The sequence below is a fragment of the Epinephelus moara genome, chromosome 20, assembly GCF_006386435.1.
Source record: "Epinephelus moara isolate mb chromosome 20, YSFRI_EMoa_1.0, whole genome shotgun sequence".
Taxonomy (NCBI): domain Eukaryota; kingdom Metazoa; phylum Chordata; class Actinopteri; order Perciformes; family Serranidae; genus Epinephelus; species Epinephelus moara.
In genome coordinates this window covers 26,204,454-26,330,156 of record NC_065525.1, presented here as the reverse complement: position 1 = coordinate 26,330,156, position 125,703 = coordinate 26,204,454, and the positions used below count along the sequence as shown (strand labels likewise).

The window sequence follows — 125,703 nt, the reverse complement described above, 5'->3', positions numbered from 1 at the left end:
CACCTCTGGCAAGGAAACCCAAACATTTAAACGCAGGGAACACGAGTGCAGCAGGAAGCTGCGGGTGAAAAAAACACCAAACCAAAGTGTTTACGTCTTCCTTTGTTTGCGTGTGCACTGGTTTTTATCAAGGTGATCAGCCGTGACCTACAGTAACAAAACAATAAAAGTTGAGTGCTTTTGACTGAGTGAGCAGCTAGTGTTTCTCCCCCGGTTGCTAAGGAAACAGACAACACCCTCACCTGAGACCTTGGTGCTTCAGGTGTGTTCGGTCCCTCAGTGCTGCAGAGGAAGGCAAACACACACAACTGATAATAACATGCACGCAGTTGGACAAGTAGATTAAAAAACACTACGTTACATGTGTACAGGGAGATAACAACACACACGGATGCTGTGTGAGCGCTGACATTTCGTCTCACTCAACAGACCAGACGCACTGCCTGAACTTAAGGGCAGGAAATGGTCGTTAGTGGTTTGTTATGAGTGGGTCATGTTAGAACATGTTCCCTCTACTCTCTGCATTTTCATGGCAGCACCTTGTGCTCCCCACATAATAACCAGTTATTAAGCGTGACACAGTAAAAACTTGATTTGTATGTCTTAATCCAAACCAAAGGATATATTAAAAAGGTGTGGAACAAAGTCATAAACATCACTCAAAGACAGTCTAGCAGAAGAAAGAAAGAAAACTAATGCAAATGTGTGTGTTGTTTTCGAGACTCTACTTTATATTGGTTGGGCACATATGACATGAATAAAGGAAGGGACTTATGTCTACTTTTTCAGTTACACTCCACATATATTATCCACATTTCTGCATGCCGATGTCTTATAAGGATAGAATCGGTATTTCCTGTGTTTGATTAAATGTAATATTTCAGATTTTTTCATGGCATGTTTTGTTTTAAAGGTCCGGTGTGTAGGATTTAGGCGGAAATACTGCTACTAATGGAATATAGGTGATGTAAACCTGAAACTAAGGGACATTGTGTTTTCGTTACCCTAGAATGAACTGTTATCTACATATGGAACGGGTCCTCTTCCTCAGAGTACGCCATGTTGTTTCTACAGTAGCCCAGAGCAGACAAATCAAACATTGACTCCAGATAGGGCCATTGGCGTTTTCAAATTTTGCCACACAGGAGGAGTCTCAGTTAGTTGAAATCTGCAGCCTCTGCTAAATATAGGGTTCTTACACCCTATACTTCACCCCTTTTAACTCTGACCTCACAATCTAATCTAATCTTGGTACTCACTCACAGCATAGGTTGTGTCACTGTATGACAATTTGCGTAAATGACATTTTAACCAGCAGCACTGCAACTTTTAATTCAACAGAGTTCTATGACATATAAATATGAAAACTGTCAAAATGACCGTCATGGCCGTTCTTGTGTTAATTGCCCACAACGCACGTGACGCGGTAGTTTTTTTGTTTTTGTCTTTTCCAATAGCCAACTAAAAAAACTTGTGCATGTAACTCGTCCCAACTGAAGGCCGCGAATGCTCAGCCCGCAAGTCCAGAGGGCGGGCATTTGAATTCAGCCATCATGTTAGGGACTTAGCAGTGAGGCAACAAGGACACAGGAGTTGTTTGCAAAATCGTGGGTTTTTATTTACCAAAAGAATGCATAAAAAAATTACAAACCAAGAAATGAAAAATTAGGCCTATAAAAGAGGTCAACATAACATAATAACTATACTCAATATAATAACTAAACAGGGTGATAACTGAACAAACTGACCTGTCAAGATAACGCATGAGGGAGTATAATACACAAGGGGTTACTAAAATGCACGGCAACTATTCAATTTCAATTTTAGCTATAAAGCCCAATATCACAAATCACAATTTGCCCCAGAGGGCTTTACAGCATACGACATCCCTCTGTCCTTTGGACCCTCACAGCAGATAAGGAAAAACTCAGAGCAAAACTAGCTAAACCCAAATGCCCCCCATGACATGGCAGCACATGATTTGATTCAATAAGTTGGCTCCAGGATTTAAGAGTCCTCAGCCCTCAGCCATTTTGCGCCACCAGGAAGGGACCTCCCCAAACAACCACAGTTACTCAGAAACAAAGAAACAGATGATTAATATCAAACAATTTGCCTGTGTAACCCCACAATGCAAGAATATGCACACTTAAATTAAACAATGTAAGGTTAAGAGCAGCTAAACAGATTCTAAATCAAACCAACTGTGTGATTTTAAGTGTTTAGGTATGATTGACCATAAATGAAAGTAACCTGTGCAGGTAACAAACACACAATGGTTCTTATTTTCAGGTGATTATACAGTCACGAAACCATAGTTATACCATAACCATAGAATATTATATCCGATTTCTACTGATAGCTGCCTCTAGATCCTACACACTGGACATTTCTGTGGGATTTTGAATGCTGGACTTTTATTTGTAGTGGACTATTTTCAGATTGTTGGACTTTTACTGCTAAGTAAATGTTTAGAATACTTCTTCCACTACACACTGTTTTCTTTCACACAGTATATATTACTTGCCGACTCGCTGTTTATACTGTGCATACCATAACTAGACTCATTCTACAACACATATCTGTTCACTTCGGTCCATACAATACATATCACAGTCACACTTTACTGATATATCATAGCTGCACTCGTTCAAACTGTACATGTTTTATAATAGTTTGGGTTATTTTAAAAACATCACAGCTACATCCGGTCTTACTCTCACTACCCTGTTGCTTTTTTGCACATTCTGCACATGTGTTTATCTTTACATACACTACATGTGCACTTCTGTCACTGTTTGCTCGATTCCATTTTGTGTGACAATAAAATCTTATCTTCTAGCTACCTAACATTGTGACTGAAGGTGTGAGGATAAACTCTGAGAATATCCAGGAGCTGGAAACTCTAGCTGAGCTCTTAACACTTCTTAGGCTAAATATGACATGGGTTCTGCTTCTCTAAATAATAATTCTGTTCTTCAAACCTGTTTTGAGCAGATGTTAGTGACATATGTGTAAATGATAGAGGATTTTTATAGGTAAAGGGGGAAGCCCCCTGTTGGTCACGAGACGCAGCAGAGTCCACCAGTGTCAGAAAGAGGATGTTTACAATGTCTGCAGCTCAAGAGGGGCCAGAATGTGGTGAAGGGTAAATAGGCTGCACTGTTGAGCTATAAGACTTCCTGAGGGCTGCGACTTACGAGGATAACAGTGATGTTGTTATATGTTTATGGGAGTGGTCCCTCTGTACTGTGCTGTCAGCAAAAAATGGATTTTAGGGAAGTAGACAGGAAGAAGGCGTGGCAGACTATAGGTCTACTTGTGGCTAACAGCTTCACTGGTGAACACCAGGGCAGGCTTGTGCACTCCCAGCTGTCTGCTTCTGCCCGCGGACTGCCTCATTGCACACCACTAGAGTAAAGCTGTTCCTGGAAACCCGTCCCCCCGGGAGACATGCATTCCATGAATCTCCTGCTCGGTGCTGCTAAACGCCCGGCCGGCGTACATATCTCTATTCTGCTCCTCAGTTAGCACATGCTGGCGTAAGTCCTTTCCAGGGTTGACCTGGGGCCCACACAAAGGTTAACAGCGAATCCATATGCTGCAGTGGGGCTGTAAAACAGCAGCTCTCTTGACCTGCAGGAAGTTACTGCAACCGCTGAGTCCATTTCTCAATATGTCATAGTGAAGTGAGCAGTGGCTCCTTGCTTTGATCAGAGGAGTTTCATAAACCTCCATGTTTGTGATTGCAGTGCCTGTGCTGTTAGAGGGGGAAGCACATAAGCCTTTCCCAGGGAGCGGTGAAGCAGATCTTTCTCACTAGAGGAGGTTTGGGGGGGGGGGGCTCAGCTGCGTAAACTTCCAGAATCAACTCATGGTCCAAAATCCAAACAACCAGATGTGGGATTCACACTCAGAAGCCTTATTTCCCTCACACTTCTCCCGACCTTTTAAGGGACTGACATGAATTTGATCAAAGGATGATCTGAGTTGCCCTGAAGTAACACTCTGGAGACGCGAGACGGGAACAGACAGCTAGACAGACAAAAACGCACAGAACTTGCTGATCCACACTTTCGCACCAGGAACCGAAGCCACATGATACAGTTGCCTTTGCGTCAGACCGAGACCACAGTTTCATACATGTAAATGAATGTCAGAATCGGATGTAAACAAGCTAAATCAATAGTCATTGCTGTGCTTGTTTGATTACCTCTGCAGCCAAAGAGCTGCTGTGAGCGGGATTACTGAGCATTACGAGCCAAAATGGTCAATATTTTTAGTGCTTCATCTGAGCCACGGGCTGCTGTTAATGCCTGCTAGCTCTGTGTAATCCAGAGAGATGTTTCTATGACTGGGTCACACATAAAACAGTATTATCTGGCATGAGAAAGCCATGAGCTCTCACTATTCAGTTTCAGTCTCAACTGACTGAAACTTGATGTCTAAACCAGTGTAGATGTTTATATACTAACACATGGATGTGGGTTTTTGTGCTCAATCAGTGTAAAACTATACAGTATAATAATTCTTTTCGATCCGGATCATCTGAACTTATGATTAAATAAACTTTTTCTTCAGTTAATAGCACTGTTTTGATGTTTCCAAACCAAAAGCTGTGGATAACCATTAATCACACGGCCACAAATGAATGTGGTTTAAGACTCTAGCTGAACACTCAAAAGAAAAATAATTAAAAGCTCCTCATGCCATATGTATTACAGCCCATGATAAAACAGAGTTGGATGAACTGAACATCACACTATGAGTTTAGTTCTTCTTGGGGCCTTACTAATGGTAGGAATAAATAATTAAGATTTGATTTATTCTTTGATTCCAACAACTTTTCCATATCTTCCATACAACTAAAGTTAACCTTCAGATGTGGTGCAAAAGGGAATAAGCTCAAAGGGTATTTATAATGGGAAGGGTTCATCCTCTGAAGAACACAAATGTAAATTTCAAGGCAAACTGGCCTTTACATTTCAATAATTCCTATGAACAAGTGAAAACTTCGATGGTGCTACAACAGAAGGGGTCAGGGCATCAAATACAAATAATTAAGGCTTCATCCTCTGGGGAACATGAACATCCACAGGAGATTTCATGGAAAATCTCACATGAGTTTTCAACATAACTGTTAGAAATGTCAAGAATATTTTACCTTTCAGTCTGTGTTAGACAAATTTTGAGGGTCACCAAAATCATTAGGAATCATCCTCTTGAATATCTTACTGCAAATAGCTACTCGATGTTTAGTTTTCTTAGGATATCTTAATCTAGATGGCGGCACCATGTTGCATGAGTTTGCATGTTCTTCCCCTGTCAGCGTGGGTTTTCTCCAGGTACTCCAGCTTCCTCCCACAGTCCAAAGACATGCAGGTTAATCCAAAGACATGCAGGTTAATTGGTGACTCTAAATTGTCCGTAGGTGTGAATGGTTGTCTGTCTCTCTGTGTCAGCCTTATGATAGTCTGGCAACCTGTCCAGGGTGTACCCCGCTTCTCGTCTAATATCAGCTGGGATAGGTTCCATTACACCCACGACCGCTAACAGGATAAGCGGTTACGGAAAATGAATGAATGAATGAATCTTAATCTAGACTGAGATGTTGGACAGGCTAACCAATATCACCATCTCCGTAAAGGTCCAGACACACCAAACTGACATCAAAGAACTGGTGGCGATGAAGGCCGACTGTTGCGTTGCCTCATGTCGCCCTTGTGTCTCGGCCAACAAGTTGTACCTGAACACATTGCAAAGACTACATTCAACAGCCAACTAGGATGTATGTTCTGCTTCTGCATAAGATGAAATAACACTTCATACCAGCAGGCGGCAGTAGTCTGTATTCATCAGAGAAACCGTAAGACCGTCACGATGGATTCAAGATGCTAGTTAGCCAGTTAGCATATTAACAACACAACCTGTTGTTGAAAGAACAAAGGATATTTATCGTGCCCTAGTGAACAATAACACAAACAATTACTAACCATTTCTGCAAAAGAGCTCAGTGGCTAAAAAGCATAATCTTACCTTGTATGTTTGTTTTGATCCCACAACCTCTCGGCTTTAGTCATTTGCTTTTCTCCCCCTCCTTATTATCATTTCTCCTCTGGTGCACTGAACTGAACTGCCAATCAGAGTGATTTCATTCACTGACGGGCTCCACCATCTCCCACGCTGATTTGGCAAAAAACAGCCAACAAGGGCCAACTAGTGCCAATGGTGCGGGACACACTTCAAAAACTAGGGCAACAGACGTTCACCGACAGCCTGACATTGACCGACAGCCGACCATCTGCTTGGTGTGTCAGAGCCCTAAGACATCGGCAACCAATCTGCATACAACTAAGAAAGTAAACTCCTAAACTTGCGACAAAACTATCTTTTTCAATATCAAGAATTTGTTGTACAGTTGAAGTGCGAAAAAATAACAGTTGCATAGATGCCCAGTGCTGAGACACACTTTAACAGTTGAAACTGGTCTCATGTACTGAGCGAATAATTACGGTGATAAATTGACAGCGGAGTGTGAATACATCCCAGGCAATTTCAAAACTATTATCACTAAATGTAATCGAATTGCAACGCTAATCGCCGTGTTTATGTGTCTGTGACAAAGACAGAGCTCTACAACTGTGACATGGAAGAGAAAATTGCTTTGTTAGTGTATCTGTGCAGGAGACAAAGAGTCAGTGAGGTTTCTCGTCTCCTCGTTTATTGTCCAGGATGTGTTAAGAGACCATAAAAGCCTGAGTCAAAGCAAGTCGACAAGCACCTGTCTAATCCTGCTGATCATAGCAGCATTGTCATTATCTACGGGCTCTTGCCTGTGACTGTAATTAGAACTGCCTTGGATGATCTGAAACACAGATGGTGGTGGGAGACTAAGCAAACGGCAGTAAGGTAATCGGTTGGGGCTGCGGGAGCAGACAAATCTTTAAAGAGCTGAGCTGACTAAAGCTAAACACTCAAATCACCGAATCTGGTCAGGACTACCCAGTCTGTACACATTTACTGAAGCTTCTTTATTCTACAGATGTATTGTTAAAAAAACCCACCTCCTTGGCTGTGTTAGTTATAGATTTGAAAGTAGTATAATGGACCTGAAATGAAATTTAAGGATGCGAAATGCAGTTAATCAAATAAGGCCAATGACTATTGAATCACATGAAGTCATTCCTCTTGGTATTCATTAACCTCACTGAACTCAGCCATCATTCAAGCACGTTGTGCCCCCACTGTGTTGTTCAAGGCCAAGGACTTTTAATCAGGATCATCAGTTACTCTGGGTTTTAAATAAAAGTGCCATTTTGCATTACAGAAGAATAAATGATGCCATTTATGTTTCTGCAAACTACTGATATGTTACATTTATACATTTCATATGGTATTTTTTTATGTTTTATATGTAGCAGATATGTTAAAATTTTACATTTCTGTGGTTAGCATGTGGTTTGGTTTAAGACAGATAGATAGTTTATTATCCTCATGGAGGATATTCTATGCCACAGCAGGTGCATAGGTAGTGCCAACAAATAAGACATACAGAATGCATATCACAGACATGTAAGACATACAGAATGAATAAACATGAGACAAGAACATGGATTGGCATTTGACACACCACACACTGAATTTCAAATGGGTAGTCGAGACCTGTGTCCAGAAGCAAGGAGGATAAAACACAAAAACCACTTTGTTAGGATTAGGAAAAGATCATGTCTTAGTTTCAAATGCCTTGTTTGGCGGCTACAAACACAGCTGGAAATGTGGCTTACAAAAAAACCCAAAAAAAAACATTTTTGTCGCAACAAATCCAACTGAAAATGTCCCAACATGTTGTAAAAATACACCCGGTTCGGTCACAACGCACGCCACTGGAAATGTCCTGACGTGTTGTTAAAAAATGACCAGTTTTGTCCTAACAAACCAAACTGGATATGTCCCAACATGTTGTAAAAAATATACCCGGTTTTGTCTCAACAATCCCAACTGGAAATGTCCCTACATGTTGTTAAAAAATACCTGGTTTTGTCTCAACAAGCACAACTGGAAATGTCCTGACGTGTATTTAAAAAATAACCAGTTTTGTCCTAACAAACCAAACTGGAATTGTCCCAACATGTTGTAAAAATATACCCAATTTTGTCACAACATACCCAACTAGAAATGTCCCTACATGTTGTTAAAAAATACCCAGTTTAACTCAACAATTCCAACTGGAAAGGTCCCGACATGTGGTTAAAAAACAACCAATTTTGTCACAATATACCCAACTAGAAATGTCCCAAAATGTTGTTAAAAAATACCCGGTTTTGTCGCTACAAGCCTAACTGAACATGTCCTGTCATGTGGTTAAAAAATACCCTAATTTTTCATAACAAACCTGGCTGGAAATGTCTTGACGTGTGGTTAAAAATATGTTGTTTGTTGATCTCAAACAGTGGTCTGCTGCTGTCTGCTGCTCGACAGCTGTCTTGCCGAGCTGTCACACCATCCACCATCTTCTCCTCTTCCTGATGAGAAACTAAGCTCGTATGTTTAATCTAAACTAGGTCACTTCAGAGGTTTTGATATGCTGCATATGAAATGCACAGTTGTAACATATCTGTGGTTTGCAGAAATGTACAATGCCTACAGTTTATTCTGGTGACCGGGCTGCATTCTGCTTACCCCTGTCCTGAGCTGCATGTACAGGTGTTTCATTCAGTAAGTTTCACCTGAGCCTTTTGGGTCTGTTTGTTTCTGCTGAGGTTTCGTTGTCTGCGCAAATCAAATCATTTCCCTTAAATACAAAACGGTTTCCTCACACTCACAGGAAGTAGGGTTTGGCTGAGACCAAGCTGACGTAATACAGAAACTCCCTGCAGCAAAGCATGTACCTTGATGATTATGAAGCACTTAAAGCTTCATAAAAGGGATCATAAAAGAGATTTATGACAGTGGCTCAAAATAAGCAGTTCCCTAAACTAGTGGGTGAAATGAAGCTCAGGACACAATCAGTTCCTTAACCTCACTTCAGTCTTGACCTTGGAAACAAGCAGGTGACAAAACAGTCATGGCTCAAGGTCTATCTGCTTTCAACCTTATCACATGGTTTGCATCAGTAGGTTGTTTTTGTTTCTGAGTTGGAGAGTGAACTGTCAAGTTCAACGTTTAAGTCAAAACGGGAAAGAAAAGTCATGCAAAGTTTGAACATCTGCATTTTCATGGCAACAGAGGAAACTCATATCTCTACTGAGGACTGACAGACAGTCAAAGGCTCCAGAAAAAGGGGAGAAGTGCAGTTGTTCATGTCAATTTTATTTATTTATTTTTTACAGAAAGCTTTCGCAACGCCAGGACTTCATTTCTAGTGATTTTCATAATTCCACAGGATGTTTTATTTGGCATCTGGAAAGCATGCATCATCCAGGGGTGAACGCCTCAGCTCTTGTGGATGCAGGTGTGGAGGAGCTATGCAGTCACAGCATGGAAAGGATGAAATAAGAAAAATGGCACCACCCGTATGACCGGGTGCACAGGCTGGGTGAGACGCAACCTGTCAGTGTGTCAGTTGCATTATTGTTATTATGTAAAGAATTGCAGCACAATACACTCACTGCATGAGAACACTTTTCCTCCAGTTTGCTTTCTTGGGCTGCCGAAGTTGTTTTACTGTTGCTGACCTACATACAACATTGCCATGTCAGCCCTCAAAATCAGCCAGCCCATAGATTCTCCAGACAGGAGACTCCCAGAGAACATAGCAACAGAAACTCTCCTCCCACCTCTCTCCCCTCCCCTCCCTCCCTCCCTCTGGAGCTATGCAGGCCAGGCTATGTAGCTTCAGCCTCACTTGGCTCCAGGATTGGGGGAAGGGACTCAGTTAACATATGGCTTATTGTGCATTGTGGGCTATGCTTTCAGCTCATCAACAACATTGGCTCTCCTCCTGGCGCAGAACTGTTTTGATAGTAAAGCTGCAGAAATGCACTGCAGACTTTTGCGCACCTTTTGCGGTGTTTGTTTCTTTATACAGACTGACCCATATTCTTATGCAAGTAAATCGCCCTTCAATTTAACACTGAACTCCCCAAATGTGCACTGGCTGAGTTACTGTCACCGAGGCTCAGCTCTCACCACCTTAATAACAACGTGTGTAACACTTACAAGCGGTAATCACATTGGCTGCAGCGCCCGCAGACAGCTGGTTGAGAATGATGATGACTACCTGTTTTATAACCATGTTTGCTTTGGAGGAAAATGTGTTGCTGGCACAGTTTGTGGCTCCGTTGCGTGTCTAGCAAAGCGGTCCGCCACAGTTTGGTGACGCAAGGGGAGCTATTAATATCTCAGGAACGGGATGTTCTCGCTTCAGCATTGGGGTCATTCGAGGATAAACAACGTGCGTCCCCTGGAAACGGTGTCGTTACGGCGAGCGTGGCGAAACGACGTACGCCGGGAAGTTTTTAAGGGAGACGCTGCAACTTCTCGCTTTACCGTTCACACCCCCCACTGCCACCCTCATCCTCCTCCTGCTCCCCCGCCTCCTCCTCCTCCTCGCGCCGACCGGGCGCATCCCCGCGGTCAGCCTGGTTCATGCACCGAGCTGGGGTTGTGCACCGCGTCAGTCTGTGTGGAGCCTCGCCCACTTGTGAACCCGGTGACATGGGAGCGCACTCTGGTCGAGGCGGCAAAAACAGCCATGTGATGAAACAGTACCTCTTTGGAAATCGTATGTTTTGAAATTCAACCTCGCCATTTTCCTTTTGAACTCCCTCTGCGCCGCACAGAATTCAAGTAGCCAGTGCCCAATCTGCTCCATCCAAATTACAGGTCGATTATAACGCGTCTGAAGCGCGCACGAGCAAGTTTGTTAATGCAACAATGCAATCAAATCCAACTATAAAGTAAAATATGCAGGATTTGCCTCAAACACCAGGAGATGCACTAGTCTGGCATGAACTTGCAAAGGTGGAGTGAGGACAAATTAGAGTCATGGGTGCATATGTTTATTTATGTCACCCAGTGGTAATTAGTAGTCTAGCATAAAGTACAGACAGACATAGAGCAGCATATCCCCAGAAGACCCACAAGAGCAAGCAGCTGTGAAAGCAAAGGAGGTCAGACTATAGTGGCTCTGTATCTATATGTGAACATAAAGCACCATGCTTTAAAGAAATTAAACAATAAGTTATTTAAATCTAATTAATAAAATTAAATGGCAACTATATTTGAATTATAATTTAAGTCATTTTTCAAACAAAAAATGTAAGCACTTTTTTGCACCCTCAAATTCATTGTTTTCAATGTAGCTGTGCCGCACTCCATGCCTGTTTTCCGGGTGCAATGGCTGCACTCTGAGATAAACCAAGTTCAACTTTTATAATGCAGCAGTGCGCATTGCATGTCATATGACGAGGAACAACCAGTCACAGCTGAGAGATAACTTCACCTTCTTCCGTGAATATCAGGCGGTGGTAAATACGGAAAAGTTGATCACTTTGGTGCAGGGCTGTCAGAGCTTTTCATCTGTCCCACGGACAATATGCCCACACACATAAACAGTGCCGGAAAGAAGATGAGCTGTGCACTCATGATTTGAGGTAAATAGGTGGTTGCGCTGATGTAAGCTGGCTCAAAAAAAGGCAAAAAAGTAGTGCCCAGTGTCCGACCTCGCATTTTCCAGGCGGTTAAAGATGCGGCATTTGTATGGCCCCTTAGGGGGATTTTGGTGGCATCTAATGGTGAGGATTGCAAATTGCAACCAGCTGAAACTTCTCCTGGTTAGAATTCCTTCAGTGTTCATTGTTCAGGAGATTTTAACCAGGAGCCAAATTGTCTGCAAAGGTCTCTTCCTCTCCCAAACAAACATACCAGATTGTTTAAACCAGCACTTTCCCACATTGGTTGTAGATGTTCTGGGACGCCATGTCAACTTCAGCCTCTTACATGCATTGCCTGTTTTCAAAATACACTTAGGACATGTCCAGTTTGCGTACAGCCTCTGTCAAAATAAATGTACTACGTAGGTACAACATGGCGAAGTTATGTTTTTTTCCTTCAGCAACAAACACACATGGTTACATTTTGCCAACATACACATGTGGTTGGGTATAGGAAAAACAGAACAGGGTTTGGCTTTACAATCTTACGGCAAGTGAACACCAAACTCCAGGGTGAAAGTCCGTGATTGTTGGACCCCTACCGCCCACCTTACTTGGACTTCTGCCACCTTAACTTTCGTTGTTGTCCCGCCGCATTTCCCCCTGATGCCCCTTGGTGCTGTTAAACTACAACGGCGACCAGCCACATATCATGCCGACATATAAGGATGGCTTTTTTTGTCGGTGTCTGACGCAAGAAGTCACTGCCCTAGTGCTGGATTTTGACAACTTTGGAGTGAGACTGGGTTGTTTAAACTGGTAAAAACACAGAATAAAGCAGTTTCACGTTATAAATCCGTGTTTCTGCTACACTATTTGGCATGTCGGAGACAGCCCGCAAGCCTGGCACCTGCTAATCTGTGCTCACATCTCTGATAACATAAGATCCAGACGTTCAGGAGGTTTTTACCAGGTTTGTCCATTCTGGGCTATTGTAAGAGCATGCTGGTGCAACATGGTGACCTCAATGGAAGATGACGTGCTCCCTATGTAGCTATGAATGGCTCATTCTCAGGTAGCGAGAACATGGTGACTCTTTTTTTCAGGTGATTATAGACCAAAGAAAACATACTTATTATTTTATGTTCCATTGCCAATATATCTCCCTTAATGCGACACACTGGACCTCTAAGTGTTAACAGGTTCCAGCTTCTCCAGTGTGATGATCTGCTGCTTTCCTCTGTTTTTTTTTATTGATGTACATTGAATATCTTTGACAATAAGCTGGACTTTACTTAATTATAATAAGCAATTCACTCTATTTTCTGACAATTTATTGACTAAAACTAAACAGTTAATTGAGAATTGAGTGTTTAAAGATACAATGTCTCAGTGTATTTTCACAGTATTGTTGCTTGCTGCAGTCTTGCATTGACTTGAGAATGGTGCCCGTTTATTCCTCGTGGATGACGTGCCATATAAGTGCCTCTGTTGAATGGTCTTAGAATAAAGACCCCCCCATCTCTATAGCATCAGCACGGCGAGTTAATGCAGCGCCTGCGGACTCACCACTCAGTGAATGGTGTATTTCAGAGTCAGGTCCCCTCACCACTGCCTGCGAGGCACATCCCTCCCCAGCCACTGCACTAATCAATGCATTCTGAATAGGGCCACTTCTGACCGGCAAATGGGTGCAAAAACAAAACTGCGTCCGCTTCACTTTGCTCTTTTGAGCTGCATTGTGTGGAGCAGACAAAGCCACCATGCTGTGATGTGAAGGAACAATGATGGCAGTACATAGTCATGGCTCAGCGTCAGCCCAGGGTCAAGAGAGTGACGTTGATTATAGCTTGTGATTATGTACTGAACTGTGCATGCATGACAGTCGTCACTTTCACGTCATAGGAAAGGGTAGTTGTCTTGAAAGGGCTCTAATGCGTTCACATTATGCAACAATTCAACATGTTCTATCTGTCAATGAGTGTTGGGCAGCACTCTGTTCTGTGGTGGTGTGCCGGGGAGGCAGCACCAAGGCGGGGGAGGCAGGCAGGATTAACATACTGGTGAAAAAGGCTGCCTCTGTTGTATGGCTGAACATGGAGAGCCTGGAGGCACAGGCAGAGGGAGGATGACGACCAAATTGAACTCCAGCTTAAACAAAACCTCCCACCCTTCTGTGAACTGATGCAGCGACCCCTCCTTTCAGCCTCCACCCCCTTTCTGCAAGGTGCCTCACAGAAGCACCTTTGAGTGCTCCTTTGTGCCATCGGTCTTTACAATGCTTCGTCTTCTTCCTTCCAGTCTCAACTTACTTGTTGTTGCTGAAGAAGGACACCTGCATGACACCTTCTATAGAAACTGTCCTGGACTGCTTTTGTGGGTTAATCTGTATGTTATCTTAACTGCGGGTATCTCTGTAGGTCATTGTGGCCTCTTGGCACATGGCCTTATCGTTACACAGTATATGATTTCTCCACATGAACAGCTTGCACATGTATGTACATATCTGAACATACAAGCTGTTTACACAGAGACAGCTGTGAAACTGAGCATATGGTCATCTGCACTTCTTAATGTGGATATTTTATATATGGCTGCTAAAGGCTACTAGATTTATTAACAAATTAAACCCTTTTCCTATGAAAATGATGTTTTTAATGCAGGAAAATCTGCTAAAAATAGATGATAGACTCCTTTTCCATTGCAATTAGACAGAGTATGCCTTTCTATTTTATTTTTTTATTTTATACTAGTGAATCAGGTTCGACCTCACAAACGCACTGGAAAACATTAGTAAACAGTAGAAAGCGGCATGGAGGCTTGTCAACATTTTGAAGTGGTTACCTATTTTTTATATATGCTTAAGCTATATAAGCTTATTCAGTCTCTCTTTCAAACTCAGTGCTGACTGATTTGGAATGATGTTCGAGCGCTATTTCGACAGAGATGGATGCAATTTGTGGCGATGCATCATTGTATCACGCCGCAAAAGGGGTGAAAATTAGCATGCCAACCCGTGTGTCATGTTTCTATGTCTGACAATCAAAGATGATTTGAGCTGGCGCCGATGAGTACCCAAGACTACTGCAGAGTCATTTTTCCTGCGGGTGAATGCCGATTGTTTTCCATTAAAGACAAAAGCCAGATGTTAGTTGGTCTTGGTTGGTTTTTGTTCAGTGGGAAGTAATTTAAGCTACTTCAAGGACCATTTCGGGAAATATTCTCATTCGCTTTCTTGCTGAGACTTAGATGAGAAGATCAATGCCTCTTTTATATTTGTCTGTTAGATATGTATACAGTGAAGAGACAGTTAGCTTAGCATAAACATTTGAAAAAATCTGTAGGGCTTTTTTATTGGCATGAAATGTGGACTTACGTTTCCATTAACAGTTTAAACACGGTGAGTTATGTGGAGTTGAGCCAGAGTTGGACCATCTCTGACGACCGGCTAAAGTCCGCCCAACTATCTCCAAGTGATGTCAGACAGGCTTCATCATCATTATAGGCATAGCGCAAATGAGAAACCGTCAGAAGAGTGGTGCATATTGTATATGCATGCAAATGATTTAACTCATTCTGCCACTTAAAGGAGCAATAAGCGAAATTCATCATTTCTAGATTGAAGGAATTAAAAATTTGCTATGTGAAGAACTAGAGGTGTAATTTCATCTGGAGTATAGCATGACCTCACACACCCTCTCTCTGTGTTGATCTCCAGCCCATTGTTTACAAGCCGGTCCGGCTGCGCGTTCATGTACGTTCATGTGAATCCCCCCCCCCCCTCGGAGCCCTTGGCCCTCCCTCCCTATAAAAGGCTACAGCCAGTGAGCAATGGCAGCGCATATTTTTGAAATGAAATGGCAGAGAGCGGATCGAAACTGGGGCTAACCGGTGCTTCCTCCTCAGGCTACACTTCACTCAGCTGCCCCACAGATCCGCTGCCTCTACCACTTTAACCTCAATAACAATCCGGAGCTAGCTGGGAGTGGCTGGCGAGGCGTTAGCCGCAGCATGACCAGAGGGAAGCACAGCCGGTTAGCCTCCGCTAGCTTCCCAACTAGCCCCGGCTCTCTGTTTGGATCCAACCGGAGCACCGAGCCCTGGTTTGTTATTCAGGTTAATGTGGGAAGAAGCAGCGGGTTTATCGGGCAGCTGAGTGAAGCTGGGTGAAGTAGAGGCTGCGGAGGAAACACCGGGATGGGTTAATGTCAGGAGCTTGAGCAGCCCGCGAGCCAGGCGGGCAGCCTGGTGGGCTCTAGCCGACCCGGCTAGTGCTAACAACGGGAGCTAACGCTAACGTTCCTCCTCTTCTCCGTGAGTGAGAGCGATGTTTCAGCCTAGCAGGCAGCCCGCGAGGTGGAGAGCAGAGGTAGAGGGAGGAGTGGCTCATGACACACTTTGTTTTGGTCTACAGGCAGTGCACAACAGCAAACCTAGCGGTGAAACGATTTCGCTTTTTGCCCCTTTAAAGGTTACCGCCAGCCACTGGAAACTTTAAAGGTGTAATGTTTTCTTGCATGTCACCGATTGCATGAGTTGACGCCAGGAATCAATCAACACACCTTAATTGTCAGTATGACAACTGTGACAATTCAGTTTGTTTTACTGGCTCTCTGATGATGATGATGATATTCTCACTTGGAGACAGAATGGCGGAGTGTCGTTCAGGTGCACTCCAGCAGCACTACACCTGTGCTTCTGAGACATTGCATGTGAGCTGGAGAAGATGGGCATCTGGGGTACGTTCATGCAGTGCTGACAAAAAATGAATTAATTGATTAACAAAAAAAAAAACTTTCCATTGAGTCACAAGCAGGAGCGTGTCATAGGTTAAAGACACACCTTTAAGCGGATGATGTTATATGCAAATCCCTACCACGCTGGGCTGGGGTGCTGAGTCAAACCCAATCAAGCCAGCACATGTGTATGGAAAAGGGCACTTAGCCTGGCTCTTTCCAAAGAAAATAAAATCACCAGCAATTCTAAAGCTCATTTCATAATACATCACATTGTCATTAAACATGACAGTTTGTGGTTTGACAGCGAGTTATATGCCAGACTATTTCTTGGCTGGGCGCAAGGCTTCTTGGAGTCACGTGAGCAGTGTGAGGTTGCCAGGCAACCAAACAGAGCATCCTGGAAATCATGTGCATGGCTAAGAATTAGCACCACATGTTTTAGAAAGCTTTAGTAGGTGGATTTCCTCACCCTCAGACTGAGACAGGCTAGCTGTTTCCCCCTAATTTCAGTGTTTGTGCTAAGCTAAGCTACTGTAATTAGCTGCTGGCTGCTTATTATTATACAGACATAAAATTGCATGATCCTCTTATCTAACATACCCCTGATGCACTTCATAATATCAAAACCTCATGATGGCAGGAAGTAAAATGTGAAAGTGCATGCCCAGTGCGTCATATGGTGTATCTTCTCTTTGAGAGATGGTATCATTCATCTTTAAAAGAACACCCTGTCCTTTTTGGGCTAAAACCAGATGTCAAACAACAAACTTTTACAGCAAAATCATCGTGAATAATCTTGACTGAATAAGGCTGGATGATTTTTGGGAACAGCGTGGAACAGGAGCAGGGACATGTGATCTTATCTGTACACGTGTCAGGTAGTTATTTGGCTTTCACTCTCGTCTCAGAACAGCCAGTATTCTTTGTTCTGTCTCATGTTTGCATGTATGTCTGAGGGGAGTGTTATGACAGTAGTGTCTTCATGATAAGGACCCAATAACGCTGTAACAAGTATATCCTGTTAGACAGCAGCCAAGTCCCACTCTGATACAATAACAGGTAGTTTGGACTTGTTTACTCGCCTCAGCTACGCCTGACTGACTCATTTGACCTCATATGATTACTGCATTCATACCTGTTCTCTCCCCTCTTTACTCAAAGCAAAGAAACAAGGAACAATATGTCACCTGCGGCCTATTGAAACCCCAGCACATGCGAGCCACATTGTTAGAGAGAGTAGGTGTTAAGTTTAGTACTCGCTGTTGACTTACACGAACATGTTTGCTCTCTAACACCTGCGCAACGTTGTCTCCTCTCTGACTAATTCTCTTTCTTTCTATACAGGTGAAATTGCAGCCTGTTTTGTCATAATTAGTCACGGGGCCCAACTGTTGATGTGTCATGAGGATGAGTAAGCTTTGTAGATCAACAACAAAAAAAGAGACACAGCTTAGCCCACAGTCAGTAACCACCACTATATTGCACCATAAATAACTGGAGTTTATTTTAATCAGTGGATTAGAGTAGCTGATTTTACATGAAAGCACAAGATCAATCTGTTTTATTCTCTTTTAATTCAATAGCAGATTATTAGAGAACAGACACATGACATTTCCAGTAAGACTGGCTCCACAGTAAGAACACCCTGAAGTGCTTTATTACCTCTTCTCTTCTGATAAGCGTTGGTTCATTTTCGGTTCAGGGAAGTTTGACAAGTTGGAGTGCCCTTGCAATGTCAGCACTAGATTAAACCAATCCCACAAGGAAGTTCTTGGTCAATAAATGATCTGGGTTTATGAGTTAAGTTACATTCTAATCTTTTTGCCATGCTTACAGAGATCCTCTTACTGTTAATCTGAAGCCATCATCAGGTCAAGATTTTAATTCAGATTCAGTAATGGCCAAAAACCTGTGAAACTAATGACACTCCTTTCAAACTGAGATGTAGGGATCTTTTTGTTCAGCTCTTATTATCAGGTGTTAGCATGCTGACACGTTACACTAATCTAACGAACAAAATAAATATTTAACCTGTTGAACATAGGCACGCTATCATTGTCACTGTGGCTATGTTAACATTTAGCTCAAAGCACCACTTTGCCAGAGTAAAGCCTCACAGATCCACTGCATCTGTAGTGTTGCTAAAATATAGACTACATGTTTTAGTCATAGCTAATTTGTTCTACATTTTGGGAAATGCACTTATTTGCTTTCTTGCTGTGAATTGAATTGACTAAGAAGAGATACCCCTCTGATGCTAATATGGTAAATATGAAGCTCTGAGACTCCCTAAAAACATGGCGTTTCACTTGGGGCGACTGAAGCTCAAAGGTAGAGCTGGTCGTCCACTAATCGGAAGATCAGTGTCCACTAGAAGATCCCTGACTCCTCCAGTCCAAATGACTGTACTGGGCAACACACCATTGGTTTGTGAGTGCGTGTGAATGGTTACTGAGTAGCAGGTAGCGCCATGTATGGTAGCCTCGGCCACCAGTGTGTGAATAAGTGAATGGTGACCAGTAGTGTAAAAGCACTTTGAGTGCAGTCCATTTACCATTTGCTTGGGGGTGGTGCCTAATGTCTTGTGTCAAAGTGTTCTGTGCCCGATGCACATTCTCCTCGGCTCCCATTTGGTTGCCTTGTCACTTTTTGGTTAAGTTAGCAAAACTGTAACCTAGAAAGTTGTTTATTGATCTAATATTTTCTTAACTCTAAGATTAAGGAGGCCACACTTTTAATTGTAACTTCAAACAGAGATGATTTAAAAAAAAAATTGTGATCGAGATACACTTAGATTTTTGCTCCTCATACTGCTGGCATGGCTGCTGAATTCTCAAATCGACCATCATAATGTTGTATTGGAAAATATGTACAACTAAAAAGTGCTAAAATATATTGACATTCAGATGGACTGAATTATGTTCAACACAAAAATCTACTCAGATGAGGGGGTTGTATTCTGATATCAATGTCACAGATGCCCAAGCAGGCTTACAAGGCACACTGTCAAGTTTCACATACACAGGTGTGAAATCAAATATACAAATTATAGAAAATCATGAAGAGCAACCTCCTGTATGGCCTCATGCTTGTCGTGCATCAAATAAACTTATCTCATACTGTATGCACTTCTTATTACGTTTAGTTTGCCTAATTTTCCGACCTCTAGAAATAAAACTAACCCATACTTTGCCACTCAGTCCAACTTCTCATTTTCATCCAACTTAAAATTACTCAGGATCTTTGCTGTGTGTTCTTGAAAGGTGCAAGGTCATGGAGCTTGCCAAAGTGTGCATTGATGCATCCTGCAAAACCACGCCCACCTGTTTTAGGGAGTCCCATGAAGCTACAACCAGTAGGCAGCTTAGTTTAGCTCAAAGACTGGAAACAATGAGCCTGGATCTGTCCGAAAATATACGAATCCTGCCTACCTGCACCTCTATACTTCGCTAAACCACATTATATCTCATTTGACCAAATACCTGGAAAACCAAGGACATATCAAGCTCAGATGTACTTTGTATTTAGCGCTATTCAGCAAACAATAGCATGCTCACCTACTGAACTAAGATGATGACCATGGTAAATGTCATTGGGAGCATGTTAGCAAGCTGATGTTAGCATTTAGTAAAGCCTGCAGAGCCACTAGCATGTTTGTAGTCTTGTTAAAATAAAAACCAAATGTTCTTTTGTTATGTTTTGTTTTTTACTTTTGCAATCCTGAAACACAGATTTTTTTGCTTTGAATATGAAAGGAAGTGCAGTCCTGGGAGTGTGTGTATTTACTGAATCGCATTTTAAAACTGTTGTGCCTAAGGTTAACAACAGCTCGGCGTCTGACTCAATGTGAGGCTCAAACTAAGGTCATAAGCCAAGGGTCAGTGACCTCCACTGAACATCACCACCTGCTGCAGAGAAGAGAAACCTCTGCCAACAATATCAATCCACTTATGGTGTTTCATGCCTTTAAAGTTTTTGGTTTTCTTTCTCTCTCTCTCTCTCTCTGCCTTGAGAGCACAGCCTTGACACAGCAGCCCAGCCAGATTGTTACAGTGGTCAGGCTGTCCTGTACTTAAAGAGGATCTCTTCCATTACAAACAGAAGTGAAGAGGCCAATCACACTGTTCCCGCCTGAGAACGTTGTGTCAGTGCCAGACAGTGTGCTGTTTGGACACTGTGTGCACTGGGGGTTGGTGCTGGGATTTGGGAACATACAAAAGGTCTCTTGAATCATCACATTGCTGCTGCAGCCACAGAGAGACAAATTTTACTGTTTCCCTCTGAGTTCTTTCTTTTTTCTTTTTTTAAATGATCACCTCTACAGCTGCTCATTACACTTGGAGAGGTTCAGTTGTATGAGAAGCTGCAGCTGATTTCCTCACTGTCTCTTTTGGCCTTCTTGCGCTTGACGCCCAGTGGGAGTTGATAAACACTTACAGTTTCTACACAGCTCTGGGAAATAACCCTGTGAAAGAGGAACCATGCCCTCTTGTCGTGCTCTCGTTAGAAAAGATCGCCAAAGCGCCACATGAAACACAAGAACACCACGTTTTTGTGGTGAAAGAATATGTAAAATAATACAGCCAGATGGCCTTCTGAATGCCACATCGCCTTGCTCATGCTGAACACTGGGAACTTTCTAGTGTGGGCTTTTGTGCAGTGCACAGTGCTGAAAGTGTGCATTCATTCTCACAGGAGAGCATCAGCTGCGGCAGGAAAAGCAGGTCTGATCCTGTATCGACAGAGTTTATTCTTATTCTTAAATAAATTTGCTTAGTTTTGTTCATTGGGCTTCAAGCTGGAGAAATACAAGATGAAAAGCTGCAGTGTAGCTGAGACTGATCACAGGAAGCATGTACAATGTCACATTTTGTTATGTTCTGAGACTTCCTGATCTTCTGTTTTTTTTCCTGGAAACAGTGGGGTGGGTTCTGGTGCATGGGGTTAACAGGGACATTCAAGCGTGTCCTTTGCTACTAATCAATAGCATGAGCTGGTTTGTTTTCTGCCAGGACTCTGCAGCTGGTGACATTCTATTTTAAGAATTTATTTTTATTTGATAGGAACAAGTACGTAAGTTTCCTTTCAACGCTGAAGGGGCCACATATGAAAGGAGGATTTGGGGGGTCCTCTGCAAGAAAATTTGAGCATCAAACACTGGTGATTTTTTCTGCACTAATTTATGGTGTAAATGTCTTTAATTTCACCAAATAAAAGTCTTCTGCTACTTTCATGTTTTTATTGGGGGGGACAAGTACACATGTTCTAAATATTGTATTGAGGGAGACGTGTCCCCTGCATCTGTCCCCCCCTGAAACATACTCCCATGAATAAGGATGATGCAAGTGAACATAGTTCTAATTTAGAGCATGAAACTGATGTGCTCCACAGAGCGTTTATAGCTACTGCTAATTTTCATTCTTGTCCCCAGTTGGACTTTTGCATGTACTGTGTAATTCAAATATATAACTTTCTGTATCACTTGGTAACTTGGTAACTGACCATATAATCAACTAAAAATGGGTTTTATAAGATTTTATATCTGGAATTAATTTGATTTCAGTTGATAATGTGTTCCAGAGTTGATAACCCTTTTTTACACACCCGCCTGGCCTCTGTGTTCAGAAATTGTTAACTTGAAAACAAATGAAAAGTTGACTTTTTATGTATTTAGTTGCAGGTTTCTGAGAATATGTTCACAGCTGTAAAACTAGCACCATGAAATGAATGATTGTCTAAAAATGACAGAACCTACGTATCGCACGGTTTTGACTCTTTCCTCCCCACAATGGTGTCACTTGTCTGTTGCTGGAGGATAAATTGAAGAAGACATTGCCTGTGGTGGCTGGCTGGATTTCAGCTGGCAGAGACCACAGAGTTGCTCAGAGGAAGGTTTTGAAGTAAAATTCTACTTTGCTGAAAGGAAGCCTCCATCTTCTACATTTTTTTTTACAAGCTGTTGATGTGAGAAGAATATCTCTCTTGGAAATGAGTCACAATCACACAGCATATTAACTCCTGAATGGCTTTTTTTCAGTCTTCAAGTATGATGTAACTTTTCTATTTCTGTCATCGTGTATGCATTTATAAAACTGTGTATTGACTGCAAATATAGTAAAAAGTAGGAGATTTAAAAAACAAGTGTAGCAATTATTACCAGTCTTGTTTTAACCACTATCTCTTCTTTGACTAGGATATGAAAATAAAGCCTTTGAGAGCCTGTGAAGAAGAATTATTTTGCCTGTGTGAAATCGCAGCAGGCCAAACCAATAATTTGGCAGTTAGGAGCATTCAAGCTCGACTGGTTGGCCAGAGGCCCCAGAGTGTGCTGATCGCTCCAAGAAGGTGACACAATAATATTCAAAGTATCAGGAACATCTTGTTGATGTACTGTAGCCCATTTTGCAGAATAGAAAACTCGGTTGCGTCAGAAAAGTAATGTTGTGTGCTTTTCTTTATCATTTCCTCATTTGTGATGGGATTGCAGTGAACAAGGGAAGTCAATGTGGCTGATGATGGCTTTTACTGAGATTCACCTCATCAGATTTCTTTGTGATAAAAAATGCTGCACATTCAGTATATAAAGAGGAAAATGCTGTATTTTTTACCACTACACTTACTTTTCCTCAACTGATATCTTTAAGCAAAACTTGCTTGTTTTTGTTTTATTTTTTACCCATAATAGGACTGAACAAACCCATTGCCAGAAAAAAATGATGCCATTGTACATTTGTGCAAACCATAAATACATTACATTTGCATGTTATTTTGCAGCAGATACTTTGAAACTTTATGTTTGTACATGGTTAGCTTGTGGTCAGGTTTAGGCACAAAAACCACTTGGTTACGGTCAGGGAAAAGATCATGTTTTGGCTTAAAATACCCTGTTTTCCATGCACAGTCATAGCAGAATGTTATGGTAAAAGGCAATCATTTATTTTTTTGGTCACTATCCCTGCAGGAAAAGAAGCAATGTCTCAGTAAAAAACAACTGCTTTTCATGGCACTACCTCTGCCGATGGATCGCTACAAAGCACCCATGTTTAGAGCCATAGAAGCCACTGGGAAAACACTAACAGGTCACTACAAAACACTCATGTTTGGAGCCTAAAAACAGTTGGAAAAACACCGATGGGTTGCTACAAAACACCAATGTTTGGTGCCTAAGAAGTCGCTGGAAACAACAGCAATGACTCACTAAAAACAAAACTGGTTTTGTTGTTTGTTGGTCTCAAACAGCAATGTCTTGTTAAAGAACAACTGCTTTTCATGGCACTCTGTTCACTGATGGATCACCACAAAACACCCATGTTTGGAGCCTAAAAAGCTTCTGAGAAAACACCAAAAGGTCACTGCAAAACACCACTGTTTGGAGCCTAAAAACTGTTGGAGAAACACCGAAGGGTCACTGCAAAACACTCATGTTTGGAGCCTAAAAAGTGGCAGGGAAAACACTGACAGGCCACGACAAAACACCCATGTTTGGAGCCTAGGAAGTCACTGGGAAAACACCGACAGGTCACTACAAAACACCCACATTTGGAGCATAAAAAGCTGCTGGGAAAACACTGACTGGTCACTGCAAATACACTCATGTTTGGAACCTAAAAAGCTGCTGGGAAAACACGGACGGGTCACTTAAAAAATCCAATGTTTGGAGCATAAAAAGCTGTTGGGAAAACACAGACTGGTTGCTACAAAACACCCACATTTGGGGCCTAAAAAGCTGCTGGGAAAACACCGACTGGTAACTGCAAATACACTCATGTTTGGAGGCTAAAAAGCTGCTGGGAAAACACCGCCGGGTCACTTCAAAAAACCAATGTTTGGAGCCTAAAAAGCTGCTGGGAAAACACAGACTGGTTGCTACAAAACACCCACATTTGGCATCTAAAAAGCTGCTGGGGAAACACCGACTGGTCACTGCACATACACTCATGTTTGGAGCCTAAAAAGCTGCTGGGAAAACACCGCCGGGTCACTTAAAAAAAACAATGTTTGGAGCCTAAAAAGCTGCTGGGAAAACACAGACTGGTTGCTACAAAACACCCACATTTGGAGCCTAAAAAGCTGCTGGGAAAACACCGACTGGTCACTGCAAATACACTCATGTTTGGAGCCTAAAAAGCTGCTGGGAAAACACTGACTGGTCAATACAAAACACCAGTGTTTGGAGCCAAAAAAGCTGCTGCCTAAACACAGACTGGTTGCTACAAAACACCGATGTTTGGAGTCTAAAAAGTTGCCGGAAACTACAGCAATGACTCACTAAAAACAAAACTGGTTTTGTTGTTTGTTGGTCTCAAACAGTGGTCTACAGCTTTGCAGGTGTTGTGCTGAGGTTACACACCATCCACCATCCCCTCTACCCCCCAGTGACAAAATCATCTCAAAGACTTTGTCACTTCAGAAGCATTGTTATGATATGTATGAAACAGGCAAGTGTAATGTGTTTGTGGTTTGCAGAAACACACAACGCCAACATTTTCTTCTGATGACTGGGCTGGACTAACATCAATATACATAGGCTAGTGGATTGCAGAAAATTGATTTGTGACTATTTTGATAATTGAATCATTAGTTAATTTAAATGATTTACTTAATGCCAAACTTTCTTCTGCAGTGTGAGGATGTGTTGCCTTTCTCTGTTTTATATCATTGCACAGGGAATAACTTGAAGTCTTGGATGTTGCAGACAAGGGTGTATGTTTCATTTCAAAACTGGGGAGGACATATATGAAACAGGGGGTTTGGGGGTCCTCTGTCAGACAGTTTTGAGCATGAAACAGCAGTGTGCTGAATTTTTATGCACCATTGTGTGCGTGTTCTGCATCAGTTTATGGTCTAAATGTCTGTAATTCTGTCAAAACAAAAGTCCTCTGCTTTTTATTAGCGAGGAACAAAAAGCCAGTGTTCTATTTCTTTTCTTTCGACCAATCAGCAGAACAAACTGATAATTAGTTGCATCCCTAACCAGCAGTATTCCTTAAAAATCCTCCCAAAATATAACAAAGAACCTCAGCTCATATGCATGCAGGCTTGTGCAGAATGCTGCAGAGTGCCACCCCTCAAATACAACATGTATTCTTCCTAAAGGTCTCTGCAGTGCATAACTGTGTCGCCTGTGAGATACATCATCTGAATGCATGGAGGATACCTGAGGTGAAACTTCCAACTAACTCGTGTTGGTCGGTGCATTTGGGGACATGCTGTACCCAATGAATGAGCGCCTACTCTGACGATGCTGCCGAGCGCTGCCGGTCGACACGCCCCCAGCATGGATACAACCAGCAGGAACAGGCGCTCAGGAGACACACTCACTATGCTGGAGAGTGTTTGAAGCCGCGATGGGAGTTAACACATCCAAGTTTGTAGAGGTCCTGTCACCAGCGTCGTTGCACTAAACAAAGACTTTGGGTTTCTGTTTTTGTTTCTCTCTCTCTGAAGGGGGCTTGTCTGCATTTTTGTCCGAGGCGTTTTTTTCTCTCTCACACAGGATGTTGATGATATTGGAAAGCCGGGTAAGATCATAAAGTCAGTTCTCTCTGATGAGAACGACCTCCTCCTCCACCTCACCACCACACAAAGGGAACCACGGAACAAGTTGTTTTTTTTCTCACGCCATCATTTTTCATTTTTTTGAATGTCACTAAGAAGCAGAGGGGGCTGTTTCAAAGACAAAATGGATCACTTTGCAGCAGAGTGCCTTGTTTCAATGTCCAGTCGTGCAATTGTTCACGCACCTAAAGGGAATAGGGAGATTAAACCAGAAATCCCGTCCTCCTCCAAGAACGGAGAGGAAATTAAAGAGCCTTTGGTGAAAGACAACTCCTCTCTTTTTGTGGTGGCGCGGATTCTGGCGGATTTTAACCAGCAGACTCCCAACAATGTTGCCGAGCAGGCAAAAATAAAGGATGAGAGCATGCCGAACCTCATAGATGATGGAAACTCTGCCACACCTACCACCATCTCCGATCCTTCGCTCAAACAAAGAGGCAAAAGATCGCGAGGTCGAACTGAGCAAGAATCACCTCAGAAAAAGCACAAATGCCACTATTCAGGTTGTGAAAAAGTTTATGGCAAATCATCCCACCTCAAAGCTCATCTAAGGACACACACAGGTCAGTTTGATTGGATGCGAATGTTTGTTGCTGTGAACATGACTTATTGTTGCTCCCTGTGCCTATATGAGGACGGATTATTAAAACTGAGAATGCTGATAAGAAGTGTGGTTTCCTTTTACATTCAAACCGATATTTGTACAGAGGAAGGTGATTGACTGCTGGGTTTCATCGAGTCATATGTGTAAACATTCACGGATCCACCCTAAATGGAAACACCAGGCGCGCACGGCACAGCAGAAGCGCAAATTGGCGCATAGCTTTAATAACTGCTTTGTTCCTTTAACTTGTATGAACTTTGCGAAATGTCCTTTTTAATTTCAGGGGGGGGGGGGAGTCAAAAATAGTGCCACTCCCACTCAAGTCTCCAAAGCTTTGTCACTGCTTTCCTCTTACAACCCCCCCTGCATTGGACAGTATGTACAAGCCGAAACTGCAGTGCAAACGCAGAAGAAAATGACACAGATCAGGTTTCCAGTTTTCTCCTGCGCGCAATAATTAAAGTCAACTTTGGCGTCACGAGAAGGCGAAACAACAACATGGTAATGCGCACATCACAGGATGAGCCAAGTGTGCACTGACATGCAAAAAGTTTCCAAGATCAATCCAGTAGGTTGTACCGTCACCCTATGCAATGCGCTCCACATCAGCAGTGTGTTTGACTTTCCTCAAGGACCATAGCTCCACATATTTGCTCTTTGCATTCCGCCACTGAGAGAGAGAGAGAGGGGGAGAGTGGGGGGAAAAGAAAGATGTAGATCGACTCAAATTGAGGGGGTTGATAAGAGCTGTGCAGTCGCCTGTCTGCCCAAAGCCCTTTGTTGTGATGTGCCACACCCCCGCTAGACAGACTGCCAGCTGATCTGGCCAGCAACAGACTCAGCTAGCTGAGCCTCGACTGAGGAGCCTCTCCTTCCCTGTGCTCTGTAGACTGCAGCTCACACTCCCTCTCCCCACCTCCATCCTCCTTTCTCCACACATACACAAATACACACACACATACATCAGCCTGACAGCCCCGAAATAAAACACATCTCTCTGGATCACAGAAGAAAAGCCTTGTGTGAACTTGACCCATATTTGAGTTCCTATAGAAATTTAATTAGGCTGAAATATGTGCAAGGAAAACACACATAATTCAAAAATATGTTGACATTGCACAATCCCCCCTCATTTGTCTCATTATATAAAAAATCTGTGACCCTTCCTTTCAGGGGTAAATTCTTGTCTCATTGCCTATTCTTCTCTTATCACCTGCCTTTGTATCAGGATACACTCCCCTGTCTGGCTTTGTGATTGGTGTGTGTCCTTATATCACTACATTTATTATCCCAGAAGAATTTCATATGGATGCCATATGTGATTTAAGAAAACACAGCACAAAACTGTATGGACACACAATAAGACACCATAGGCCTGTGCTATACTGTTGGATTCTAGTCATATTTCATTAAGAATTACATACATGCACCACCTTTTGTTCATCAGCTGCAGCCTGGTGCAGTGGTGTGTAATCAGTGTTTGTCCAGACCAGGAATGAGACACTGTCTTGACTTATGTGTGTGCACATAATAGAGCCATCATACTCCAGCATCATTACTTAAATGGCTTCCTAAAGGGAATAAAATGCCAGTGTCTTCCACCCTGTGTGTTTTAGTGCAGTTTTATTACTGTCTATCAGCCCTGCCCTTGTCTCTCTGCCTAATAAGCCTTTCCTTTCTTATGGGACATACTCCCGTGTCTGGCTTTGTGATTGGTTTGTGTCCTGTAATTTCTGATAATAGGGACGCTTTCTGCCTATTTGATTGGGTAGTCACAGAACGTGAGTCATCTCAGTTCAGCTGCCTCGTCTGAGCCAAACTTGCAGCAGCGCTCTCCGAGAGAAGCTCAGCCTCCAGCGCTTGCTGTGCTTCCCCTCAGCCCCGACCATGTGTTTTTAGTGCAGTTTTATTGCTCCGTATAAGCCCTGCCCTTGTCTCTTTGCCTATTAAGCGTTTCCTTTCGCCTGCCTCTCTGTTTGGATATGCTCCGGCGTCTGGCTTCATGATTGGTTTGTGTCCCATAAATTGTGATAATAATGGCTCTTTCTGCTTATTTGATTGGATGGTCCCTGAATGTGGGTCATCTGAGTTCAGCCGGGCTGCCTCAGCCAGCCTTGCAGTGCTTTCATAGAGCCAGACTCTCGCTGTGTGCTTCCCTTCAGCCCCAACTAGCAGAGTCAGGAGAGAATGGATCCGGCATCCTCAGTTGACTTCTGTAACGCCCAAAGCCTCATCATCACAGCTTTTGCAATCCTTGTGTGTGATTTCTCACTGTAAGAGGAGCTGAAACCTGAGCTGCATTGTTTGTCTTATGCAATGTTTACGGCACGTGAGAAAATAAATCCTGTTACTAGCTCCAAATGACTTCACCCACTAGTTATGTCTTATGAGAGGCATCATAATTTTTATTTTAAGGGAAGCCAGATTTTTTTTTAGTTCATGTCATGATGTTGCTTGGTGCCATTAGCTACTAAGGAGGGTGTTTTGTTAAATTCAGAATCAGAATATTGCATTAAGTATCAGTTAGCCATGCAGATAGATTCAGATCATGTGTGTTGGTCTTCTGATAAGATTTTTCTGCAAGTCCAGTATAGTTGTGGTGTATAAAAATTCACATGCAGTGCTGAAGCATTGACAAAATGTTCATTTAAAAGACAAACTCAACACCAATGTGGCTTTCAGGAAACAGTGTACTCAGCATAACTCACAGACCCTGCTGTGAACAATTTTCATTAGAACAAAGACATGAACGAGGCCGGCAGATTACTGGGACCTCTATCTCTTTTAAAAGTTCCTGGTTTAGGGTCCCCTTAGTGGGGACTAAGTGGTTTCATTTAAGGTTCGCTGTTGTCTTCTCCGTCACAGTGGAAGAGGGACACCAGGATGAAGCAGACATGAGGGAACACGCTGAATTTAAATCGCTCATTATAGTGCATTGAGTTCGATGGCGAGGAATCCTCCATAGTTTAGGGGTCTAAGGTTACCAGACAGCTTTTGTCTGATGTACTGGTGTGGGAGGTGGGGCTTTTTCAGACACATATACTTATCTTGCAGTATGGAAAGTGCAGTCATGTAATGCAGATCAAGTCAGCTTTAAATGGAACAAATGAAGGTCATATAAATGAAACTGCTTTTGATTCTTTCAAAGGACTTTTTTCAGCACCAGCTGGTTTCTTTTCATTCATTCTTTGCCGACGCTCCGTCTTAAAAGCACAACTGGCTCTAACGATGAAGACCCACTTTACCGAGAGGTGTCTTGTAGTTGTGAAGTACATGGTGTTCTCTGTGAAGCCTCATTACTCTGCTCTGGTCGTGTCATGCAGGCTGCCATCTCTAAAGGAGAGATGGCCCCTGACAAGCTCGTTACAAGTCGTGTCTTCTTCAGAAAGAACAGCATGGGCCTCCTGTGCCCCCCACAGCTGGGCCTCACAAAAGGCCATCTTGTCAGTGTCCAGGATCTATTCGAAAACTATTTGAATCACAGGGACGAACAGGGTCAATATTTCACAAAGACAAAGAGACTAATGGCATATTTTACAGTTGGTTTGACGTTTTGTCTGGAGCTCCTTTGTGTTCCGCTGGGGGTACCTCTAATACTGTGAGATGGCTGTAAATCCCTCTTCTGTATGTCCCAAAAAAAAAAATAAGTGGCACCACCTGGCAGCACAGCTCCACTGCCATGTAGACCTAGTTATTCATGCATGCTTTCTATTTTCAGCCGAATAACTGTGGTTAATGACACTTTTTTAAACATAAAATTATCCTAAATTCCACATGGAAAAAAGAGGCAGGAGTCTCTGATTATATACACGGCATCTCTGCCAGTGGTTTTATATTTGGCTGCACTGCTACACAGAGTGCACAGTGTTCCTGTGTGGCTGGTGGCAGTGATGAGGTAGCAGGGTGGGGATGGGGTTTTCCTGCTCTTGCTTGAGCCTGACCTTGGCACAGCAATGGGTGAAAACTCTAGTGGGGCACAAGAGGTCAGTCTGTCTACCTGCCACACGGCAGGATTTCCACCATCCCACCCAGTTGGGCCATATTTCTTCTGACGTGTGATAAAACGATGACTCCCCCTGTCAGGAGATGCTCACAGTTTCCATTTGTCTCCATTGTGGTGACACTACAGATGTTTTTAGCCATGCCAGCAGTACACCGGTCGTTGGGTCCAACACTGTGGTCCTGACCCAAATATCTCAACAACTATATGATGGATAACCATGGAACTTTTTACAGATGTTCATGATCCACGGAGGATAAATCTCACTGACTTTGGTGATCCCCTGACTTTCTTTTAGCATCACTATCAGGCCAGTTATCACTTATCCAGTGAAAAGCCAAATAGATGCATTGCCGCCAAAATTGGGTGCAGACATTCGTGGTTCCCAGATGGTGAATCCTAATGACCTTGGTGATCCCCTGACCTTTCCGATTGTGCCACTATCAGCCTGACAATTGTGGTTTTGAGTGAATTGTCACAACAACTATTTGATGGGTTGCCATGGAATTTTGTACAGAGGTTCATGATCCACAGAGGATAAATCTCACAGACACCGGTGGCTTTTCTAGATCATGTAGGATCTCGAAAGCACACTTCCTGCTAAAGTCACATGTTTATTTTGTGTATTTGGTGCTATTTAGGTGCCCATGGGGCCAAAGTGATAGTACACCAGCTTGAAAATTCAAGGCCAGTGTTTGATGCTTGAGAAGACATCTTAGGAAATACATATACATTGTTTGGCAAATCAATAATTGTCACAATCCTCAAAGACAGATTTTTTGGGGGGTTGGGTCTCGGGTCTTGGTCCTTTCTCACTCATCTAGTGAAACACCCAATGCACTGCCACTAGAATTGGGTACAAATATTCGTGGTTCCCAGATGGTGAATCCTAATGACTTTGTTGATAACCTGACTTTTCCTATTGTGCAACAATAAGGTTGACATTTGTGGTTTTGAGTTAAATGTCACAACAATTAGGCTAATTGATGGATTGCCATAAAAAATGCTGCAGAAATCTGATGAGACATGTTCCCCTCTGGATGAACTTTAATAACTTTGGGGATCATCATCCGGTCAACATTCTAATTTGTCCAGTACTCTGGTTTATGACCACACACCTGCAAAAACACAATAATCCCATTGGCCTCAATGGTACTTGGGATAATTAGCAAATGTAAGCATGCTAACACGCTAAACCAAGATGGTTTGTGTGGTAAGCATTACCTGCTTAGCACCAGCATGTTCTCATTGTCATTGTGATCATGTCATGTTATCATACTGACATTAGCATTTAGCTCAAAGCACCACTGAGCCCAAGTACATCCTCACAGAGTTGCTAGCATGGCTGCAGACTCTATTTACTGACGCATTTTCCTCTGCTTAAGATAGGAGGTTTTCCTTGTAAGTGAAATCTGTTTGGCCCGCGAAGGCAGCGTGTAGCAGTACAGTATGTGTCGAATGGAAACAAGGCATTAGTTAAATCTACTTGATCCTCGGGATGTAAATAAAACCAAAGTGGAGCCACCATCTTGGCTGCTCTAATCCTCTGGTGCAGTGCTCTTGTTCCATGAAAGACATCTCTGAGGCGTGCGCTGGTGCACATGCTCTCCATATGCTGTCCTATACGGGCACGTAAAGCTCACAGTAGGATCGTTCCTCACTCATGTTGGAATGTAAACCTGATTTAACCGTGATTAAGCAGCCAAGCATGCATGGTGGATACTGCTAATATTGAAAGGCCCCTGTTCCCTGGCTGTGTTGCTTTCAGTGGCCCACAGGGCTCATGTATTCTTTACTCAGCTCTGGAGTACTTCTATAAAAGCTGCTCTGTCTATTCCCCCACCAGCCCCTCCCATCCTTCTCCAGCCTGCAAAGCAAAATAGGTGCTGAAGCGTGTTGTGTTGCGAGGCCGAGCCCCGGCCACGGCTTGTGGCGTGGTGTTGATTACCAGCGGCAGGAAGAGAGGGATACAGACCTGTGGAACACTGTGCATTTTTCACCTCTGCTGTTCAAAAACCGCCAACCGCATCTCGCATGCAAGGGAGGGATCTGCAGTACAAAGACGGAGAATATACAGTGCAGCAGGGTGGGGGTGGGGTTAGATACCGGCATATTCACTGTCAATGCCCTCCATTGATGTAGGTCATTTATTCAGCTGCATCTGCAGCTAATCTGATTAACGTTTGAAGGACTGTGACCTCTGCAGCAGAGAACACCCCTGTCAGCCTGGCACTTACAGGGTCTCATCTCAGAGTCAGACCCTGACTGTGTCCACTGTTGTCTTCAGCTCAGCTTGAATAAGATAGGCTGTGGAGCTAATGTCAGAGGGTGTGTTTGGTCTCTAGCTGAGCTGTTTATGTTCCCCACGGTATGTAAGGTGTGTCCCCTTTCTCTGCGTGATAAATCAGTCTGTGGCAGACCACGACACACAGGGGTGTGGCCCTTGGCACGAGATGAGGAGTACTTTGTGGAGTCTTGGGGGAAGGAGGGCATAATCATTTTCTCTGTGAGACGTGAAAATGTTTGTCTCCCACTCGCTGTCAGAGTATCAGGTATATCATCGGACAGCTGGCACTATCTCCAGCCTGTATCTGCTCTTATCACAGTGTGGTGAGGCCTCTCACGATCTAGCAGGGGCCATGGCTCTTTGTGTTGTTAGTGAGGATGTCTATCAGATTTGAGCTATAGTGTCAGACTCCATCAGTGGAATGAGCTGGTATTGTACTGCGTAAGTGAGAGTCATGGATGATGGGGCATCCCTGCTCCCACCTGCTTCTGCAGACTAACTGTAAACACCCATTAATGGCTGCAGCTGTTTGCATGTCCTTAGTTAACCAGGGTTTAAAGGATGAGGAGAGCGCTTGCAACACATCAAGGCTGCAGGTTGTTTTAGCATGCACTCAAGGCTGAAAGAGAGTGCCCACTTTAACTAATTGAGGCAATTGTGATGAGCTGGTCAATGCAGGCGAGCTACCCCTTCCTTTCCCTTAAAGAGTTAAAGGGATGAAGTAATGTATGGCTAAGTGTGTACAGGAATCAGACGGTCACACTCGACCCCGCTGCATGTCTCCGGGTGAATGTCAATAGCCCTGTGCAGCGCAGACCAAGGGGAGTGACTTACGGTTAGTACGTACAGCCTGTCTGATTGAAATGCATTACAGGAGTGCCTCTCCTGCTGGGAGCGAGCCTGCTGCTATTGTTCACAACCTGACAGCTATAGGCCCACAAGGGGAGGCATGCTATTCAACGGCAAGCAAGGTCCCTCTCAATAAAGACAAAAGATGATAATAGATCAAATCCTCCCTGTTTTCGGAGCTTTCTCCTGACAAGCTTGAGCGGCTCCTCATCATAAGCACCTGACCCACCCGAGGGTCCTTTATTGCTCCTGCAGAGTCGACTTATTCTTGTTTCCAACAAACTCTGAATGTAGTTTCTGAGACAACATGTTTTGACTGAGTGATTTTCTTTGTAATTCGACTCCTCTACCACTGAGTTAATTTTTCATAGTCAAGCAGCCACGTAAACAGTTCTGATCTCAGATATGTTTCAAATCAAGCAGTGTTGTTTTTCCCCTCCATTTCTACAGACCGCAGAACTTTGTAAGCCTTTGTTGTTATTTTTGCACAAGCGTAGCCTGCATACACCACTGTGTGAACAATGAAAAGAGGAGCTGCACAAGCCTTAATGTATATTCATTGTTCTGCATACAGTGCTCAGATCATCTTGGCACGTGATGGTGGGTGTAGAGGGAGCGGCTGGGTATGGTTGGGTTAACCCTGTCTGCTCCAGTGGTTTATGCTGATGAGGGACGCAGTCATTTTAGTATTACCCAAAATCCCATGGATGGTTGTCTGCTGGCTCCTGGTTGGTTACAGGTCATAGTCTGTTGTAAACATGCAACCAAATTACAGGATTGTGCTGAGCCCTGCCACTGGAGTTAGTGGTGTCCCTCTCATTTCATGTTGCCAAGCTGACTGTGCCACTAAGCCAGCGCTGAAGTGAGGTAGCTCCATCTAGTTTTACTTTCCCTGCCTGAGCTGTTTACTTGTAAAAGTCCACGCAGGTTTAGCGTGGCCCTTGTTTTTGTTCTGAGCTCTGTAAAAGATATTTCCTGTTCTGGTTCTCACTGTGCAGGCAGAGCAAAGTCAACTTCAAGGTGATCTCTGATGTATCCACAGGAACTGTATTTTTTCTCTTCCTCACCCTGTAGAGCTATTTACTCTAGCTCTCTCATGGCAGGCTCACATGTAGGTTTCAGCTGTACACTGTGTGAGTTTGGCCCATGCCTGAGGACACACCAGGAATGTTATCTGCTCTCGTTTGAAATGCTGGTAGCTGTTGTTGGAGCAGGTGACCGAGTTGAGTTCCTGCGCCGCTGCTCACGTCAAAAAAGAGATTTGATCTCGCCTTTGCAGACAGCATCCCTTACACCAGGGAGACGAACTCAGATTCCATTTCTCTCGCAGAAACCGAGGAGCCAGAGATTCTTAGATATGAATGAGAGAAGGATGGTGGGAGAGGAGCAGAGATGAGCTGTTTATTTACTGACCCAGTGGCCTCGGAGAGAACAGTTATATAACAAGAGTACCTGTGACATAATCGCATCGCCTTGGAGGGGGGACACTAGTGCTTAGTAGAGATACAGTTTGCGTGCATGATGTAACTCACTTTACGGGGAACTGGGTCACTGTGTTCGTTAGGGAAAAGCTTCCCTCATTACCCCCCCACGCCCTCTGCAACTGACACATTCTGAGAAAGACAAACCACACCCTGGACGCTGCCAGAGATGGGCGAACCAATCGGTGGGGCCTGGCGTCACAATCGCCACGGCTCCCCGCTGTGACAGCACTGGAACTAGATGGGAATAAGAGTAGCTTGCAGCATTTCGGCTTTCAGCAGAGATGCTGAGTAATATCTGCAGTCTGTGCTATAATATCTTGGAGAGTGGCATCCCATAACACAGAGGGTAATAACCCCTATCATCATTTCCACTCAGAATCAAAGCGTTTGTTCCCTAAACCTCCTCATTGTTAGCAGAAAATTAGTTTTTACTGCCCTCGTGAAAATCCCAATCCTCGTGTTATGAAAGAAGCACAATTAATTGGGGCATTGCATGTTTTTTTTTCTTTATGTAAGTGAACCTTTCAAGGCTGACATTAAAGCAGCAGGATTGTTGATGCATATTCATATCTTTGACCTAAATGCCAAAAGCAGTTTAGCGGGAGGTGAAAATGGCCAGCGTATCTGTTAATTCTGCATTTTCTAAGAAGTCACGGAGCTCTAAATAATTTGATGCGACTCGCTGAGTTGCTGTTGGATACCTGATGCTTCCACTATGACTGCATTACTGTATCAGGGCAGTTAGACTGGATATCTCAGCCTAGCTCTCTGGTGTCTGGTTAAATATTAATGTAGTTGGATCCGTTACACTGGTTATTGAGCCTTAAGCAGCCCGCAGAGCTTAGCTCTACTTTTTAGCCAATAATTCATTTTGCAGTGCCAGGTGGCGGCACAGGCTGCCTCTCTTGCTAATAAGGTATGAAATCAGACTATCATGAGTCTCTTCAATGAGATTAGTGTCTTAAAAGTTAAACTGCCTCCTTTTCTCCAGGGTTTAATCCAGGATGTGTAAATAGGGTCAAACAACCAAGGACTTGTCTTTTTTATGAATTGAAACTTGTGCGGGGCAGATGGATCGTCTCTTTGTGTGTTAACTCCTGCAGCAGAGGGAGAGCAGTATAGATGTTTTGAAAAGAAGACGACAAGGCTGTGTGCATATGCAAATGTCTATATGTCAGTTACAGAGTTTACATACACAGAGCCCGCAGGAGCTGCAGCAGGGCAGGGCTGACAGAGTTTGTCTGGAGCTGAGGTGAGGCGTCAGAGGCAGGAACACAGACCGGGCTGTCTAGACTTGCTCTGTCTGTCTGCATGTTTTGTAACCATGCAGTATAGGGGGGAGGGACCGAGACTAGTAGTGCACTGAGTTCTTGTTTTTTGAGACTCACTGGCATCAGGTAGCATATGAGTGTTTGATGCTGAACAGCACTGTTTCCATTGTGGCCCTGAGGGAAACCACAGAACAAAGAAAGCGTTTGGCAGGCCTGTTCTTATGCACTCATTTGTCATGCCACCTAAACATTCACACATCGCACCGTCTATTTCTTTTCATACCTTAATCCCCGGCATAGGCGTGCACATGATGATTGAACATTCTCAGGAAAGCACTATAACATTAAAAGACGTGGCGCCCTTCGCTATAGTACTGCAAGGTCACGCTGGTAAAATTAGAATGCTGGATGTGGCAATTGTCAGGCAGAAACTCACTGAAATGGAACTAAATAGAATACAGTATTAGACATATTGGCCAGTGGACGCAGAACGCTGCTTCATGCAGGCTCCATGCGCACTGTTTCCACATCAGAATGGAAGGAAACCACAAGATATATAGTACCATCTGGCTTTGAGTAGATTTGTGTCAAAGCCCACTTTTATTGCCTGATGGAGGGGGGGAAGGGTGTAATTTCCCATGTGCCGAGTCACAGATAGTTGCATGTTGGAAAATGGGCTGGGTAACCATTGTGAGTGTGATTAGCATCTGGAGCTTAGATAATTAAACTGTGTCTGCTCCTCCAGCACAGCGCCAATTTTTAGGTGATTTACCCCAAGTCCCACGTCTCACTACGGCCCTTTTTTTTTGTCCCACTGTTTTCTTTTCTAATATTTTAAAGATGTCTTGGGTAGTTATGAGATTCCTCCCTTCACTGACCTATCAGACCGAGCAATAACCTTGCGATCATTATTCCTTGATGACTCAGAGTCTTCTTCGCACAGAAAACTACACAGTCTTGTTCATCAGGCCTGAAAAATGTCTGTTGGCTGTGCGCGTCAGTCTTCATGACTTGTTAACCTGTAAACACCTCTGTAATGACTCACTGCTCTGACTGTGGCGAGCTATTTGGATCACAGTGAGCACCAAGGTGCATACGTTTTTTTTGTCTCATGATATATTCACACTAAACCCTATCAGTTCCTCTGAGAAGGCTTATTGTATATACGTGACTGTAAACGTCCTGCAACCTAAATCACTTTAGGGTGGATTTCACATGTCTTGGACCATTTACTACAAATCACACATACACACATACTTTGCATTCCTGCCCACCATTCCCCCAAGAAATCTTTTTTTCAACTTGTACTCCAACCTTATAGCAGCCATAAGCTCCAATTCATCTCAGCACAGTGTTACAGTCAACTCGCAGAGACTTAGAGTAACTTTGAGATTATAGTGCACATGATGTTTTTGTTTCTGTCAGAGTTACAGTGTTACACGTACGTTAAAGTGTGGATGGATTTGAAAAGCCTGCACTGCAAAACCACACAACGCAAGTGCCCTCCCAGTCATGCAATTTTGGCAAAAATTAGAGCAGACACAATGCTCAGTGAGTCACCTCACAGTAGCCACCTCTCGGCAGGTTTCACAACTTTGCAAGTAGATTTTCATATCAGACTGACATAAGAGGGAAACCGCAAGCTGCATGGAGGGTACCACTAGTGTGGTGTATTTATTTTTTTTAAAAGGTCAGTAGTACATTGGCTAAAATCAGCATATAATCAAATATGGCTCATATGATATTTAAAGAATTGGTGCCTCACGAATGACAGAACATACTGTACTTAACGTTTAGTTAAGTTCACTTGGTTTCACACAGTTCAGAACACCTGGGGGAAGTTCCTGTATTGGAAAGTCCTGTGTTTTGCCTCCTTATGCGGACTACTTCCTTCTTTACTCCCGTTAGATTAGCGCTTTGGTCACGTGATTGCAGCCTATTTTATTACATGGGGTATGAATAACTGGCTCGTGATTACATTACAAACAAATTGTGGTAGGCAGCATGGTGGTGCGGTGATTAGCATTGTCGCCTCACAGCAAGAGGGTTCCTGGGGTGGGGATGCCCCTCTGTGTGGAGTTTGCATGTTCTCACTGTGTCAGTGTGGGTTTTCTCTGGGTACTCCGGCTTCCTCCCACAGTCCAAAGACATGCAGGTTAATTGGTGACTCTAAATTGGCCTTAGATGTGAACGTGAGTGTAAATGTTTGTCTCTATGTATCAACCCTGCGATAGTCTGGCGACCTGTCCAGGGTGTACCCGCCTCTTACCCAATGTCAGCTGGGATAGGCTCCAGCCTCCCAATGACCCCTAACAGGATGAGCAGTCATGGAAAAAAATTAATGAACAATTGTGGTGCATTACAAGAGCCTGACTAAAACATACAAACATATTGCTATCTTCTCATGTGATTCAACATTGACCTCTGTCCTCCCTCTGTGTGTTCCAGGAGAACGGCCTTTCCCATGTACCTGGCCCGACTGCAGTAAGAAGTTCGCCCGCTCCGACGAGCTGGCCCGCCACTATCGCACCCACACGGGGGAGAAGAAGTTCGGGTGCCCGCTTTGCGACAAGCGTTTCATGCGCAGCGACCACCTCATGAAGCACGCCCGGCGCCACTCAGATTTCCAGCCCGGCATGCTGAAGAGGCCCCACGGCGGCAGCGGCGGCAGCACCACACGTCCCAGCTCCCTCAGCGACTACAGCCGCTCGGATGCCTCCAGCCCCACCCTCAGCCCCGCCCTCAGCCCAGCCAACTCGCCTTAAACTGAAACCCAGTCGCACTTTCTGCCTCTGACCTGGGAGGCCTGTGTTTTTGTTATTACACTTGTGTTGCACAGTTGTCAGCAACCCCCCCTCCTTTGCTATTCCTGCGCTTGCTGTGGTGTACCATATTGTACATAACTGCTTATTGTAGTGCAATTACTTGTGTGATCCTAAAAGAAGGTAATGCCTTTCCCAGATGGCAATATTTACATTCTGTACCATATGTCTGTATTTTTTTAGCTTCTGATCATGGCTAGTTGTCCAATGTATGTTTGCAGTCAGCTAAACAAGGTTTAGAAGAAAAAAAACAGACACCCTGACAAGTCTTATCAAAAATGGGTTTTTTCATTGTTGTTTTTTGAACAGGTGAGGAGAAGGGGTACACACACACACACACACACCTCAGGATTGAAGACAGTTGCTATTTCTGTAATACCACAGTACTTCACAGTACTCTCATTGACTGCACAATATACTCATCACTTTACTCTGAAATTCAACAGGGGTTGAATTTTACGCCCTGCTCAGGGATGGCCTTGTTAGCTTGAAAGAATGAACATGGTGAAGAGAAACATACAGTACATATATAGCAGCCTTACACTCAACACAATTTGCACTCTTTGTTTTTTTGTTGGTTTTCACGTTTTTTCGAGGAAACTAGCCCTACGGTCAACACGGTCAAACGTACGCAGAACTCATGTGTTCTCGGGGGGTTCATATGTAATGTAATTGCTGTGTTTTAACAATACGATCCCCAAACCTCCACCTCAGTAAACAAAATACACCTGCTCCTCCACCGCAGCGTTAATATTCGGTTGCCAATACACTGGGTTAAATGCGGTTTTCATTAAACAGCGGTGTGCAGTGTATACTTTGTAAATCTGCATTGCGGGAGGATCAGGATTATATTTGGGTTTTATAAGTATACTCTTTAAATAGAGACAGTTTCAAAGCAGCTGTTCATGCTTTTCTTTCTCAAAGCGCTGTATCATCAGCCAGTATTTCACACAAAATAGTCACAAAGGGACTTCAGTTGAAACAATGTTTATCCCTCTCTGAAGCACATAGGAAAAAGTACCAAAGACAAGAGTGAATGAAAGCTTTCTATTCAGTCTTGTAAGCCGCCCTTCATTGAGGCCTGGGGCCGGTGGTTGGCAGTATCGCAGGTAGAACCAGACAGCCTGCTCACTTTCCTCCTCCAAGCTCTGCCTTTTGTGGCCTCCCTCGAGGAAACAGCTGCATCCCACAAGAAGCTATTCACAGCCCACAGGAGGAGTGCTAACATGCCATTCCTGGGGAGTCCTCCCTCGCCCATCTGGCTCTACCTGTCCTGTCTCTCCGACTCTGCCAAATTGCATAAGGTGGCCTAACTCGGGGGAGGTCAAACGCAGGCCAGAGAGTCACGCCGAGCCGGGCTGAGCTGTGACGTGGTGGAGCGCGGAGGGAACAAAGCGGCTATCTGCTATAGACAGGCAAGAGAGGGCAGGTCCAGATAAAAGAGGAGAGGTTTATCATGAGCTGAGCAGCACAGAGGAGGAGACACCCAGTCGCAGACACCCCCCATCTCCTCCTCTTTTCCCCAACTCCCTTCCTCCCTCCAACTGTAGAAACCGTGAGCGGATAAATGGCTGTAATTAGTGGGTTGATCCAACCTGTAGGATAAGAGTAGAAAGAAGTGTATGAACAACAGTACTACCTAGACGACTCTAGCAGCGTGGGTGGGATGTACCCAGCTCCATCCTAAGCACAGGGAGAAATCCTCTATGACTGCTGGGGAGTCAGATTTCACAATGCCAAGGAAAACGTCGCTCCAAATTCCCACTGATAAATCCAGAGCTCTCAAACAGCTGCTTTCAAACTTCTCTCTCTGGCAACAGGGGGCGGGGGGGCTTTTAAACTGTTGTAAAAACATTTGAACCAAAACGAACATATCAGCAAAGTGCAGTGCTCACCAGCCTCACGTCGTCCTCCCTGTGAAGCTCAGATGTCCCGTGAGAAAGCTGACTTGTGTTTCTAGACAGACATGCCTCAATAAGTCAGGCAAAAGGCACAGTAAACCTTCCATGGAAGCGGGCACCACTATCAAAACTGCTGCAGCCCCGCCAGTCTGTGTTATGCCTACATTTTCTTTTAATGCTTCAGCACTATACGGCCGGAAATAGTCTCATCCATGTATTTTGGTCCTGTCAGACCCCTCCAGACTGTTGTCATCATGAATTGCATGTGCTCGCTTCATTCTACCGACCACTCTCGCCCCTGCAGTCCCGTGCTTCACACTATATGCATGTCAATAACTGCGCCTTGGAAGCGCAGAGGGGTTTTTGAGGCGGTCTGGCAGGTGTAAGATCATGAATGGCCGGCCTTGTCCCTCGTTCTGCACAGCAGCCATCTCTCTTTAAAGTTGTGAAGAATCAGCTCTGTCACATCCTCCAGAAAGAAAACATCCCTTATTTAGATCGAATGCAGTAGTTTCCTCAAAACACCACATGTTGAAGAAGAAAAAAAAAACAACCCTCTGTAAGATGTTAAAATAGTTTCCAGGCTGCAAGATGACACTTTGAATGCCACTGATCAGCAGCTCTTTGTGAAAGAAGCACTGAGAGGGTTTTACATTTACCATTTCTGGAAGGAAGAAATTTCCACAAACAAACTCTTCAAAAAGCTGTTGAGCAGCTTTTTGCAGTGTCCATCTATCCATTTTTTTTTTTTTTTTTGTTATAGTCAGTTTTTGACTTTTTTGGTTTGTAGTGTAACGTTCTCTTGCAAAGAAACATTTCTGAGTAGCTCACCCTCAAGCAGGTTTCACAAATCACTTCTTAATCCATAATCTGCACATATACCTCAGGGTCGACATCCGCAAAGCAGATACGGGACAGTTTGTGGATTTTGTTGTAACATCAGTTGCTGCACAGAAATGTCTGCCAGCCTCCCCCCCTACCCCCACATCGGTGTTCCTGGGTGCTTTGTGCTCACTGCTGGTCAGTGTCCGACCACACTGGAAACACAGGAACGCCTCCGTACGGGGCCCCAGCTCCTGCCTATAATGTCTTCATTACACCCTACAGTCCTGCTACGCGCCTTAGTAAGCACTGGGCACTCTGGAGCTCTTTTCAGTGAAACGCCCCTTTAAACACCTTTGACCCTTAGTGTCAGTGGACTTACAGTAGGCAACAGGAAGCTGAAAACAAAGCGACTGTGACAGTGTAAACATCCCAGTCCATCCAACCAGACTGCACCGCTGACATATAGGCCTCCACAGGCACGAGTGTCTCATAACTTTTACTCTCACTGTACCAAATCTACTTGAATAATTCAACACAAAAGGCCATTGAACACAGTTTTGTACATGTCCATTTTTACTGTACTTGCTTTTGTTGTCAAATAATTATTAACCTCTCTGGAGAAAGGTGTATAGTCTGTTTGATTTATGTTGTTTTTTTTCTAGATTTTCCATTGTCTTCAGGTCATTTCAGCAACTCTTTCGAATTTATCACAGCATTAAGGTTGACTGTTTTTGTCGGGCTGTTTAAAGGCACCATATTTTGTTTATAGAATGATGATTTTTATCCCTGTTAACGGGGCTCACCCCTTTAATTAGACACATCTACTACTCTGTTGATGTCAGGATGCAGGTTATTCCAGTTAGCCTGTCATCCAAAAAGATTTTCTCCAAGTCAGAAAAAGGATTGTTCGGGGTGACGATAAGAAAAGGAAACCTCCTGACCTCTATGTTTGACAATTTCAGACGAAGTGGCTAATTTTCTTTATTATTTAGATTCTTTTGAACGTTTTCCATAAGAATAGAGACCACGGCATTGTGAGTTAGCAATGTAGTCATAATTTTATTACTGCTTTTTTTTTCTGTCATATAAAATGCTTGTATATTTTTCAAAAATCATACCTCTGGAAATATTTTTGACTTTTTGTTGTACCTTCATATCTTTTCAAGACATCCATCATGTAGCTTACGTTTGCTTGATGAGTAGCACAAATAATCAGTGGTTTTATTTGTTTCTACTTGAATGAAGAAGGCAAGAAAGACTTTTTTCTCTGTAAAAAACAAACAAACAAAAAAAAACAACACTGGGCTACATTTTTATATAATCATCCCATGTCGTCAGGGTCCTGCACATCCTTGTAGATTCAAGAAGTAATCTTTCCAGGAAATAATAAAACCTTTTTTTTTTTAATTATTATTATTTTATGTTACAAAAAATATTTAAAACACCCCTCCTCTACTGAGCTCCGTATTTGTCTTAGTTCAACATTTTCTATGTGAGGGATGATGTCAGCTGTAAATGACTATGAAACTTCAGCATTTTTTAATCCAACTTTACTATTGTAATCCCGGTGAGATTACAGCTTTCGACATCTGTCGGAGAAAAAAAAAGGACTTTAAATAATGACAAAATGGAAAATACAAGGTTCTACGAGATGCTAACAGTGTACCAGTTAATATTTTTTTCTTTCTAATTGTAAAAATATATTAAAGTGAATTGGTTGCTGCCTAGTATGTAAAGAACTAACAATAATCTTATTTAAAAAAAATTCATATTAATGACATGAATATATCACTGATCAGACCGTACAAGCATGATCGATGCAATTGTGTGCCAAAACTATAATGGTAACTTCATAAAGATACAAAAGTTGAGGGTGAAAAAAAAAAAAGCTACTATCAGACATTTAACAAACTTGTACAGTTTTATAAAGTGTGACATGTTTTTATGTAATGTACAGGATTTAATGAAGCAACTCCGCATATTTGATATGCAAGTGCTCTAAGTTAAATATTTCTTTTCTTGCTTTATGTAAACTTTTTTTTTTTTTTTTTTGATTGTGTAGCTTTTCATTTGGTTCTTGTTATTTAATTTTTACTTATTTTTTTTCTTTGCTGTACAATACTCAAGCAATGTATAATGGCTTATTACAGGTATTTTTTTGGACATAAACAATCTTAATGATGACAAACACCCAACCATTCCAAAGGACTGAGAATTGCATTTGCTATAAATGTGCTGCTTACATGGACCCGATGCATTTTTGTAGGTTATGAATAGAAGTCTGTCTTGACTGTGAGGTTTTACACGTTGTGAGTTGTGCACAAGGTACGTTTCTCATTGTCAGCATTTCCCAGGTTAAATCTCTCCTTTCTCCCGCCGCAGGCTCCACGTGTAGGCTAAGCCAATTCGAATGAACAACGTACATGCAATATTTTTAAAGTATTATATGATATTTAAAAGTTGAAAGCATGTCTTCCCTCATGATGAAGGCCTGAGGCTTGCGGGGATAATGTTTTTAGAGGCAGCCATGACAGGAGAGAGTGGTTCTCGAGCAATGAGAAGGAGCTCATCAGAAGCTCCACAGTTACAAGTTGTTACCAAAGGCTTTGAAGGGAAAGATGAATGTTGCAGTAATGTTGAACTCAACACAGTTTGGGTTCAACGTTACGTGCTGTAAGTGTTGATCAATGGATGTTGTGCTTGATATGGACCTTTTTTCTACATCTCGAATAAGCAACTTTTTCTTATTTTGAAAATCACTTGAATGAACAAAACCTGTTTAATCATACGAGCAAACTAATTCTGACCGGGTAAAAAGAAACAAAAGAGACGGAGTGAGCAGGAACATGCAGCGTAGCGGACCACATCTGTCTGTACCCTTCACTGACCATGTGGTCTTGCTTGGCTGCCTGAGCTGACACTGTGCGGCATTGGCTCTTTACTGTCGAAATGCGCGCTGACAAAAACTCTTTTGGATGTTTTTGCCCTTAAAGGATTAGCCTGCTCCAGGTTACGCAGCACACACTGCTGTGCTGCTCCCTTTAATTACAAAGAGAGAGCCTCTCACCAGCCTTTTGGTTCTGTTCCCCGTACCTGTTTGTCCTCAGTGTACCTCCTCAGTGTAATGTTGCTCTCTTGATACCTCTGTGTGTTTCTCCTCTGCCCATCACCATCAGTTGCCTGTTGTAGTGACTCCATGGTGCTGCTTCCCCTCTCAGCACCAGTATAATCTAATCTGTAAATAACTCTCGACTCAGCTATGGCCAGTACATTCTCTTATGACCTCACTCTAACCCTCAGATGTCGTTTTGTTTTTATCTCTCAGCAAACCAAAATCACTACATTCAAGTATTACAGTTGTACAGTTCCTCGGATTCTACACACATTCAATGTGCTGGTCTTAGCTGCTCTGCTGTACCTTTTTATGGCATTATTTTTTACATGTTAGACAATATATTGTGACCATGTCCTATGCAAATATGAAAAATAACAGATTGTTGAATAATGTATGTTGTCATAACTTGTATGCATGAAATAGTGAAGTTTACATTTGGAAATAAATTCATAAAATAAGCAGCTACAATCGCGTTTGTGCTCATTTCCTTTTCTGTTGCCGTACAGTGGCCACTGTGGACACAATTATGGGATAATGATAAATGCTAAGAAATAAGCTAGAAATATAAGAAGAAAATTTTTGAGTTAGATAAACACAAAACACACTGATTGGTTGATTTTAAAAGTGCCAGTTGGCAGATTTTCTTACCTTTGGGCCAAAGCATGCGAGTGGGGAGTACGAGTGGAATCATTTTGGATGGAGTGCAGAGTGGATTTTTTAAAAAGGCTGGAGTATCGCCTTTTGTCACGCTCCATTTTGCTCCAGTTTCACTCCGGTACCGCTCACACCATGAGTTACAAGCACGCCCAACCGAAAATTCATCCACGTATTGTGGGCACACTATTTTCTGTCAAAAATGGGCTGTTGTGAGCTTGACATGAAGTTCACAAAGTACTTTCAAAAGGAAACTGAGAGGTCATGCAAGCTAAAACTACAATACAGTGCAGCTTTTTCCTTTTTTGTAACGAACGGTGAGCTATTTGGAGTGTCCTGGAGCGTCTTTGAGAGGGGGAGCGTAGGGAGCAAACAGCTCCTAGAGCAAGGAGCAGAAATTCTCTCTGCTCCACTACACTAACATGCTCTGCTTTGGACAGATTTGGACAGATTTATGCTAAGCTAAGCTAACCAGCTGCTATCTGTAGGCTAGCCTTATATTTACCCTACAGATATTGGAGTGGTATCAGTGTTCTCAACTTACCCTCGACAATAAGCAAACCCCAAAATGTCAAAGTATTCTTTTCAGTCAGGGAACTGGCTCAGTGATTTTAGTTGAAAGCTAACATTAGCCACCATAAGCTAACAGTCGTACCAAGTGAAGCTGTAGAGTTTGTTTTTATTCATGCATTCATTATTCGTAATAGCTTATCCTGTTAAGGGTCAGGTCGCCAGACTATCACAGGGCGTATACATACACCTTTTTTACAAAGAGATCACGCTATAGGGCCGCTATGAAGTCCCTTCTTTATGCCTCCTTTGCATTCTTACACAGAACCAAACAACGATGACATCATACCGCTCCATGGTGTGATTATAGACTGCAAATTTCCGGCATGCCGCAATCATAAGAGCCGTGACTGGTGTCACATGTAATTCAACAGCCTCGACCTGTAGTGAGACATAAAACGTGCGTCAGTAGTGCCTTCTAAGCAATAGCATCAATGGCATCAACGTGTCAATAATAGTCATTTACTGTCTCTGTTATTTGGCAGCTGATCTGGTCCTCTGTTCGGATGGTAAGGAATTCCCATACCTCATTATTTTCCCAATTTGCAGACATTTACGACTGCTTCTTCTTTGAGTAAGCTGCTAACTGCTAGCAGCTACTTTTTAAAAGTCCCACAATCGGTCGCACATCATATACAAAACATCACATCTGTGCCGCCCATGATCCCGTCGTGCCCAGCTGTCTTGTTTATACGGATACCGTTTAAGTGCTTCTACTACCTCACCTCCTTAACGGTGAGTCAACTCTACCCCCCTATTCTGTGATCATACGTTATGTACAGAACAGTGAGGCGGCATAACAACAAACTATATCCCTACCCTGACAGGTAGTATAAAAGGGGCTATACAGACAGACAACTCTACAGACTCACCTCACACCTACGGGCAATTTAGAGTCACCAGTTACCTAACCTGCATGTCACTGGACTGTGAATGTGAAGTTGGAGAACCCGGAGGAACCCACGCTGACATGGGGAGAACATGTAAACTCCACACAGAAGGACTGAAGCCCTTTACTGCTCATGAATTATAAAGCATTTTAATTGTAAGAGGAAACAGTTCTGGGGGCGGTGGGGTGGTGCACAGGGAGATGCAAAGGACATGTCCCCCACACTGTTTATAAAATGTGCATTTGTCCCCCTTAATTAAAACATAAAAGTGGCAGAGGACTTTTATTTTGGCAAAATTAAATACATTTACACCATAAACTGGTGCATAAAATTTCACCAGAAAGCAGGAAATTAAAAATTTGGCAGAGTGCCCCCAAATGAAAGCTACACCCTTGAGAGGAAGAAGTGTTTTTCTCTTTTTAAAAGCTGCTCTTTAATGTCAGATTTAGAGTTCTCCTCTGAGGAAGTTCCTCGTTTATGATTATGAAGTATTTCAAACAAAATTGCAGCAGAGAACTGCAGAAATGGGTGGAGTGATGTTCCTCAGTTAGACAGCCTTTCCTCACCAGCGTGCCATTTGCTTCAGTATTATTCTTGCAACAGGAAGTACACCTTGTTCCCTCATCTCACCCATGCAAATATTTACAGTAACTGCTGGGGTATCAACAATGGGTGGGGCACCGAATGCTGGGGACTCCTTCCTTCCTTATTGTATTTCAGGCCAAATAGACTGATAAATGGTGAGAAGTTTCCTGTACATACCCCAGTGCACTCGCAACTTCAGAAGAATGGATGATTCACTACAATCTGCAGCCTCCCCCAGAGCAAAGTGCACTTTTAACTGCGCATGACTCACAAAAAGCAGAGTTTCCCACTCCATCTGCATTTGCTGCTCTGCAAAAACACCGCCAACATGCCTTTATCCCTCTCTTAAGCCGAGGGTGCCCACCACCGACACCAGCAGAGAGCGCAGGCGTGGCCTCTCCCGCTCCACAATGAATCATGCAATGTGGAACAAGACAGGAAGGAAGAGAGAGAACGGAGCCATTAAAATTCTTGATGAGGAGCCTGGTGTTCTCCCTGCACAATCTGTACACCTCCTGTCTCCAGGCAGGTTGGAGCTACCATCACACCACGCTACACAAACAGACAAGCTGCCACCCCTGGCACCACCACACAATTTGGTGTGCCATCACAGCCGGCATGTTCCCAGAGCTTGTTTTTCATATTTGTGTGGCAACATGAGGGACTTCTGCATAGTTCGATTTCACGTGTTTATATTTAACTCATTTTTTTTTAATTGTCTTAAGCTTTGAATGTTGGCAGAGAGCTGTTGTCAAGGAAAATTTAGCTCCTAAATATACAAATTGTGTATCTTTGCTCAGCGTGATAGTGGAGCCTCTGGTCATGCAACAGCAGAGTCTCACTAGAGTCCCTCTGCAGACCACTGACTGAGCTAATTCACACATATCTCGCCGTATTACAAGAAAGATCTCGGGTTTTGCTGGTTGTGTGGGTGATGCACATATTCTCTCTGGGTTGCACGTCTTTCAATCACGTGTTTATTCTCAGGATGACACATTTTCTCCTCTGTAGTGAGTTATACTGCTGCAGATGCGGAGCAAAGTACAGACAGTTATATGAGCAGTGAGAGCACATCTCTGCTGGTATCACCCTGCAGACAGGATGTGGGGGCGGAGGAGGTGGTTTCAGTTTGACTGATTTATCTCTTCAGTCACACCTTTTCTTTGGATTATCAACTCCCCAAAAAACACCCAGTCTCCAGGTGAAATTCTGCACGCAGAATAAACTCAGGTATTTACAGTGTGGCTGGCGAGAACTCCAACCATGAGGTTTTTTTTCGAATGCATTGTTTGAGGGAAAGTACACTGTGTAAGAGAGATGGAAGATGAGGATGAGGGGGTGGGCGGGTGGTGTTACCCGCTGTTGATTGGTGCACCCAACCTAGACACACGATAGAGCGTGGGAGGCTTTATGGGCTGGAAAGGGTCTATGCTCCACTGAGGTGTGTGGGCATCGCTGACTTTGAGACTCAGTGGAATTAATCCACAGAAAAAGAGGGGAGAGATGTGGTCAGCAGCAGCAGTAGCAGCAGCAGTGGTCTTAATCACACAGAGGCCCGTGTGTGTGTGTGTGTGTGTGTGTGTGTGTGTGTGTGTGTGTGTGTGTGTGTGTGTGTGTGTACACGTCCCTCTTCCTCCATGCCAAGCCCCAGAAGGCAGGCTGAAGGGCCATGTGATGCCACCCACTCTCGAGTGCAGTGCATGGCAGGGCTGGCGCTAGATCCTGCGGAGCGGGTGGGATGAGCTCAGATATTGGAGGCTGGCACTGGCTGAGAACAAGGCTTAGCTATGGGAGGTGGGGGGTGGAGGGATGGGGGGGGTTGGCATTACCACTCACTGCAGCAGAGGCATCAAAGGCACCAACCTGCTTAAAACACAACAGCACTATAAATGCTGTCAGGTGGAGTGCCTTGCAATCTAGAAAATGAGAATAGTTGTTGAGAATAGTGCAAAGAGGATCTAAATATTCAACTTATATACCTTCAGATATGCATTATTGTCCCACATTTTAATTCCATCGTCTTAATGAGACAACTGCTTACCATAAAAATCAATATTTATGAACTATTGTATTGCATTAAGGCCTTTAATGGGTTCCTATTATGTGAGGACGGAGATGCATCTGAAAGGGAAATAAAAGGCAGTTCACATTTACTGTATCCTGGTGTTTTTTCTGTGAGTCTTGGTTTAAAACAAGTTGAGTGAATTTGACAACATGGAGGCTGTGTTGAGAGGATGAGAGGCCTGCCAAACGACTGCTGTATGCCTGATAGAGCTCTTTGTTGCTTTGAAAAGCAAAGGGAGGTCCCTCATGCAAATTCAAAAGGAAATTCTGAGAAAAGGGGATCCAAGAAAGAAGACAATGCGCTCTGTCTCATTCAGTACTTGTTATGGAGGACGCAAGATTCAAGAGCTCGGGATACATTGCTGGGAAGAAAGAGGCCCTCGTGTGCCATTGTGTGACTAACATTAGGCATCATGTGGAGATGTAATTCATCCTCAGCAAGTTGTTCCATATTATTAGCAGCCGCAGTCGTGACCTGAAGCATGGGGCAGCAGTTGGAGGAGTGAGTCCAACCCACATCGTTGTCTCTAGCAGCCGAGTCACGAGACTATACTCTCAGTCAGAAGTATGTAATTCATCCCACACACTACAGCCTGCTGCCCACGGAGCAACCTTCCCCACACTCTCACTCCACCAACTCACACAGCTGCTACTGCACGGACTGTGGAGTCTTGGAAAAGCAAAGGCTAATTTTACCTCGTACTTTTTATTGGAAAACATTTTTTTTTTTTTTAAACCCTCATGAGCTCTGGTGTATTTGAGAGTTCTGACAGACGGAGCAGGCGTTGATTTGTTACTCTGTCTACACTCGTGTTTACTGCTCAGGTTATTGTTTCAGTACTCACTTTTTAAAATCTGTGGGTGCATTATAGTGCGCTGCGACCGGCTCTGGGTCAGCTGGGAAAGGCTTGAGGTGAAGCAGGCTCACGGCTTATGTGTTTGCCACTTTCTTTTTCATTTTAACCCACACCATGATCTTTTCCTAACCCTAACCAAGTGTTTTTTGTGCCTAAACCTAACCAGACCTTAACCACAGGGCATCATGATGATTTCGGAACAACGGGACTTCGGAACAATGGATTTAATATGGTCGGAACAATGGGCTGTCGCACCAATGGGCAGTTCCCGCAATTTTGCCTTACTATAGGGCAGAGTAGGGCGAGTCATGCCTTTGCTATCCTAGGAAACGCAAATTTGCTTCAGGGTATAAAATTACCCAGATCTTCCACATCATCAGGGCTGTAAAGCAAGCACATTTGACAGCCAAGTGGCTAACTTTGTCCAGCTGAGCACCTAACTTTCAGTTTAGCCCTCCTCTAGCTCTTCTAAATTTTCGAACTGTTATTGGTCTGAATGGGTCAAATCCAGACAGTGAAACTGATATACAGACTGATAGACAGACATCTCTTTCCTTAATGTAAGTCTATGGGGAAAAGTTTTTGTCAGCCCAATGGCTTCACACGATGGACCCAAAAGTCTAAGTTACACAGTTTGGCCACCATGTCAAATTGGCTGTAAAGATCGCTGCACATTCTTGGGGCCTGGTGGATACATTAACAGCACCAGGCTTTGTGACATAGTGGCCAAACAGTGTAATTACAACTACTGGGACTGTCATGTGATGTCTTTGGGCCCAACAAACATTTCCCAATAGGCTTACATCATCAAACAGATGTCTGAAAATTAGCAGATTTTCAGGTACATCAACTTCCCAGCTTCCCAGTTAAATAACTCTAAATTATCAAGTCCAAAAACTTGTAAAAGACACCTACAGCCATACCCCAAGTTATTTTCCTACTGTCTTACTGGCACGCTGGCAGTTGGGAGGCGGGTTAAAAGGAAATTCTAGTACATTTGTTCTATGGGCCCCATAAAGCATAGATCTGGGGATTTTGGCTTCATGCACCACTGAGCAACTTCCCCAGGAATGGATGGGGCCCTGCCTCCTACACTGTAACCACTTCTCTTCATACATCCATTGGTTAGTGTGTTAGCATTTGTTAATTAGCACTGAACACAGGTACGGCTGAAGCTGATAGGGATGTCATTAGTTTTGCCATTTTTAGTCATAAACCAAAGTATTGGACTTATTAATATTTTGACCTGATAATGGCACAAGAGGAAAAGGTTAAGGGCACAGCTAAGTTATTCCAATTCATCCTGAGGGAGTAAAAATGAATGTCTGTATTCAATTCGATGGCAATCCATCTGAGTGTTGTGAGACATTTTACACAAAAACCTAAATATGAACCTTGTTGCTGGAAGAAAAGTCAGAGGATTGGTAGAGTGCACAGAATACATCCTCTGGGAACCATGAATGTTTGTAGAATTTTTTTTTGGTAAATGCATCTTGTAGAGATATTTGACCGGGTAAGTGATGTCTTTGAGCAGCTGGTAGTGCTATATGACGAGTCAAAAGGTCACTAAAGTCATTGGGGTTCATCCTCTGGGGACCATAAATGTTTGTTCAAAATACCATGACAATACATTCAATAGTTAAGGTATATAAGCCATGGACCAACTGATTAACTGTCAGACATTTATGTCACTAAAGCAGTGCTGCTAGCATAGCTAAAAATGGAAAGAAAAAAAAGAGCTAAAGACATTTAGTATTTCCTAAATCATGACTGTTTATGTAAATCCAACGATAATCTGACTGGAAGCCTTTGGTCACAGCTTTTACTGTCCTAGAATGAAACTCTTGCTCTGATATTCTCAAAAGCTGCTTTTCTCTGCATTTGAAGATTAAATTGGCTGTAATTAAATTCGTCCTTAAAAATCTACCCTGACAAATAAATGATTAACCCTCTCTTTGAATATCCTGACTCATCTTTATGTAATGTTTGATAGCATTTGTCTTGATGTGACTTAAGCTCACATGCAACAATGCCCTCACCAGATTTAACCGTGGCAGGGTTGCAGATTTTCTGCTGCTTCTTCGAAGGTCTGTTTCGCTGCGTGCCGTCGACCCTGCTGCCAATGTAGGAGCATCTCTGGAGGAATAAGGCAGTCTTACAGCTCTCAGTCTGGAATGCTGCTCCACTTGGCAATTCACTCCCAAGAATCTCAACCCTGTAACCTCAGACCGATTTTGGTGGAAATTTTCCCCTCATTCTGTTTTGTTTGACCCATTCCAAAAGCAGACATGAATTCAATTAACTTTTTCCATTAATGCTGAGTCTCGTGAATAAACCTCGAAAGTGTCCTATTCTAGAAATCTAACTAACCTCTTAAAGAGGCAGTGCGCTGATTTTAAACATGAAGGTACATGTCTTTTAAGGCCCAGACACACCTAACTGACATCAAAGAACTGGTGCTGAAAAGGCCGACTGTTGCATCGCCTCAAGTCGCCTGTGTCTCAGCTAAAAAGTTCTACTCAAACACACCACAAAGAGTACAACCAATGGCCAACTAGCATGTATGTGCTGCACCAGCGTGAGCGGAAATAACTCTCTATAGCGGCAGACAGCAGTAATTTATATTCTTGATTTGAAAAGGGAAACTGGAAGACCGACAGGACGGATTCAAGATGCTAATTAGCCAGATAGCACATTAACAACACAACCCGATGTTGAAAGACCAAAGCATATTTACTGTGCACTAGCGAATAACAGCACAAGCAATTATGACCTGTTCCTGCTGAGGAGCTCAGTGGCTAAAAATATAATTTTACCAAATATAACAAGTTTGTTTTGATCTCAAGCCCTCTTGATTTTAGTCATTTGTTCACTTTCCTCACTTCTGTTTCTCTTCTCATGCGCTGAGCTGAACTGCCAATCAGAGTGATTTCACTCACCGACCAGCCTGCCATCTCCGACGTCGATTCAACTTGCGTAATCAGCCAATTAAAAGCTGACAAGGGCCGATGGAGTGGGACATACCGCAAGAACTCATGCGACACATCCACCAGCAGCCGAACCTTAACTGACGACTGACTGTCAGGTTGGCGTGTCAGGACCCTAAGGCTCTGGAGATGATTTGTCCAGTCTAAAAAACTAACTCTGGTGACATCACAGTGATGTTATCAGGGTTACCATAACTCCAGATTGGAGACGTCAAACATTTTGAAGAATGTCTGCATTATAAACATGGGGCATTAAGTTTAAAAGACCACACACAAGGGCTTTATAAAAGAAACTATCAAGTTGCATCATGGGAATTGTAGGAACCAGTCAGTTTGAGCTTGATCCACATTAACCACATAAAAATCAGGATATTTTAGTCTCTGTTGCATCAGTTTTGACTTCTTTCTTTTTATATCTGCATCTCGCAAGTCCACTAAGATTACAGAAGTGCAATGTCAAAATGCTGGAGTACCCCTTTAAGGATGCTGCTAAACTGCTACCGCTAATTACACTTTTCAGGAAAAAGTGGGAGCATTCAAATGATCGTTTTCAGAGTTTGTTGTGTGAAACAAACCATATACACTATTATAATCTCTGTAGAAAACAGAAAAGAAGATAAAAGCAAATATATAGCAAAAAGTGAAATGAAGTGTACGCAGATCAAGAAAAACCTTAACAACATGATCTCTTTGGTTTCCTATAAAAAAACCTGTCAAAACAAAAGAATTCATAAAAAAAAATCCTCAACTTCAAAATGAAATCTATAATCTTTAGATTTCCCATGATTACCTCCTTAAAGAAAAACAAAAATGACGCAGACACACCATGTTTGTAACAATAAACTATTTTTTTTTCATATTTACATCTGTACCTAATGTGCAAATTAATAATTTAAAGTAGTGTAAAACTCTTAAAGGAATACAAAATCATATCTTACAGTCCTAACATGGTGAGAGTCCATGAACTTGTCACATAGAAACAAAGAGGAGCAACACTGCAGTGTGTACAGGAGAGAGACAGAAGCGAACCCAGGGAGCAGTGGACATCCTTGGCCAGGACACACTTAGTTAAGGACAGCATGGTACATTATCCAAGCATCACCAGAACAAACAGCAACACAAACACTGCGTCTTTACAGTAGTCATGTCGAATGAGCAGAAAGCACTTGGAGGCCCGGGGTTTTACAAACCCCACTGATTGGTTAAAGCACTGATGATCACAAAGGCTTGAGGTGCTCTTAGCAGCAGGTGCTTCTTTTTAACGGCCTCTAGATATGGAAGAAGAACAGACAATCTCACACTGGACCGGTGACACATCTATACTGCAGGTCACCACATAGTGCTAATAGCATGATTGCACATCGTGTTTTGTGTGTGTGTGTGTGTGTAGAGGGGAAGAGACACGTAATCACACTTTGGACAAATACGCATCGGCCTGCTCTCACTACCCACAATTCTTCTCATCTAACACATTGATCGAATAGAGTAGTTAACAGGCGACTCAGAGAAACACACCATAAACACTGCATATTTGAGAAGCAATTCATCCTATGCACATTGTTTGGTGTTTGCCACAGAAAACATTTTGAAAATTTTGAATCGTGATTATTATTATTCTTTTTTTTTTTAACGGAAGCCAGTTTGGCAGTGCTTGTGGTCTCAAGAAGGTTGACTACGGGCAAAAATGTGAAATGATATCTTACACATTGTTTTGAGTCCAATTCTGACACAGGAAACCCTTGCACCGTGGTAAGAACAAAGGTACACTTAACAAATGAGATAGTTTTACATCTTCATCCTAATCCAACATTACAATCTATAATGCTTACACATTTTAATTCCTGTAGTTCAAATTTGTTTACAAAAGCACACCGTGACAATCCTTTACAATTTACAAGACACAGTTAACCTACAGTAACTATATTATTGGTGCATAGACAAAATTGGGAGAGGGTGTAGCAAAAATCACCAATTTATTGCTTTAAAGTCTAATATTAATCTCCCGTTAAATTTCTTTTGATTGCAAAACAACTACAAATTTTCCACAGAGATTTTGAAGAACCAAGCAGAGGTATTGCATTCAAACCGATTAAAAGAGCTAAAATGTTCCCTCCTGATAGGATGCAAATCTTTTGTACTTTGAAAAATAAAGAACTTTCCCTCACATACATAAAGTTACATCACAGAGAGATGACTTTTACTCTAAAACAAGTAAAAGACTAACTTCAATGAGACAGAAATAAAAACCTGAAACAAAATAGCACAATTTCTGGCCAAAGCTGCTCACTGTTTCAAGTTCTGCTTCCCCCATCATAAAGTAATAATCTTTACTAACAAGGGAAGGGTGACAGGAATACAAGAGCATTCTTCAACAAAATAGGAAAAATGTTTGCCATCATGTTATTCTAAATGCAGAGTGCAGATGGTGTTGTTCCCTCAAGTCTCCTGCGGCCTTGCTGACAAGTGGCTGAAGTGGCTGTGATGGCTATGCAGGCCTCTGCACTTTGCTCTCCCTCTCCCTGCGTTTCAGCTCCTCTCTGTAGCAGTAGGAGCAGTAGTTGTCTGTCTCTGGCCTGCCGTAGAAGGAGCAGTTCTCCCTCTTGCAGCGGCGCTGCTGAAAGCAGTACAAAGGGCTTCCAGAGCTCCGCCCTTTGGTTTTGTCTTGGTTGAGCCAGGTGTGAGACGAGTTGTCCTCATCAGCAAACTCCAGGCAGTCCTGAATGTCTCCCGCATCGAATCCATTGGTGTAGGTGTGGGACTTGTGTTCGCCAGGCATGTTGTAGGCCAGGGTCTCTATGGTGTTAACAGTGCGGACCCCCGACAGGCGAGCAGGGCTGTAACTCTGGGATGAGAGTGTGCGGTTCTGCTGGGGGTAAGTGGCGCATGTCTTTAGGGTGCCCACCACAGGCTTATAGGGGTCATCTTGGAAGATGGAGGATTGCATGTTGACATCTTGTAAGTGAATCACGCTGTGCCTCTGGATGGGCGGTGTATGGCTGTAGTGGGCAGACACAGGAACGGGCCCAGGTCTCTTAGCACCAATACTGGGGGAGGAGTAAGGCGCAGGGGCTGGGGCTGGGTGGGAGACATGGTGGGAGGCTGTTGGCGGGGTGAGAGGAGGGACTGGGACAGAGACAAGAGGCGCTGCAGGAGTGGGACTGTTCCTGCCCTGCATCTTGAGACCCAGCGGGGGCTGTGAGTTGTGGCTGAAGGAGTGGGTGTGGTGGGGCAGGACGGGAGAGCAGCTCTCTGGGGGCGAGCTGTCCGATCTCTCCCTCTGGAAGACACTCTCATGCTCAGGCTTCTTTGGGGCCACCTCGCTAGCGGCAGGGGGCTTCTTCTCGGCCTCCTTCCTCTTCTGCTCCTGCTCCTGGCTGAAGCGCTCCTGGGCGTTGGTCAGGTAGTAGCTGATCATCTCCTCGTGGAACTGGTGTCGATGGCTGGTGAGCAGGAGTCCTGCAAAAATGAACTTGCGCTCCCCCTGCATGGCGGCCCGCAGGATGTTGAGGCTGAGCTTGACATCGGTGCTGTATTTCCAGTTTTCCAGGGTCTTGTCTCTCCCTGCACTGTCCTGTCTCTCGGTGGGGGAGGAGCTGGAGGGTCTGTCCCTGTCCGTAGGGGATGGACTAGTGGCCTTCTCAGAAGAAGTGGAGCTGGCTGACTGACCCGACTCCTCTTTGTTTCCCTTGGTTGTCTTAGACTCCTTCTTCTTCGTTTTTTCCCCTCCATTCTCCCCACTACGACCTGAGCCAGAGTTAGATTTGTTCATTTTGCCGTGCACGAGGCCACCCAGACCTCCCATGTTCTTCTTCAGTTTGATTCCCAAGGTTTTGCTGAAGCTACCTAGTTTGTTGGCTACAGAATCAGCCCGGCTCTTGTCTTTGTCCTTGCGCTGCTTGTCTTTGTCCTTCTCCTTGCTGGGCTTACCGTTGTTGACGTTGGAGTTGCTGCCGACAGACTCGCGGTCAGAGTCCATGGACTCAGCCAGAGACTGGACATCCTCACCTGCAGAGGCTGTGGGAGACTCTGGCTGAGCCAGGGGAGCCTGCACAGAGACACACACAAACACATCCAGCAGTGAAGAAAAACACAGGACACAGCACAAGCAATTATGTCTCCTGGAAATTTCTCAGGGACTGCCAATCTATTCCAGACAAATTCACCAGAAAAACATTTAAAAAAAACTTTGTAGCCTGATTACTGGTGATTCATAATCAGAACAAACACATGAATGCCTTGGATTACTGCATACTGACAGTAAATAAAGTTGATTGATTGAACCCTGTGGTTCCAAGCACATCTGGAATGTAGGAGTCTCTCTAGGGCTAAATTAACCATGACGAACTGGAAACACGTGTGAGAAAAAAGTTACCCTTGTTTCAGATGGAATTCGGATCCATGTTACATTCATGTAGTTGTGCAGCAGGTTGAGTTTGGCCTCCAGAGACAAGATGAGACTGTGAGGGAACATGTATCAACGATTAACAACAAGCAGTGGTGTAACACAGTTGACATTTGACGAATAGTTTTATTAGAACCTAATGACATATGTAGCATATTTATGGGTCTGTGTATGACATTTTAAAGAACTTATTGAATATAAAAACTCTATAAACCTACTTGGATAGACTCAAAAGCATGAAACCTGCTGCATTTCACCTCTTGTATAGAGTAGAGCCCCTACATAAGCTGTGCCTGCAATGCATTAACAGTAATACAGAGGTGGTATTAGGACGGCTTGAGCATCCTTTCTCTGTATATCTGCATTGTTCATACTGCAGCTTGTTAAGGGATAAGCTAACCCCCTGACTGGCAGGAATGTGAAACAGAAACCCTTACATAAACTCTTTGCTAAACTCAGAGAGGGTGTTGCTGCTTTAGCGAGGCCATTCCTGGGAAACCCTATGGATGACTGACGTGACTCACAATTTGTTCTCTCCCTGCTCACTCTTTGAAGTGACCTGAGCCCGGAGCCCATAATCAGAGTTAAATCCCCCACATACAGCCTTGTGGGTAAGACTAACAGAACTGCCTTGGCCTGCAGTTTTTACTCTCTCACCCTTCATGGGGCATGCTTTCGTTGTCAGCGCCTCTGTGTGCTTTGTTGATAAGCATCAACACCCTGTGATATACTATACAGGACTTACTTGGCTAGCTTGGTATTATCATTGTCGTCCCTCCCCCACTCCCAGTCCCTGCCAGGGTCCACGGCAAAATGGAGTGCCAGCAGCTTGTGCTCCGAGTCAGTCAGAGGGATAACAGCTGGAAGAGATGAGATTATCAGAACGTTAGTTTGGTCTAGCTTTACAACCGCAGACTATGTCGCACGCTACCCATTCTCTCACAAGGCCACGGTGGTGTCAGAGCTAAAGTGACACCCTAATGACACTCTAGAATAATGCCATGTTAATTATCCCAGATGCCTGTCAGTGGGGGGTAAAGTATACTGTGGGTGCATTCTATCTGCCATCCATTTTTTAGGCAGAGAAGCGACCGTGACCAGTGAGCGTCACTCACTCTGACTCATCCAGACAGTGAAGGGCCTCAGTCGGCCCCTGCAGCTTTTACTGGTTGCTTCTTTTATAACACAGACTTGTCCCTATCCTGGTTCTCTGAGCTACTGTACTGGCCTGTCTTGTTGAGTGTAATGAGCCCAGCTGATCTACTTTTACCATGAGGAAGAAAATTAAAGGGACACTAAAGTATTTTTCAACCTGGACCCCATTTTCTCATGTTTTGTGTCTAAGTGACTAATGGGAACAAAGATTTTTGGAACTGGTCCAGTAAAGAGCGAGAGGGCTTCAGTCAGAAGCTGCGAAACAGGCTGCAATGTAATCCTTTGGGGCAATAGTGCACCCTCAATGTACGTCCACTGTAAGTGCTTCTTTTTGCTTCTGACAGGGGCACATTGTTGTTCTACAGCTCAGTTCAGACCACAGATTCATGATGAGATGGAACCATTGCAGAGGAAAGTTGCAGCAGTGTGAACTGGCCGGTCTGAGCTCGACTCAAGGCGGCTGATGGAGTCTCCTGCAATTCAGCTGGTCAAATCGGCGGCGGTTAAGCTTGTCACCCATTTCTGCAGTCCGTCAACTTGTAGTGAAGTCAATTGGCCAAGTCAAAATGGCCGCAGACGGCGTGTTCGCTTGCTGCAGCAGGTGCTCTGTCCCCCCTGCACACAAATTCTCATTGACTGATTAATTGGCGCTGGTTATTCATAGTACAGTAATGTACTTACTATGAATAAATTGCATCTGATGCTTGTTTTGTTGATGTTTTTTGCCGTTTCATCACTACTACAAATGCAACTGTAGCCAGTATCTTGCTATCACTATTCTCATTCATATTTTAAGACGCTACAAATTATATTCAGCCACAAAATAAGCCCAAAAAGCTGGAAATCAGAACGGAAGTACAGAAAGTTGTTGCATAGAGATGATACACTGTCTCATCCAGTTGCATTGGTGTGAGCGGACAGGTTTTTAGAACATTGCAGAATGGTACAAGAAGTTGCCTGTTTCAACTCGTCTCGTCACGAATCTTTGGTTTGAACTGAGCGTTTGTTATTGTCTTCCCGCAACAACCAAACCTGCAAGACATCTCCTTGAGTGAGACTTTTTGCCTTTCCATAATGTTGTCAGACACTTATAATAACAATCTGATCCTGTCAAAGGCAAAAACAAGCACTTTTAGTGGACGTACATTAAGGGTGCGTCATTGCCCCAAAGAATAATATTGCAGTCTGTTTCACGGCTGCCAACTGCAGCCTTCTTGCTCTCTCAAAATTTGTTGTTCCCATTAGTCACTTAGAAACAGGAATATGAGGGCCCCAGGTTGAAATATACACGAGTTTCCCTTTCAAAGAAAAATTTGGTTTATTACAACTGGAGTCGTTCTGGAGCCTTCGGTCATATCATATAGTACAAAAGAAAGCTCCAAAGTGGCTACTAAATTGGACCTTGTGGTGAGACTGTTTTGTTTCCAAGGTTTTGCTTGTTTTGTTTTCAGTTCCAGCTCCTGAACCAACATGGATGAATTTCCCTTAAAGTCCTCAGAAGGAAAATTGGAAATTTGAACATCTGCAGCTCCAAAACAACTCCATCCACTGAGGAAGATCATGTGATACAAATGAAAGCTAAACAATAGCTACTTAATGGACCTTTTGGTAAGACTGTTTCGACGGGAGCTGTTTCCGAGGTCAAGAATTAATTATTAATACTCAACTTGTATTACTTTCATGGCCATCTTTACTATCAGCAATGATAACACTGTAATCACCAGGGGTATAACTGCGATCTGGGAACATGGTGACATTGCTACAGCAAAGTCCAATGGGGCAAGACAAACGACAGGTTGTAAACAAGCCAGCAGTTTAGCCAGATTATCTAAACCACTTTATTTGATGGTGAATCCAAAGTGAGCACACTTTAAATGAGGGAAATAATCCTTGCAGGAAAAGTAAGTATCTTAGGTCAAAGTTGAAGTAGGAAGTCTGTAAACTGTGATGAATGTTTAAAACTGACAGCTTGTGTCATCATTGAAGCATTTGTCTTTGTTTTCTCTTCCACATAAATTCAGGTAACCTGTGGGTATGACTCCTTTTAAGCAATATCTCAGACCTCTAGTTACTTTGGTGAGCGCAGTGTTATAATTACAACTAGAAGCGATGGCCAAAACTATGAAAATAAGACCAAAACTGGAGCCATCCCTCTGATACTAGAGGAGATGGTAGTCTGACCTTGGCATGATGAGCCTGCTGCTCAGTTTTACAATAAACCGAGCAGCTCTACAGTTGATCAGGGCTCTACAGGATGATTTAATTTAGTACTAGAGTGCAATCAGACACAGGAGTACAGAAAAAGAGAAGGAGTGCAGGAATAATTTCATTCATACACCGCTGATATGATCAGCTACTTACAAGGAGGAAGAGGTTTTCAACATTAATCACAGCGCACAACACATAAAGCAGACACCCACCCGGGCTTCCTCTCGTGGGAGACGTGCTTACAGTACGTGCACAGCGCAGGCGTGTACGTGTTTGTGTGTGAGTGCGTGGCTGCCTTTCAAAAACAAGGAGTTGCGAGGAGGACTAGCTGGACCCCACTGGCCCACATGACAGCTCTCCTCAGGCTGCCTAGTGTGGGGGCTGTTGTCCACATGACAGCAGAGAGAGGCAGGCTGTTCGGGCTGAGGACATTCCAGCCTTCACTGTCAGCCCCAGATGGAAGATACAGTCTCCTCCCTGCCTCATCAATTCTTCCACTGCCAATGGGCTGCTCTGCTCTGCGGGCTTCATAGAGACACAGACACACCAGCAGCAACGGCCTCTCCCATGTCCCTCATGAAACTGCAGGTCAAATATTTACTCTGTCCTCCTTGTGTTTCTTTTTGAGTGCCTATGTGTTGGTGCAAAGTACACTATTAATCACGACGAGGGTCAAAATAGTGGTGGTACATGCATAGTGATAATGCCTTAAGTTCATGAAACAGAATTAGCGCAGCCACGCCCATGCAAGCACATTTAATACTGTGAACAAGATCACTTATTTGTGTCTGACACCATTAGTCGCCAAGCAAACAAATTCAATCAGCTGAGTAAATATATCACTAAAAGCCCTGCTGACAAACTAGGTCTGTCCGAAGACCTGTCCTAAAATGTCAAGGCTGTCTTTGCGTCATACCTGCAAACTGCAATACATTTTACACCATCTACCTAAAAAAAAAAAAAAAAAGCATGACTAATGCCTGGAGCCACAAAGACAAACAGTAATGAGAGCTGTGGCCAGGCAGCGCTGAAAAACTGGGAGGGAAAAAGCAGTGGTTTTCTTAAAGAAAGGGTCTTTCCTGGGACGCTCTTGCCCAGAAAAATTCAGTCATAATCACAAACACACACAGGACAGACTGAAGGCAGTGAACCAGCTCCCACTCAGTTCCCACTCGGGTCATGCAGCAGGCAGCGGAGGTCTGTGAGGTGGCGTCCTGGCTCCCACGATGCAGCTGTCCTCCTTTTCTCGCCATTCCAAAGTGCTGTGTGTGCTGTTGTTCCCGCTTGGGCCCCCGTCCAGATTCAGAGATTCAACACTGCCAATTGAGCTCTGGGGGACTAAAGTGTGCTGTAATGTATTTACTATCCCAGTTGGCAGCCTTGTTTTGTTGTCCTTGAATGACCGATTCCCATAGCTTATGCACGGGTGACATCATAGCCCTCCGCGGTATGCGAGCTGTATACTCAGCAACATAGCTGCTAGCCTGCCTCGCCTTGCTCAGTTTGCATCTATGATTCTGGTTGGGGGGGGGGCACAGGCAAGGGAAAGGGGGGAGGAAACTTGGGTGTAACCTGTGAGGAAACAGCTGTTGGAAATGAGGTAGATAACCTTTCTAAGCATGTATTCACAAGTTTTGATCGGGGCATAAATATCTTCGCTTTGTCTTTTTTTAGTTTGTGCAAAACACGCTCAGCAACTAGATCATGCCTTGTGTCATGAGTGCAGAACGAGAGCGGATCCCCTCTCCTCTTTTACCCCCTTCGGAGGACAAAGTCACCCATTACAAGCTTTAATTCACAGCAGGAACACTGAGCCAATGTTTCCTCTGTTTGCGATTCAAGAACAATTTGTACTGTCTGGAAAATGCACAAATTTGAATTCCTGACTTTGGTCACTCTGCACAGCTGCAGATTTAAAGGGCCCAATTCACCAGAGTAAACAGCAGTCATGCATATAAACAAGCCTGGGCTTTTTTGCCACAGATTTTAACAGCGGAACCATGGTGGTAATTATAAGAGCATCACATTTGAAATAACACAAAAAACCACAACAAATAGCATTTCAATTCTGACTGCCATATTGATTTTATTAGCCCGACTGCATGGGGAGTAATACACTGGGTGTCTTTAATAGATAGAGAAGGGAAACCTGGCCAGAGCTGGATGGTTACACCGCGCTGTTATGTAGGTGGTCTTTGTGTAAAAGACGACCATTTACTTCATTCAAATGGGTGTTAGGGGGTTGATGATGGGATGCCAAAGAAAACCTGGAAGTGTTTTGGTACTGGGACCAGAGCTTGAAATAGCTCCAGAGTTTTTTTAGAGGGCCAGTTCCACTCATACATCGTTTAACCACAGGAGCACAAACAAGCTGATAAAAGAGATGGCCAACGGCGTCTACTGAGGAGCCAGTCATTATCACACAGCAGGTGAGCAGCAGTGGGCTGATGGAAAACATACTCATGTGCACAGGACTCTGGGTTCACCTGACTACCTTGACTCAGAAAAACCACTTGACTGCTCTTTTGGGATGTGCTCAGAGAAAAGAAAGAAAGTTTTGATCCTTAGCAGTAAAGCTCGGACTTCAGTCACCCCTCCCTTGTTTTTTTTTTTCAGTATCCACCATCAATATAGCGCCAGCAGCCATGCAAGCAGGCCATAAAAGGGTCAGTAGCGTGATGTGTCAGTGTGATTTAGAATCAGGTTACGGAGGGGAGGGGGGACTCTGCTATAACCTTCCATACAGGAGAAAGAAGAAAGAGCCAGTATTCTAACCCAGCCTCTGGCACCTGAACACGCACAGGGCCAACGGCCTCTCGGATGCTCTTCCCCGTGCTGGGGCGAAACTGAGACCAACCCTCCACCTGAGACTCCCACACATTGGCCTGACTGTCAGGAGAGAGGGCTGTTGGGGCCCCAGACTGGGACCCTGCCCATATGTGGTGATGTGGTGAGGGCTTAGGGGTGGGCTGGGGCTACTCTGCCCTAATTGGCAGTGGAAGATTAGGTCCTCCTGTCTGTCTGTCTGTCTGACCCTCTGTCTAGCATCTGTTCAGAGATAAATGCCAATATGGCCGCACTGTACCATTAAAATTCAGAAATGATAAAATGTCACATCATATCATATAAAAGCATAAAACTATACCTCTAACTTACATAAAAATACAGACAAACATAACAGAGGCTGCACAGATTTGCATCACTGCTGCCTAATGTGATTAATCACATGACGTACAAATGCACCGGGCTACGCGTACAAGTGTTTTCATAACATCCTGGAGAGGAAGAGACTGCAGACAAAACGCACTCTGATCCTATCACAGGACACAGTGTACCAGAATGAAAAAGTAGAGTCATGCAGTGGTGTTGTGATGGAGCTTACAGCGAGTTCTCTGGACATATGCACCATCTGGTGGACAAAAAGAGAAACCTCCTCTGCCTCACAGAAAAAAAACCCAAATAAAAGTGGGAGTGCTGAATAGTTATGCGCTGTGTGGAGTTGGCCGGCTTTGATGTACTGCTGGCATTAAAGGGAATGACTTCAGGGCAGGGATTGCAGGTTAGTAATCATGTCTGTCTGCTCGTCTGCAGTGGTCGTACCCAGAGTTAATGACTAGGTTGGTGTTTACATGCCGAGAATAGGAAACTTACATGCTCATAAAAAAGCACGAGAAAAGACGGAAGACAGAGAGAGGAAGAAAGGAGCAGTTTGCGTAAGAGTATCTGTGTTTGAGAGTGAGAAAAAGAGGCAGAGAGAGACGGAGTTGGCCGGCAGCCCACGCAAATGACAAGTGAGTTCCACCCACTGAGTCAGATACAGAAGAGTGCCGTGACTACTAAGACTGGTTGTCAAGGAGATCCACTCTATTTGTCAATTAAAGGAACTCCATGTGAGGATTACTCTGACCTCGAGAATAAGCAACGCATCCGGAGTGGGAGCACTGGCATCCGAACGTGCAGAACAAGACAAAAACAAGAGTCACTCAAACAAAGCGGAAAATCAACACTCCCTCGCCTCGACATAACACAATCAATATGCTCCACGCAGCACCACATCACAGGTTCCTGTGAAAGAGGCAAACGCACAAACAGACACACCTACTGTAACGAGCTAAATTCAAGCAGTGACTTCAGAGGGAGACAATAACACGCAGGCTTGAGTGATTTGATCAATGCTCAGTAAGTCAGGAGAAGCAGCCTGCTGTCCACTTTCCCTCCACGTTGGCCACTCCCTGATTCCTGCTGCCAACTGGCCTGTTTTAATAATGGATCACAGGTAATTAGACTGCTGTCTCATACATAATTCATCCTGAGAAGGACAGGCAGACCACTCGCCCTCATTCTTGCGATCTACCCACTTAAAGTTAAAGCAAAGACTGCCTAACTATTACCTAATGCACATTACAGCAGGTGACACTTTTAAGAAAGGCTTTATCATATCCCACATCTCAATCTGCGGATGCCACCTGCTCTTCTGTCAGGGTTTTGTGATGATGCACAACTGCTTACCTTGCTCTCGCTGCTGGTCTCTCTGCTCCATGGACACCAGTGCAGAGAAGTGAGCCTGATCGTAGGCCAGGACCAGAGGGGAGCAGTGACAGCGACTCGGAGGCACCTCCAGAGGCAGATAGAGCCCTCCAAACGGGATGGGAGCAAACGCTGGAACACCATATCAAGTGTTAATCCGTTGCTTATGTTACGGTGTTGTAGAAAATCAAGGAAAGATGCAGTCGGCCTACCTTCTCCTCCTGAGTCTCTGAGCATCGTGTCAGCCACCACTACAATCGGCCTGCGTAACACATGGGCCAGCACAAACACATGGAACTCCTCCAGACTCTCATAAACCGGATCCTCAGAGTTATCCACCCTGCGAGAAAACAACAACCATTTAACACAGTGGGATCATGGGACATTATGACGTTTCCTGAACTGGCATTTACTGATGCGAAAACATCTGCCAAAACATTAAATATTCGTGCTAATCATGTGCCTGCGTAATCTAATCTGATCCATTTGGATCCATTTTGTCCTCTGGCTACCTTTAACAGACACGTACAAAGATCCATCTGTTCCTACATGTGTTTGAATGAAAGAAAGCGGCACAGAGAGAGAGAGAGAGAGAGAGAGAGAGGGAGAGAAAAGGCAGAGGCAGAGCTCTCAGGCATGCAACCACCAGGGAACCAGAGGATGTGCAACAATTAAGTTGTCAGCCACACAAACAGCCACGCTGCCAAATTCACTCTAATAAAGAGCCTCTTAATATGTGAATCCCACTCATCCTATTTAGGGGCTCATCTCACACTAGGACCATCAAACATCCCTAACCTGATTACTGCATTACAGTCAAACTCAATGAGAGGTTAAAACCACCAGAGTAAATGAGTAAATTATGCTCTTTAATGGGTTATTTTCAGTGATAGAGGGCTTCACACTGGACGTGTCAGCGCTGGGGGAAACACGGCGAATAATTGTAAAACGACAATGCAGAGACGTACTGCTGCTGTCACCTGGAAACAGTCTCTGCATGGTTTGTCGTGAGGCTTTTACATTCAGCGCTGAGCGAAGACGACCTGCCTTAATCACATTTTATGTAATTAAATGACATTTCAGTCAACAGCAGACACCTTAATGAGTTTCTCTGTTCATCATAGCTGTTTTTTTTCCTCCACCAGATCAGCTGCTATGCATGTGTATTTCAGTGAAAATGGAAACAAAAGACAAGCCACAAGGTTTCTGTGCGTGGGAGGAGGAAACTAGAGTTAGTTTCCAATCTGCCTCTGTAGCCTGAGATAAACCCACTCTTACACTTGTTTATGCAACACGGGAGGGGAGGGGAGGGGAGGGGAGGGGAGGGGAGGGCAGCGGAAGGGGGGAATCACATCACCTGCTGCAGCTAAAAGCAGCAACCCACAGCTCAGGGGGAGGCTGCTTCAGCACAAATGATTAATACTGATGGCAGCCAGTAGATGGCACAGTCTCACACCGTCTAGAGCTGCGACAAATCAAGGAAGCAATTTGAAAGAGCAACAGTCCGAGTGGGAACAATGAGTTTCCCTGACAAATCCATCTTAGTGAGAAGGTCACTTTTGTTTTAATTGTGGGCCTCCTGCAGCGTTCGAACGCGCAAGGCATTAAAACACAGCAGGAGAGTAGTAATGTGTGATGTGGGATGAGAGCTGCGCCGCTCGCTATTGCTGCTCTGTTGTGTTCTCAGTCTTATACAGTGATTATGGAGCAAACATTGCTGGATTCTAGTTAAAGGGATGTGTTGTGTTTTGGGAGTTCAGAGCGTGTAGGCTGGCGAGGGGGGGTAAATGTGAGTGGAACAGCTTACCCTCCACTAGTGTTGCCGTTTTTGCTGAGGTGAGTGCGAGGCTCACTGGAGGCCAACTTCAGCAGCTCGTTCCACTCTCTCTCCCACTCTTCCTCGGTGTACACCAGCCCCGACTGCACAAACACACACACACACACACACACACACACACACACAAATGGAAACTCTGATGAGCACGTGCAGATGCTCACCCACACAATCCTTATTGTTATTCATTTTGCATCTACAAGGTTATCTCCTGAAGCTTTATGCATCTGCAACATGTGGGAACTGTGTGTCATATTTCTGCTCCTTAATGGATAGTTTGATAAAAGAAACAGACAGGGATTATGGGTAATTAGAGAAAGGTGGATGACATGCAACAAACCAGGACGCCGCATTTACACAGAATGCGTCTTAGATCACTGGGCCACCGGGACGCCCCAGGCATTTTTAAAACATGAGCATCTGGACTACTTCTTTGCCTGAGCTATCTTTGGTGACACAATTTTTCTAATAGATTGGCAAATACTTTAATCCATGAACATCAAGAGAAGGGAGAGGAAGTGCAGAGGATTTGACAGAATTAACACGGCTACTAATGCACACTTGGTATCATAGACAGACTTATTTTCCTCGCAGCAAAAATCCAAATGTGGTTACGAGTGGCTCATTCCTCCGCTTGCTTGTATGGATTTGTGTCATTAGAGGAAAGAGGATGCGATGCATTAACTCTCCCGACCTCCTTGTTCTGTTGAGTTTGCTGCCACCTCCACCTCCTCTTCAGAGCGTCTCTCTCCGCACCGCTCTTCATCATGGTGTACAGGGATTTCCTCAGCATCAGGTCTCTGTCATGGAAGCCCCACATCCCTGATCAACACAGACCCATGACACCGTTACTGCATGTTAACACTGAGGACGTAAAACAATCCCAAACTATTTAATCATTTTGAGATGACCTCAGCTCTTTAACTTCCTGTCTAAAAATGTCTTTCATCACTCATCAACAGGCCTTAGTTGTCTGACTGTCAGTGTAGATCACATTAGCTCTGTTGCTCCAGCAGTCCTCACACTGGGGAGTCAACAATCTCCTTCGGCACGGACCTGAATGTGCTGTCAAACCCCTGAACCCTGCAGCTGACAGTTTCCTGCGATGTATAGGTCAGTTATCTCTCTCCCTTTGCTTCCTTTTCTCCCTCACTCCTCCTGTCTCACTCCCTCCTCTGGATTCAGCAGCTGTGACGCAGCATCATCACTGTTATCATTACTCGCACAGTTGTTTTTCACACGATCATCATCATCATATATTAGATATACTGTAGCTCACCTAAAGAGGCAGCATGCAGAAGGCAGTTCCCGTCCCCTGTGGTGGCCAGAGGAAGCAGCTTCTTACAGCTGGTGCACATGGTGGACCACCAGTTCAGACGACCTGCACACACATAGAATAAAATAAGGTCACGAATTCTGCACAGAAGGCAGCAACCACAACATCAATCCATTTTAAATTCAGTGCTCTCTTCATTAACTTAAATTAAAACACACACAAAGAAATGATAATAAGATCCCAGCGTCAAACTTATTTGTATAGCCCAATATAATGTCTCATTGGGCTTTACAGGCCCACGACATTTACTCCTAACCCATCCAACATCTCTATAAAGAGGAGAATACTAGCAACAAATAGAAGTCGTAGCACATAACAAAAACAGAAAACTATGGCAGTTCAAGAGGTGTTTATTCCACAGGCGTCTGGGAATCTAACAGAAACCATAGGTGGGGGAAAAGAAAATCAAAATAAATTAAAACTGTTCTCTTATCAATAACAGAAATACAACAACAGTAGGTTTATAGCAAGTCTATTTTAGATATAACAAGAACATTAAATAACTCCAAATTATTATTATTATTATGGCCCATTATTACTCAGTTTAACAGATACAAGCACTCCTTCATTCCTACTGCCATCTCTCTTTTGAATGCAGGGCAGTGAAGCGTCATACTTAGCGTCATACTTTTGGCTGGTTGCTATGATCAAGATGAGTGATCACTGATGGCTGTTGTTGTAGACCACTGTTGTTTCAGATCACTGTCTTTGGTTCCCCCCTCATCCCCCTGATTTATGGGTATTTATATTCTTATGTGTTCTCCCGTGTCTTTTTTAAGTATGTTTTTACTTGCTGTGCAACTAATTGCCCTCTAGGGACAAAATAAAGTTGAAGTTGAAGTTCTAAGCCCACGAAAAAGTTCTGTAGCAAATTATTTTTAATTATTTATAACATTGTTAAGAGTAACTATATTCATTAAAAGTATTACAGTGTAATTAGAGTCATTTTGGGTTTAGTTTTTATCCTAATTCTATTATTTTAGGCATGGGATATTTGTGTAAATCTTGTTAAAGGGACAGTTCACCCTAAAATCAAAAATATTCTCCTCTTACCAGTAGTGCTATTTATCAATCTAGATTGTTTTGGTGTGAATTACAGGGTGTTTGAGATATTGACAGTAGAGATGTCTGCCTCCTCTCTAAAATATGAGTTCTTTTTGGTACCTGTTGGCTGTGTTGCCACCTCATCCTAAGAAATCACCACACAGCAAAGCGCTGCTGTTGGAGAGCAGGTCAAACTTGAGCTGCACCTGTGAACCGTATCACTGCATAGAAGGAAGCGAAGCGTGCATTTACTCATGGACAAGGCTCGTGCTTGTGAATGCTTGAGATGTAAACATTAATGGCGTCCTTCTCAGCTGAGCTCAGTTGCAGTAGCTGAGCTAGCAGTGGATGCACGCTTCCCTCTGGTGGGTGTAGTATGGTGGGGAGAAAGTTGTTCCTACATGAAACTGCTCACAACAAGGTCTGTGAATTATCTTGAGTAGCCAGGTCATGATTTCTCTGCTGTTGAGAATGTATTTTTGTGGCTCTTGAGCACCACAAGCCGAGTGCAGTCTAGTTCCATTATATTTGAGAGAACTCACACCAAAACAAGAACTGTCCCTTTAAATCATGACTAATTTTATCCGTCAGATTCGGTAAAAAACATCTGTGTTAGAAATGTGACTACTTCTCAGATACTAAAAGACGCATTCAATTGTGCATCTAAACTCTGCGCAAATCACTCCGATATTTCAATGTAACTCAGTGTCTTCTCGTCTCATGGTCCTGGTGCAGGTACCAGTGACGGCCCATTGGGAACAGTTAGTAAACAAGCTTAATTAGCCTCAATAGCTGAACTTTGAAAGCAGTGATTAGCACAGCCCATATGCTTGCACACACCTTCACATAACAAGCAGTCCTTAAAAAGAAAAAGAAAAAAAGAAAAAAAAACCTCAAGTGAACATCTTCCTCCTCACTCTGACTTTTACAGTATCTCCACTTTCTGCTCCATCACCGCCCTGCCAGTGTCCCTGAGGGAGAGACGACTGCTTCACAGGCCCTGGGCTCGGCACACTGCTTTACTGCAGGCAGCCTCGGCGCTCCAAGCCTGGGGTGATCTGACTGCATCATTTATTTAACAACAGTAAACACAGAAGAGTCTCTGAATGATTTACCCCTCAGTGTGGACGGGCTCAAAATGCAGATGTTTGTGCATTTCTCTTTTTTTCTAAGCACTGGATATTAAAGTTAATTTTGTGGAAAGTACTATCACGTCCCAGAGTGTTTAATGGTGTTACATCCGAGAATGATTAACACCAGCCAACCATGAAGTGAGGCTACTACACAACTGGTTGTTGTACTTTATTTTACCTTTTTCCTAATTGCAGAGATACATATTTTATAGGGGAATTTGTGATGCATATAATTTGGATTAAATTCATGACAGTGCTAAGACTTTTACAACCGTAAATCTTTCACTTCTAACTTGAGATCAGACACCATCTTCTGGCTAAATCACTGTTAAAATATATTTATGAGACAGATTTATGTGTTTATAAAATACAAAAATATGAATGTCAATATAGTTAATTCTCCCAATGTTCCTCTTAGTTGATTGTTCCCAGATTGTTGAACAGAATTAGGTGAGAAAGGCTTTACGATCCCCGCAGTCTGTGTGTGGGAAAATCCGCAAGAAGATTTGAAACTTCGCTAACTAGTTTCTCCCCGTTAGTTCAAAGCTTCAGCTGGGAGATGAATCCATTGGGATCCCGGAGGCTTTGAATTAGTTGTTGTCGTCTTGCTTTCCAGATGATGCTTCTCCTCTGATCTGCTCTGTCTCCCCCCTCTCAGTCTCACCCTCCACGTCTCTGTCTACATTACTGACTTTCACTGGCATTTCTCTTTGCTGCTGCTCTGTGGGCCTCCTGCGTATCAATGTAATCTAAATAAAGAATACACTGAAATGCATCAGATTCTGTTACATATCTCGTATCAGTTGTAGGAGAAGCACTCTAACAGGATGTATTATATGATATTATATCCTGTAGTACTCACCAGCCTGCTCCAGAGCCATCATGGTGGACTGCTCGATCAGGTCTCTCTCTATGAAGCTCCTGAAATCCTCGCTGTACACGCTGAGGTCTGGTAGCTGGAATGTGTAGATGGGCATCTCAAGAGGGAACTGCTCGCTGGTACACTCGTTGGCCACCTGCAGCCGCGCCAGGGAGACGATGGCAGAGCTGGCGTGGGAGATCCCGCGGGACAGACGCTTCTCTAGAGGGGGGAGAAGAAGTGAGAATTGGATGGATGAGAGGGAAGCAAGGGAAAACAGTTGAGGTCATCAACAGGCAACGTGGTGCAAAGGCGGCCCTCGTACCTTGTGCATTGTCCTCCTGCTTCTGTGCACACGGCTTGTCGATCTTACTGACATGGGTGGGCGTGTCACGTGTCTCTGGCTGTTTGTAGTAGCGGCCCTCATTGAAGACCTGCGGCAGGTTGGCAGTGTGGACCTGCCTGAGCTCCTCGTAATCATTTAGAGCAGCACTGAGGTCCCAGTTTTTACCTGCGGGACACAAACAAAAGGTCTGGTTGACTGCACATCAGCACTGATTATGTGTATCAAGAGTAAATGTGTGATACTGGAAGGGCTTTGTATTGACTTTTTCTGATTTTCACTCAGAAATATCCAGAATTTCTGAACAATTAGAGTTTTTCACCAAATATTATGTTCCCACGCATCAAAAAATTGTTTTTCTGGTGCAACAGGACACTGTTCATTGCAGTTTGTAGTAAACAGGATTATCTCATGATGAGTAAATCGTAATATGCTACTAGTATCAGAAAGGGAAAAGAAACTGGGGATAAAATGCAAAGATATTGTCAATATTGTACATTAATGATATTTGGAAAGTGTCCACAATGATAGTTTGTTTTGTTTGCAGATTATACAAATTTCTTTTGTTCTTGCAAAGATGTTTTTATACCTTATTTTTTTTTCAAGCCCATTTTAATATATATAGCTTATTTGCTTTTTAGTTTACAATTCATTACAAAGAAAATTTAAAAGGGGAAAATAAAGAAAAATATGAAAGACCAAACAACCAATACATTCACAGTATAATAATGGTATAATAATGATAGAGAAAAAAGGGAAAGAAAATCACTATTAACCATCTCACACACTGTACACATTTTTATACATTAAGTACAATGACAGTATAGTTAAAGTCTCCCATCTTCTATAAGCCACCTTTTCTCAACCACATCTTCCCTATTCCTTATTTTGTGAGTCTCTTTCTCCATGAATTTTACTTCTTGAATCATACTTTTCCATTTTATTAAATTTGAGGTTAGTTTTTATTCCACCCTTTGGTTATTTGTTTCAGTGCTGTGATTCTCAAGATTCTGAATTGGTGTTTTCTCTAGTTGACTAAGAGTAGCTGGAGGTTTTCCCAAAATGATGTGATGTGCTCTGCTTTTCATTTTATTTCATTCATTCAGTCATAAATTTTTAGTAAACCCTTATCCTCTTGAGGGTCACGGGGGGGCTGGAGCCTATCCCAGCTGATATTGGGTGAGAGGCGGGCTACACCCTGGACAGGTCGCCAGACTATCACAGGGCTGACACATAGAGACAGACAACCATTCACGCTCACATTCACAACTACGGCCAATTTAGAGTCACCAGGTAACCTGCATGTCTTTGGACTGTGGGAGGAAGCCGGAGTACCTGGACAAAACCCACACTAACACGAGGAGAACATGCAAACTCCGCACAGAAGGGCTCCCCCACCTCAGGAAAGAATGTATAAAAGAAAATGTTTTTGGTAATAGAACACACCGAAACCACATATAGACAAAAACGTCCATTGCAAGATTGCACAAAACGAAAGCCACCGTCAATCTAAATTCGTTACACATATTGTATCGTTCTTTTATGGTTCCATACATGACCTACTGTGTGGAGGTTTGGGGAAATACTTACAAAGCAATTGCAAATCTGATTTTTAAGCTATAAGAGAGCTATACGAATTGAAAAAGAGCTGATTATCATGAACCACCCTACAAATTATTCATAAACTCGCATGCTCACAAATTTAGAGATTTGTTGGACTTTAAAGCTGCACAATTAATGTTCAAAATAAAATGAACACACTTCCAGATTGTATCTAGACGTTGTTCCAAATTAGAGAGTCAGTATGAACTAAGAGGAACTTGTATGCTTACAAAGCAAAGATAAAAAAAAAAGATGTGTAACAGTCAAAGGTGATAGAATAAGAAAGGAAGAAAGGATAAGAAAAAGAACTGAAAACATGCAACACACTTACTAGATTTAAAAAATACATTTAAAATAATATGACTGACAAATATAAAAGCAAGTTATAAACATCAGTGTGTGTGTGGGTGAATTTTTATTTTGGACTTAGGTATATATCATATACATATATTTTGTTTTGCTTGTTTCTTTCAATTTCGTTGTATAAATCTAAAGAAAACAGTACAAAACATTTAATGTAAAAATAATAATAAGATAAGCTAATAAGCTAAACAATAAGCTAAGGCTCATTTTAATTTTGGACCTTGGGGTGTTTATGATATAGATATATTTTGTTTTGCATGTTCCTTTCATTTTTTCTTTTGTTTCTTTTTCTTTTCTTTCATTTTTTCCTTCATTTTTCTGTCATTTTCGTTGTATAAATCCAAGGAAAACAGTACAAAACTATTTATGTAAAAAGGGTAGGTGCAATAAGCTAAGGCTTCAGCCAACACCTTTTCGGTCAGTAAAACTTGCTTTGTTTTGTCACTGCATCAAAAGTAATGACTTACTATTGTTATTTATTATTGTTACCATCTTAATTTTTTCTTTTGTGTATTTGAGTTTTATCAGTTGGAAAATGATCGTAATAAACTACACTAAAACATTTGCCTCTGCAGATTTTTGGATTACTCTTTTCTTAATATTTGAAATAAATACTGATAAATTCCCAGCTCTATATGAATTTTAAATAATGAGCCCCAACAATAATGGTACATATGTATGTAGCTCATATGGAGCAAAGCCACAGGCAGTAAAACATGCTGCATCATAATAACTGAGATTGAGATTGGGTGGTGCCACAGCAGTGAAGATAGTGAGGGGAGACAGATCCTTTAACAGAGTGACAGCAATATCCTGATGTGCAGGAGGGTCACACACACTGGTAACACGCCATCAACACACACACATGCACACACAGACACAGTTGTCTCCTCTGGGTGCTGTCTCTCCAACAGAGATCCCTCCCAGGTCTAAGAGACACAAGTCAAGCCTCAGTCTTATTATAACTCAGCGTGTCTCCTCATGATGCCACAGGAACTATCTCCAAAACAGTCCTTATAAAACTCACATCAGCCGCAAACAGTCAGAGGGTGCCTGCGTGTAATCTGAGCATGTTTACCAGACAGGGTCCATTAATGGACTGCCTGTGTAAGAGACCTGGAGGAAGTTGTCCTCTCCCAGACTTCCAGACATGATCATTCTCGGCAGTCTGAACATGAAACCTGGCACCGCCGGTCACTGTCTCTCACACTGATCAATGCAAAACTGATTCTACTTTACTGAGCTGCACACATCCAGGAATACAACTTAAGGTTCAGCAACACAGCCACTCTGCACCTAATGCACGGTCTTTAAATGCTTCTGCATTAGCCTACTATTACTGTGGCATGGGAGGCGTTGTTCGAGCTCCTTCATTTGTAATGGCTGTCGTCAGCAAAAGGAACACTGATAAATTCATCTGCAGTATGAACATGCATTATCCCCATCTATTAGAAACACAGCAGCTTCACTGGACCCCTTTTATTCTTCATTAAAGGACTTTAAATTAAATCAGTTGCATAGGAAGGTTTTTACATACAGTACAGAGACAGCAGAAGCAGCTCTTCATGAGCAAGCTTTACTAACTGATTGATTCTTTAATTAAAGGTCCAGTATGTAGGATTTAGGGGGATATATTGGCAGAAATGGAATATAATGTAATAAGTATGTTTTCATTAGTGTTAATTCACCTGAAAATAAGAATCGTTGTTTTTTTGGGAACAGGTTCTCGCCCACAGAGATCGCCATGTTGCACTGCCATGTGTCTACAGTAGCCCAGAACAGACGGACTGGTCCTGCTTAGGGCCATTTGCATATTTGCATGTTTGCATCGACCACCATACTTCTCAGCCCTTTGCAATATTAAGTGTTGGAAAAACACTGATTTTTTTAACATGAAACTGCTATAATGTGTGTTTTTACCGGTTTAAATCATCAGGTACATTTGTTTTGGAGAGAAACAGACCTCTGCAGATAATATGGCTCCCACAGGATACCCACACATTTTAATGGACAAAGATTCCAAGCTTTTCCATGCCTTTTCAAGGACCCATGATAAAGTTTTTTGGTTTTTTTTGGCCCCACTTGTTTGGCAATTTTCAGACAAATCAGATCAAACGCTATTTAAACATAATTTCAGCTAGCTGGCATACAGGAAGGGGGAGAAAGTGATGAAACATATGTGATGGTAAACAAAACGTTGTCACACATCAACAACATATTAAAGCTATGGTTAGTCAGCAGCTACAGGAAATTCATTTGCTGTAACATTAAGTGGAATGTTATCCATGGAAGATTATTGTGACAATGTCCCTATACAAAACAAAATTACATGAACTTTCCAGAATTTTTTAATTATTTTGACTAATTCCATGACTTTTTCATGACCATGGGAACCGTGCTCCTCATTTAAAACCTCCTTAATGTCTGGTTCTAAAGTTAACAGAGAAAAAAGGTGAGCACCCATTAGCAGGTGCTGTGCTAGTGGCCCATCTACAACGAGACAAACACCATCGGATTTGTAACTTTTTAATCACCGGGTCTGTTTGTTTTGGAAGAAGGGACCTCTGCGGATAATTTGGCTCTTGGTAAAAACCTCCTGAAGGTCTGGATCAGAAGAAAAGGTGGGCACACATTAGCAGGTGCTTGTCGCAGACAGGTCAAACAGCATTGTACTGATTTTAATTACGTGGTTTGTATCTTTTGGAGAGGAAGAGACCTCTGTGGATAATTTAGATCCCTGTGAAAACCTCCTGAACAATCAACATTGAAGGAATTCTTACTGGGAGTTCATGCTTGGCACATGGGGGAAATAAGTTAATCATTATCACCAAAATTAGGTTGTTAACCTGTTCCATAAAAACTAAACACACTCACTGCAGAACTCAAAAAATGTCCTGGTTCTCAATAAATTTGACCCATTCTTCAGTACATAAATCAGCCTCTAGGGGGAAGCACCACATGTGACTCTGTCACATCTCTCTGTCTGCCTCTCCGTCTTTCTGCTCGCTCCTCACACCATCCTGACTCAGACCAGAGGGACACAGAGCAGCTGATTGATGCAGGTCTGAAGAGCTAAGCTAACACCAGAGAGAAGCAGCAGGCGTGATACTGAAATAGGACATCCAGGCCCCACGTCTGTCTTGTCTTGAGTGCAGTGTCTTGTTTGGTGTCTGTTAGTGTCACAAGTATGCCCCTGTGGCTTTGTGCCAAAGCAGAATCAGAAAAAAAAATGACTGAGAGGGAGGGAGAGACAGACACCCAACACTTTAATTCTTTTATCAGACTAGACACCCGCTGCATAATACACAGGCAGAGACAAAAAAAACCAAAACATTTCCAGGACACACTCTGCAAGGATTTCATCCCCTAATGGAGGTCTGATTTGTGTGCAGCATGCTGTTATTCCTGTAGACTAAACTGTATCTGTATTCAGGGTTCAGCAGTTCTTTGCTGCAGTTTGCTGGAATGCAATGTGAAACAGCCTGACACTGAAATTGCTTCATACTTGGAAACAAAAACACAAACATCACTTTTACTGTCTCTAGACATCGGAGCCAATTCAACTGACCATCAAGCAGCTTTCTGTTGCCGTGTGCACTTTTGCTCTCCTGTGTTTTCCCCCAAAGTGGCACTGTATGTAAGCTATACAAGTGCCAGTAGCACTCTGCTCCTCAATGAGTTCCAATGAATGGGCACAAAGCTCTCCCTGGGGAGTGCACTCGTAAAACCGTCACACTGGCCTCTAAATCAGCAAGCTGGCTCACTGTTGTGGGGCCCCTGTCCTCTCCTCCCCTCCTTTGTTTCCTTTCTTTTCTTCTCCCCTCATTTCCTCTCCTCATCTGTCCTTCCCTCTCCCCTGTGTGACCGCAGCACAACAGGGCGGAGCTGATCAAAACAAAAATTCCCACGTATTACGTATACATGTAACACGTTGGTTGATAACAGGGATGCACCGATTCATCAGCCGAACATCGGTATCAGTCAGTATTTTCCTTGTTGACTGCCATTGGCCTATCGGCACATCAATTTTGCGCAGGCAAGAAAGTAGTCGTCCCAGGGACAATAGAAAACATGTTTTCCCAGGGATCTTCCCCGGGATGCCATCAGGATGAAAGAACGCAGTAAACTCACCTTTGACGCGTCAGGGAATGCACCCCGTCAGTTCCCTGATAATGCCATATTGTGAACAACAAATTCACGTTGAAATCAGCAGCTAGGTAACGTTAGCTGTTAGCAGTCATTGGCCGCAACTAACCTTTTATTGAGGTTGCATCACCTCCTTTTATACAACCTGTTCAAGGCAGCAATATAATATGTTCTTTGGGGGAATGGGAGACAGAGCTGTCTCACCTTTAAGCAGGCAGCATTGGAAGTAACAGCGCCAAATTAACTTCTGTGTAAAAGGGTAAGGGACTGTAGATGGGACAGGTGTGATGTTTTGACGACGTGTTATGTGTGTGACCCACCGCCGGGAGATTTAAAAAGCAGCTAACAGCAATTAGCAGCTAATTCCAAGAAGAAGAAGAACAGCAGATGAAAATGTCTACAAACTGGGAAAACAATGAGGTCCGGGAGCTTCTTACCCTCCGAGCAGAAGACTAGATCAGCTGCCATAGAACAGAGAAGGTAAGTTTATTCTATTTAATTTTACTAATTTAACCTTTATTTAACCAAGAAGTCAGCCAATTAAAACGTATTTCAAATGCAACAAACAGAACATGTAATAAAACAAAAAAACACAATAAAACGACAACTATTCAAACATAGTGGCCTCTCAAGAAAAACAAGCACATGTCTCTGTCACCACATTCTTAAATTCCTCAATGGATATAGTGTTTCTAATTTTAGATCTTTTTGAATATTGTTCCATGTCCATGGTGCAGAGTAGGAGAATGCAGTTTTCCTCAGATCTGTTAAAACTTGGGGTACATTAAAAAGCAACCACCTAGAGAAGCGTAGCTGGTAACTACCAGAGCTGACACACAGAAGGGTGCAGAGGTAGGCTAGAAGTTTGCCCAGTATTGCTTTATAAATAAAGATATACCAGTGCTGGTGTGTGCAAATGGTTAGTGATGTCCAACCCACCAAATCATAAAGAATGCAGTGATGAGTAAGTAACTTTGCATTTGTAATAAAACATAGAGATGCGTGGTATACCGAATCAAGGCTATGTAAAATGGAGGAGGTTGCATGCATATACAATATGTCACCGTAATCAATCACAGAGAAGAAGCTTCCACAGGTTATTTCTACGTGATTAATTGTAATTGGTAAGTGATTGTTATTACCATCTTATGCCGTTGTTATTGTTTAGAAAGTGCTGCAGATGCTATGTTTCATGTCACACTAGAGATCGACACTGTTGTGTTACATTGTTGTGCCCATCACGATTCTTTTGCTTTCGCGATACCAGCATGCTGTCTAAAATCACACACTGGCGTAGCATGATGCCGTTGTTGTTTGCTTCTATGTAAAAATACAAAGGTCTGCACACTGTAGCTCCTTTAAGTGCAATTTATTGGCACATGCACAATTAACCGTTCAAGCTAATTGCTCTTCTTCAAACTTAGCTAAATGTGCAAAGACGCCATCTTTAAATATATATGTTAGGGTCACACGGTAGTCACATGATGATGCAGGTGAGGTTCCAAACATCAGGCCTGATTTTTTATATGTGCTCCGAGGATGTGCCAATAAATTGCACTTAAGGGAGCTACATGCAGAGTCCAGCACCTGCCTTTAACAGATCTGGATGTGCACGTCTGCTATGTCTTTTAAAATATCAAGGTGGTGTAAAGTAGGGACTCTGAAGCGGAGCTGTAACTCAGTCTCTGTGTCTCTTGAGTTACATTATGATGTGTTCAAGCACTAGTCAGTAAATTGACAAGTGGGCGAAGATAAATTATGACGTTATCATGATGTGTTCAAATGTAATCTTGTAAAATTTAGTTTTTGGCAATAAACTTAAATAAATACAGCTATTTGAAGGAAAAAAATGTCTATGAATGTGTATAAAATAGATATTAGAGGGAGAATTATGATATATTATATATAATAAAAAAAGGCTATTAAAGCAGTCGTTTTAAATTAATGTTTTTAATGTGAAAGGTTACATTAAAGGTTATTTTATAAATATGATTTCTGAGTGTGTGCTCATTCACAAGTAGTGTCATGAAGGACTGAATGACTTTAAAACAGTTCAGTTATTTTTCTAAAATGAAGATTTCTTTGTTTCCCTGGCACAACAGGGAGAATAAATAACAACAACAAAAAAATAAACAACAACAACAACAAAAAAAACACCAGTATCAGCTATCAGACAAATTGTCATTTTAAAAATCTTGGGGGTGCAAGACAATAATGGTCTCTTACCTTCCAGCAGGTCTCTTGCCAGACCCGGTTCTGCCCCCGTGGACCGAACAAAGTCTGACAGGACCGCGTCCATGTCCAGAGTCATGTGATCATGTGTGTGCGCTGCCCAAGGTGCAGCGGTGGCCTTGGTGGACGCCAGCCTTCACGTTCTCATCTGAAAGAACACACCATGTTACAGTAAATCCATTTCAGTCACACTTTTAAAAACCCCTCACTCACTAACCCCCCCGTGAGAACACAGAGAGCTGGACGGCCCCTCTCTCTTATTCTAATCCCAGCCTGCAGTGTCGGCCTGCTCGTACTGATGTGTAATGCTTCATGGGGCTGATAGTTAATAGTTCTGTGAATAGCACTCCACTCCCAGTGCTCCTCCCAGCTCTTGCTAACAGTCATAACATAATATCCAGCAGCACAGATGTAATATCAACAACACAGCCAGAGGTCGTATCCAGGACACACCTGCCTATCTCCAAAGCCTTTGGCCCACCGCCCATGATCATAACAACACTAACCCTCTTCCTGCCACTGAGTGTCAACCAGGGGTTTCTGGGTATGATCCAGCATCTTAAACCACATCCGTACTCTGAGCTGGACAGTGAGGAAGGGTGCCTAGCGACTGTTTGTGGAGCCACTCAGTGCGATGTTATTTAGTATGATCAAATGATCAACAAGCGCTGCCTTGTTAGGTCATAAATAACACTTCTAAGATGCACAAGTCGTTCCCTCCCTCGGCCCATGGAATGAATGAGTCCATGCATAGCTTTCATTCCACTTGAGGCTGTGTGGGTGACGGAGGAACGGAGTTCAGAGCATTGTCAGTGAAGAAACAAACACCCACAGGTTTGCAGCTCTGACACCGGGCCTCTGTGTGCACACCGGAGGTTTGAACGCTGCTCAGGGCTCTGGCTTTGCCCTAAAGAGGAGTCATAGCCTGATGGAGACTTTCAGATACTCTGCCCACGCCTTTGAGCAGTAAGCAGAGGCTCCAACTCTCAGTGTGCCACATGACATGAGTGTCCGTCAGGTTTTGGCTCGGTGTTGTGAACCGACAGACACTCCGATCTGGAAATAGAGCTGATGCAAAACAAATGCTGTTGTGTCCTGTTTCGGAGGCTGGGGAATATTAGCAGTTAGGACATCATGGCATATCTTTAACTGACCATGACAGAACAATCTCAGTTGGTGTTATCATCACATGAAAATTAAAAGCTCACGACTAAAGAAAAACAGACAGCTGAGCATTGCTCGGTTGTCGGCATCAGAGAGAAAAATATCTTTGTTCAAGACCCAGCAACTTTAGTCTTTATCATGTGCATTATTAATGAGTCAAAGCTGCACTTAAGCTGTAGTTTAGCTGACCTACTTACTGTCAGCCATTTGCATTGTGTTGCATGTGCATTATTGTACTGTAAGAATCAAAGCACATGTAAACTACAGGAAATACAGGGTGGTCAGCTGGAGCGGTTGCAGCCAGGAGTTTGTCAGAGATCATGAGATTATGGTTGATGCATATTGTGTTATCAGATCAATGGTGACCTGAAACGACTTGCTGGGGAAGACTGTCTTCTTTATCTATCTTAGACATCAGCTAAATGTTTCTTTATGACATAAAAAGAAAGGCGAGCTTACTTATTTATCTTACAGGGAATCAAAAAGACTTGAAAGTCAGTCTGTGAAGTATTTGCGTCCTCTGAGGACCAAAGAGACAGCATATGTGCACATAATTACACTCTAACTCAGTACAGAATGAGAGGCTGCCCGTCAAGTGAGAGTCACAGTGCTGCTTTGCAGGTCAGAAAACCTTGAGTGAAGTGGAGTGGAGCGAGACACAGAAATAGCTGAATATTAAAAGTCATGACCTCATCTTTTCCCTTAAGAACAGCCCTTTTCAGATGGCTTTACCCGTGGGAGGTAGTTATGACTCAGAAACACCATAATGCATATTTTTCTTTGTGACGTAAAGCCTGGGACTGTCCAGCTTCCCTTCAGTCATAATGACGATTTGCATATTTGTCACACGCATGATATCTCAGGCTTCTGCTAAATATAGAGGCATTACAGCAGCACAGAGAACTAGAGAAAATATCTACTTTAAAGGAAAAGGCTGAGGGTTTTCTATGTTTATCTAATTTTTCTCAAATCCAATGAAAAGACCAGAACCAACAATGTTATAGTTTATCTATTAAAACTTTCTGACTCCACTACGACACCAGCTGCTCTCTGTTCCAAGCTTGTTTGTCCCAACTAAATGTAAAGCTTAAAAATCACTCAATATTCTACAGTAATAGTTTTATAGTTACAGTACAGTTTAAAGTTGTATAGTTTTATAGGATTATATAGTGCATTTCTAAGGGACTATTTTCAGTCGTGGATTAACACATATTTAGTGTAATAGCGAATATGGCACCAGGAGCTGTGGTGAAATGTAAGCGCATTTACTCAAGTACTGTGCTTAAGTGGGGCGGCACAGTGGTGCAGTTTTTAGTATTGTCCTGGTTTGAACCCCAAAGTGGGGGAGCCCTTCTGTGCAGAGTTTGCATGGTCTCCCCGTGTCAGCGTGGGCTTCCTCCCACAGTCCAAAGACATGCAGGTTAGGTTAACTGACTCTAAATTGTCAGTAGGTGTGAATGTGGCTGTGAATGGTTGTCTGTCTCTGTGTGTCAGCCCTGTGATAGTCTGGCGACCTGTCCAGGGTGTACCCCACCCCTCGCCCAGTGTCAGCTGGGATAGGCTCCAGCCCCTCTGTGATCCCCAACAGGGTGATTACGGAAAATGAATGAATGAATGAACTGTACTTCTGTACAGTTGTGAGGTACTTGTGGGAAATTTGTACTCCACTATAATTATTTGACAGCTATAGCTACTAGTTACTTGGGTATTTCCGTATTAGATACCTTTAAGGTATTTAACAAACTAACAAAGTACCAAGTAGTATAAACATTTTCCAGTCAAACAATAACCTGCATTTGACTGATTTTGTACCTATATCTAGTTGTGCTTGCAGCCAATTACCGCAAGTGTTCTTTGATTTAACGTGACATGCAATTGGACCATTCCCACAGCAGTTACAACCCATACAGTCTGTGGTGTGGTGAAGTCAAGGGCAGTGTATTTTGACAGAGGTTGCAACAAAATGTTTGAAAGTACAGCTATACCATACGCAGCTCCATTCACATGATGGGAATTGAATGAAGTAGGGGGAAAAAAGGCGTCAAACGAGGTGCTCTTTTGGTATCACTATTGCTTTAAAGGTACTGGTAATTTTTAAATGATACCCAGCCATACTAGTCACTTTGCTGATTTAGATTTTCACATGCAAAACACACGATCAGCTTATAAAATATGACACACTCCCACAAATTACTCAACACTACATAATGTACCACAAAACTTCAATTAAACGCCTATTTCCATTTAAACACCTAGTCCCCTTTATTAGCCTGGCGTGGCTACACATTTTGACATATAAACGCCTGTCTCAGTTAGACACCTGGTCTAACTGAGGTTCATAAGGGTCCTCAGATCAAAAGAATCACAATGTTTTTCATAAAAATCAATCCAAGTTGTGAGTTTTGTTTTAACAGGAGGAAGTGGTGTTGTGTCAGTATGCTGGGTGCCGTAATCTTTGAGTACAATAAGTCACTTGGTCTCTCATGTGCTGTCTGTTGGAGCTAGATCAAATGAATGATTCATAACTGATATGATATTCAAAGCCTAATTTTTAAACAAGTAATAGTCCTACTGGTTCAAATAAACAATTTGATCGTATTTCTCATCTTTGCCGAGCAACAGTTTTGTGTGAAAAGAATTAAAGGCCCGTCCCACATAGACCTCTGTCCTAAATATAGGCCTGTTGATTTTAGTGATTAAAACAAATAACAGCTGTAAACTGAAGTTTTACAGTAGTTGAAATTACCTCCAGCTTGACCAAGTATAAACAACGGTAAAATGCTATTCCCATTCTGTAACAATAATCCAATAATACAGTACTGGATACAGTATCACAATAACAGGGGCCATTTGCCTGGAAACAAATATTTTTTAAATTTGTTGCAGTGCATAAGGCAGACAATACTTCTGTACTGTAAGTTATTTGGAATGTAGAACTAAAATTGAGTATTTTTGCGCTTTAATATTTCTACATTTACTTCAGTAAAAGATCTGAGCACTGACCAGGACAATGTATATGGGATTGACTCAAAACAGACTACAGTGCGTGTTCCATCTAATGAAGGAACATGTTAGTCAGTGCAGCAGTGTGGCTCATTCATGTGTGATCTTAATAGTTTTAGAGTTATAAATCAGCCTACACAAGCAACACTTACTAAAAGGATCAATTCATTGTTGGTTTTGGTCTTTTCATTAGATCTTTTTATTGACTGGAAAATATAGAACACCTCCAGCTTTATCCTTGTAATGTTATTTAGCAGCTGTCAGCGACTGCGCTTCAACTTCCCTCTGCTAGTTGTCACACCTACTTTCTGTATTTTCGCTGAGGGTTGTTGAGAAGCCATCTGATGACCACGGGACTGTCAGGACCAGACGCAGCTCTAGTCCATGGCTTCAGAGGCAGCGGAGGAGAGGAAGACACCGGGGATGCAGAGAACCCTGAAACACAAACACAGAGAACACACTGAAAGTCATCATTCTCAAACAGAAAGTTAAGTCCTCTAGTTCTGATTGACTGAGTTCAATTTGAAGCTGCTGTGAAACACACGACCGACACACACCTGTGACTCCATCAGTGTTAAAATGCAAATCTAACTCACCCCTCAAGCCATTACTGTCATCACACGTCATTTAGAAACCCCTTGGTCCACTGATACTTTTACTTAAGTACTAACTTACATCACTTGATGTCACGCTTGAGTACTTTTAGACCAGGGTGGTGTGATGTGTGTAACTACACCTGCCAGCTGTAGCATCCCTATAAAGCTGCTTCACTTCTTCATCATAAACATTCCCTTAAACAGCTCAAACAGCCTGACGTTTACGCAGCAGCAGCACTTAAAAGCAGCACCATTTTTTCTACGACTCCTCCTTCTGACGGTGTAATCACATTTTCAGCTTCTCACACTAAGATGCAGGTGTTCATGTGACACCAACACTGACGCGGTAAAGAAAGTGCAGTGCTGGTCTCACGATCTTTTCTTTTACATAACGAAACGCAAACATGCTGATGCCGGTAAAGGCGGATAAGGTCACTGTTGGAGTTGTTGTGTTCCGAGATGATCCTGCACGACACAGCCGGCAGAGAATACGTCTTGTGTGGAGACAAACACACATGGAAACAGTGAGTAAAGAGCCATGCAGAACAACAGTGGAAACTCAGAAGACATTCTCCAACTGTCCCCGGTGGATCACGCCGACCAACGCCTCTCTCAACCCTTTCAGCAAAACAGTGGCATGTGCTGAAGAGTTAGTGTCAAGGCCCTCCTGAGTGGGACTGAAATATCCTTCAGTGGCATGCATAATTCACATGAACAGTAAAAAACGTTCATATACTGCATGTGTCCTCAATTTATCTGCACAATCTATCACAGCAACTTTAACCATAGAACTACCTTTGAAAGAGCAACTCTTTCACTTAAAATGACAGCAAGTCTTGAAGTGTGTAAAAAACAAAAAGCTCTTACTGACTCGAAACCCGTGAGTTACAGTATATGGAGTTTGAACTAGAAAGTTACGGATTAATTTTTGATATTATTTGGCCAAAACCAGGGGCAAACTGCGGCCACATGCAGCTATTCAGCTCCTCTCCAGTGTCTCCCTGTGGCTTTGTCAAGAAATAAGATGGAGATGAAAACAGTTAACAGCTAAAGTGATGGTATTAAGTATTATAATTACACAAAATTTGTTTCAGTTGTATTACCTGACATGCTTAAGCCTCCAAAGTCAATATGTGGAACGTTTGCGACTTAGTTTCTGTACCCTTACGTTCATCTTTGGGTGTACCCCACCTATAAAAGGGGTGTGTCCCACCTTGCCTCTCCCCTTTTGCTGTTGTGCTCAATGGGAGAGGTAAGCGACATTGCTCTTGTAGTAATTTCCGTGTTTTAGCGCTCTTAAGCTATGTTTATAAGTTCAATTATCAGCCTAAAATGACTGTATAATATGCTAACATATTCCTGTGTCGCCTAATTTGTGTAGGGTCATAATTGACAGGTTTTATTGTACTGAATTGAATGTAACATGGCCGTCCTTTTGCTGTTGTACTCCATGGGAGAAGGGCTCGAGTTATATGGTCGTGATTGACGTAGGATTTTGTTTTTACCTCTTGCTGTCAGTTGTCACGAGTACACGGAGATCGCGCCCAAAGATATCCACAGTCTGGGCCCCTTCATTCCAACACAACGCAGACAACACTAGAGTCCACCGGTTACACTCATATTCTCGATTTCTAAAAATATATAGCTATACACCAAATAAAAAATGTTTTTACATTTTGTCAACTGAAATGTGCAACTACGGCCTGGCGCCTTTTCTCCTACATTTTGCTGCCCCTCAATGGCAGCGGCTAGCTTTGAGTCCTCCCAGCTATGCTAGATGTGGATTCCAAATCTAAGAAAGAAAAAGTCTCAGAGGAAAATAGAGAATTTAATAGTGCGTGGACAGATTTGTTTGCTTTTACTGCCAATGCTGCAAAATTAAAGTACCAAAAAATGATAAACAGCACCCTATAGAGTGGCCACCTTGTGGTAACACATATTAATGAATGCTCATTTACATGCTGAAAGGCTAATGTAGAATATATAGGCTGTGTTTCCCACATTATAACGCTCAAATATGTTTTGCAGCTCCAGAAAGATTTAAAAATGTATTTATTTACTTTCCAAACATGGCTCTTTTGACTGTAAGGGTTGCTTGGAACAGCTATTACGAGCCTACTTCAACCATTGCCAACATGTTAGCGATGTCTATAACAAATGTTTTTAGCAGAGCTGGAAATAACACGACTATTCCACTCATGCAGAAGTTACTTGAGTAATATTGTCCTTAGCTGGTGTTGAAAAATAATTAAGCAGAAGTTGCAAAATAGAAATTTTCTGTAAGTGTCATAATGAAAGGCCCATGCAAATTCAAAAGTATCTCACACCTATTACACTCAGAGTTTGAGCTCCCAACTGGGCATTAATTTAGGGTCCCAACAACCAGTCAAAACATATATAAGAGGTCCTTTATTCCCTGTACCATACAGGTAATGAACACAGAACGACTGTATCAGGGAACACTACCATTTTTATAAGATGAGCTCTCTTATTGTCTGTATTTTCCTATTGATTTTTGAGAGAGGTCAAAGACAAATTTCCACTGAGACAGAGGACAAAGTTATCTATCTATCTTAAGTTCAAATAACATTACATTTGCCACACACTCCATAGAGACGTTGGAGTTCAGTGTATTGCTCAAGGACAATTAGACACATGGGCACGACAAGTTGACGATTAGACCACCATCTTCTCAATTTATGTCTGAATCGCGCTGCCATCTGAACTCCAGTCACCGCCTGTGTGACTCAAATTATCTTAACTGTGTCTCAATATCTACACCGTCAGCTACTATGTAATGAATATAATAATGGAAAGTAACTAATTACATTCACCCAAGTATGTATGACTGTAGTTAAATACAATGCTTGCATAGTTTTTCCAGTTCATGCTAATTTATACTTTCACTTCTCGTCATGTCAGAGGGGAAACTTGTACTTGTACTAGTCTGCTACATTTACCTATCAGCTGTAGTTACTAGCAGCTTTTCAGATTTAAAATATAACATGTGATCTGCTTTCAAAATATGTAGAACTGTTATAAAGTAAGAATTATCTAATATATAATGATTTAAATACTGACAGAGGCTACTGTGTAAAAAATGTGCTCTTTTACTTTCGCTTCTGTGACTACATTTTATTGCCGATACCTCTTTTAATTTACTTAAGTTTTTCTTTTAATATTATTTCAGTGAATAGCTCTCACATGTTACTTACAGCAGCCTTAAAGTGTATAACCATCCGATGGCTGAGACCGGACCCTCCCACATATAATACATGTATCCAAAAAGTCTGGATCAGATGGAACACATTACATACTCAGTCCTGTCGTGGCTTTATTAATACAATGAGGTTTATCATCCAGTCGAGCTCTGCTAAACTCTCACTTTTATATTCCCCCATGCACATATCACGTATACAGTACATTATATGTCATAGTCTGAAGAACAAATTTTGCACCTGTACTGTATTGTTGTTGATAAAAAATAAATCAAAATTACATTCTAAATAATTAAGACTGTTTCAGTGACGTATTTATTGCTACTGTTACTTACATAAAATGTAAAAAAAGAGCAAGAGCAAATACATTATATTACAAAAAACTACAAGTAAAAATAGAATAACAAATTTTAGAGTTTACAAAAAGGTACTTAAATTGCTAGTTAAATATAACACTGAGAGTACTCACTGTGTGTTTCCACACCTGGACATTAGTCAGGTTATGAGTGTGAATACAGTGTTCACTACAGGCTGCATCTTTGATCTTGTGGTCACAATACAAACATTTGAGTTTTAGACCACGGGAGGAAACGTGTGGCCTTGCAGCCAGCTATATGGTCTCACGTTTCTTCTCTCTGCTCTGCTGAGCAGCAGACGTATTAGTAAGAGAGCAGAGTCAAGTGTTCTCCTTACTGTATTTACTGAGCACAAACACACTGCATCATTTGCCTCCTTTGGTACACTGACCCGCGAGCAGTCTGCTCGCAGTCCCTCTATATTTACAAGGGCCCATTTGTAGACGGTAAAAAAAAACAGACGCAGGAATTGTTTCTTAATCATCTGCCTGCACAAACACTGGAGGACAGTCGAGTGAATTCTCCTCCAGCATCACTGCACACTCAACAGCACCGATCTGCAAAAGACACCGCAGCTAGTATACAGAAATGATCCTCTAATGATTTGTAAAATCAATTTCAATTTCCGTCAGATGTTGCCTTAAGCATCAGAAATGACATAAATGAAACACCTACTTAATACATGCAAGCTCAAATATATTTTTTTTAAATAAATAACAGCCATAATTTGGATGCAAGCACAAAAGCAGAACCGATTATTATAAATGAGCCCCCCGGGGAGCTGTTGAATGTACCCCGCTGTTAGCCGTACCTTGCTGATGTTTTTAATTTAAGGACTGAAAGGCAAGATGTTTTTTTTATTCAGTGACATTTCAAACGTAGTATCTGTATCATGCATATATTTACAACTATTACCGCTGTGCTAAATCAATCATTAGAAACTGACAATCAAGTTTGGTGAGTACAAAAAAAATTGCACCACAAGACCATAAACCTACCTGTGTGAATTCTTTAGCTGCGAGGCATTTAAATATAATTAACTGTTTCTCAGAGGGTAAATTCAGCATCTATTGTATACTTCCGAAACAATATTCACAAACACAGCTGTCTAAAAAAGAATTAAATGCAAAACCACGATACACTACACACACTAAGGCTGTACGTGTACAACAGCTCCCCACCCACCACTTCCTTTTTTATGTTTAACACTTTTTGAAGCTTCACTACTTAAAAACCACCAGTTAACCAGTTGGCTGATTACAAAGTGTGAAAAGACTTACTGTGAGTGGATCTACACAACTCAACAATGAAAGCTGGGAGCCTGAGTGAAACACACACGATCACAGAAGAAAATGATTTTCCATCATCACAAGCTTATTTGTTATTTAATACTCATTATTTTTTCCCCAGAACATCCACCCTTCGATGCAAATGTGCAAAAGGCTATTTTTCCGTGAGGTACGTGGATATATGTAGTCACTTTACAGTAATAGGATGAGTTATAGCTGTGATAATTGTCTCCATAGTGAGCCGTGATCGCCCACATGCAACGCAGATACACAGCAGGTGGGAGGTGAACATACTGTACAAACACTTATACTCTACTCTTTGCGCCGCATCTCCTCCATAACTGGAACATGGTCCTATACACGCACGCCGAGGTTAACGGCAGAGTATGCATTTGCAGTTATAAATCTTTAGGAGGCAGCGTCTATTTTGCATTTGTTATATTATGCAAATGTGAGTTTATATGGATGTCAGAGTATGGCATGAAATACTGACGCTATGAGGGAAAAACTCCTTCACACACTGCTAGATATCATTAACGTCTGTTCGATGGATTCCAAGAATCTTTTATTTTATGTTTTTGTTTCCACTTCTCATAAACCTGACTCGTCTGCTTCGACTTCTGATTTCCTCCATTTCACAGAATGCTTTCCACAATCCGCCTCCCGAAAAAAACTGTTTCCTAAAGAGAGCAAACAGATATACAGTATGCTGTGCGGAAACACCACACAATAATATGCAATTTAATACACTGTTGTGGTCAAGTGACGAGACACTGGTATCTCAGCTATCATTTGTGTACAATGCAATTTTTCCTGTATGACTGTCGAAATGTGGTGTAAAAAAATCCCAAAGTAAGCACCTCTAATAGCCTGATTATGATATCACAACATGAAAATTAAAAATAAAGTCCTACTAAAGCCTGTATGTGTGAAATAAGCTTTGCATTACAAAACATTGTCTGGGCCAGTTACACTGAACATAAAAAAGGCACAGGCTTGTAAGATAATTCATCAATAAGGTGATTAGTGTTTAGTGGTTGGGGAACAAATCAATACAGCACTGTATCTTGATATACACAGACGGCAAGTATCATTTTTTACTGTATAAATGATTAATACTGCAAATACAAATTAAACTTGTAGTGGGCAGCTAGAATAATAAAATCATTGCTTTTTCAGTCCACTAGAAACATTTTGCTGCAATAAAAATGACTCAAGTGAGAAGCTTTATCTTTAATACTTTATTTTCTTAGATAAAATAGGCTAGATGTTGACAAACTTTTCCTTTGGGGACATAATTTATAGTTGAAAAAATATAATTAATCGCAATATAACTTATCCCAATTCTTAGCATATCACAAAATGTTTAAAATAACATGACTGAAGTATCATGATAAACTCCTGTAAGTGTATAAGTGTTGGAGTCTCTATCATCACACCAACCAATATGACAACCAGCTGCTTAAGTGCCTTTTCATTTAAAAGATAAATTAATGGAGATAAATTTGCCCTGTGGGGTGAATAAACTTTATCTTAAGTATCTCATACCCCTCTTTGTAAAAGGTGAAAGGCAGTCACTCAGTTAGAAAATGGAATGATGGCTCTTTCACTATCCATAGGCTTATACTGTAGCGTTAGCTGGAGACACCTAAAATAAAAATCAACATTTTATCAAAACAACAATAATCACTTTCAGGCAGACAATTGGATGTTAATTTGAATTGAGACGTGTGAAATCAGCAAACTTGTTTATTTCTGTTGTTATTTTCAGCTGTAACCGAAACATTTAAAGATACGTAGGTAAACACGGTGGTCAGAGCCATCTGATGCTTCTGCTGTGCTTTTATTATGTCCTCTTGCTTCGCTAGCGCCTTAGATAAACCAAACCCACAGGCACGGAAGCTAACATTCAGCAATATTGCTGTGGATGGGAGCCGCAGCAGAATGTATTTCACCTACCTAAAAAGACCCACCTGCAGCCTAGATGTACACTATGTTAAGAATATTTTCACGACTTACACACCAAGCAATCGAGCCAGCGGTAGACCAGCAGCTCTCGTGATAGGTGAAGTGAAACAACTTCAGTGCTCTGATGTTAAAAGCTGTCTGACGGCAAAGTAAAGCAGTGAAAATACAAATATAGTGCACACTTAAACTGATATTGATATTTTTTTGGTGGGTCTTTTCTAGTTGGCTAAAAGCTAACCAACCTCGGAAGTGTTTGCTCAGTGCCGTTTCATTTCATGTACGTGACGCTGCGTTATAGTAAACAAAGAATGATTTGGTCTATACAGAAAACAAAGTTTGAGGTTACTGTGGTTCCTTATTCAGCCAATTGGGAAAATTATTCGGAAATTAAACTCTAGCACGCTGTAGCTCACTTTTAAAACAAAAAAATGGCCTGAACACAAAGTAAATGTTGTCATCGCACCCTCCCCCGCTGATAGAGCAGCTTGACTTGACTTGTTTAGTGTGATGATGGAAGATGAATTGTACCTTTTTATAAAGGCCGGATGTCACACACTGATGAGCGCTGCTGAACCTGCCAGTGGCACAACATCTGGTGTCAGCCTCTGACTCACCTCCAGCCAGGAGGGCTCTCCAAATCGTATCAGGACTAAAACAAGGAGTTTATTGACAGAAAAATGATCTGATCTTGCTCTCTCTGTCTCTCTATAAATCAATTTTTTTTTAATCTTCAGATGTTATCATTTGTCTGCTGATTGTATGATGTAGGCCTATCCTATAAAAGAAACTCACAGCTGCCACATGGTCTCCAATAAAGGCTTCATACTGTAACAGTACATCCATCAGCCTGTAAATAAAAATGACCGCAGAATGTGGTTAAGAAAAAAGGAACAATATCAAACAGTTATGAATGAGAGGGTTGATCTGAGTGACTGATTCAATGCATCCCTCTTGTGGAGGACTAACTCACTCCACAGCTTCCGAGTATAGTAGGTGGCACTGGTCCAGAGAGTCCAAAGGACCTTTGAAACCTGAAACCTGAGCCTGGTCTACAAAACAGCGGCGAGAGACCTGTCCGGCGAGGGTTGGAAATAAGATGTGGGCTTGTTGGTTAAACGCAAATTAAGTTACTAGAACCTCGAGTGTGACTGATCCTCCTCTGCTGGACAGAATATTTTGGATTCTTCAAGGCAGGCAGAGAACAAAATCTTACGCTCTGGCTCGGACACGCGGCTCCGTCGGGCCAACTGTGGCTTCGTCGCCAGTGTGTGAGCTGAGCTGCAGTTAGCAGGGCCAAGCACCGACAGGCTCAAACTGCTGTGTTCACTGGTAGATAAACACCCTATGATCCTCGTCTCTGGAGCGCACCAGTGTGTGAGTACGCAAATTTATGTGCGTGCGTGCGTGTTTGCAAAAACACTAACCGTTGCATGTTCCCTACTCATTGTGCCCTCGGTGTGTTTACCAATCTCAAAGCCAACAGAGCAAGTGCTTCCACAAAGGGCTGCCAAAACACAGAAGACAGCTAATAAAAGATGGCATTCATTCTTATCCAGTACTTATTCACATGCCTGTGCACAGCAAAATGTCAAGCCACCCTCTCAGTTATGGTCAGAGCAGAAAAAAATGCCTGTTTTTGCTTAAACAATGGCTGTTTGATTTTTTAATATACAACGAGATGGAAACACTAAAACCAGACAGCGTTATTGTACATGCAGCTATTGATGTCATTCGATGAATAAAGGCGGAAATACAGTGATGTAAAACACCGTTACAGCAGACTTTGGGTAATTGTATGCCGGAGAAACAAATGAGCACAATTCCAGGGAAACAGATCATTCCCACCTTGCATCAGTACTGAATAATCAACACAATCCATTAGTGTGCTTCGTAACACAGCACACTTAAGTGGTATGGAAAATTCATGTAATGGGATATTATAATGTCTCACCAAACTACAAACTAAGCACTTCCACTATTTCAAAGTCCTTGCTTGAGAGCACAAGATTCAATCAGTGAATTTCAATGCAGGGTGGAAGCACCACTTGCTATTCAGCCTTCATATCAGTCAGTCAGCCTCAATCTCTGTCCCTCCTCCTCCTGCAGCCACAATGGCAAGCTTGTGCTTGTGGTGATTGTGTATGTGCCTCACCAGTGCTCAGGGCAGCAAACGTGTGCATGTACATGCTCATGCGCCGCCATCTAAACGATATCAAAGGCGGAGACTGTGGAGCGTATGACGTGTTTCAATCAGCACCTGGGACGATATATTTAAGCAAGGGCTCTTCACCCTGCACTGGCTCATCAGCTAAAGCCATTTTGATTTTTTGAGAGGTCCATCTATGTCTGTCTGTCTTTCCCGTCACCACCTGGGAGTGTGCCGAGTCCCTCTTCATCCCTCCATTATGCTCTGTGCAGTGGGACTTCCCCTGCCTGCAGGACCTACAGACGGTCTTTATTTGCTGTGACCTCAGAGCACCCTGACACCCTGAGAAATCAACTACTAAGCCCCCGCTTCTACTGGGAAGAAGATCAACAGTGAGAAAACCAAGACGGTGGAAGGCCTTACTCTGTCAAATACTAACCACCCTTTGACGTGAGACAGGAAGAGAGTTTAACACTCCAATGTCTTGACCTCTAGACAGAGTCTGAAATCAAGCCATGCACAAACACAAACACTTTCTCTTTCTTTCTTAATCTGTCTCTAAACTTAAGAAAAAAGCCAGACATCTGTGCAGCGGCCCTCTCGCATGCTGCGAGAAAGATGCTGCTGGAAGCAATAATGTCACTTTGCATCTCATTGCTGGGCTGCACACTGCCAGCACAGCATATGCATGGAGTGGAGAGTTGTTGTCAATATGCACTAAATGCATCATCGCATTAATATTTGAGGCAAATTTCAATTAATGCTGCGGTGGACAGCACGAGCACTGCACTGGGCATATACCTGAGGGACAGAAGTGGTCCTAGACAACCTCTCAGTTTTCATAATAAAGTTTAGAGGCTCAGGCATAGGTGTAGATTTTCGGGAGGACGCAGGAGACACGTCGCCCTCAAAATTAAGTACATGTGCTTTTGTCCCCTCCCCAATTAAAAACATGAAAATAGCAGAGGACTCTTATCTTGGCAAAATGTAGGCACTGCACCATAAATTGATGCAGAAAATGTATAAATTGGTGCATAAAAATTCCCCAGAATGCACTAAATTAAGTGTTTGATACTCAAAATTTTGTTGCGAAGGATCACCAAACCCTCCTGTTTTATACGTGTCCCTCCCAATGTTGAAACTAAACCTACGCCCTTAAGCACAGGAAGTGAATTTGATTATTTACAGACACAAACAAAAGGTTCCACATCATATTTCCTAAAAGTAATGGGGTGTAAATCACAAGCTTCATTACAATACAATGTTTATAGAAACTTTGGACTTGTTGATATCACAAAGTCTGCCACGAAATGATTTTGAATTTATTCAATTCAGGGGCCTGCGATCGATTTGAGACAATATCAGGAAGTACAGTATCCTCATTGTGTTTTTCTTGACTGCTTATCAGTGCTTGCCTGGTGCTAGGCTGATAGCACTGTTTGAATGTTTGAGAAGGAGGTGTACTTGACGTAAGTGGCACCACAGGCCTGCCATGGGAATTTCAAAATAAAAGTACATCTGAAAGATGACGATATGTATCGAACTTTTCACTTTGTATTGATAATACCAGATCGTTGATCACTGAATCAATATATCGATGCAGTTCGGTAATAAATCCATTTAACAAAGCAACTGATAATTCTTCGTGTCTGACCTTATAGTCAAGTCAAACCCTCAGCTCTAACGGAGCTGCATCTCAGCTGTGTGTGCAGCAACTGAACCAAAACAAAGAGCTGGTTGCTGAGGGGCACGGCACAAGATCGTAACCCCTTAAAATGTCAGTCCTCGCAGCCCCCCCCCACTGCAGCGGCCAATACCTCTTTTACCGACAGGGCCCTTTTGGACAGAATGCCACAAGCACACAGCTGTAACAAGAAACCAGAGCCTTACCAAAGACGAAGATCCCTGGCTTTCTGTTGATGTAAAGAAGACACCAAAGAACAGGGAAAAAGTACTCTGTGGATATAAATTACACACCAAAGAAGCCAGCGTCAGGTGTATTAATGACACGGATGAAAAGGGGGTTTCAAGCATATAAGCTAGGACATACCCAGAAGAGACATAAAGAACTGCTTGCTATCTGAATACTTATCTTCTAATCCCACGTGAGATACACAGACCAACTAGCTGCAGCCAGCTGGTGTTTCCTATTTGAGTTTGTGCTGAGGGAGGGTGTCCTCTCAAGTGTTGAACACACAGAATCTTTTGCTTGCTTCCACCGTCCTCGCCAGCTCAAAGACCTACATGTAGCTTGAAGATATCTGTATGATAGTAGATTGAAAAGCTCTGTCTGCAGGGATTTACCATCACATGCAGGCCAGTGAGAATTAAGGTTGTGCGGTTACTGTACATGTAGCCTTTATTTTTTATCTAAGCCCAAAGGATGTATACAGTAGACTATAATGACGTCTCCTCTGAATCCATTATTTCTATTTCCGAAATGAAACACACACACACACACACACGGCCACATATAGCTTGGCTAAGCAGCTATACAGTACTTCATGTTCTCTTGTCAACCTGATTATTTCATTTTGGTACCATGGGAAAAAACAGTAAAACAGCATTTACTGCAAAGCAACGCACAATGTCAGGTTGGCTAGATAACTTACAGTGGTGGCTTTTTTCAAACAAGCATCTGTGATGTAGAGATATCAAGGAACTAATTGTATGCAGCTGACACTACTTCAATCATAGGGCAGCTACGATGCCCTACAATGACCCCCAAATGGAAGAATTTCATTATCTCCACAGATCCAATAAGAAAGGAAACACAAGAACAAAAGGAAAAGAGATTGTTTTGACACCTGTTATATCTCAGACTCTGCATCTCACAATACCTGTATTGTGCAGTGTTGGATTGACTCCGTGCGTGGGTGCGCTCAAGTAGGTGGAGAGGGCAATATCACATAACCTGGTTCTTAATTTAGTATCTGAAGAAAAAGGCATGAAAACCAATAAACCAGTTCCTGAATAAATAAAAAAAGAGTGTTCTGGCCTCACCACAAGAAGGCTGTGGTGATCTTTCACCACTTTTGTGCAAGTTACAAACGACCAGAAATACTCAGTAGGTACAGCTCTCCCTGTCAGCCGCTGCTTTTGGGGTTTTCTTTAGCAAGGTGTTAGAGCATGGGTGTCAAATGGGCCACATACAGCCCAACTTGATCTCAAGTGGGCCGGACCAATGAAACCATCACAAAATAACCTTTAAATAACAACAGCTCCTATTTTCCCCCCTTTTTTTAGGTGTAAACAAGTAAAGGTACATTCTGTGAACGTTCATGGTTTTATAAAACAGATGAGCAACCTGAGATGTCTCAAGAAAGATAAGTGTAGCTTCAATATCTCAGTTTTCCTGCATTCAGTCTACTTCTTAGTCTTTACATGTGCATTTATCCATACATTTCTGTTTTTTAGCAATAGCGTTCCTCCAATATTCTTTTATACTATATTCTGGACAGAGTGGAAAAGCCTCTGAAACAGCATTTTACATGACGCAGATACGTCTGTTTGGGCAGATTGGACCCTTTGGTGGGCCGGTTCTGGCCCATGGGCCGTGTCTTTGACACCCCCGTGTTAGACTCACTAGAGGCCTACATAGTAAAGTGGTAAGGCAGGTCTTGAGATACTAACACTGGTGGTGCAATTTGTCAGTAGGTGCAGTCAGCCAATTAGCGTAAGTTCCAGAATGAGTATTAGGGCCTTGACACACCATGCCGACCACCAACTGTTGGTCAATGAGGAAAGTGAGGAAAGCAAACAAACAAGTAAGGTCAAGAGGGTGTGAGATCAAAACAAACGTATTATATTAGGTAAAAAAAATTAGCCATTGAGCTCTGTAGGTGAAACAGTTCGGAAATGTTTGTGTTATTGTTTGCTAGCGCACAGTAAATATAATTTGTTCTTTCAACATCCGGTTGTCATGTAAATATGCTACGTGGCTGACTACTCTTTTAAATCTACCACCACCTGCTGGTATGGAGAGTTATTTCTTCTTATGCAGGTGCAGAATGTATGTGCTAGTTGGCCGCTGGCTGTAGTCTTTGTGGTGTGTTCAAGTGCAACTTTTTCGCTGAGACACAGGCGACATAAGCTGATGCAACAGTCGGCCTTCATCTCCACTAGTTCTTTCGTTTGTCACTTCACTTTGTGTGTCTGGGCCTTGACTACCTGATGGTTTGTGTGCATCCATCAAATTAAACAATACACACTACTAAAAAAAAAAAAATACAAACACAAACCCTGTCAAGCCAATTTTTCGGCAATGCGTTTTCCTAACTGGAGCGTTCCGTCCTGGACTATTTGTGATTTGATCGGCCATTTAAGTGGTGGGCTGGAAGTGTATGAGAGAAACCATTCTCTTTGTTCTATGTACAATGTCAATGAATCATTACATACTATGTTTTGGGAGGCATGCATGTTTACAGACTGAAGGGAAAAATCTATTTGCATTTTCTCTAGAAAACGAATGCCTGAGGAAACAATTTCAAAATTCATTGAATTGCTTTATGCAGGCCATTGGCCTTATGACACTGCCAGTGGGTTTATAAGACATGCACAGTTGCACCGTGCATTTAGACAAAAGATTAATACCTTTCCTGCTAAATATATTAAATGCATGAAAGTATCTTAAGTTGCGCCATTTGATACCTCAATAATGTCTGACTTTGGAATCATCCCATCCCTCTTTGATGGAAAAATAGATGAATAAATGGCCAGTGTATTCTTATCAGAGGCAAAGGGAAAATGCCCTGAAGCTAAGAACTGTTAATACTTAAACAATTAAGTAAAACTTTTCTAGAGTAGACAGACTGGACCTCTATGCTACAATATTAACATACATTTACCAAGAGGTAGAAAAGTACTGAATGCATCTCTTACTCTTGTGGTCTGACATTTGTAATCCTGTTGAAGGAAGCTACATATAACCCCTGAATTTAGCCGCAGAGCCCCAAGTGCTTCCAGCACTTTACTGTGGTCAGTTTGGCTGAAGGAACAACCATTAGCTATCCAAATGGAACCGATGCTAACTACAACAGCCAATTTAATCTGAGACCCAAACTGTGCCTGTCGAGGATACTTGACCAGGGCACAAGTCAACATTTAATGCAAGCTGCAAAAGATGTGCAGATACAATGAATCTGATGCATGTTATCATTTACTCCCATTACCCATGAACATCATGGACTTCGAGCCACCAAAAGAAGCAAAAGACATCAGTTATCCTTGTGAGAGGTGAATGGATCCAAGCCTGCTCGACAAAATCACAAAATCTTTGATATAAACTTTGACATGGGCCTCTTGGATGGACAAAATAATCTTGGACTCAGTAACTTTGTCTGTGTTCTCCAAAGTGCCTCAAGTGCACCCACGGAGATAGAATTCAGTGGGCGTGGGTGCATTGCGGAGGAAAGATGTGTCATACTCACACCAGTATTGGGGACTAACATTATCATGTTGTAGTGACTGATGATGCAAAACAAAATGATGATTCCCTTTTATGGTTCAAGGGTTTTCACTAAAAAAATGTGTGTAAGAGCAACAGAGAGGGACATTTTACTCATTTTGAACCAGCTTTGTATCATAACTATGTGGGTAGTGTGTGTAAATGCACTTTGGTAAACCGCCCTCCATCTTGCCAGCGTCAAGACGTCCTTGCTCATCTCTCAGCTCACATCTGTCTTTTGCTGGCTCTACGGCTGTTGCTCGAACTACTACAGACTACCGCATTAGGACACAAAGAGTACAGAAGCGGATCGAGAGAGAGTACCGCCCCTCTCTTGCTCAAATGGTAAAACTAGATAGCGCTGAACGCATATAAACCAAGATTCTGTTATTGTATTGCCTATTTCTTACCTCAAACATTCTCAGAAACCTATTTAAATGCACTGTTTGGCTGTAATACGAGAGTTTGTGAACAGGAAGTGGGCACCATTCTATTTCCTCTATTGTAGAAATGAAGGCTGAAAAAATTAAGATCAAACAGTAAAACTAGGGCAGTACTGACCAAATATGAACCAAAATACTGTTACTGCGCTGCCGATGTCTCACCTCAAATGGTTTCAGATGCATATTTTAGCCTACTGTTTAACTGTAATAGCAAATAGTTTGTTACCAGCTAGCTGCCATTTTATTTCCAGATGAGAAACTTGCACTACATCAACTATCAGCGAAGTGTTTTTTGATCTAGCGAGGCGCAGTGCATTCTGGTTTTCTACATTCTGAGCAAAAGCAAATGCTGCAGCCCTTTTTTCTGTTTTCTCTGGTCATATAGCACCAATTTCTAAAGTGTTTGCATCTTTCTACCGCATAGACATCCCAGTTTTATAAAAAGACCATCCTTCCAGCATTGAAATACTTCTTTAGTGATTTACTGATCTGGTACAGCCTTTGGTCTGATTCATTTTGAAGAGGATTTTTGTCATTTAATATGTACACTTTTCATTGGTTAGTTTAAAACAAATTAAGTTCCCTACATCAGGGCTTGTGAGCGCTGCTATTACTCTGATTATTCATCATTTTATTATTTCAAAATACTAGCAGCAATAGTCTATGTAGTACAGAGTTATCTTACCCCTTTTAAGGCATTTGCTAACATTAACTTGATGCAACATTATCCAGTCATTCTTAAGCTGTAGAACAAACCCTAAAGCCCTAAAATTATTATATGATTAAGTGCAGCATTCAAGTTTAAGTTCTCAGGGCTCTTCAACCTCATTCAGTCCCCCACCATGATTTGATAGTTTTCCTATTTTATGAAATCGACCTCTTTTTTTCCCAGCTACAGTCATGATTCATTCTGCAATTACATCTCTATATCGTAGTTTCTACTGGTAGTGGCGAAGTCCGCCATTATAACTGCTGCTCAAGGAACGTCTGCTGCCCCCAGAATTCTGGGACCTGTAGTTCTAAACCGCACTTCCTGTTAGAAAAACAAACCATTCGCATCGCTAAATCAACCAGAACTAAAATTTTAAATGTTAAATGAGCACATCAGTTACAGAGCTGCATGTCGGTGACCTCACACGGGGTCCGGACCCCACAGTAGAGAAAGTATGTGGGTGGGGGGACGGCCAGTAAGCTTTCAAGAGTGCGTGGGAGAGTCGTACAAAAAGCAGTGGGAGGAATGTAGCTGCAGGGTAAATAATCAGAGTGGACCTCAACCACATATTCTTCTAAGATTAATATAACTCTGAATGTACAGTATGCGCAACTATACGACTGCTAACAAAGGGTGACGTCAAATAAATTTCCCTGCAAACCCTCATAATATATTGTACAGAAATATAGGCTAATTTACTTCTTGATCACCTTGAGTCAGCTCATGTCATCCCTTCATCGCACTCTCGCCAGAAAGACGACAACGGAGATGGTAGACATATTACTATAGTTGAGAAAGGGCAAATTTACACCCACAATGTTCCATGAATGGGTTTTGTTAAACGTTTGATGAGATGATTGCTCTGCATCTTACTGTACAGAGTAAAGATGAAAGAAAGGGCAGTGACAGTGACAGACAGCAGAGCATTTCTTTTCTCTACTTAAGAAAATGAATGACGTAGGAAGCAAGCTAAACAACAGCGCTACTGCCCCTCTTTTCTCAGGGTGGCGTCAAACCTGCATTTCGCTTTTAATATCTCCTTCAACGGAAATAAACTGTGAGACAAAATGGAGATACACTGAGTTTCCAACAAATGCAGCTGGCTTTTGCAGAGAGGCCTGACCTCTTTTTCTGAATGAATGAAAATGACCTACGCTGTGGGCCTGCATGAATCTAAATTGAGTCACCAAGGGTATCCTGTGCAACAGTGTTCTGTTTGATTTAGAAACTGCTCCCTTGCTGATTCGAGGCAGGACAGGGGATGGCTGTGCCCATTGGGCCTTGTGGGGGAGAATGTTACAACGGCAGACGTCTCCAGCAGCCAGCCTGCTCCCAGACTCAGCACCAGCCACCAGACAAGTGCAGCAACTCAAATGCAATTAGGTGCAGCAGCCGCAGACACACACCCGTGTACTCGCACGTATACACCAGCTATGCCCATCACAGAGGACATCTTCTTGGCAAAACGTAACATCCAGCTCCTCTTGCTACCTGTGACACATTTGGATAAAATACTGAGAAAAAGCTCTGTCTGGGACACATAAATCCACAACCTGTGGTCTCTGTCTGTCTGAGGGTGTCACTCTTTCAGTTTTGATCACAATACTGTCTCAGTGGTGATGCCAGTTAATCGTGTGCAACTGTAAAACTGTGTATATGCCAACTCATCTCAAAACACCAAATTAATGTTGTCATGAAAATGTTCTATAGAAAGATCATCTATTGCAAAACTTCAGGGTCAATTTAAACTTCAATGGTCACTATCTTATACTATAATAATCACACAGGCTCTGGTGTCTTCGTGATAAATATTACAATAAACCTTTCTATTATACTGCAATCTAAAAGTGAAATTCGCACATAGACGGTGAGAGTTCATGTAGCTCTAAGGTGAAGCATCATCTAATAAAAGCAGCGTAATATTTTAAAGGAGCAGTGTGTAACATTTAGAGGGATTTAGTGTCATCTAATAATGAGGACTGCAGACTGGACGTTTTTACTGGGAGCTGAAATGTCTGCAGAGGTCTCTTTTTCTTAAATGGACCTGGTGATTTAAACCACCAAAAACACTGAAAAAAGCAGTTCCACGTTAAAAAAAAACCAACTGTGTTTTTCTGATGCTGCTAGTCATGGAGGTGCTGCTAACACGAAAACGTGAATGGCCCTATCTATCATATGGAGCCAGTGTTTGGTTTGTACGTTCTGGGCTAATGTAGGAACATGGCAGTGCAACATGGCGGGCTCCATGGACGAGGACCCCACTCCCTATACGTAGATATAAACAACTCAGTCTAAGGTAAAACACAGTTCTTATTATCAGGTGATTAAACATGAAAGAAAACCCACTTTCATTTCATATCCCCCTAAATCCTTTAAATGTAAATTAAATGTACCAAACAACATTTAATTCAGAGACTTGCATGTTTAACAGGTGCGTTTTTGTCTCAGCATTGGGATTCAACAACTTGATCCTCAAGTGTCAGACAAAAAAAGGCCTAGACGGTGCTCTGAGAGGGCTAGTCCTACTTTTAGAAATCAAACAGCAGCCATTATGATTGATTTCTAAAGCCAGCGTGCCTTAAAAGTGCCTTAAAACAGACTTCCTCTGATGAACGTTAGATACACGCTCAGGGAAAACTGTCTGTATTCAATATTAATGGGAAATACCCCATTTCAAAAGAGGATTGTGCCTTAAAAGCTGGTGTCACTTTCTTTCTTCAGACTGCTGAATTCAAACATATTGTTCTTTAGGGCAAGATTAAGGGTGAAAGAGAAGTACGTTTGTGGGGGTGTTTGCTTGACTGACAGGTGTCTCAGCACATCACAGTCAGCCGCAGTGGTTGCCACTTCCTTGTCCCTTCTCAGCCCTATCTAGATTTGCTCAATGGGGCTCAATTTGGGATTTACTGAAGTCCAAGCACCTAGAAATCCTTTCCGAAAACCTATAGGTCCCTTCAAAGTATAGTTACAAGCCATGTGGGATAAGATAAGATCATCCTTTATTCGTCCCACAGCGGGGAAATTTGCAGATGGGATCCCCTATGTAGGCTATGTCTTCAGAGACTCAGATATCAAAACCAAACAGGTAAAAAAACAAGCTCTGGTCTTGCAAACACTGTCAAATCTAGATTCAGTATTTCTAAAAGTTCATAAATCATGGTTAAATGGTTTCTGCAGTAAACTTATTACAACACTTCTGTGGTTGAAACCTTTACCACAGCATGAAAGGGAACACTGGTGTAAGGATTTATTACAGCTTTATGGCACAAAGCTTACAGCTTATTTAGTTTGTGATTTGGAGGCATATTTCATGTCACCACATATTAACAAACACATTTCAGAATGGACTGGAGACAGTTTTCCCCACAAGCAATGGCTCAACATGAAGGCCCCGTGTATGGACTCACGTATGACCACAGTTCAGTGACTCTGGAAATGTCCACCCTCCCCTATTTTGATGTGTGAGAGGAGCCCCTGTGCCTGCCTCCATGGCCTCCAGCTGACCTCCCTCCGCCTGCAGACAGAACACTTAACATTGCTACCCCACCTGTAGAGATGTCTGAAGAACAGGGCCCACTTCAAAGCCGTGCAGTGATTGGGCCATGATTACCATGGGCACTTGACTCATTTCATCTCCTCTGAGGGACTAAACTTTGGGGGGAATCAGGCATGGACACATGGAATTCTTTTCAAAGGAAACAGGAGATTTAAGCCCCCTTTGCAGGTGCATTTCATGGTCCGCAAGATGATTGATTCTGATCGTTCTTTTAGATTCCTGCCTAATGACACCAGTGGAGAACACACCACTGCTGCTTGGTCCTCTAAATGTAAACTTGAAGGATTATTCTAATAATGCAACCAGTGTTTTTACACAAAGATAGCTTAGGTTTTTGAAGTAGGTAGTGGGCAACCGGCGCAGATGTTTGCAAAGGAATGTCATTTTGTATCAGTCGAGAAGCACTTTGATAAAGCGGCACTGCCACAGTGACATGAAAGCCCAACTGGGTTCAACAACAACCGTCATCTCTGCTCTGCTTTTCTGTAGCTAAATGCCAGTGACAGGAACAGAATTCACTGTGGTAACTGATCAGGTGCCAAGCGCCCTCTCCCCAGTGCCCTGCTGCACTGAAGCCCTCTGTGGAGCTGGCATGGCCTGGCTTGGCCTGGCAGCTATGGGGCCCTGCTTTGTATCTCTGCCCCGTCTATTCAAGCTGTCTCCAAATCAGACACGACTACTGTCAGCTGCCCATCTCGCATGCCCAAGTAAAGCATTCGGACAGGGTTAATGGGTGGCAGAACAAGTGGCAATGGGACGACAGCAAACATTGATGGATATCATCATCTTCCAAATGACCAGGAGGGAACCATGGCATGAGTTTATTTCACTCGTGTTATACCCAGCTCAAATATAATCTGATATTAATGATAGATTAAAGGTTTTATTATGTAGGTCTTTGTCAGGGGGACGTGAATACGGTTTTAAAAATATCATAGCAATGAATTAGTGGCCTCACCATCTTCACAGGCAGGCGTAGTTGGTAGATATTGTGAACCAGGCCAGCAATAAAAGAAAGGTATATGGTCACCAGTGATATCTGCAGCTATTCTATTCTCCGGCTTCCTATTTTTTAACATGAACACATAGCCAAGAGTGCTTTGATTTACTATGTGAAACATATTTATTCCATCACCATCCACATGTAAAGCCATCTGGCCCAAAATACACTGTGATGATTAATATTCCATGTCTGTGAAAAGAACCACAGCCTTCCATAGCCTCAATAAGCTAATGGGCTGTTTGTTTTAGGATAAGCCACCATCACAACATATATAACATATTCAATTGCTACTGTATATTCCTACATCACAAAGGTCTGTGACTAAGCATACAGATTGAAGAGCACATCCATGTTTACAGCATTTAACTCTCAGACTCTCCGGCTAACGTCTCCTGCCAAACCCGTCGATGAGATTTGTGGCCTCGATGCATTTGCCTTCGACCTAAAATATATAAGGTATTCTCACGGAACCTGAAGTTGAATGCATCGAAGCACGTACTCGCATAAAGGCAGGTGCACCTGTCTGCAGTGGTCGCCTATTGTGTTCACTATCAAATGAGCCATGGATCGGCCCGTCGCGCCGTATGTGCAGGAGATAACAATAAAAAACAGGTCGGTCTCTTACCGTGCTGTTTTCAGTCATTACTCCCCATCCTCAGGGTTTCAGTCCAGACCTCTGACGAACCGTTAATTCCTATCAGGCTGTCTGACTCTCTCCCTCTCCCTCGCTCATCCCCATGTCATATTTCTCCGCTGCAGCAGAACAAAGCCACGCCTCCTCCGACAGCCGCTGCCGCGTGACGTCAGCCGGTGAAGACATTTGGCTCACGCCCTCGGACACACATAGAAATGGTCACTTATTGACCTACGAGGAATTTCTGGATAAATTAATGACACCTGTAACACCAACAGAGCATGCTTTTGTTTTCAATGCTATACCAGAAAGTGTCCTTATACTTACACTAAACTCTGGTGCTGTTTACCTACCTGTTAACACTGAAAATAGTGTGGAAAATATTAATATTGGTGGAACTAAAATATTAAAATTGAAGTGTCCCAACATAAATATTAGGAGAACAATAAATTATATTACTGTCCCTTCTTCTTAATGCTTTGGTCCTCTTTATTTAATGATAGGCTACACAGTGTGAGAAAACATGGAAAAATTGTTAAATAGTGTATAAATAACACGCTTAAGAAAATATCTTTCATGATATTACATTGAATTTTTAGAATAAATTACATTTTTTTGTGTTACAAAAATTCAAGTTGATTATGAGTTATAAGTGTGATTTCTGTGGACTGGAATACGAGAGAATTTGTCATTTATTTATTTATTTTTTCATAGTATACACTCCACACTGTTTTGGATTGATGTGGCAAACTTTGTGAAAAAGAAACTTAAAATAAATGTTAAAATTAAAAAAAAAAAGTTTGATATAAAGCTATATTTTAGTCAAGATAAGATTGGAGATAACATTTCGTTTATCATACAACTCTAAATATTTTTTGGAGAATTCCATATTCATGAGGGAAAAAAGGTCAGAAACCAAACTGACTTCCCTGCACTTTATTAATGACTTTCAAAAATATCGCACCCTTTATCTAATGTTAAGAACCAAGAAAGCTATCAAGATCTTTAAGTTATTATATAATTATAATATGATGCATGTAAAAAAAAAAAAAAAGAAAAACTGGCATTATAACATGCAAAAGTTTTTTAAATTATTTTTTGTGTTTTATTTTTTTAATTTTGTATTTTTTATTTTTATTCATTTTTTTCTATGTACCTATTTGTATTTTTTTTATTTCTGTAAATGGATGTATGTACAATAAAGTTTTAAAAAAGAAGCCCTCTGATACACTTCCGGGAAGGAGCCGCGAGAGGCCGCTGTGCCTCAACAAAAACAAATCACTACAACTTCATTTTTTACTACAGTCTGAGGCTTATATGAGGTCCTGGGATTTATAACTTCATATTAATTAGTTATAAAGAAAAACAAATACTCGTGTTGCATGTATAGCTGAGTTTTAAACTACAATGAAAGGTAAGACTGTTGAAACTGTAACACAATTTAAGCTAGTAGTAGTTAATACATATTATTCTTCCGACATGCAATATAGTCCCTATAACTAACGTTAGCTTATAAAACAAGCAAAACTCGCCTATTAGTTATTTTTTTATCGTTATTCTGAGATTAAAGCGTTCCTTGTAGTCTAAAAACTACTATACTAACTTGCATACTATAAATATATTGTTAATTTCTGGCTAAATTGATTAGCTATAATGTCAACTGACGTTCCGTTAACGTTAGCTAACGTTAACTTCAGTCTCTCGCGTTACTTTGAGTGAACCCTGAAACCGCATGAATTAAGGTAGCCTACAAATACACCGGACACTCGACACCTATTTTATTTTTAATTTTAATTCAATACAGTTTAAATCTTTAATGTCATGTTGTTATACAAGGTCATCCTAGTAGTGGTCATAGACATTTTAGTAGCCCACCTAACAGCTAATTGTAGGTGCAGGTGTTTCAGGTATTTTGGTGTGTCAGGTGTTCACAACCGGAACTTCCCTGATTTTAATCAGAAGGCTTAACAAAGGCACCTATAGCTTTGCAAACAGACGCCCAATTCCATTTAAATGTTTCTGGGACATTCTGTATGATGTGATTGTTTATTAAGGCTGTTATTGTAAATAGTGTATCCACTGTGACACTGCAACTGTGCTGCTCTCTGTTTTCCCTCTCAGGATCATTTACCAAAGGCTAACCGCAGTCCACGCTCATTGTCCAGCGCTTCACTTGAGCGAACTAGTCCTGCAAGTTATTTCTGGGCTGGTGTCACAGAGCCCCATATCGATCTGCAAGCGTACCTGCCGCACGGACCTCTGCGTCTTTGGAGGCACTCCTGACTGTTGTTTTTTCCCTCACTTCCAGTTAAAGTGCTCGGGAACAGCCATGAGATCCGTCACCGCGTTTCTGGTCTTTCTCTGCTGTGTCGGATTTATCGGATGTAAACCTTCATCGCCCTGTCCGAGCGGGCAGTTTATGCTGAAGAGCCAGTGTGTCCTCTGCCATCCCACCTGCTCTGAGTGCGACGGGCATGAGCTGTTTGAATGCACTACCTGTGGAATTGGTGAGTAAAATTTCCTGTAGCCTACACGTACTTTAAACGCAGCATAAAATACTGGATGGCTCAAAAGATGAATTATATGTATTCAGTCTTCCTCATAATACGATGCACTTGATTTACCCTGAGAAGGGTTTAAAAAATAATGTTTTCTAAAGCCAAGTTCTGCAAAGACAACAAATAAATCACCAGCTGAACAAAGGCTACAGCCAAGTAAATATCCCTGGCGTCATATGACAAATTTTGCTTATCTACATTTCTTATATTTTCTGTCAGAGCTGTGCAGATATGATCAGTTAAATGTTTGCCATTTGCTCATATAATTCCTGCTCTTTTGTTTGTTTTCTGGCTTCACAGATGCCTGATTAAAAACAAAGCCATGTCACAGACTCATTAATGTAGCTGAAAGGGAGGTGGAGTTTTTTTCTTTTCTTCCCAAAGCAGCACTATTTAATGGTTACCAAAGCAAACTTGTTTAAAGGCTTTTGAATTAGAGGAGGGGCATTCAGCTCTGGTTTACCATTTACCCTTGTTAAACAGTCAGAGACTGTCTGTAGAACTTGTGGATTTTTTTTCCTGTCACAGCAGCACTTTTGAAATAGGTAAGAAATAAAGGTGTGATCATTTTTCTCCTGAGCTTTCACAGGGTAATCTGATCATGTCAGAATGGGTCCTTTGTTAATCAGAGGGAAAGGAAAAAATATCCCCTTGGGCTAGAAGTATTACTGTTGCAGTTCACTGGGCTTAACCTGCAAAACCTGCAAGTCCATTTTTCTCTATCCCTCACACACACCCTTTCCTTTATTACATGCATTTTGACATTACAACAATAACGTATTTCAATTTTTACAAACTGTATTTCAATATACATTGCTTTTGTGATACTGTAATATGTTTTGTTGTGTAGTATACAGCAGGCAGCATTTGATCCCAGTACGTATATCTGTGTGATGTTCTTTGTGCACCAACATCAAAAGCCGAAAGTCTCTACCCCTTTCCTCATGCTCTGTGGTCTGTTGTCTTATAGAAGTCACATTTCTCTGCATGCCAGGGTTTGAGTCTCTGGGAAGTGGAAGGGTTAGAAAGGCAGCAGCAGCTTGTGGCCCCTCTCCTCCCTGTCTCACACATCCTCTGTGCAGCACTGAGCAGATGAGACAATGCTGTAACTCAGCTGCTTCCAGAGACGCCTCAGGTGCCACAGCCAGGCTAGTAGCAGGTGGCAGAGTATTAATCATTAGGGCCAACAGAAGACTCTGTCTCTGCCCACAGCTCTGATCTCTCCTCTGCCTCTGATTGCCCTTGTTTACATTAGTTGGAGCATCATCAGTCATGAAGTGATCTTAGACTGTGATCTGCCACTTGCAGGCCTGGAGTTAACATCCTGGGCTGCAGCCATCAGTCCATGATGCTGTTGCTGTTCATAGCTTTGACATCCATTTATTCAGCCACCGTTTATTAAATTTGTATGTGCACTGAAATGTATGAATCCTCAGTTTCCCCATAATTGCTACTGATTCACATGACATCATTTCAATCATACAGTTTGAATTTCTGATGTGTGTGTTAATGCTATAATGTGTTGTAGGCACTGAACTTTCACACAGTTGGCAGAACGTCCTTTCATCTTTCCATAATCTCATGCAATTGTCGGGCCCATTTGGCTCCACCTCTGTATTTATTATGAGAAGCTCATTGATTTTCACTTTCACAAGAGTCTGGATTTTTGGAAAAGGCGTCTCCTGGCAGGAGTTGTGTATGACTAATGGTATCTTCATCAGAGGAGAAAACAGAGTAGGCTTTATGTTAACAAGTCCCCTGTGTCCTCCTCCTCCTCCTCAGATGAAGACGGACAGGAACGTTTCCTCCACCAAGGTCGCTGTCGGACGCACTGCCCCCGGGGACTCTATCCTGACAGGGGTCACTATGCCTGTGTGCCCTGCATAGCCAATTGTGAACTTTGCACAGATGGCAACATATGTGCCAAATGTCGGGAACACTACAAACTCCAGAATGGGGTCTGCCAAGCGGCCTCCTGTAACATAGGTAAATGTAAAGCAGTGTTTCTGAGTTGGCTGCAGCTTTGGAGATAGACATTCAGTCTCATCATGTGATTGCTGTGTGTCTGTGTTTCAGGACAGGTCCAGGATCCTGACACAGGAGAGTGTATTGACTGTGAGATGGGCTGCAAAACATGTTCCACAGGTAAGTCACTCATGCAGGCTGTATCCACACTGTTGCCTCCCCGATGGTAGGTGAATTGGCTGTGTATTTTAAACCCCTGGTTATAACGGTGCACAATGCAGTTTGCTTCTCCTTGTGAATTCTAATAAATTTCATTCTCTCATTTTGTCACAGAGGACCCTGAGATCTGCAACAGCTGTGTGGAAGGTTACTTTCTGTGAGTCTTTTTTTTTCTCGTTCTATAATTATCTTTTAATAAGTGGGCTACTCTGTCCTCCCATATTTTCTAGGAAAAAATCAAATGCATTCTCAGGCATTGTTTTAGATACCTAACAATTAACAATAAGGCTACCACTAATGAATATTTGTGATTATTTTTACTGTTATATTCTTGATTAATTAATAAATTGTTTGGTTAAAAACAAGCCCACTGCAAAGTCACTGAGCCCAATTTGACATCTTAATAAGTTGTTATGTCTGAACCTCATTCTAAAATCCAAATATATTCAGTTTTACGATCCTTGAGACTGACGAAACCAGCAAATATCCGAATTTTAGAAGCTGGAACCAGAAAAATATTGGGCATTTTTGCTTTAAAAATTACATACAATATTAATCTGTCATCACAATCGCTGTTTATTAAATTGATGCTTGTTGACAAATCATTTTAGCACTGTTTACTACAGCAAAATGAATCTTTATTGTCTTTTTTGACATAAAATTTTGACACAGTTTTGCATGGTGCTATGATTTATTCATTCATTCTGTTGGTGGTTTCAAATTATGGACATTAATGTGCAGCCAAGAAATAATTAACCTCAAAATGACCTTGGAATTGTTTTTATTTGCATTGCCCTACCCATGTTGCATAAAGAGTTGGGTAAATCAATATACAGTATGTCGGTTTTATACCATACCTTTCCATATTTTGTTACTTTTTTCCACACCAGAAAAAAACTGCATGTCACCTGTAGATCTGTTTACACCAGATTATAGCTTGGACACACTGTGTAACAGGTTACAGAGGTAGAACAGACCTCCAATTGTGCACTTCTCCCCCGAGTTTAGGCCTCCTGGTATTGTGTGAGTCGGGTTACCTTCCATCTCGAGTCATACACTGTTACCTGAGCTTTGGTCTGAGCACAGAAGAGTGCTCTGCTTCACAGATACTTAACAGAGTGTGTTTTTATGTTATGTGTGTGGAGAGAAGACGAGAGAAAAAGAGAGCAAGTATAAGTGGAGAGCGTAGCCGGTATCAGGTGTGATTATATAGGGTGCACCATCTTGACTTCACTGACTGCTTGTGTGAATCACAGCGGAGGAGGGTTGAAGGAAAGTCCACTGCTTCACTGCACTCATATAAGATACTCTTCAGTGAATCTACTTGTGTAACTTTTATTTTAACACTAATGGTTTTAGAGATTTAGAACAACAGGATGTCTCAGTAATTTCTGTGGCTGCAGTGTTTATTACACCTACCTTTTGAGGCAAACACCAATAAAAGAAACCCAATAGAGCATGGGGCGATCGTGAACTGCAGGAAGAGCCTCGCCATGATGCATTGTGACAGTTCCCAGCACTTAAAGAAAATCCGCTCCTGCGGTTTTGCTGGTAGTAATGAAAAATGTTTAAGTCAGACGGCTTTGGCATAACTGTGAATCTGTGGAGCCAATGTTGTTCTCGCACAAAACACTGCCTACTGAAAAGAGTCACAGCATGATGAATGCTTGGTATTTATTGACATTTATCTTCCGCTCTATGGAAGGAAATGCAGCTAAACCACAAAAATTCACTCTCTATATGGTTGCCATATTTACTAAAGCTTTTTTAACTTCAGGAACTACTTACAGCATATTTTCACCTTTTCCTAAATAATCCAAGGAGTAAAAGCCCTAAACAAAAGTTGCTTTGGAAATGCTGATGTGCTCTTCTGGAATGGATAGTCTAATATTTGCACAGAGGGATTCTTAAACATCCCGCAGATTCTTAAGCAGTGTACTGTTTCCAGGCCAGAGACAGGGCCTGGTCTGCACCAGCTGCTATTGTGAGTGAGTTGATGGATGCAGTGTGGCGCCTCCAGCTGTTCCTCCTCAAACAACCACCACATCTTAGCACCAAATCCACAGCAACGCAGCAGGAAGTGCAGCTTAGCCTGTCAGTGGTCAGATCCTCTCATGTACGCTGTGAGGTGTCAGGAGAGGCAGCAGAAGATGTTGTACTACACAAGTTAGTGGCTTATTGCTGTTTAGCTTGTTTCATTTCGAGTGTTAAGTATGTAAAGGAGGAGTCACTCTCGCTTTAATGTTATGTGTGTGACATCTTTGCAACTCAATATCTCGGCTCCTTTAGGCTAGTTTTGTTTTTTTAGGACAGCCGTCTCATGTTTAATAGCTCAGTTAAGCCCCGGAGGAATGATAGGACAGGTTAATGACAGAAATCTCCCCATGCCTCTGGGCTACAAATAAAACACCAATTAACTCTCTGCCTTAAGAAGAGAATAGAAGCATGATAAGCTTGAAGAGAAGCAGCCTACATTGTGTTCTGGTCGCTGTTCGCCATCCTTACTGATGTTTGACTCAGTGTACCTTTTGGCCGAGGACTGCATTGAAGTCAACAATACAGCTGCAGGTGTGCTGCGGACTGACACAGTGCATGATTGCCTCTTGCATGTCGTGTGTTTTGTCTCTGGTTTCAGTTCAGCTAGCCTCAGACTCATCCATGTGGGCAAAGCCTGCCTGCAGCAGCATCATTCTCCATTCACTCGAAAGCTTTGAAAGTGCTGTTAAATCACAATAGTTTTCATCAGGTCTTTGATATTTCAACAGCTTTGTTCTGCATGTTTGCTTTGGAAAAAAAGAGCCTCCTTTTGTTTAATAACTGTAGCGGGCAGTTTTACTCAGCTATTTACTGATCAATTTCACACACACAGAGCAAGCCTTGTTTTAGACAAATCATTTGTTGATTGTTGTTAAGTATTTTTGGTGGTATTTTGATTTTAGTTTTGAATTAACCTGTTCCTTTACAGTTTCAGACACCAGTGTCGCAGGCACTGCCCCCAGAGCACCTATGAGGACTGGGGCAGGGGTGTGTGTCTGCCCTGTCCAACACCATGCACAGACTGCAGGAGTAACTCACGCTGCCTGGCCTGCAAACCTGGTTACTTCCTCAATGGTACTGGTCGCAAATACCTATAATTTCTGTGTATATTTTGTTTACTACTGGCATACTGATTCAGATGACCCTTTTGTCCTACACAGCAGTAGCAGAGTTTATGTTTCATATACTCTTAAATCACTGCGTATGTGAGAGTGATCAGTCATTCTGGTTAAAGACAAATGACGGCACTCTTGAGCCTTCATTTGGATTGCAAATCATGTCCGCGTCAGCAAATCTGTAACATGAGATATGCAAATGTATGGTTTATGCAAACAAGGAATTAGGGTTGTGTTGTTATGATGTGTTCTCTATGGGTATCTAAGTCAGTGCTGTTAGATTGTAAGTAAAGCCTGTAGCTATTTAAGAAAGGATTAAGCACACAAGTTAACACAACCACACTATCAAAGTGATTTTAATATGAACAGGTGTATATATGTCACGGGCATGTGATGGTGCATTGTGTCAGACAGCATCCATCACAGACGATCAGCTTACTCTCTCCTCTTCAGCTGTAAGGTCTGGTTTAAAAAAAGAAAAAAACTAGGTCATTGTTTGTGCCTGGGCAGTTGGATGGAATTTAGAGAGTGATATCCTGGAGCCAGTCAGAAGGGGATTTAAAAAGTTGTGGACTAAATGAAGAGACAAGCAGATCTTTTGAGATCACATCAGAGCCACTTTGTTAGTTTTGTGTTATGTTTTAAGGGGACAATTTCCTACAAAATCGAAACAACATATTTTTCCTCCTACCTGTAGTGTAATTTATCAGTCTAGATTGTTTTGGTGTGAGTGTTTAAAATATCAGCTGTAGAGATGTCTGCCTTCTCTCCAATATAAAGGAAGTAGATGGCACTCGATTTGTGGTGCTCAAAACGCCAAAAAAATACATTCTCAACAGCAATGTCTCTTTCCAGAAATCATGACGCGATTACTCAAGATAATCCACAGACCTTGTTGTGAGCAGTTTCATGTAGGAACTATTTTCTTTCTGCCAAAATACACCTGTTAACTGTATCACTGCGCAGAAGGAAGTGTGCATCTACTCATGGATAAGAGGCTCATGCTCATAACAGTGCGAGATGTACACATTAATGGTGTGATATGGTTGGTCTGTGTAGTTTATTCATTCATTCATTCATTCATTCATTCATCTTCTAACCGCTTCATCCTCTTGAGGGTCGCGGGGGGACTGGGAGCCTATCCCAGCTGACATCGGACGAGAGGCAGGGTACACCCTGGACAGGTCGCCAGACTATCGCAGGGCTGACACATAGAGACAAACAACCATTCACGCTCACATTCACACCTACGGACAATTTAGAGTCACCAATTAACCTAGTCCCCAATCTGCATGTCTTTGGACTGTGGGAGGAAGCCGGAGTGCCCGGAGAGAACCCACGCTGACACGGGGAGAACATGCAAACTCGGCACAGAAGGGCTCCCACACCCGGGCTGTGTAGTTTAGAAGATAGAAAATTGTTGGAGCCACAATAATATTCTTTGTATTTGTTTTGATTCATGTTTAACCAATGGTGACTACATGTAGATGCAGTTTTGTTGCTTGTACACAGGGTGGCGCACCACAAAAGGAAAACAGGTAATATAGGCAAGGTGCGGGCGATGAGCAGCAGATGTATGACGGGGGAAGCAAACAGTTTTTTGACCGTGTTAAGTGTGGCAGCATGAAGAGTTGACACTTACCTATGATGGACTCTGAAACTGTTACATGGAAACTTACCTGAGATGAATTATAGACTTACAGTATTTTACCTGTGTGAAGGTGAGCACTTGTTAAAGTAAATGGGTCACCGCACTCAAAGAAATCTGACGAATTGGACATTGTTTTTTTGTTGTTGCCCAAAACACGTGTCGAAACAAGTTCTTCCTGTTTGCACTTCAGAGGCATTAAATGTAATGTTTTTTATTGAAAGACTCTACTCTATTCAGCCCTGTGTCTTTCTGGAAAGACACAGGGCTGATGTTTTGCTGAGAGCAAAAGAAAACAGAGAGCAATCTTGTTTCATTATACTCTAGAGAGGGCAGACATCTCTACAGCTAATATCTCCCACACTTTTAGCACCTCACACCAGAACAATCTAGATTGATAAATAGCACTACAGGCAAGAGGAAAATATGTAGTTTTGATTTGGGGGGGGAACTGCGCCTTTAGTAAAAACAGACTACTCCTTCTGAGCATTGCCTTATGCAAAATAGATTTTTTTTTTTTAGTATTCCCTTCGTGAAATTATTTATGTTTCAATAACAAATAGTTATCAGCCGTTCTTGTATAAGATAGCCAAGCTGTCAGTGACACTCACCTCAGTGAATACAGGTTAAAATAATGAAAAGGTAAATTATTTATTATCTGCTATATTGTCTCTGCTTAGTTTCTCAAGACCTCTGTTTACTGATACAGATGAAGTGCTGCACTAGAAAATAATGTCTCTGCCCTGCCAGGAGGTGATTGTATCAAACAGTGCCCACCACAAACCTTCAGTGACTCCAGTGGGTGGCTCTGCCAGTCTTGCCACAGCTCCTGCCAGACATGCCATGGACCTCGGTCGACTGACTGTGACCTGTGTCTTGGTGGGAACCCTCCTCTACATGGACAGTGTCCTCTAGTTAACTGCCCATTAGGACAGTACTTTGACGGTAAGACGTAACAACCATAATAAGGCCTAAATTTAATATTTTGACGTTTGTGATCTTTCTCAAAAGGCAACTGTATTTGACTTATAAGAGACAAGACAAGCTGAAAGTAATTAGGGTACAAAATGATGTGTGTGTATCAGGTGACAGCGGAGTCACAGATTGCACTGAATAACATGATACTTGATGGGTTGATTCCTTGATGGAAATAATTGCTTTTTTCGTATGGGAGGTCAGAGCAGAGTTCAGGACAGTGTCCCAGGAATTTGGAGGTATTCAGTGTCTCGCTCAAGGACACTTTAAAATGGTGGATGCTCGCTGCTGAGACAGGGGGCTTGAACCTTGCTGAAGGACGTGTAGGTTTAAGGACGATCTCCAGCTCACTGTGTCACCCCGCCGCACACGTACTGCTTCACCTTTCATTCAAGGGCCATTTTAGTGGAGTAATTTCAAAAGGCTTCTGTGTGCCTCACAGCACAGCGCTCTTCAACTGCTCCCACTTTGGTGTTTGTGCTTACAGCATCGGAATATAACAATCCATTGTTGTCAGCCATACAGGGCAAACAGGCTGATCATTTACATTTCTGCCTCATTGGTTTGATTATTTACATCATTGTGTGGATCAGTCAGTCTGATGTCAGGAGCCGTTGTCAATTAGCCAATGTTTTTCTAAACCAACTACTGTTGACCATTGTGAGTAAAAACACTTTTTTGCTAACCTCAGAGCAGTGTGTTGTGTTACAAGTACAATTGAGTTTAATGTTTGTCATAAAGAGTACTCTTTGAAAGCTCGATTATGCCTTAAATGCAGTCTTTATACAGTTTAAAGTTGTAGCCATATCCAGGGTATAAGTTTACATGCAGTAATGGACAACTCAGTGACGTACTCTTTATGAAAATGTATTTATTTCATGTCAGCAGTCATCCTACCTGAACATAGTGTGTCACATTTTTTTATATAAATGAAACATGAAACATTTCTCACACACTAACCGTCACCTTTAACTTGTTTAAGAGTGGTCCAAGAGATGTTAGTATCTGTGATGATACCTACAACAAAAGGAAACATGTTGCAGGCATAACAGACCAATGCGTTGGCAGTATACTTACAGCTTATTGTGCCTCCCTCTAGTGGTCAAAGTGGGTAAAGCAGACAAATCTCAGGTTTCTGTGCTCAAATGCTCAGGTGAACAGGGTTTGATATGTCTCTGTGTTGTCAAATGTGATGTTGTGTTAAAGTATGAGATATGATTCCTCTTTGTTGTTTTATTCTCAGGGAAATATAGTGAATGCCACACATGCGATGCATCCTGTAAGACCTGCTTTGGCCCACAAGCACTGGATTGTTCTTCTTGTTTCAAAGGTACAAATATTCATTGCCTTCGGTCATGACAATTAATTGAAACATTGTCCCAGTTCTGTTTGTGCACTGTGTGTGTGTGTGCATTTGTGTGTCACAGGATATTTCTTGGGCCAGGACAGTTCTTGTGTAAGGCAGTGTCCAACTGGCTCCTACGCAAACCCTGCCACTCAGTTGTGCGAGGACTGCTCGCCAAACTGTGAGGCCTGCGTGGACACGAGTGATAACTGCATCAGCTGCTCCAGAGGCAGCTATAAACTTTTTCTCCACCAGGGGAGGTGCTGGTCAAACTGCCCAGAGTAAGCAGTTGGATAAGTTAAGCAGTAGAATGAAGGAAACACTTTTGAAATGAGTTGAGAAAAGGTGTGTTCTAGTTTGCTGCATTTCCTTATTCATGTCTTAACAAATCTCCTAACTGATTTCAGAGGTTACTTTGAGACATCAGAGGGGTCATGTGAAGCCTGCGATAGCTCCTGTTTGTCGTGTGATGGGATCAAGTCCCAGTGTCTGTCCTGCCCTGATGGCCACTACTTGGAGAGTGGTATGTGTCGACTCAACTGTTCACTGCGGACATACCCTGCAGATGATGGTACTTGCAGACGCTGTTCTCCACACTGCGACGTCTGCTCAGACGACAGGACCTGTTTCAGTGAGTTATTGTCTCTGTGGGAAGCTAAAAAAGAGAAATATTCCAAGTGGGTGACATTTTAAAATGAACTGCATCACATCCTGAAATCTCTTGTTACAACTTTACCTCTCCTCCTAAATATCATTTCAGAATGCAGCTTCCTCTACCTGATGCTGAACGGTGTGTGTAAGGCTAGTTGTCCCATGGGCTATTATGAGGACATGGAGGAGGGCCGCTGCGGTCAGTGCCACCCGACCTGTGGCAGCTGTTCAGGGCCCCTGGCAGATGACTGTGAGACCTGCTCGACATTTAGTCCCAAACTCTATAAGGGTGCATGCTCCAAAGACTGCCCCACTGGTACTTACTATGACACTGAAGCTATGGAGTGTCAAGGTGAGTCTCTCAGTGCGTACAGTGGATGTGACTTGATTAGATTTTTGAGCAGTGTTGTATAGGCACCTTTGTTGAGATGTAGAAAGTGGTTTCTATGATTCATGACACAAGAAAAATAACACAAAAGAATGGTTGTAAGAATCATAACCATCAGGACTGAGGATTGTGGCCTCAGTTCTGACTACTGAGTCACATTATGAGTTGCTGTGATTAAATTTACACAAGTTGGATCAACCTGTGATTTAATTTTTTTTCTTTGGATTTCGTTGTGATTTTGAATCCAGCCCTCGGTGGGTTGATGATTTTGTTTCCATTGACTGTTGTTGCGTCATGTTGTTCTCAACAAATTATACAATGTAAGTCAGTAACGATTTACAACTTGAATAATTTGTTCATCAAGATTTGCTGTGTTATTTAAGCATTACCTTCATTTTTCTGAGCAGTGTATAACCCAGTCAGAGCAATCAGTTGAAACCTTTGACAAAGACAATGTTCACAACGGTATGAAAGTTTGCTTATGCTTATACAGTACGAAATACACAGTGTCCAGAACCGCAACACTGCCATGTTTTATCTCCAAGGGCTATTCTAGCTCAGCCATAAGAGAAGACAGTATTTACTTATGACAATAATCATTTACTACTAAAACGCTGTTGTTATCACACCTTCTTTTGTAAATAGAATCATATCACGTTTCACTGACGCAGTCTGATTTGTTTGACTACGTGCAGAGTGCCACCAGACATGTATGAGCTGCTCCGGCTCAGAGCCAAACCAGTGCACCCAGTGTGAGAGGGGACTTGTGCTGGATCCAAACACATTGTTGTGTGGCGTGACAGGTGACACAGACTGCCCACCAAGGACGTACCTACACGACGACCAGTTCACCTGCATGGGTTGCCACCCGCACTGTTACTCTTGCGAGGGGCCGGGCAACGATGAATGCCAGACCTGTGCCGTCCCAAAATACCTTCACAGTGAGCATTTTCCACCTGATTGTTCAGCTGCATACTGAAGTGGCTCAGGGTGTAAAATGAACAGAAAATCAGCAGAGAAGCTGATTTTTAAAAAAGTGCATTTATTATTCAACCATACAACACAGCAAAACTACACATTTCCTAACTATCAGCTCTTCAGGTACTCAACAGGTGTATTTTTACCCTGATGGAATTTCAGCATGACTAACTATTTACTAAAATTATAAAAAAAAATGATTTTTGAATTGCGTTTTTCAAATTGAATCAATTTTCCCCTGGACCTAACAGTTAGGTGCCAAATAAAAGCATGACTGTATAAGAGGGTTCCTTAAAAAGTCTTAAAAGGCACTAAGGCCAGATTTTTATTTAAAAAAAATACCTTGATTAGTATTAAAATGTGTTAAATCAGTCTTTTAAGAATCTTAAAAATGCTCACACATGGGAAGTAGGATCCCACAAAGCTTTTTTTCTGATGTTGCATTGTATAATCTCAAAATAACATCTTTTCTTTTTTTTTTTCTTACTAATTTACTGAATGCCTCTCACATTTACGTCAGGATAGTCAGCAACACTCGTTTGTTTTGAGCTGGATGCTCAAAGCAGAGGATCCACTGTCTTCTCTCAGGAGTAAGACGATATTCCTCAAATGATTGATTGAATTATTCTCTTTCATTCAGTTGCACTTCTCCTTTGCGGCTAAGGAGCCAAACTAGATAATCAAAAACAACTGTTGACCAGGAAAAGTTGTCATCTTCTGCAGTGGGTAGCACCCAAGGGAACAATTTCAGTTCTTAAATTAATTATCAGAATCATAAATTAAATTATCAAAATCAAAACTCAGAGCCACCAAGCTGTTGTTGTGTTGACACGAACCCTAAACCCCAAGCATCAAGATGCTGAGTAGCCGTTTAATGAAGTGTCATTAAAACAAAAAGTGACACCACATTAATCTTAAGTAAAACATCCTTCCTATCAGCATTTAGTTGTTGTTGTTTTTTATCATCAGTAGTTTTACGTGTAGTTGAGTAATATTTTAGTTATGTAACAGTATTTCTGTTTGAGTACAGATTTTCAGTATTCTTTCCAACACTGCTTAAAAGCTGTCCTCACCCGTTAAGCCTCTTGACTGCCAGTGCTGCTGCCTGCTCTTGTCGTGATCCCTGAAAGCTGCCTTGTCCCTCTTTCTATCACAATAATGCAGGTTTAAAAAATGTGTGCAAAGAAATTTTGAATTAAGAGTAGAAATTAAACAGTAGGGCTTAATGTATTTTAAGGAAAAAGTTTTTAACAGACGGCACGATGGGAATCAAGGCAGGGGAGTCACACATGAAGATTTGGACACACAAAATCACCAAGTCGTGTTTTATGTTACAATAAATAATAGGGCAAGATTGTCCCCAACCCTGAGTAAGTGATGTCGGTTTATTTTTTTATTTTATTATTTTTTTTAATTTTGGTCATTGTAAAATTGGTCTTAAATTTAATTCTGACTGGCATTAAATAAGTATTTAGAAGTCTTAAATCTAATTTACCTTAACCTGTAGGAACCCTGGTGTACTAATAAACTGGAAATGGAACTTTTTGTCTGTGTGCTGTTTCCCAGACAGCACCTGTGTGAGTGAGTGTCCGGCTGGTACATACGACACAAAGCAGGAGGCCGACGGAACAGAGCTGGGATTCTGTATGCCTTGTGATCGTGTCTGCTCCACCTGCACCGGAGCATCGCCTAAAGATTGCCTCACTTGCTCTCCAGGACACCTGCGTCTCCTTCAACTCTGCGTCACCCATTGTCCCACAGGGTACAAAGCTGAAGGCTCTATATTTGTCTCAAACATACAGTATTTACTTTGTGATGAAACACAACCTCTGTTAATGGTCTGTTGATTTTATCCCCACCCTGTATCCCCTGATCCAAAAAGCAAAAGCGAATGATGTCTGCAAGAATAATAATAAAAAAAAATCTATGTACACGTCTGACTTGTTGATAATTTGATGCATATTTCCAGGTATTACAGAGAGGGCTCCCACTGTGAGAAATGTGACCAGTCCTGTGAGCTGTGTACAGGACCAGGGCCTGAGTCCTGCAGGACCTGTCTCCCTCCTCTTCTGGAGCTGCAAGGCACCAAGCTGTGTGTTGAGCGCTGTCCACGCCGCTTCTATCAACTCAATGACATCTGCAAACAGTGCCACACCAGTTGTCAGACTTGCACAGGTACCGATAAAGGAGCCACTAACTATAGCTCTGATCTCACTGTTTTTTCAACCATTATGTCTCGGCCACCTGTGGTCAATACTCCTCCAATGGGTCAATATTAGACTTTCACTTTTCAGCAAGTTCTACTGTTATGGGTTTGTATGTGTGTTTGCAGATGCCTCGCCTCAGGGATGTGTGACGTGTGACTGGGGCAGCACTTTAAAGGACAAAGTCTGCTATCCGCGTTGCGAGGAGGGGCGATACTTTTCGGAAAAGGTGTGCTCTTTGCAACAAGCCATGTGCCACGTTGCTTTGATTACACTGCTCAAAAAATAAGGGAACACTAAAATCACACATCAGATTTTGATGAATGAATTATTCAAGTTGAAAATCTTTACTGATGTACATTGTAGAATTTGTTGAGAACAAAATGACATAACAGTCAATGGAAACCAAAATCATCAACCCACTGAGGGCTGGATTCAATATTACAACAAAAAAGTAAAAATATTGAAATCACAGGCTGATCCAACTTGGGTGAATTTTATCACAGCAACTCATAATGTGCACAGTAGTATGTATGGACCACATGTGCCTGTATGCACTCCCAACAACGTCTGGGCATGCTCCTGATGTGTCAGCAGGTGGTGTCCTGGGGAATCTCCTCCCACACCTGGATCAGGGCATCAGTGAGCTCCTGGACAGTCTGTGGTGGTTCCTGGCGTTGTTGGATACACCAATACATAATGTCCCATAGGTGCTCAGTTGGATTTAGGTCAGGGGAACGAGAGCACCAGTCAATGACATCAGTGCCTTCGTCATCCAGGAACTGCCTACACACTCTGGCCACATGAGGACCAGCATTGTCCTGTACCAGGGGCAACCCAGGGCCCGCTGCACCAGTGTAAGGTCTGACATTTCATCCTGGTACCTAACAGCAGTCAGGGTACTGTTGGCTATGACATGGAGGTTTGTGCCTCCCTAGACCATCACTGACCCACCGCCAAACCGGTCACGCTGGATGATGTTACAGGCAGCATCACGGGGGTTGTCTTGTTTTTGCCTCTCCATTGCACCTGTTGTCACTTTCATTTGCACCAAAGCAGCTGAAACTGGTTCAAAATCACTTGTGCTCCCTAAATGGACAGATTGATATCCCTGCAGCTGAACTGACTTAGTGTTATACTGCGACCATTAAGTGTTCCCTTCATTTTTTGAGCAGTGTATTACCATACCTAGTACCATACATCGTAATAGTAGGTGTATTAGGTAGGTTGTTGTATCAATAAGATGCTGCTGATGTCCTTTGTTTGCATTTTAAATTCATGATGAGGTAAATACTTAAAGGCCCTGACAACATATGTTCTCAGTCAGCGTCTTACTGTGGGTCTGACAAAGTTAGAATAGTTTTGGTTATTTCTCATTGGAAATTTCTGTATTTGTGTTTTTGTCTTGGCTCTTTGTACTGGTTTAGATTGAGTCACATAATGCCGAGCATTAATCAGGGTGTTGCTATATTTCATGATGTTAGTTTATGTTGCTAGGGAAATATCAGTCAAATCAAACTGCAACAGCACATTTCTGGTAAAGAGAATCTGCTTTATCGAGAGTATAAAGTGCTTAATCAAATATTGGCTCAAGACATTTCTATTTATCTTTGATTGTTGCTCTGGTGATAACGGATATTCAGTGCTACAAGGAAATCTGGAGGATTTTAAAATTTCTTTGTACATGATGAAGCATTTTTCTACAAAAAACATGACAAAGTGCAGACAGATGCTGCAACTCAGAGCAACAGCAGTTATTAGTAGCATTAATTCAGTAGTTGACAACTACTCGATTAATTGTTGCAGCTCTACTATGGACATGTTTTCCTTCTGTGTGCCCAGTACAATAACTTGTGAAATGATACCACTGTAGGAAACCTGTGAGCCATGTGACGGCTCGTGTAGGCATTGCTACGGCCCCAGACCTGACCAGTGTCTGACCTGTCACCAAGACTCTGCTCTTCATGCTGTGGAGAACCGCTGCGCCCGCTGCTGTCAGGCTGGAGGGAATGACACTGAATGCTGTGTTTGCGACAGTCGCTCAGGTAGAGACCCTGCCGATCATAACAAACATAGGATGGTTTTGATGCGACCATCTACTTAACATAGTTCTTTTGTTCTAGCTCTGTGTGTGGAGGCCCCCCAACCCAAGTCAGGAGAGGATCAGGGAACAGACCTCACCATGTCATCCAGAGCTCTGAAGCACACCTCAGCTGGTTTGCCTATTGCCCTGCTGCTAGCGCTGGGGTTGGCTCTGGCTGTGTTTGCCTTGGTCAAGGCTCATGCCAGGAAGAGGCTTTGCTGGGGCCAAAGCTACGAGAGACTAAGCGGCAGCGGCAGCATCAACATGCCCCACGGTGTTCCCGAGCCAGACAGTGGAGACGAGGTGGATGTGGTGTACACCAGCAGAGGTGGATCGGTGTATCGACGCTACAGCTTCATCCACGAGCAGGACACGGATGCAGACCAGGACGTGGATGAGAGCACTTGCCTCAATCAATCGTAGATACATATTCTGGATGCTCACAATATCAAGACTGACACGTGCTTTCAAAATAGTTCAGCTAATGTTAAGAAGAGAATTTAGTGGCATCTTGTTTTGGTACGTTGCTTTTTGAGTTTTGGTGTTGATTCTGCTCTACAAAGTGCCTGTATCTGTACAATGCACATTCTTAGATGAGGCATTTGTGGCTAAAAAAATACATATATGTGTATATGTATGTGTGACCTTTTTTCTTTTTTTTACTTGATATTAAAGATATATTTGTTAAACAGTGAAATGATCATGTATAATAATTGAAATCTGCATGATTTGCTGTAAATAGAAACAAAATAAAGTCTTTTATACATGATCCCCTTAGTTGCCTTGGCAATAATTGGAGGTTAAACCACCCAGGTGAAAGAGAATTTAACCAGTAGTTCCCTACATTCAGATATTTAAGAAACACAAACTGAATAAATGACACTTCTTTGGGAAACTGGCAAAGCTGTATTAAGGGGTAGAATCTAGCCTGAGTGTCAGACTGAAGCTCTCAGAACCTTCAGTCTGACATTGCCTCCATTGAAGGCGATTTACAAGGGGGAGGGAATTTGATTTTTCCCTAACCAATCAGTAGAGATCAACGACTCACCCAGAATCTGATGTCATTAGTATCCATGCATCAGGGGTGCCGAAAACAAGCGAGCATTGCCCGTTTAAAATGTCTCCGTCGTCGTGCACGCCCAGCTGCATCGCCATTAAATCCA

At 42.5% G+C, this 125,703-nt stretch overlaps 3 protein-coding genes and 1 long non-coding RNA gene across 4 annotated transcripts; 2 read left to right on the top strand and 2 right to left on the bottom strand.

The window, feature by feature from the left end:
• Positions 1-25,552: 25,552 nt before the first annotated feature.
• Positions 25,553-44,760, top strand: klf13 (Kruppel-like factor 13). Its single transcript, XM_050072544.1, has 2 exons — positions 25,553-26,454; positions 38,835-44,760. The coding sequence occupies exons 1-2, from the start codon at positions 25,977-25,979 to the stop codon at positions 39,149-39,151; spliced, it is 795 nt and encodes a 264-aa protein (XP_049928501.1). The 5' UTR covers positions 25,553-25,976; the 3' UTR covers positions 39,152-44,760.
• A 1,603-nt stretch (positions 44,761-46,363) lies between these two features.
• Positions 46,364-48,224, bottom strand: LOC126408431 (uncharacterized). The gene is made up of 2 exons (XR_007571851.1): positions 47,926-48,224; positions 46,364-46,654 (listed from the first exon to the last, which is right to left on the bottom strand). It is a non-coding gene; the product is annotated as an uncharacterized LOC126408431 (long non-coding RNA).
• Positions 48,225-54,485: 6,261 nt separating this feature from the next.
• Positions 54,486-106,489, bottom strand: otud7a (OTU deubiquitinase 7A). The gene is made up of 13 exons (XM_050073903.1): positions 106,366-106,489; positions 85,313-85,442; positions 80,835-80,988; positions 72,480-72,665; positions 72,158-72,376; positions 69,062-69,163; positions 68,477-68,604; positions 67,756-67,868; positions 66,161-66,288; positions 65,931-66,080; positions 58,804-58,918; positions 58,029-58,113; positions 54,486-57,701 (listed from the first exon to the last, which is right to left on the bottom strand). Exons 3-13 carry the CDS (start codon positions 80,917-80,919, stop codon positions 56,142-56,144), a joined length of 2,871 nt encoding a protein of 956 aa, XP_049929860.1. The 5' UTR covers positions 80,920-80,988; positions 85,313-85,442; positions 106,366-106,489; the 3' UTR covers positions 54,486-56,141.
• A 1,920-nt stretch (positions 106,490-108,409) lies between these two features.
• LOC126408581 (proprotein convertase subtilisin/kexin type 5) lies at positions 108,410-125,299 on the top strand. Its single transcript, XM_050074215.1, has 16 exons — positions 108,410-108,881; positions 110,715-110,918; positions 111,009-111,077; positions 111,231-111,273; positions 114,082-114,227; positions 116,667-116,861; positions 118,135-118,221; positions 118,319-118,517; positions 118,644-118,867; positions 118,997-119,239; positions 119,971-120,216; positions 121,820-122,015; positions 122,223-122,428; positions 122,586-122,686; positions 124,331-124,502; positions 124,581-125,299. Exons 1-16 carry the CDS (start codon positions 108,704-108,706, stop codon positions 124,961-124,963), a joined length of 2,892 nt encoding a protein of 963 aa, XP_049930172.1. The 5' UTR covers positions 108,410-108,703; the 3' UTR covers positions 124,964-125,299.
• Positions 125,300-125,703: the final 404 nt, after the last annotated feature.

Coding starts and splice junctions, on each gene's coding strand:
- klf13 (XM_050072544.1), top strand. CDS start 25,977: ATGTCACTAAGAAGCAGAGGGGGCTGTTTCAAAGACAAAATGGATCAC. Junction 26,455..38,834: donor TCATCTAAGGACACACACAG/GTCAGTTTGATT, acceptor TGTGTGTTCCAG/GAGAACGGCCTTTCCCATGT.
- otud7a (XM_050073903.1), bottom strand. CDS start 80,919: ATGACTCTGGACATGGACGCGGTCCTGTCAGACTTTGTTCGGTCCACG. Junction 69,164..72,157: donor GATGGCTCTGGAGCAGGCTG/GTGAGTACTACA, acceptor ATGTGTGTGCAG/GTCGTCTGAACTGGTGGTCC. Junction 68,605..69,061: donor TCTGCATGCTGCCTCTTTAG/GTGAGCTACAGT, acceptor TGTGTTGATCAG/GGATGTGGGGCTTCCATGAC.
- LOC126408581 (XM_050074215.1), top strand. CDS start 108,704: ATGAGATCCGTCACCGCGTTTCTGGTCTTTCTCTGCTGTGTCGGATTT. Junction 114,228..116,666: donor ACCTGGTTACTTCCTCAATG/GTACTGGTCGCA, acceptor CTGCCCTGCCAG/GAGGTGATTGTATCAAACAG. Junction 118,518..118,643: donor TGCTGGTCAAACTGCCCAGA/GTAAGCAGTTGG, acceptor AACTGATTTCAG/AGGTTACTTTGAGACATCAG.